We start from the raw sequence: 143,343 nt of genomic DNA, 5'->3' as shown, positions 1-143,343 counted from the left end.
ATTTGGCTGGAATTTAAGTAGCAAGTGCAGGTGGATCTCCTCTACAGCTGCCCAGCTGAGCTACTGTGTGTCCAGATGCTTGTATCATCCAGGATCTACAAGGTTATTTCAGATAGCAGTAGGTAAAACATCATGAAATACACCATGAAGTCAAATCTGTGAGATTCTCACATAAATCTCTTACCTCCAATAGGTAGATCTTCAAACAAAAGTTGTGAGATTTATGATAAAAATCACCAGGCATATAGAAATGCCACTGAGATTAAGCAAAAGCTTTACAAGAGATGAACCTGCAAAGGTAAGCAAGGGTATACTTTGGCCATAGCACCACCTCTGTCCTCCAGGCCCACTGCCACAACAGCCAGCTTCACCTCCTCCTGCTGGTAAAGCCCAGTGCAAGCAAACCTGTCACAAAACTCATCATGTTGACTAGCTACCACATATATTCCATAATGTGTTGCTTGTAAGAAAAACCGTAAGAGGTGGTAAGTCCAGAATTGTTCCTGCAAAAAGGCACATAGAGAGGACAGAGGAGGAGTGCTTCTGCCTGCCCAGGGATATGTGGGACAGCCTGGTTTTGAAGACAAGTAACACTCCTACATTTGTTACATGCATTTGTTTGGTGCGTGTACAAGTGATATTCCTCAAAGTCAGCCACCAGGTAAACAACACAGATGACATATGCAGCTCAAAATGTATTCCTTCCCGGTGGCTCCCTCCAGAGTCTAGCTTTTAGCTTCCTGAACTTTAGGAGAAAGTTTTATTTGGGGGAAGGTGGGGATGTTGATAATTTGTTGGTTTTTAATTTCTACATAATTTCAGTAGATTCCCTAAGATAGAAAACTTTAGAAATCAAGCAGCCAAATGTATAAATAAAGGGAGAGAAAAAAGGAAAAAAAAAATGATGTCACCCTCAAGCAGTTCCATCAAGGGATGACATTTTAAATCACATCATGTCTCACACCCATTTCTTAGTGCAAAATAAATCACTTGAACAGAGTGCAAGCCAATTTTTACTTTAAAAAATGTTGTGTCCTAAGGCTCTCTTCTTGAACTTCAAAAGCATACTTCATAATTACTCTACCTATCAAAGGAAACTCAATATTTCACCTCCAACCTCTCTCCGCTTGTGTTATAATTTTTAATTGTTAATAAATTATATTAATTCTAAGCTGGTTATTCTCTCTTGAAATTACATCTTTCAAATGAGTATCCAAACTTATTTTAAATTAACATGTTTACCTTAAAATTATATTTCAGTAATTTGTTTATGGCTTTTCTTCCCTGTTAATTCTTGTATTAGGATTTAAATCTTGGGTTACCATATTTAATTTTATTTGAATACTATTGTCTCAATTTGAGTCAAAACCTTTTTCATAGAGCTTTAGATTTCTGGCAAGCAAATACTTTTCTTTTTTTAGCACATTTATGTATTTTTGTTTGGAGGCATCATTATGCACTGCACTGTCATTGGAAGCTTAAGACACAGGAGGAAAATTTGGAGGTCTTATTTACAACCTAAAACCTCCTCTTACAGGTGCGTGCACGCACTCTTAAAGAATATACCACAACAGTATTTCAGGCAGGGCTACATTATTTTCTTTAGCTAGCAGGTATTTCACTTAACACTCAGTCCTTGCAAATACATTCAAGAAGGCCAGACATGGCAGGCTTCAGGTACGGTATTTTCTATAAAGGCAAGGGTGCTTCTGAACAAGGAAGCAAGGTTCCTGTGTGTATTCAGCTCTGATAACGAAGGCATCATTCTTCATAGAGTCCAGCAGTCAGCATTTAATAGTTCTCACTGATTTTTCAAAGCTGGTCACATGCTTAACTGGATGAATAAGTATTGCCAAATGGTAGAAAAATGTCAGTATATTGATGACAGTATGGCATAAATCAACACTCTTAAAAACTCCAGCATGCAGAAATTACTCTTGTAGTGGGACCAACTAAAATAGGTTGCAAAGTCTTGTGCCTGACAGAGACCTGAGCTGGAAAACAGGCAGAGAAGTTCAGACCCAAGCAACACTCAGTTGGCTTCTGAGGCTCTCAGAGTGGATCGAGGCATACTGGAGCACGCTGCAAAGATAAAAACACATCCAGTTGGTGAACTCAACTACATGGCTGAACAAACAATTCCCCCGTTGAAAGAAAAATCTTCCCAGAGATGCCTTTGGGATTCCTGGGCAGCACACAGGGAAGAAAAACAAAGCCAAGATTGTCCCTGGAGAGTATATTGCAAATGTTATGTTAAAACCAGTGTCTACAGGACACTATTCAGTGCCAGGTGGGTACTCTTTAGTCTGCAGGGTGGAGTTTTTATAAAAAGAAAAGAAGACTAGGACTGTCTCACCATCCCGGTAAATTACACAGCCACATACAAAATTATTTTTTTCCAAAGTATTAGCAGACAACTGCAAATTGCCCATGTTAGAATTCTGGCTATCAAAGATGTGAGGCAAATAGCCTGTATCTCAGAGATTGCTACTCCCCATACCTGCCACATTTTGTCATCTTGGCCTCATTACTCTTTATGCACAAGAGTCTTCCTGTAGGAAATAAATCTGGGTTTTGCTCTTCCTTCAGCCAAGCTCTCTTCTCACAATCAAATCCATAGTCAGCAAATTTTTGTGAGTCCTGACAACAACCATCACTGGTAAATCACAGGAGGACTAAATCACAGGAAGATGGAAGAAGTACAAGCACAGCAAAGAAGAATAGTTTCAGACCAAATACAGTCTTGCATAAATCTCAAGACATGCTCCCAAGTCCCAGATCATCAAGATGAAAATGTAGCTCCTAACTCTTCCCATATGTTTCAAACAAAATGTTATGAATGAAAGACGGATCTTCTTCTCAGTTGTTCCCTTTCAATGCAACCCACCCAACTCTGGATTAACCCACTTCATCTTAGTTCCATCTCCTCTGTGTGGTCAGGAGAAAAGCAGGGAGCTGCGCCAACAGAGACACTGGACTTTTCCTCACCAACGGAGCAGGCACGTGAGGTAGAAGGCAGCACACGCTGGAGAACTCAGATGTCGGAACATGTTTTTTTCCAGAAAAACGAGACACGGAGGGATTGTGTGAAGCAAGACAGTGCAGTTCCTCTCTTTTTTGTTGCAAGAGCTTGCAAAAGAGAAGTGTCTTTCACACAGAAGTGAGGCATTGGTAGTTTTCCAAATGTTCTCATTTATTTCTGATAGTTGTCTTCATTTAAGGAGCAACGTGTTTTCTCTCGAGTCTGGCATAGCCACTGGCTGAGGCAACAGATGTACCACACTGATGATCCTGAAGAAGGAAAACACATCTGTCTGCAGTAGCTTTTTTGGACTCTGAGGACCAAGTGTGTAAGCCTGTGGGAACTTCACAGACACTTGAAGTCCTAATTTATTCATTGTTGATTTATTTACTTACCTTTATGCAAGAGCTTTGGTGATACACAATAATGTATATAGAAATGTTTTTGTATATAAATTATATTTGTTCCCCATTTTAAGATATCAAGCAAAAAAAAAGAAGAGGCTTTAGGTATCTGTGAAGTGGCATGTTGTTAAGATACATGCGCACTGAGACGGGCATCAGGCATTTTATAGTGTACACAATTGGCACACCTGGGAAAATGCATACACTGCCAGCTAAAATGCCTAATCTCTTCTTTAGCACATTTGTGGTTTAATTACAAAACCTAGTGAACAATTAAAATTCAGGTCAGCACACAGCAGCAATACCAGCCTTTGATGTGGGGTCAGTATTGGTCACAGTCCTGTACTCATTACATAGGTTAATCAACTTAGTGGAGTAAATATGACAGGACTGACCAAAAATCTATGTAATTACCATCGCTCTGAGAGCACTGGCAAGCAGGGCTGATTTATTTGTTTGATACATGAGCATTATTTCTTCTAAATAAAACAGATCCTGAGCTGTTATTGTAAAGCAGATTTGTTTCTTCCATGAGCAGTCCCTCTTGTTGCTGCTGTCCATCTGCACACACTTGTGCATGTGGCAGGGTGTGCATCCCCACGTACACATGTGCAAGCACACCACCCCACACACAATAGTCTCGTCATTAGATTTACACAGGTGACTACTTCTGCCCCTGGAGCATCCCACTGACCGCAGCCGATTATGTACTGTGCTGACTTGCAAAGCCACTGCGCAGACCTTGTTGTAGTAATTTCATATGAAATAACTCACTCGTTACTTTTCATCTCAGAAAGAGAAAGGCATCTGTGTGACAGTGGCACTGAAATGGGCTGGGAATATATGGCAATACATGTTTGTGACTGTCCCAGCCATCTTCACTCCCTAGTCCAGCTCACGAGACCTACTTTTGTCAGTGCAAATTTTTAGGCACCTTTCAAACAGTAGCTACTTAATAGAAATGGATCGCTACGGCCAGATTAAATATTGTTTTCTCTTGCCCAGATGTAAATTCTCCTTGATCCCCAAATAAAGGAAACCCACCACAAGCCTCAGACAGGTCATACTCCGTCCAGCTTGAAGGATGTAGCTAAGGCCAAAATGTCAAAACCTTCTGTACTGGGAAAGAGAGATTCCTGCTGGCTTTCGGGTAGGATGCACAGTGCTTGCTTCCCACCCTGAAAGCCAGGAGTTATCAGGCTGTTCAGCCTGGGATTTTCGCAATAGGCACCCAATTCCCCCTGAAAGGAGAGTGACAGCTAGGAGGTTTGAGCTGGGATTTTTGCAACAGTCACCAAACTCCCAGGGAAATTCAGTGAGAGCTGAAGAGTTTTGATCCCTCACATGAAAGTTGATAGCAAATTAATATGCATTTCAATGGGGGTAGAAGTAGGTCCGGGTGCCAGACTCCCATAAGCTCTTTTGAAAATCACAGCCTTAAATGGTAATATTCTGATATTCCAAATATGTGGGGTTAGGTAATTTTTTTCTAATTCTTAAAAATATATCAGTCATAATTTTCTTCTGCCTTTCAGACCCTATGAGATAAAAGGACTCTGGCTTTACAAGCAGCAAGATTTACCAGAATAGCCCCAGAGACATTTTGAACCATTTTCTACAATATTTCCAAGTTATTTCCTAGTCTTTCTTTCTGTAAAATGTGTGCCACACAGGGTGTAGGATTGTGGGCGCTGTCCCAGCTGAGCATGTGCCTGGGCTAACGCATGTGTGTTTGCGACGGGTGTCATCTGAACCCTACCGATTACCTTTGTGGCATCCTCCCTAGGAGCAGCCAGCCAGCCATAGGTGACAATTAACCAAGGGAGGAGGCCAGAAACACACCGGTGGGTACACACAGCCATAAAATACATGACAACAGAGTACAGCATGGCAATGTAGTGGCATGCTGTGTTTTTATTAAGGTATGTCAAAATATTGAAATAGGACAGTAAGAAGATGTTTTTGTAATAAACCATAGGACATCCCTTTGTAATAGCGACAAGGTCTGTGTCTTCTTGTGCTTGTTTTCTGGTGTCTATCTCAACAGCCTCTTTATATACTATTGGAATAACAACAAATAACAGGAGCCTTTAAATGCTGCTACAGTGTTCATGCTTACTACTAATAATAGGTGTTGTTGAACAGATCCTTACTTCTCATTTTCTGTTTGAGTCCTACTCCCTACAACACTCTGCTCTCTCATTCTCCCCACCCACTGCATTTAAACGAACAAACCACGTTTTCTTTATGTCATCTCCATCCATCCCAAGAGCTTTGATCACCAAAGGGAACATGTCAGAGCTGGCAGTGTTCTCATTCTGGGGGAAATGTTGATACTTCAAACTTACTTTTGCTGTGTATCTGAATGACAGCATGTATTTTCATTTGTTTTAGTTTTCCAAGGAAAAAAGCACTCTGGTCAGGATACCTTATTTAGCTTACCTTTAACATATCATGCATAGTTTGACATATTTCATTTTTGAAAATTACTTTTTAACTGCTTCCTAAAAAAATAAAAAACAAACCTTCAGGAAAAAATTGCTTGGAAACAAACATTGAAGCTGCTTGTTGTGGTAGTAAGCAGAAAGGACATGTTAATATCTTGCTTTTATATTTTCAAATGAAATTCAGTGAAATGGTCACAAACCCACTAAACGTTCAGGTTTTTTAAGAAAAAAAAAGGCATTTTTGGTGGAAAAACATTCCAAATTATTTTTCATGGACTAGTTGCAGCTACCAGGGACAAGCACAATGTCTTTTTGTTATTTCTCACCTTTCTATTACCAAATTTTACTGCCAGCTATTCTGTGGATTTCAGCCGGGTAACCGTGGAAATGTGGGAACAGAAAATGTGTTATGGCCCTCTTGAACTGAGTTAGTGGAGTTCCAATACTTCATTAGGGACTACATAAATATGTATCTGTAGCAGACTGGGTAGTGTCAGTCATCAGAGCTGTCCCTGTCACCATTCACAGCAGCAGAGCTGGTCCCACACTAATCATTTTCCTTTGTCTCAAGAAACCTTGCCTGGCTTCCTTTTTTATTCCCAAATCTGGAGAACATGAGCAGCCCAAGGGCAGTGCAGTGCAGAGCCAGCAGGAGGTGCTCCTATAGCAAGAAAATCTGTCCAGCAGACTAAATCATAGATGTGGCACGAAATTTCCTTTCTGTTATAATATAATAAACATTTGGCATACTCAAAAAAGGGGTTTCAGCATAGCAGGGAAACTGGTTTGAGCTCTCCTACTGAAGAAACCTAGACAGATGCAATATTTCTCTTGTTTTAAGTTACTGTAATCAAGCATATTGCAAAAGAGGAAAAAAATAAATGAAAATGTTATTAGGTCCTAGTAGACTTGCAATTTCTGAATTTCTTTTACAAATGCCCATAGAGTATTCCATCTTTATCCTCCCAAGTCACTGAGAATAACACATCAAAGAGCATGTTTGCATTTCTATAATAGATAACAGCATTGACATAAGCTTCAGGGTTCATACAAACTATAAACTGAATTACCAATCTCCTATCTCACATATTTATAAACTGTAAGTTGAGCCTGGAGAAAAAATTCCAACTCCAGGTGAAATAATTATTCTGGAGCTTTTAAAGAGTCACTTCTGAGCTGCAATCTGAATTCCAGTGGATGTGAATTATCAGTTTGGTTTGTACCAGCCTCTGCTTGTGTAGCAAGGGTCAAATGGTAACCTGGACTCTGCTCGTCACTGCAGCAGCAAGGCTGGCGTAGTCATCTGAACAAGAGATTTTGTAAAAGTTGCGGTCTCTCAGCCTCCCCTGGCCAAGGAAGGAAATGATTTGTCAGTGCCATGCTCTTGCATTGCCTCCAAAGCCTTCGGCCTCATGGGATCCAGCTCTCCTGCAATCCTCCGAGACACCAGAGCCTCCACAGAGCAAGCCCTGATAGCACAGAACTTCTGCTTATGAACCTGAAAGCATTATATGACACTTTTCTCCTCATACCTTAAGGAGGAAGAATATAATTCCCCTTATTTCTATAAACCAGAAAGGGCCCAGTTTTGGAGAAACTTGGCATCTTCCAAGCTTCTTTGACACAAAAGCATCAATAAAGCTAGGGGACCCTGCCTGCTGCCTAAGAGGCAAAGGTCAGTGCAACAGATAGAGTGCTTCCATAAGACCACAGGTAACCCAGAAGTAAGTATACCCTCACAGGGGCCAAACTGGGAAAAGTCAACAAAAGCTGCCTTTCTCCTATTGCCAGGTGCTGGGTTGAGCATGACTCACCTAAACCACAGGGCTGAGACCATAGTTCTTGGATTAGGACACACATTGGTGAAATACAATGTCTAGAGACGGCATGAGTCATTCATGCAGCAGCTCTCTATACAACTGCATAGAGTTTTTGTGCACTATATTGTCAGAAAGAAAAACAAAGTGAAAAGGAAAACATTGTTAAAAAAGGCTATTGTGCTGTCTCACACAAGTATGTTAAAAGAGAAACTGAAACCCTTAAGCCGATACCACTTCTGGAACTCCAATGCTGGTCTGAGCCATAAGGTCCTCACCATAACTCCCCAAAGTGTCTCTTCTCCTGATGCTACTGTTCAGCATGGCCAAACAGAGAACAAACAATAGGTGCAAGAGGAAATAATGGTGTGGGGTTTTGAAGCACGATGTTCTTTTACTGGGTAGTTTGACAAAGACCAACTGGAGTCTAAGGTGGACACATTTGTTTCTAGACGTCACACAAAAACAGTAGACCCAATTTTTTTACGTGAATTTCTCAGTACAACACAAGAGTATTTGGTTCTGGAATATATAACAGGGCATAGGCATTTAATATATGTAAAATTAGGGGACTTTAATCATTATGGTTTTGTTTTGAGAATTCAGACCTCTCCTCTTAAGGTCTTAAGAAACTATCTTGTAAGAAATGGCTCTAATTTTTCCATCTTAGAGACTTTACATTGTAGTTCCTCACAATACAGATAGGAACAGTTCTTTCCCTTGCACCATCCCTTACTGCATTATCAAACATTGGAACTCCATTAAATACAATGGCAACTGAAATCATCAACTATTTTTATTTCAACAATAGGATGAAAAGCTTTTCTCTAATGTGTGGCTAATTTACTGAGCATTTACTAATTTAAAAACCTTTCCTGACAGACAGGACTAATTCCACACCAGACCAGGTATAACACACTGGAAGTTTTGCACCTTGGTGACAAAACTTGCCTATAAAATGACTGTTTGGAGACTCTCTTAGCCTCGTCAGCGTGATCGATTCTTGTCCGCTTACTACCGCACCAGTAAGCGCAGAGTTGGCATTAGGATTTGGGGTCGGATCAGCAAAAGGATTCTGGTGACAATAGCAGCATTCACAAGCTCTGTCAGCGCAGCATGGTTTATTTAATTCAGCAAACACTTAGCTTTGGCGGCAGAGAAAGGCAAAGCAACGTAGACAGAAATATTAAGGTAGAAGTGCAGAGAAAAAAATTTCTCCTGGCTAGACCATGTCTAGATTCAAAGGAAAATTGAGGGGGGAGTAAGGGAGTGGGATTTTTTTCTTTGTTCCTGGGCTGTTTTTTTCTGAAACAGAGTCCTGTTCTTGTGCTGCAAGTGGCAGAAACATGAGGTGAGGATCATTAAGTGATGAAGGCTCTGCAGCTGACAGATTACAGGACAAATTCAGCTCAGTCTCTTTAATATTGCTCCTCTACAAATTGAAACACTCTCTTATTCCTCATTGGACACATTATCTAAGAGGATCAATACATGGGAGAAAAGCAAGTTCAGCTTTCTGAAAAACGGGGACACAACACTGAAAGGCGCTCAGAAAGACACTAAAAGGTACTTGACTCTTGAATAGGTTAGTATTCTAAAAATTGGACTGTGTAAGTGAAAGATGAAAAACTGTTCCAGTAGAATATGCAAGAACACTTCAAAATGGAAGTTTACAAACAAGAGTCCCTTTGTTCAGTGGCGCCATTTCATTTGGGGTTTGGAGGCTTTTTTGTTCCTTTCTGGCTCCAAATTGCCTTAAAAGAAACTAAAAATAAATCTTGCTCCAAAATCTTGTTGAAAACGTATTTTTAGGCTAAAACACACAAGAAAGCACATGAACATGATGGGATGGTATGTTTGACTGACTCTTAGGTCAAATGATTTCTGAATTCGCTAGCAATAGAGAAGTGGGTCAGATCCTCCTGTACATCAGGGAAATGGACACTACCCCAAAACTGAGGTTGCTCAGTAACACGCAGGTACAAGTGTCCCCAATACCCCCACATGATTTCTTACTGTCAAGTGTCTTTTTTCTCCAAATGGCTTGCAGCTTTTCTGCTTGCACTACTCCATAACCATGTCAGCTGGCAGAAGTACTTGAGCCAGATGCTATGAAGTTTGAAGGAAGAAGGGCTCCAGGGTACAGCATTTGCTGTGAGGCTCCTTCAGCTTTATGGAGAGCTCTCCCCACCTTTCCCAGTTCAGCATCAGCAAAGGCTCTTCACACACTGCAAATAATATATATCTAGGCTGCAGTCAGCAGAGATGGGTTTCTGAGAGAGGACCTGGGCTTGCAGACTTGAGTGAGCAGTTTTGTGTTCTTCTAATAGTTTCATTTGGTTTAAGCATTTAAAGCCCTACAAACCTAGAGAGCCGTCCTTGTAGTTTTCATGTAAATGAAATAAATCAGTATTCCTGCAAAATTCCTGCCGATAAAGCCTTCCTGTTACACCAGTGTGTCTGAATGGCCAGACCTACTCACCATTACTAAACAGATGGTGGACTGTTTACAGAAACCCTCCTAGGTTAAGTAACTATGGTTAACAGTATAGCTCAGCACAATAGCTTGTTTTCATACACAGTAACTTGCACAGAAGAAAACCTTCCATTGGAAACAAAAAGTGCAGCCAACAAACTAGCCTGGCTAGGTGTACGTGCATTGCCCCACAGCTATGTGAACTAAACTCAGACAGGGCAAGGAGGCAATAACAAATAAAATGCCCTGGTTCCGCAGCCTCCCACCTTTCCAGAGAGAAGGCTGAAATCTTGCCCTTAGGAGATCCCTTACAGATTGGCCGTCTACTTGAAATAAAGACATTTTCAGCCCTCAAAACCAAAGTCATACCGCACACTGTGTTGTGAGTGCTGTTGCTCTGAGAGGCCACCACCAGGTTGCCACCACCCTCCACACAAGCTGAATGAAGAGTGTAAACAGCACGTGCAAATTGAAGTAACACATACATTTGGTATTTGTGACTATTGCGGACCTGCAGTGCTACAATTGCCAAGAAAAAGGCGTGCCAAGTATGCTTCACTTGGGCAAAGAAAGGGGGAGAGCAAGGTTTCTCCTGCAACAAGGCAGGGAGCTGTGCTGCCGGCCCAGCGAAAGGAGGGATAGCCTGGACCCTCCTGGGTTTGCTTGCCTTGGCCACTGCCTTGGCCGCAGAGATGTTCATGCCAAGCTTCTCATCCTGGACACGTATGCTGTATGTATACATACACGTATAGGCACATATAGGTGTATATTCAGACTCTAATTGGGATTGGAGTCCTGTTGTGTTCCTCACGATACAAATACAGAGGATACCATGGGCCTGCTCCAAGAGCCGAGTCTCTGAAACCACAAGCAAGGATTAATTTTAAGCAACTACTGCCAAGACTGCTGGAAGTACGTGCCTGAAAACTCTTTCATTGTTCCTTGTGCTGGAGGCCGAGAGATTAGGAATGAGCAATCGGCCTCTTTCAAACAACTTCTTACAGGACCCTAAGCCCAACAGCACTGCGGTGGCTCTGGCAATCAGCTCCTTGACTTCATCCATGAAGAGTTCGTGTTTTCTCCCCTTTACCAAGGAACAATTGACATTAAATACTTCTAGGTCTTGGTCAATGCTGTTTTCTTTTTCTTTGTTGCCCTCATGTCTCAGTCTCATAAAACTAAGACCAGGAGACAGTAAGTTACCTTGGGGCAATTTTCAGACCATCCGTCTGTTGCACATAATGTCACAGAGGAAAGGGCCTGTGCCCCAATACATCCAGCATGGAGGGAAAGACACCCCAGAGGGCAATTGCGAAGGTGGTCAGACCAAGGGCTGCTGTAAGCCTCTAACAAGCTTTGCTGTCAGAGCTGAACACCTAGCAAGGTCTTCCAGCCCTGGGATGGCCAGGGAGCCATTTTCAAGGATTTTCCCCCCATCTTTCATCCATCTTCTTTGACATCACATGGTTTAGCAACCAGTTGCACCTGAGCATTTCCCACCTGCAGGAAAGCAGCTGCCTCCTTGCCTCTCCCCTGCCCAGCTGGCGGTATGGCTTCCCCATTGCCTGCCCACCAGCCAGGCTCCTCTCCTGCACCTCTGCCAAGCACACCACTGTGCTGTGCAGCCTCTGCCCTCAACCAGCCTGGCCCATCTTCCCTCAAAACTGCTTTCAGTAATCCTACTGGGGCATGGGCGTTTTCTTCCTGGGTCTGATGGTAGCTCACACCTCCCTCTGGGATCCTCCAACCACACAGCGATCTTGAAGGAAGCTGAGCAGCTGGGTCGATCTCAGGCCGTGCTTCTTCCACATCACTCAAATGATAGCCAACATTTAGGCTCCTGGCAGAACAAAAGGGGCAGAGAAATTAAATGTTAACTATTGCATGCTTACGGAATTATGTCATATTATATTAATCTCTCCATTATCACAGGGATGGATTTCAGAATCAGTGTGAAAACTGTTGCTGCTGCCATTTCCTCCTCTACCATATAGCAAATGGGTATTTGTGCTTTTGACAGGAGTAAGACGCAAAGGATCCCTTGCTTGCCTGACAAGATGATAGCGACAGCAGGCAGGGGCCCTTCTCCTGGGACTGAGGGTGCCCAGTGGGGGCTCTTGCATTTACGCAGAGCCCTGCTGAACCAACATGCAGAGATTGGCCCAAACAGGACAGTTAGAGGCACTGCTCCACACCAAGTTACATTTAATGCAGGGGCCTAAATTACACAGCAGATGAGGAGAACTCCCTTTGAAAAGGCTTACGAGGTGCCACCTGTTTCCCAAGTCAGAGTCAGGACTTTTGAAGGCACATATGTTTTACAAGATCCAGACTGACTGAACAAAATAACATTAATAGGACCCCCTCCCCTGCTTGGGCATTGGGCACAATGCAGCTGCCCTGATGCCTGGCTTGAAATTAGCAGCAGCTCCCAGGGGACGTTGCAGGCTTCCCCAGCTGTGGGGAGTTCATAGGGAGGATGTGCAGCAATAACAAGGGACACAAAAGTGTGACTGAGGGGACAGGGAGCTTCTGAGAGGTGAGAAGGAGCTGAAGGATAATTCATTTCCCCAGATGAGGATAATTCAAATAAGTTCAAAGATAGGAGCTTCCTCCAAAGCAGAAGATCCCCTGGGGCAGAGACCTGCTAATTCAGAGAGCATCCTTGTGCACAACAGAGGCTGCACGGGCACCTTCATCAACTGGGGAGGGGAGCAGGTGGGGAGACATTCCTGCTCAAACCAGACCTTCGTTCGGACCCACAACATCAAATCCACCAGCTCAGGTCAGGGTGCAGATGAAATAAAACCAGCTCATTGCAACTCTGTGCAAGAGCTTGCATAAAGCAATGAACCTGAACACCCCCAAAAGCTGCTCTGCATCCTTCTCCCGGATCTGCTTCTGGAGTCTGCCTCAGCTGTTTTTCAAAATACCACAGTAGTTCCTAAATCACCATCATTTTAATATCTACATACAAAACCTCCTCATGGGCTGGGTTTAGTGAACTACAAACTACCTTAAAAATGCAACATTAAATTAAAGAATTCACTGTTCATAGCTTCAAGAAGGGAACTGAGTAATTAATATATAGCTTAATCTACAGCTTCTGCTATCCTTACACAGCTCTAGTGCTTTGGCCTGCAGCCCCTTTGCTTTAATTGCTCTCGCTAAAGATAGCACTCTTCTAATGCAAAATAATCTGGTGAATCCTACGCTCATATCAGGGCTAAATGCAGGGTACATAAGAGGAAAAGAAGAGAGCTCAACATAACAAGGTGTTTTCTTGCATTCAAGGGAAAACAGAAAGGTTTATTGGAAGCCAAAATAATATATCACAAATGAAATTAAAACCCATTAAAAGCTAATTTTTCAAGTTATATAATGTTATTTTTGTTATGATGAATGTTTCATGGATGATCTTTTGTTAACATATCATGTCGAGCCACAGTCTGTCTGCATGCCAATGGTACCCTCTTTAAAGAAATATAAATACCATGCAACACTTCTGATCTTTCTCATATAAAGATTTTTTTTAATGAAACACTATTTAGATGCTTCATGGCCAGCAAACATAAATAAACATTATAAAAAGTAGTCTTGGCTGTAAGAGAGGTCTGAAAGACTGAATTCCTTGAGGGACAGACAAATAAACCAGGGAAAGTTCTATTTCATTATCAACATAGTAAAGGCATACACACATCGGCTGGTATTAATCTAGGTTATAGCTTGAGGCCCGTGACTGATGGCATGCTGCAAATTCAAATTCTGAAGAAAAAAGAGGTGAACCTCTCAACTGATATATTAAATCTCATTTTAAGTTAGATCGGATTGTAGACATGTGACTTTTCCGTCACAGCACACATTTGGGTCGGTTTCTGCAGCTTTTGGGTTTCCACTCCGCACTCCTCTGCTGCGTTACCTTTATGGGCCTGGAAGGACTGCCTGCAATTGGAGGTTCAGGGGCTTTTTAAGCTGGAGGTTGTATCCAACCAGTCATGTTTCATAGCCAAAATTAATTTGCCTAATCCTGTTCTGAATCCATTCATCATTTCGGCTTCCATAACATCTTATGGCAAGGAGCTTCATAATTTAATTACACATTGTGTAAAAAGGTACTGAAATTAGTAAGTTATTAAAGTGTTTTAGCCAAGAAGAGTATTATGAGCTGGAGTCCCTTGTATTGTTGAAAAGCCTGGCTGGGTGGGCAAGGACAGTCAGTTCTGCTGCTGGAGGTTCATCCAGATACGCAAGTTTTGCAGTTAGTCCTTCCTTCTGGCCAGCACAAGGCAGGAGAGGAGGTAAGGTAAAAACAGGAGAGAAAGCATGGCTTTCTGCAGAGATATGTAAGCCAGAAGGTGGCTGATCAATCACGGTGTAACGGCCCAACCTGGCAGATAAGCAACAACAGCCACGATCTGGACCCTGGCTGGCTTCAACCCTCCACAAGTCTCCTGTCCGATCTCAACAGGTCCCTCTCTCTCATTATCCTTCCCCAGCGGGGCAGAAACCATCCTCCTCATTAGGCAGGGCTTATTCCCAGGAGGGTGAGCACCCACAGCTCTGGCTGAATTCAGCAGGAACCGCAAGTGGTCCGAGAGACTCAGACCAGCACCGCAGTGGCAATTTTGTGACAATAAACGCAACCGTTCCCTTACTGTTGCTTCACGTTTTCTCCTCTGCCCCATACCATCCTTAATGTCATCCCTCTCTTTTTCAGCTCAGGGTCTCATCTATATGTCCCTGCTCCAGCACAATTATGATCAAAGTCTGCAGTATTTAACCTAAACCTTTTTGTGTGTGGTGTTCACCTTCCTTTGACAATCCAGCCACACCTGCAGGACTTTTGCTCACATCCCTTTACTTCCCTCAGCTTTACAGAGCATTTCTGAAATTCTGAATTGCAAGACGAAACCGCCCTTTTTCCCAGGACACAGACACAGTAGCCCATGAGACCCACACAAAGGAGAATGGAACTAAAGGTGAAGTGTCCAGCTGCAACTCAGACTGATCTTGCTCTTTGTCAAAAGGTAAGCCCTAACTGCTGTCCCCATACACTGTGCCTCTCTGCCTTCTAGTCACCGTGAAGACACATATTTTTGGATCGTTACCAGCCTCGAAACCATGAAGCTGTGATGCTGAGATGACAAGGCTCTGAACAATACCGCAGACTCCTGCAAACTCCTTCTGGAACTTCCCTAGCAAACACCAGTCTTTCAGTCTTTTGACTGGCATTCAGCTGTTGCTGTTTAATACCTCTGTCAGGCAAATTAATGGCAGTTACTTCCCTGGGAAGCAAGAGATGGTACTTTAAAATAAGACCCACCTCCAAATAACTTCCTCAGCAAGAAGGAAAATTCACCACCTCATTACTTGCTTCAAACACTTCCCCTGGGGGAGTGCCACGCGTTTCTCTGAGATCCCTGGTACAGCCCGGCTGCTGTTCCCCCTTGTCGTCCAGCTGCGTATGGGCGACGGACTTGGTCAGACAGAGGTCAGAGAATTTAAAAAAAGTAAATAGGAGTCATGTACTGGGAGCACACATTCACTGCATTGCTGAACTGTCTTACTAACCCGGGAGAAGCCTCCCACACTCCCATGCCGTTAGCACACAGCTGCCGCTGGAAAGTTGCCCATGGAGCCTCCCTCCCCTCCCACCTCTTTCAAAGGACCTTGTCTGGAGCTACCAGGCTTCTGCTGGCAATATTTATCAGGGCACAGAGGACTACTGTCACTTAAAAACAAGCAAGGGATTACAAGATGCTTTGATTTCGTTGGGAGGACAGAAAGGGAACGGTCCCCATTTCAAAAGCTAGGAGGAAACACTGGTGCAGTCAGCTCTGCATGTTCATTATATATTTGTCAGAATATATCAATTGGTTTACACTGAATTCCAAAACAGGCCTAGCTATAGCCATGCCAAGGGCTTTTGTAGAAGGATGTCTTCTCCACAAAGCACCTCACATGCTTCTGGGGCTACAGATACTAATTTTGCACTGTACAAGCAAGTACCAATAGAAATAAAGGTTTCCAGTGTAAGGCTTCCAACGACTCATGCACAAAACCCCTGGCAAAAGCCCCTCAGTGCATCCAAGGAGTTGCAATGTGAGACACGCACTGGCACTTCTGAGTGCAAAGCTAGAGGAGCAGAAGCAGGACTCAGTCGGAAGGGCCTTTGAAAACCTGCCCACGGACACTGCCCCCGGGTGCGGTATCCTGGCTCTCAGGGATGGAGAAAGTCTCATCCGCTCTGGGCCATGTATAAGATTTATTTATTCAGAAGCAGAACTTCCCCCTCTAAGAAAGTAGGAAATGTTGACGTAGATGGGCAAAACTGCTACTCTGCAATTTAAACACACTTCTTCAGCCAGAATCTCTCATAAATGTAGTGTCCAACAAAACTACTAAAGTTTGGATTTTCAAAGGTTCCCTCGGGGATGTAGTACTCTACTCCCTTTGAACATCTCTTCGGTCCTTTAAAAAATCCCAGCCTAAAAATCCCTGCTGGCGGGCAGCACGTTGCTGTGCTCTTTTCAGGTCTTACCTTTAATACGACATTAAACTCACATTTTGCATTCTCCCATGCGTGACTTTGTGGGTTTGGTTCTGACTCTGAGTCCTGCCTCCCCTTTTATCCACATGCTGCGGATTATCTGATCTGATGAGTCATCAGAAATAGTCCTGCAATGGCACTGCTCAATGTAAGGGTTAGTTCACAAGCTACTTCGTGTCACCATTTATTTGAATAAACCATGCCACTTCCCCCGTATTTTATCTTGTGCTTAAAGAACGAAGAAGAAAGCAGCCCCTGAACTGCTAACTATTTTAATCTCAAAATAAGATAACTGAACATATTCATGAGATCTAAGCCACCAATGCCTTCCTCTAAACAAAAGCTCTTACAGTAAAAATGCACTGGTGAGATTTGCCCACTCAAAGCTCATAAAGCCCATGTTGTCACAAGGGCTAAGAAAACCCAGCTCTTTAAATAGAGTAATTCTGGGCTAAGAACATTAATGGCATCCCAGAACTGGAAAGCTAGATGTGTAAATTAAAAAGCAAAAAGCACATATACACTCTTAATATCCTAATACCTATTACATGTGATCTCTTTCAAAGTAGCTTTAAAAGAGAAGTGCAGTTACTCTTTGATATAGCTGCTAAAAACACAGCCAGGATGCCCTTTGTTATAATTTTGAAAAATGAATCCACATTTCATAAAGACTCATAATAACTGAGTTTTCAAAACCGGCACACATTATTCCCTTTTCGGTTTTTCCTCCATTCAAAGCACAAATCTGCAGCAAACACAGAGCTGTTCCCTTCAGTCAGCAGCATCTTCTTGACTTCGACCAGCCAGGGACCATCAGAAAGAAGCCCTTTTAGCCACCATGAGGTAAATGAAGATGCACAGGGTGAGACATCCTCCCCACACCACCACTCCCTAAGTCCCCCTGAGCTGTTGGGGACCAGCATCACTGCTTCATCATCCAGGACCCCAAAGCCCAGCCCCAGCAGCCTCTGAAGACCACAGCAGGTGACCCACGTCAATAAGCTGCTGGATGTGGGTCATGGGGCTGTGGGCCACAGTGTCTGCAACCCACACCTGGACTCAAATCCAAAGCCGCACCAGCCATCTGGACCCTGCGTTAGTAAAAGCACTGAAAAGGGGCTGCACCACCAAAGGATCCATCTGCCTGGTATAACACAAGAGTGAGGGCGCTTTGGGTTTTGCCCCAAAACCATCCAGATCTGTTATTTGCAGCTCCTCCTATGGCATTCGTCGGAGGGACAGCGAGCCTCTTACACGCAACATCACGTTTATTCGCACAGGGTGAAAAACAGGCTTAGAAGTATTATCCTTGCTTTAGAAGCAAGAAAAAGGTCCGTATTTCTAAATACATTCATGCATCCTGAGGCAGCCCGGGGCTGGCTCCCCGGCAGTGCCGCGCAGCAGCGGCGCGTGCGGGAGACTGCAGCGATAACGCTGCAGAGCCCAGGGCTAATTGTTGCCTCCCTGCTCGGGCCCTGTTCACCCCACATCCTGACGGGGGAGGATTTATTTGCTTCAGAAGCAATTTGGGAATTCAGCCTATATATTCAACTTGCACATAAATCACGGATGTTATCTAAATAGGGTGGCAAACGCAGACCCAGGGAATACGTATCATACAGTCACATTGCCTTGAAAAGGCACCATAAAAGCTTGATTTGAGAGATTTTGAAATCCAACATCCTTTTCTGTGCTTTGCAGTCCTGAGGGAGCGGTGGGAGCCCAGAGGTGGGTGGCTGTCCCCATGGGCCTGGGGCAGGCTGGGTGCCCCCCCTGGGCTCCCCTCCCGCACCCCAGCTCTGCCACCCATGTACCTCACGGCTCATAAAATGTCGTGGTGCACCCCAGCAGGGGGGTGCACGCCTGTCCCGTCGGGGAGCCACAGGGTACAGCGTGGGTGCCGCAAAGGGCTCCCACCCACCCTGTGCACCCACCCCCTCCCTCGGGGGCCACCCTCGACATTTCCCCTCTGAGAGAGAAAAACCCGTGGAGGGTTTGCCTAGAAGGACTCCCTCCAAACCGGCACTGGCCTCTTGAACGGGGTGGGGGATGAGGGGGAACCTTTTTGCCTTCAGTTGGCTCGTGTGTTGGTCTATATAAAGGCGTTTTCCCCCGGGGCCCCGCAGTCACGGCCTGGAGGGGTGAAGGGACGCGCCCTCGGGTGGCTCTTCCAGGCGGAACCCACTTGGCTCCACAGCTCAGTGGTTTTAAACAAAAAGGTTGGGGTTTGGGTTTGTTGTTTTTTCGTTGTTTTGTTTGTTTGGTTTTTTTTCCCTCAGAAAATAACTGCAACCCCCCTTGCAATTTTTTTTTTTTTTTTAATATTTTTTCCCTCCCGGAGACAACCAGCTTCTCCCCGCCCATCCCTCCCCACCATGTGCGCAGCGCTCCCCCCTCTCCCCCGTGCCTCCGGGCTGGCGTACGTCCAGGCCGGAGGATTTTTTTTTCTTTTCTTTTTGTATTTTTTTATTTTTTATTTTATTTCCACTGCACATTTCGGCTCCAGCTCCCCAAACTCTTTGATCTCCCCCGCTGTCTCCTTACCCGGAAGAAAACCCTCGCCCGCTCAGCTGGGAGCTCGGCGCACACGTGGGCGCCCTGGCGCGCCTCCATGCTCCTGCCAAATTTAGTCACACAAAGGGCCCGGGGGGGGCCGGGGGGGGATGAAAGGGGCCGCCGGCGGGACATCAAAGGCGCCGCCGCCCCGCCCCGCTCCCGCCCTCCTCTATATAGGGGCGCCGGCGGCCGACGGCGCTTCGCACGCCAGGGTGTCGTGTCCGCGTCCCCCCTCCCCGCTTATTGCTCCCGGGGGGGTGGGCGTCCTTGGCACCCCGGTTGTCCCCCTCAGGCCCCCTGAAACTCTGCGGGGTCGTCCCGCTGCCCCGACCGCTGGTGCTCGGCCCGGCCCGGGACCGACGGCGGGTTTCCCCTCCCTGGTCGTCGCCGTCCCCCCGGGGACGGGGGAGCCGGGCTGGCAGTCGGGAAGTCCTCGAAGTGCGGACCCCCTTCACGCTGAAAAGCAAAAAAACCCCCAACCAACCAAACAAAAAACCTTCTAAACCGCCAAAACCCGCTCAAACGACCAAAAAAACCTACAATGCAAAAACGTCCAAAAAGAAGAAAACACAACTCCACGCGAAAATACAAAACCACGCTAAAATGAAAAGAAAAAAACACACTAAAACATAAAAATAAACCCTTGTAAAGCACTTAACCGCGCGGCAGCTGGTGCGGAGCCGGTACCGGCAGGCAGCGGGCACGGTGGCGGGCGCGGCCCCGGAGGCGCGGTCCCGCCGGGGGCGGCGGGGGCACGGCGCGGCGTCCCCCCAACCCCGGCCCGTGCCCCCCTCCCCGTCCCCACGAACTGCGAGTAAAGCGACAGCTTTGTGCTGTCTCCAGTCAAATCTGGCGTTGGAGTTGAGGTTTCCTGAGTTTATCCTCTTGTCATAAATCATTACGGTCTCCACCTCCCCGCCGCCCCCACCCCGGCCCTTTTCTGCCTTCAAAATCCTTCCACCAAAAACCGATCCGGGAAAAACTCCAGCCCACATGAAGGGGGAGACCCCGGGACAGCGGAGGGGCGGGGGGAGGCGGCTTTTCCAGAGGGACCCGGTACTGACAGAGACGGGTGGCCGCGCTGTCGGCTCCTCCGGCGGGGACCCCCGCCTGCTCCCGGGCCGGGCCGCCCCGTCGGGGGGAGCGGGCTGCAACGCTTGGGCTCTCCCCGCGGGGCGGAGGGGGAGCGGGGAGGCGAAGGGGACCGGCCCGAGCCACCTTCCCCCGGCCCGGGGCCCCGGTGCCCGCCGGGCGCCGGGGAAGGGAAGCGGGGCGGGAGGGATGCGGCGGCCGCTCCGCGCACAAACCATCCCCGAGTTGCCGGGTTTTTTTGCCAAACAACCGCTTCCCTACCGCCTCTCCAGCCGCCTTCGGCAGAGAGGGGCTTTCCCTCCGGCCGGAAAGCGTTGCACAATTAAGCCCCTTCCCGGGGTTTACCGTTCTAATTCTTTTCTTTCTCGATTATTTATTTTACGCACTTGTTCGACTTGACGAGTCCGTTCCCCGCTACCTGCTCCCTCTCTCGGGGTTTGGCGGGTCTCATTTCTCAGCTGGATTTTAATTACTCGTTGGCGGGCAGCGATGCTGAGGCAGGGGCGGCGGCGTGGGCTCAGCCCACCCGTGTCCCAGCCGGCAGTGCCGCCGCGCCGGCCGCTCCTCACGCCGCGCCGAGCCCAGCATCTGCTGAAAACGGATTGAGCATCCACATGTGCCCGTTCCGGCGTCTCCCGGCGCTGGAAGGTTTAGCAACCTCGCGGGGCATGTGCAAAGCACGACGCGCGCTTTTCCGATGCCAAAATCAGGGGAAGTTGTTTCCTGCAAAACGTGAGCCCGTCGCGTTCGCAAAAGAAAAGAAGTTGCGGGTGCTGACGTTTCCCAAACGCAGCGCCTGCTTTTGTTTGGATGATTTTTTTTTTTTTTTTTTAATGTACCCCGCAGCGGGGCGATGCCGGGAGCGAACGGGGCAGCGCGGCGACTGAGGGCCAGCGATGGGGCGGAGGGGTGAACCTCCGTTACCGCTCTGGTTCCATTTACTGCCCTGAAACCGGGGCGACCTCACCCCGGCTGTTTTTCTCCCTTCTTGCTCGGGGGCTACTACACGTTTCTGCCGGGCACTTACTGGGTTTAATGGCAATGCGTTAATTCCGCCCTTCGTCCGAAGCGCAAATCCTCGCACACTCCACCCGCTCCCCCCTACCCGCGCAGCGCCATGTGTCCGCAGCACGCACACACCCCCCCGCCGCCCCCCAAAACGGGAAATCTCAACAAAGCAGCCCTAAAAAAGCCGGTCTGTCTGTCCGGGGGTGCGGCGAGCCTGCGCCCTCCTTGGTGAGCTCCTGGCTGGGGAGGGAGAGGAGCTGCGCGCCCCGGCGCAGCCCACCCGGTGCGGCACACGCACACACCCCCACGCATGTACATGTAGACACGCACACACGCAGAGGCTGCTCGGCGCGGCCTGAGCAAAGTTTGCCCGGGGGCAGCCCCGCACCCGCTCCCCCCCGAGCCGCCGGCCCCGGCGCCCCCCCGCCCTGGGCGCGGTGTCAGTCACGGCGGCGGCTCCTTTCATCTCCGCCGCCCCCGCCCCGCCCCGACGGCGGAGGGACGGGGGAGGGAGGGAGGGAGAGAGGGAGGGCGAGAGAGGGAGGGAGGGCGGCCGGGAGGGGAGGGAGGGCGGGCGCGATGCTGAAGTTGCGCCGCCGCCCCGCGCCCCACCGCCGCCCCCCGCGGGGCGCCGCGCCCGCCGGCTGCGGCAGGCGGCCCCGCGCCGGGCGCGGAGCGCGGAGGCGGCCGCGGGCGCGGAGGCGCCGCGGCGGCAACTTTTTTCCCTGCCCGCGGGCGCGGAGGGAAGCGGGGGGGCGCCTCCCTGCCCGCTCGCTCCCTCCCTCCCTCCCTCCCTCCCGGGGCTGTTTCTTCCTCGCCCCCCGCCCCCTGCGGTGCCGCCGAGCCCAGCCCAGCCGTGCCCGGAGCCGCGGGCGAAGCGGCGGACAAAAGCCCGGTGGGTGCGCGCCGCGGGCAGCGCTGTCCCCGTCCGCCGGGGCGCCCCCTCCCCCTGCCCGCCCCCCCCAGCCGTTTTAATTCGGGCCCGCCCTGGTGGCGGCAACTTCACTCGGAGGCGAAACTCAGGCGGGCGCCGCTCCCCTCCGCGTCCCCTCACCCCCAGGGTGAGCCCGGGCCCGGGGGGGTGGATGGGGTGGGACGGGGCTCCCAGGGGGCGGGCCCCGGCGCCGTCCCCGGGGGCGGGCGGGACACAATCGGGTGTATTTCAACTTATTCCGGCCGTGAGGCACGGCGGGGCGAGGCTCCCCGCGGGGCCGGTGCCGTGCGGGAGCGGGGGTACCTCGGCCCCGAGGGGGCGGGCGGGCGGGGGTCTCCAGCTGCCGAGAGCAACCCAGAGGACTTCACGGGATTTTTCCTTCTTCTCTCCTCCTTCTCCTCCTCTCTCCTCCTCCTCCTCCCTCCTCCTCCTCCTCCTCCTCCTCCTCCTCCTCCTCCTCCTCCTCCTCCCCCCGCTGCTCCTCCCGCTCCCGCTCCCCTTCCCGCGGCGGGCCGGCGGCCGCAGCAGACGCCGCGCTGCCGTGAGGATGCCGCAGCTGCCGGGGGCCGGGGGCGGTGGGGGGGACCCGGAGCTCTGCGCCACCGACGAGATGATCCCCTTCAAGGACGAGGGGGACCCCCAGAAGGAGAAGATCTTCGCCGAGATCAGCCACCCCGAGGAGGAGGGCGACCTGGCCGACATCAAGTCCTCCCTCGTCAACGAGTCCGAGATCGCCCCCGGCGCCAACGGGCACGAGGTGCGCGGCCGCGGGGGCTCCGCGGGGCAGCGCGGAGCGACCGCGGGGACGCGGGATGCGGCGGGCTTCGGACGCCGCCGCCGGGAGGGAGGGACGGAGGGAGCTTCGGCGGGGCACCGGAGAAACTCCTATTTTCTAAATTTCCCCTAAAAAAAAAAAATCATCCCACCCCAACTCCCGATTCCAGAGGAGCAGCGGGCAAAGCCGGGCGGGCTCCGCGCCCCTCCGCACCCGGGGATGGGCGGGGGGGGGGGGTGGCGGGGGGGGGGGGGGGCGGCCTCCTCCGCGCTTCGGCCCGGGACGAGAAAGTTCCCGCGAGTCCCCCGACGGCGCGGTGGTGTGAGAACTCAAGCAGCCATGAAATTTCTTCGGTAAAATCCGCGGGGTCGGAGCACTAGCCGTAAACTCCTTCAGGGATTTACATAAAACTGTTTGGGAAGAAATTCCTGACGCTAAAACAACTTCAGGGCGAGCGGGGAACCTGCTTTTTTCTTTTATTACCTTTGTTTTTTCTTTTTCTTTCCTAAAGATCTGGTAATGAGGGCAACCTGATTTTCATTATTATTTTTGGTATCTTTTTACCAAGAGTGTTTTGACTGCCGAAGCTCCAAATATTTTCCAGAAATAAGCCCCTTTCGTTAAATGTAGGGCGCTTCTGCTAGAAACTCTGCGCAAAGCCCCATAGTTATTAACACTGTCATAAAACGATCGTTTACACAAACGTTTCTGGTACAGTTGCCTTCCAAGCGACTTAAGAGGGAAAAGAAAGATGCTTATCTCTTGACCTAACTTTTTTCTTTCTACAAGAATCTGTAGCGTTGTGATCGATAAATGAGCATCCATACAATGACTTTTCTTCTTTTTCTTCTTCTTTTCTGATGGTGGATTCCTTGCGGTCAGGTTTCCAGGCAGACTCAAGCACAGGATTCCTACCATGATAAAGGCAGAGAGCACCCCGAGGAAGGTGAGAAGCAAACGGTCCTGTCTTGTGATATTGTCCTTCTTAGTCTCTCTGTGAGATTCTGCACGGTCCTCAAACTGGAGCTTGGTTTCTTTTGGGAAACATAAATTTAGTACCTTTTGGAGAAGGGGGATGCCAGGGTGCTTACAAATTGCGTTTAAAAAGGACGTGAATGTGTGCAGCACGTTTATCTTGAGTGACCAAATGGTATTTCAGTTGTTTAAAAACTGATAAGTAGGCCAAATGGATCTTCGCTGAAGAAATAACTATTTTTAGGATATCAGCTTAAACACATCTATCTCTTCACTCATATAGCGCAGCCGAGTGTTGTGTGTGTTCAGAAGCTCTGTGCTTTTTTCCCCATAGCCAAAGCCTGTCGCTTAAATCTCCTCTTCCAAATCTAAGCATGAACAGACCTCTTACTTTTTTTAATATACCAGCTGGTTAATTTTGATTGAAGAGGACAGAGGAAATAACAGAGTCCATTGAATATCTCTTAGGAAGCTGGACACCCGTACAAAGAATGTGTGCTGTGAGGAATGGGAGATTATGTTTAAAATGAAATGCTTATCATCACAAACTAAACCAGATCATAAATTCCATATAAAGACAGACACAGTTCAGTCCTGGTGCTTTCCGGGGCTCTGTGGCAATCTTGCTCCAAATTGGTCATTATACAGCCTAAAAGTAATAATATTCATGCTCATAGCGTTTTGGCAGTGAGGGAAAGGAGGTCAGCTCTGTATAGTTTTCAGCCTTGCATTCTCTTAAAATCTCACCTTTCAGTAGTGTCATTGTCAACAGTCACATAGGTGGAAGACCTGTTCACCCCCCTTTGCAGGACCTGGACCTATTTTGCTACAAATAGCCTCCCTCTCTTGGCTTCCCTCTTGACTGTAGCGTCATGTGTGTTCAACAGCCCCCCCCCCCCCCCCCCCCCCCAAATTGTTAGGGTCTCCTTCCAAGCGAGCCCCTGCCCTCTAATTGTTCCCGGTGAGCGTGGCCAGAATGAATTGTTCGCTGCTCAGCGAGAGAAGGAAATGATTATAGCTAGTTATCACTGCCCTGTTCCTCCCTTTCCTAACAATGATGTTGGAAACCCATACTGGCAATACTTCTGAATCCACAAATCCTAGAGGGATGTATAAAATGGGGGAAAACTGCTACTCGAGAAATGTGAGGTCATTGCTGATGTTTCTGCCTTGACTTGAACAGGGACTAGCAAAATAAATTGGTTACTCCAAGGCTATTCTGTATTTTAAGGATAAACTCACTGAGAGTAGGTGCTCCTTTAAGAATTAACTTTTCTTAAAAAAATGTTATTACAAATTGCTGCGGACCGCTTTCTGTCAGAGGTCGTTTCCATGAGTAAGGAAATGTTTGCATGCAGAACATTTTTATGAATGCACAGTACCTGTTTAAGTGCTCTAACTTACAAGAAATGTATATGTGGGGAATAATGTAATCATTGTTTCCTCTTCCATAGGAAAGCATCCAGACAGTGGCTTATACAGCAAGGGACCATCATACTCTGGTTATTCTGGGTATATCATGATGCCAAATATGAATAACGACCCGTACATGCCTAATGGATCTCTGTCGCCACCCATCCCCAGAACAGTGAGTTATCTCTTCCAAAGACTGGTTTTGGCGAGCTGGGTTTCCTCCTGTTTGGTCTGCAGTGCCTGTTCATGCTGGGGTTTTTTTGGGTAGCTTCGGCTACGGTGAAGGTTGTGCTTCTGCTGTTCAGAGCCTCCGTCCAGTGGAGTTTGAGAGCTCTTGGAGGTGTTGGTTGTGATCACAGTGGAAAAGCTGAGATTAACGTCTGTGGTGTCTGACATCCTTTGAACAGGGCTGGGGGCTTTGGGGGGGGGAGCCCTGGTTTATGACTGTAGGATAATGTATGGCAGAATGATGTAAATGCCGTCTTTGTAGTGACTGGGACAGATGTGAATTTTCTGGCTTTAACTCTTCGTCTGTTGAGGAAAATTAAGGGCCGGAAGCAGAACTGCTAAAGTTGCTTGTCAGTAAGATGAAAAGATCGGATTCTTTTTTTTTTTTTTTTTGCCTTCAGATATGGCATTGCTCTTTGCTGATTGATATTTATTTCTGCCATCAGTTGCTCTGCGTGAAGGCTTTATGTTTCTGGCAGTATTGCTTTGAAACATACTCTGTATCTTCAGCCCCGAATTGTGAAATGGTCGTTTAGGAATTAATGTCAACCGTGATGCAGTAGTTACAGCTTTCCTTTATGTTGTGTTAGGCACTGATTCTTTCAGGTTGGTCCTTCAGTCTCCATTGGTGTAGATGCACTTTTGTTGTACTTTTAATTTTGGATAGTCAATTCCCATTTATTTTTGTAAACCTCTTGGTATACATATAGAGTGATGGGGAGGCAATGTTAAAATGAACTGTGGAAATTATATTAGTATAACCAGAGTGGAGCGGGAAACAAATTTGCTCGTAGGCATCCCGCTGAAAAAATGCCACTGCAGTTGTGTGTGCTGTGATATGAGAAGTTAGATGCTGTTATTTCCCTGTGATAAAGCAGTTTTCTGCCTTATTTGCTCTTAGATTTTTACTTGGCGGTCTCCGTCAAACAACTGGCATTATTTTGCTCTCCAATGTTCTTGATTTTTCTCCAGGGTTATGGCTTTTGACTTCAAAAACAAAAAAGAGGGGGCCTAATGTGTTTTGGTAATTTGACAGTAGCAAAGCGTGTTAAATTAGTGGATGTTTGGATTCGGAGTGACAGGGTGATTGGGCACTGGGAAACACATGGATCTGCCCTTTTTATATGTCACCATTTGCGTTTGAAAGATGCAAAAACTCATGTAATATATTTCTTTCTATAGCTCTGGGTTTTTTGTGTATAAATTACAGTTCAGAGACCTACAGCCATTTAGGGTGAAGCACATTGACCATGGTCTGTTGATATTTGTTGTTGTAAAGGCAGCTTTACAGAAAACTTCAATTCGGATGTATCGTGGGGAAAAGGATGCAGCTTCTCAAGAGGGCACCAAGACTCAAACCTGCCTCTTTGAGGACTGGGAAACTTCAGACCATTTTTTTACCCACTCTTTCCCATGTTACCTTCCTGAGAATGTCCCTGGTGTTGGTGCAAGGCTTCGAATAACAAAATCCAGTTAAATTATTCACTGAAGATTTTCTCTGCATATGCATGCCGTGTGGCTGCCGCTTTTTACCGATCTGGCATTGATGCCCCCAGAATATTGGCTTCTCTCAGAGGTTGTTTGCCTGCTCAGGTACTTGAGGAACCATCCTACAAGGGTACGTTGGAGGGGAGGAGGGAGGGAAACGAGTCTGCTTTCTAAAGGTGCCTGCTGAACATCTGAGGGGCTAATTTAGTTCAGTGTTGCTCTTGCATGTTAGAGCAGCACCACTGTTTTGGTAAAATAGTGCCGTTGCAGGGCTGCAATGTTGACAGAAGCCTGGAGTTCTTTCAGTTTAACCACAAGGCTACACGCTTGAGTTATTAAATAATTTTTTTGTTTAATTGAACTATAATCTTTGCTAGTCTCCTAGCTGACAGCTGGGTTTTAATGCACGCGAGATCAAAACGCCGCATCCAGGAGGCGACACGCTTGCTCGCTTCATGGCGAACCACAGCTCCAGCGCCGCAGGATGCTGCCTGTCCACCTTTGCGGGGTCCCAACCGCTGCCCCGCAGGTTTGCTCTTGCTTCCCTTTTTGGGGGGACGTGCCAGGGCTGGGTGGCAAGAAGCGGTGGAGATCAGCAAGGTCTGGAGGTGGAGGTCTTTCCTGGGGTGTCAGTCCCTGGCCATTTGTGCATAGAGCAGCCCTGGGGTGTGTACCTGCGCCCTTCTATTTGCATGACAAAGCCGCTTCTTGTTGATGCATCTGTTGCCTGGAGGTGTTAGGCAGGATTAAAAAGCCGCCCTGGGGCGCTGAATCTTTTCTCTGCTTTGGAAGGACCCGGCTGCCTGCAAACTGCCCAGGGGATGCACCCCCCGGGGAAACACGGCCAGACCCAGGACAGGGACCATCTCTGACGCAGGCGGCCTCGACTTCCTATGCCGGGGCAGAGAGAGCAAAGCTTTCTTGGAATGGGAAAAAAGTTACTTTTGCCAGCATATATAGGAAAATAATGCCTTTTTTTTAAAAAAAAGGCAAACACTTTACATTCTTGCTTTGTAAAATTAAAGTACAAATCTATAGTCAGACACAACATGTCTAATAAGCCTTAAAAGAAGGAAACTGAAGTGTAATTTCAGTGCAGCTTTTGGGAGGGAGAGGGTGTGTGAGGAGGATTTAAAGTCTTCCAAAATCTGCTATTGTTAGAGTGGTCTCATCTTCCCCATTCTGCTCCTCTTTTTTTTTTTTTAAATCTAATTTAAAAAATTTTTTTTCTTTTACTGGCAACTGATTTGCCTTTTACAAGTTGTATTTGTAGGAACAGGAGAGTGTTAATTCAAGTTCAGGTACAAGCCAAGTGCCGCAGTACCTATTCTTATCAGATAGCTGTGTAAGTGAAAAAGCAAAGCAGTTGGTTTGGGTGGCTGCAGGAGAAGTGGCACGTGATGGTACTAAAACCGCAGTAACACCTGGTGAATGTGCATCCTGTGTGCTCGAGATATCTTTTGGTTTCTCAGCATCGTGAGGGTACTGAAGATGGGAGATGGAGACAGCTGTTTGTTTTCTAACATGTGTGGGGTTTTTTTTTTCATTAACAAGACTAGTTTTGAGGTAGCAAACCTTTCTCATCTGTGTGATGGGAACGTGGGGGCAAAGGAGGTGACTGAAGAAGAATAATTTCTCTGTGTCTTAAATTCATCCAAAAAATAATTTTGTCTTTGGTCATCTCTCTTTCCCAATGAATTAAACTTCCTGTGGGAAGGTAGAGGATTTCTGCAACCTCTCTGTTGTCTGTTCTTATCTGTTCTTCAGGTCTGGGTTTATTTCTTGGTGGCTAAACTGTCTCTTTGTAGCAGCTGGAGGTGTTAAATAGGTTGGAGGATACAACCTTACAGCCACTTGCAAAACACAACATATCCATTTGAAAATGATGAATTCTGCTAAGAGGGTTTGAACTCAAGGAACAACATTTAAACGCAGGACACCCCTACCCTGCCCAAGTTTTGGATATTTCATGTGTGCTTCTTCATGGCAAGGAGTATGGAGATAGCTCCTGTCTTGAAGAGCTAACGTCCCAGGAGAAATTGTACAGATAATATGGACAGGAGGAAGGATGAGGGTAGAAAAAGCAAGAATGACTGGCTACATACAGATCTTCACTAAGAGGGTTTTGTTTCCCTAGCTGCATCTTGCTGTCCCTCTGAAAGCAGGCTGGTTCACTTGCATGTGGGGAATTTTTGGGACCCCAAGGGGAATGTACAGGAGCTGCATAAGGACACAAACCTGATTTTTCATAATACTGTCTTTTCCTGAGAGTTTGCTTCTGCTGACTGTGACATTGTAGGCACTTGCTGGGAGCCGTGGTCGGCTGAAAGCTCCCTGGCCCAATATGAAATGGGCTTTGTAGCACAGATGTTGGGGCTCAGCTCCTGCTCCCGTATCACCCGTCAGAAAGCTTTGCACTAATTCCCAAGTTGGCACTGGAGCAGGATGCTCCAAGAGCCGTAGGCAGCTGTGGTCCTGTCAGATGTCTCTTTCTTTCCCCTGCAACCCCAGACCCGTGCCTGAGGAAATGGGTTGCACGGGTAGCCAAGGGGCTCAACAAGCCGCAGCTCTTCACGCAGCGCTGAGCCTCTGCTGCTTCACCCTGCGCAGAGCATGTCGTTTCAATGAAGTCAAATAATGCTGATTAGCTCCTTAAATAACTTCGAAATCAGGTGCAGAGGAGCACAAAGCTTCCTGACTCTATGGAAGCAGAACTTGCTGGGGTTTATTCAGGTTTGCGCGGGGAGGAATTTTAGCACTATTTGCTGAGAGGCTTGGCGAGTCGCGCCAAAAACCAGTACCGGGGGAGAAGAGGAATCTGCTCAGCGCTAATAGAGGGACCTCACTGCTGCAAACGTGTCTGTCAGCTGCTCTGACTCAAGCGTCACAGCTGATCAGTCTAAGATACGAGCCAGGTCTCTGTGAAACACAAATCCGAGCCATGAATGGTCGTGGGCTGAGTTTCGGTGGTGCTTTCTTTCTTCGCCTTAGTGAAATGAATTCTCCATTTGGGAAAGGGGGCAGAAGAAGTTACTGTGGTGCCTCTAGGTTGGCCTTTGAAGCCTGATCTGGTTGCTCATGATAAGATGGCACGATCCAGGCAGAATCTTATGTACATATGTCCATCATTAGTGTGGTCCTTGGGCAAAGAAAACAGCCTTTCTGCTTTTGCTGCCTTCTTCTTGTCAGGGTGATGCAATTAGCAAATCTATCTAATTGGGAATGGGCAAGGGGGAAAGAAAATGTTCTCCTGATGTCTCAGTCCAGAGGCAGCAATTGCATGTGTGTGGCTTCAATGGAGGCGTAATCAAAAACCCCACCCATTACAAATCATCAAAGTTGGAGCTTTTGTATATCAGTATGTGTATATGCTTATGTACTAAATCTCCTTTTTTCTATATATCTAGGAGCTAATTCAATATGAACTGTAAATGGTGGAGTTGCTGCTTATATTTTAAGGTGGTTTAAAAGCAAAATATACTCCTGTTGTTTTGGTGCTGTGCCACCTCTTCTCCAACTTAATCCAGCCCTGAAAAAATGTTAATAATAATAGCTTGTTACGGGCTGCAAGTGCCAGGGAGGATATGGCTCAAGAAGAAAGCTTAAAGCTCCGCAGGTTCAGGCATCAAAAGAGGAAAAGACTTTCCAGATACTTGCAGCACTGCATGGCTGCAGGCATTGAAAAGCCTGGGTACCACAGGCCTGGCTCCTCCCGAGTACTTAACTTCTGTTTATAGTTAGGGAAAACTCCTCCTGATACGGGAAGGAAATAACCCACACAAAAGTGTTTTACTGCTGCTGTAATATTTCTGAAGCCCCATTAGAGGCATGTGCTTTTTTTTTTTTTCCCTAGTGGTAAAACACTGTGTCTCAGAAGAAGACAGACGTGCAAGAGTGCTTTAACACAGACACTGAACATTTTGCAGCCTGAGATCTGTGCATCATGCAGCCCGCTGTGATCTCCTGTGTTGCTCTTGCATGGACGGACACCGATCCAGTGTGTGGCTGGTCTGAGGGGAACGTTGCCATGAGCCGGCTGGTCTGTGGGTCCTCGACCTAGTAGAGGCAGGTTGTCCTCAGTGAGTGTCCTCCCCACTGCTGCAGGGGAGCCGGTGCTGTGGTGCTCCAGTCGTGCATAAATGACTCCCATTTACCCCCAAACCGCCCCCATCCTGGCTAGCAGGCGTTTATCTCTAAGCTGGTTTTGGTCATAAGGCATGTTTGGCGTGAAGACTTGTTCTCATCTGGCTGTTGGGTTTGGTCCCTTCTTGCAGGACGCTGAGGGGAAGGCAGCACAGCTGCTCGGCATGCTGCTCCTGCCTGGGCAGTTGGGGATTAGTGTCTCTGTCACTCTGGCCCTTCGTAAGCATTAGATTCACTTAAGAAAATTGCATTCAGAATAACTTAGTCTAGCAACCCAATGGCTTCTATTTTGAGACTTGGATCTTGTGGATATGTTTATTTAGTTTGGGTTTCCCACTTCAAAGGAATCTGTCCTCTCAGCAAGAAAGTGATTGAGCACTTAAATAAAAATGTATTCATTGAATCTTTGGGATTGAGCTAAAAGTGCAGTAGGGAGTTAACGTGCGTGCCAACTGTGCTAATCAGACAGGGATTGCCTGTTCTCCTAAAGGGGAAGAAAAGTGGTCCAAACTGCCTGAGGAGAAGTGGCATGCCTTCCCCTGGCTTCTGGTGGTGGTGTTGCTTGCTGGCGCTTCAGGTTGAGATGAAGGACCTAGAATATCTTTGCCTGTGATCTTCTAAGATACCAAAACCCTCGTGTAGAAGAGCATTTTCACGGAGCTGAAAGGACAACTCGACGTTTCTTTATTTTCTTTGAGTGGTTGTGGGTATAGGTGAAATTGAGGCATAAAATCAATAGGATGAGCTTAGTCAGCAAAAATTACAAGTGTAAAGTTACAAGGCTTTGACTGAATACTTATTAAATGGGTAGCTTAACTTAAAAGTAAACATACTGTTGTCACCAGCTGTTACACGTAAACCAGAAAATCACTTCAGTTAGGAGTTATTAGGCAAATCAGAGAGCAGTTAATTCCCAAAGGCATCTGTCTATCCGAGCACTTTCAGTACTCTAGCCCTGTACTTCGAACAGTGCTGCACAAGTCAGCGGGCAGGTCTGCTTCACCCAGGCTGGTGCATGTGGGAGAAGTCCCTTGGGAGCCTGTGATTTCATGCACACGTTTGCCACAAAGTACCTTCTGAAAATGCTGATACTTCGAACGAAGCTGATGACAGCTCAGCTTCCCCCTTGGCTGACTTGAACAGAGCTCTGGACGGGGATGCAGGGGTTATCCAAAGAAAACCAATCTGGAAATGGTCTGATTTGTCATGTATGTCCAGAAAAACAGGAAAAGAGAAGATGGGGCTTTTGTTGGGCAGTTTTGTTGGCTCAGAGGTGGAAAGTGGTGAGCTTTAAAAAGCTATCCCTGTAGGACCTGTATTTCTGGGTTGGCATCCTAATGACACCAGCTGCTCAGACCCAATGCTCTGTCTCAGGAACTGGTCATTTAGCTATGCTATAAGGCTCTATTTCTTCAATTTTCTGCCTCCTTCTGTATTTCAAAGCTGCCTCAGAGATTTATCTTTGTGACCGTCTGTTGTCTCTCCACAGTTTTGGCATATCTTCTTGCCTTGATCTTTCTTCATTCCCCCCAAATTCTGCGTTGGCAAGCTTTGTCTAGCATAAAAAAAGTACAATACGGAGGTGACGATTAAAGGTGTCAACGCTTGTCAAATGCAGACTGCGCTTGGGGAGAAGGCCTTTTCCCTGGCAATGTGCTAAAATGCAGATAAACCGTGTCCAGTGGTGCAAATGTGTTTACTTTGTTAAAATGCCACAATCCAGTGATTTGTTTAGGGTCTGTAGTTTCTAAAATTTGGCTGCTGCTGTATCAGGTTTAAGGAAGCTGCAGTTACAAGTGGCAGTTGTATTTTTGGTTGCGCTCTATCCTCCCACCCCCAGTCCTGTACTTACTGACTTCACTGCAGTTTTGTGAACTCCTGTGCACACCCACAGTGAGCAAGGTTCCCTCCACTGACCCACATTGCACCCCACGTAGCCATGCCACAAAATGGTGCCGCAGTGCATGTTCCCGCCATGCAGCTCCCCAAATTCATTCAAAGTGGCTTTCTTCTCACATCCGTGCCTTCTCCTCAATTCCGTGCCTTCTCCTCAATTTAGGGTTTGTGGCATCTAGTTTCATCACGTGGCAACTCCTTGCCGTCCGGTCAGCAGCGTTTCTGTTTCTTAAACTGAAGAAACACTTGTTACAGAAAAGTTGAAGTGAAGCAGAAGAATACCCAGGCTTGACACAGTGCAGGGACCCCTCCGAATTGGGGGAGACTCTGATTTTTCCCCTCAACATCTGTACGTGAATTAGTCCCTGCGAAGAGTAAAAATTGTCCCTAGGTTCACATACAGGTTCTCCTCTCTCAAACATGAACTCAGGCACAGGTTCAGCCTCTTGAGGAGCTTTTGGGAGCAGAGCGGGAGTGAGCAGGAGAGCAAGGTTCAGGCTTAGGAGCCCAGGGCGGAGGGGCAGGCAGCAGCCTGCCCGGGTCCCCTCCAGGCTGCTGGGCACAGACATGGACAGGAAAGGTGAGCTCACCGAGCTGGCGCTGGGAGAGCTTTGGAGGCATATGGAGGGAATAAGCCGTGTATGGAACATCCTAAAATACCTTTTGAAAAACAAGTAATTAAAATAATTTACCCTGAAGAATGCCCCTAAAGCTTTTTGTTTCGCAGCCCTCCAACACTAGCATGCTGGGTTGTATTTGTGTCTGCTCTTTACTGCCCGATTTCCTCCTGCACACAACTGACATTCAGCTTAAAAAAATAGCTTGAACTGAGCATGTTGGATTTGGAAAATTTGTTACTCAAAACCTTCTCTCTCACACATCATTTCATGTCTTAAATAGCCTTGGTATAGGGAGAAAAGGAAGCTGTGCTGGATTTAAAGGAAAAAAGAAATAAAACTTTAAAAAGCTTAGCTCTTAAGTGTGGATTTTTCTGGTTTTGTTAAGGCTTCTTCTCCTCTCTCAGTTATTTTGAGGATATCTCTAAGATAATAGTGCAGAGATCCTGTTTTAGATGTAAATCTTCAGAAGGAAAACTCGGAATAGGAGAACTGCAAAAAAATGCTAATTTATTAGGCAGCTCCCCAGACAGTTTGACAGCACTATTGCAAACATTTCTTTTTTTAAACTGGCAACTACTAAGCTTCTTATCAGAGTGACCTGTAAAAGATGACTTCATACTTTGTAATAAGGAAATATTAAGAGACTCTAGGAGAGCTGGTCAAAATGCTATTTTGCTTGCAATTTTTTAATTCAAGGGCCTTCCCAAAACAACTTGTGTAGAAAGCTTTCCCTCATTCTTTGAAACTTTAAATCCTTCCCTTTCTTTCTTTTTCTTTCCAGGGATATGTGTGTAAATGAGAATGTTACAGGCTAATGGGGCAGAACAATAAATACTCAGTCAGGAAATGTGGTTTCATCAAAGCTGGTTCAGAAACCCCTGTGTTTGGGGTGCAGGCAGACTTTTTAGGAAAAGGAGTTTCAGAGGGGGTTTTGTGGAGCTTGTCTTCCAGCTCTAGCTTCAGGATTGCAAGTAAATACATTCACTTAGTTAAACAGTTGTTCTCACTGCACAAAAAAATGCCCTCTTCCATTAAATGCATCTTTCTGGCAAACGTCTACTGCACAAAGCATTTTTTCAGGTTCGGTCAGCAGAACAGCCTGCGGGTGGGTCTTGCATTTCTCTTCTGGAGGCGACATTTCACAGCCCAGGAGCCCATAGCTCACAAGTCAGCCAAGGGCTGACACTGGCCTTTCATGCATTACAGCATCCCCTCTCCTCTGCTGGGCTCGGTGGGTTCTCCCACGAGGGGATGGCTGGTTGAGACGGTGACTGAGATTTGAGCCTAGGGGGTTAAGCCAGGACTGGGAGAGCTGCCTGTAGTAACACAAGTGCTGCTGGTAGGTTATAGCTGTTTTGAGGGTGGAGCAAAAGTTTGTGCCTGTGCAAGTAAGCATGAAATAGGTAAATTCTGTGTATAATTACCCAACGTAGAGTCTGGCGTGAGGACGTGACCTGTGGAAATCACAACGCATCGGTGGTTGCCAGCAGATTCCTGGGAGGTATCCCGGGTGCCCACACTGGCATGGGGCGGGGGGTCATGTCCTCTGCCTCTCTCCACCCTGCTCCCAAAAGCAGAGACACAGTCTGGGAGGAGGCTTCTGCAAATGAGGACCCGAAAAAGCAACATTTGTTCAGAGACTTAGAGAAGGGTGATGGCAGAGGTGGGAACAAAAGGCACGTTTCCTGAGTTTGCTTCAAGAACCCTCCTGAAAGACAACTTGCTTATAAAGATATGTTTCTTGGGTTGTGTTTTTGGTGGTTTTTTTTTTCATGAAAACAAACCAGAACTCTGACAAAGTAAAAAGTGGGATGTGCATGGTGGGAGGGAATAAGAGGATTAAAACCAGTACAGATAAGAAGAAAGTTGATGTCAGTGCTGGCCGTGGCTGTGTTTCATACCGAGCCTTTCAATTAAGGACCAAACAATCCTACTGAAGTTTTGAAGTAAAAGCAAGGGGGTGCTTAAAAAACTAGCTTTAAAACTTTTTGTCAAAAAGCAAACTTTGTTTTTTCTCATCTTCCCTCCTTGCCATTGCATCAGCACCCGTCTTTTTACACGCTGTTTTCTGTTTGCTCTCCGCCTGCGGGGGAAGCAAGCTGCTTGCCCTCAGCATCGTTATTTGCACCCCCCACTTTTGTCTCCATTCCCCTCTCAGAAATTCAGTGCAAACACAGTTAGATAACCGGCATGGTGTGCTCCCTCTCCCAGGAAGCTAACAGTGATTCGTGGCTCTTACACATGATGTGCTGGGGATGGCTGACCAGGGCTTCTCAGCCAGCTCCCCTGGGCACCAGCATGGTGGAGCTTTTGTCATTTACTGGGGGCTAGGAGGACCTTGATCAGCTGCTTCTCAAAGCAGCTTTTTTGGAGGCATCTTGGCAGCAATGGCATCTGTCTTCCACTTCCAGCCACAGTGGGCACCCACCATGGTCTCAGTGATGTCCGTGCCCTGCGGCTCAGCAGTGGTTTTCAAGGAGGTGCTGGCTGGTTTGAAGCTGGAAGCTTTAAGCATCTTCCTGGTGATCCTGAAATACCTGCTACTTTAATGTACACCCAGGCTGTGCTTGCTGGAGCACAACTCTCAGCTTCCTATCTGTGTTTCTTGAGTGGCATGCCATGGTGGCATCGCCTCCCCAGGGTTACCCAGGTCATCGGTGATGTCTTCTTTTTTCTTCACAGCTCTGTAGCTGCAGCCTATGCACGGTGGCCACAGCTGGCAACTGCACATCCCCCAGCACTACAGCCAAACCTAAAACTCAGTTTGTTGCAGTCACGCAAGTCATCACTTTGCAGGGATCAGGATTTAAGGAACTGGTGAGGTTTGTTGTCAGGTCCCCCGGCTCTAACTAATGTGGTCACCCAAAAATCCTGCACGAGAAGTTCTGTCTCTGCTTGGGCATGGAGAGCTGCCTGTGCAGGTTATGCGGTGGGCTGCACGGGATGAAAACCTGGCTGACAGCCTTCGCGTGCCTCTTTTGGGCTAAATGGTGTCTCTTAAATTTCAGTGAATAGCTGCAAAAAAGCAGCAAGCTTTCAAGCAAAAGTATCAAGTAGCAAGTAAATCCTCTGCAAATGAACACAAAAGTCCCTGACAGGGAAAATAAGCAGTAATTACAGTAAAACATACTTTTTCATCACAGTAATGGCTCGACGCTGAAAGGCAGGGTTGCAGCATCATATAAAAGTGACTTCTCTGCTGCTGTTTCTTCATAGTGGCAAGTGTTTTGGAGACCTTTGCAATGCTACACATGTTGCTTGCTCAGTTTCTGGAGGCTGGCATTCATTTCCAGATACTTGAGACTCCTTGTGGGATAGGCAGAAGTTGAATTAGCTGCCCTGCCAACATGGCAGCAGATACCTCTATTTACAGTGACTGCTCCAGCAATCTGTATCTTGCCGCTCTTTCCTCACTGTTGCTTTATGAGCATCTCTCTGGTTATCAGAGTAGACACCAGAGCCACAAAGAATTAGTCCTGATTTAAGAAAGCAAGCTGTGCAGAGGAAGCAGTAAATTTGCTGGGGATGGCAGGAGAAGGGGAGGTGGGAAACGCCAAAACCTTGGATTAACACAGAAAAATCCTCTGTCTTAATACTACTAAAACACTATAAGGTTTTACCTCTTGGCTAAAGAGCTTGCTACGTTTGGCTCTAGTTTCAGCCTCGGTAAGGTTAGTGTGTGTTAAGGAACAGTCAAAGTAAAAATGAGACAGTTTCCCAGCCTTGAAATGACAGGGACATAAGCTCTGTGTCCACAGGGAGTGAAGGCAGATCCCTTTGCTGTTGTCTTTGAGTTGGGGTTTTAATGACTACAGGGAAGAAAGCAGTGTTAGAGCAGGAGAAGAAAAATGATACAGCTAAGAGGAAATTATTTTTATTGCTAATACATGGGTGTTCATAATGTTTAATTCTTTACAGCTTATAATGTTTAATTCTTTACAGCTTATGCTTTATTTGCACATTCTTCCTTCCTCACCACTCTGCATGCTGTGGTGGCAGCCACCATATTTCAAAATTACTGCTCTTAAAAGCTCCTATTTGGTGGTTTTAGCATGAATAAAAATATGTGTCGAAGTAGCAGTGGTGCTCGGACTGGTCAGCATACAGACACAGAGCAGTTCAGCTGCTGCATCCTCCCGGGCTCTCGCTTTTTACATCCTCCTTATCCCCCCTCCTTTCCACTGATAAGTTTTAAAAGTTCCCTGGAAATATTTTTTCAGGGCAGTATAGGCATATGTTTAATCCAAGTTCAGGACAGTCTTTCTCAAGAGAGATTTACTTTTGTTTTCACTAGCAAAGCCAGATGAGGAGAGAGGAGGAGCGTGGGAGCATTTGATGCCCCTAAAAACAATATTGTGGCAAAAGTAGTTTTAAGGCAGCCTAAGAGTTGCCGGTATGACTGGAAGAGAGGGAGTCTTAGAGGGAAGCTTTGCCATATTTTACACTTTTAGATCATTATTTATCTTTTTAGATAACTTACAGGATTTAGTGTTCGTTTGCCATGTGCCGTATGTCTGGTTTAGGGTAAGAGAACCGCTGTCAGTTTTCTACCAGGAGCTACAGAGGGGAGGTGCCAGCCTGGGCATCTGCATTATTTTGCCTTGCATCAGGTGCTAAAAGTCACTAAATGTACCATGAGTCACAATATTTTTTCCCAATTTGACTCGCTTGCCCAATCGTATTTTTACTTCAGCCTTTAGGCTTGAAAAAGCATGTGCATAATCAGTTCATTTTGTGTGGTCTAGGCTATAAAAATGCCCCCTCTGTTCTTTCCATATGAAAAACGTGTTTTTAATTTTGGGGAACTTATATAATTTTCTGTGCTTTCTTTTGTATCTCAGATTAAAAACAAATGCTCCCTTCCCCTAACTTTGCATGTTCCAATTACGGAGTTGTGAAAATAAGTCATCCTTCAGCTTTTGTTACTTTAAAACAGCTATCGGTGATGTCAGAGTCAATACTAAAAGCATTAAGAATGCTGGCAGAATGTAATGCAGCTGCAATCCAACATGATGTTGGAAATGGGGTTGAGAGCATAAAGGCTTTCCATATTCCCAGGGCGCACAACTGCTCGCGGCCTTGGCTTTGATCTCTTCAAAGGCTGCTGCCTCCTCCTAGATGGAGAGACTTGGCTGCCACTCGCTCGCATTGAAAAAAGGCAGAGGTCTCTATTCAGGCAGAAATCAATCACTGTGCAGAAACAATTATGTGTAATTCAACCATCATGAAAACAGGGCGAGATTATGGGTTTGTTACCTGAGTGACTGCGTGGAGATGGGGAGCAGCGGACGCGGGAGTCCTGCTGACATGCCACATCTTGATGACAATTATAGACACATGAATGATGTGGCGGGCGGGGGCGGCGAGATGACAAATGCTGGTCACGCTGTCCAGCAGAGCAGAAAATGAGGTTACAATTGGGAGATAATGTTTGCATATGTAACCATATTTCAGCAAGCTGGGCAACTTCAGGGAATAGCGGAGACGGGTGATCGTAAACAAAGTCGGTGTGTGCCATGGCTATCAGCTTTCTATGATACCGAAATGCATATGTGCAGTGAGAAACCTGGGTGCCGTGTCCTGAAGAGCTGCTTGTTTAAAACAGCCTAGCGGCATTTTTTGGAGCAGGAGGGAAGAATTGCCTGGGAAAAGGAGAAATCTCCTGAGTTCAGCCCTCAGAAGGCAGAGGAAGCAAACAAAATTCTTCTCCATCCCTCCGTGTCTCAGGACGGGGTGGTATTAACATGGCAATGAGAGATCGCTCTTTACAAACGGCATTGTCGAGCAAGTCTCACATCTCCTGCCTTCCCCTCCCAGCGGGGATTTAGGCTAGCCTTGTGGTAGCGCATCTCTGAGCGAGAGCATTTTTAGATTTGCATGGTAACATTTTGGCTGCAGTAGGCTGTTGGTAGTGTGATGTGATGCTCAAAATATCTTCTGATGTATAATGGCCTCCTTTAATTAGGAACTTTTTTTTCCTTCCCCTGAGTGGTGAGCAATAGCTGACTGTCTTTAAAAAGAGAACTGGCATGTGTAGTATCTGCCATGAGAATATTTATTTAAAGTATTATTGCCTATAAAGTCTTAAAATAGTTTTCCTCCCAAAAAGGCAAAATAAAACACAGATGACTGATTATAAAGTGGTATCCCCGCTCAGTTTGGTACACAGGATGAGCTTTACCTTTTATACTGCTCAGGCTTAGACATCAGAGGCGCAAGAAGCTGCTTTGAGTTACAGATCTTCAAACAATAAGTCAAAACAAAAAATCAATCCCTCCAGTCCCTGGGTGCAGTTAGCTAAAGATAAAAGAGAAAAATAAAGTTATGCTAAAGCAGATAGAGGAAAGGAACAGATATGCCAAGGAAACACAGAGGACAAGTGCAGAGTTGAAGTGGGCCTAGTGTGAGCCAACATCAATGAATTTTTATCTTATCAAAAAGTTTTAGGGTTGCCAATTCTTTTCAAACTGGATCCACTCTGCTCCAGGGCTGCCTGAAGCGTTGTCTTCAATAAAAGTTGCTTCTCCCCACCCTCTGCATACCTCTCTCTCACTCCTAAATGTAATCATACAGAGGGATTAGGCTGTACCTCACTCAAGGTACAAAACTTCACTGCAGACTTCAACAGTAAATTAAGGGCTTTGATAATCCCTTGTTATTACAAATATGAACTGAGATTTCTTTTTAAGTATTTGGTGAAGGATGCATAACTGTTTCCTTCTGGGGACATTTCCCCCCTCCTCCCTCTGCCTCCCCATATATTTAAATTGCAAAGGAATTTTTAAAATAGATTTTTTTTTTTATTTAGTGGCATTTTAAAATCCTTTTTCATAGCTGATTCATGAAATTTTTAATGCCGGTTAACTGTCTTGACTGGATCAAGTACATAGCTTAAGCCTTAACCTGTAAAGAAGAGAGCATCACGGCCCACGCGATACACAAGCTAAACCCCTCTGTGTGCCTCTTCAGGATTGACATCTCGGGATGCAGTCAAACCAAAAAAGCCTTCTTTGGAAAGAGGTCTGTTGACTTTGAGCTTCTTCCGTTTCTGTTGCATCTTTAAAGGTGTTTACAATAGGGGCCAGCGTGCATGTTCGAGTCCTGTCAGGAGGAGCTCAAAGCGTCTGTTGGCATCCATGGTTCAGGATGGCTGGTGCTGGTATCTGCACATGGACATGTGAGAGACAGGCAGGAGCAGGTAATGGTTCACGTGGTAGCTACTCCAACAGCAGAAAACACATTTATTCAATCAAAAGTGATTAATAGACATGGATTGTACATCGTGTGCAAAAATACCTGGAGTGCACTAATATTCAAAGGATTTTGGAAAGTCTAGTTGATGCACAACTTCAGCCCGGTAACTGATGTCTCAGTGCCTGTTTCCTATGTGCAGTGTGGTGTAATTTCCGTTTCATAGGTGGGATAACAGAGCAGAAGAGGAAGAATAAAGGATTCGGCATATGCAGATGCAAGTATGCTGAGGCAAGGGTATTGATGTGAAGTCTTGCTCTTCACCGAGAATTTGAGGAGGTGATTTCAGGCAGCTGCCTGGTAAACGGGGGCTGGATCTTCTCTCTTCAGGCTGCTGAACTGCTACCTTCGCTGTTTTGAGAGAAACATAAATCACGCTTTTCTATGTAAACAATTGCATGAGCTGCTACAGAGGTGTTTTGGGGATTATGAACTGAACAGGAAAAGGGTTAGTGAGTATAGATGTTACTACAAGATATGATATGAAAGATGTGGCCCACAATGTGAAAAAAATGGTATCTCCAGTCTCTCATTTCAATAAGGGAGAAGTTACTGTAGGTAACTCTACTCAGAAGAAACATTCAGCCACTTATTGCCTTAAAAAACCCATAAAAATCTGCAGCTTGATAATTATTCCCATTCATCTCTGGGTAGATTGCATCTCAGAGATAATATTTTTTTAATTGCTTTAATAGTTCTCCTTATGGTTGTCTTCTTTGAAGTGAAGAGCAGCATGGAATGATACCTCTCATCAGGAGCAGCTCCACAAGGGTCTGAGCTGAAGCTGGAGGCTGCCCAGCTATAGCTGGGTGTTGCGGAGCTGCTTTCGTCCCTTACCAGTTTTAGTTTCCTCCAGTCTCAGTTGTAGGTGAAGTCTTGTCAGCAGTAATTGTCAGTCTCTCAAAAGAAACATTTTATGTTTTGCAGAGGCAAAAACGGGTCCAGGGCTTGGTACTCAAAATGCTGGGTATTGGATATGCTGCTTACCTACAGGTGTGATTCTGCAAGTCAGTGGGAAGACCAGTAGTCTTTGGGACAGCTGATGCAAAGCAAAGATTACTGCAAAAGAATAAATCCTGCCCAGAGAAGGGGGTCATGCGAAGCATGTGGTGCATTGTGATCTTTTCTGTGTCCTTCCTGAAGGATGCTAAGCACAAGCTGTAAAATATGTTGGTTTGAATCAGGATGAGCTAGGAGACGTACAGACCTTAAACAACCCAATCTGAAGTAGGAAGTGCCTTAACTGAACTTACAGAGTGTTTTGCTTTTTTTGTGTTTGTTTGAAGTGTGTGTTGAATGGAAACAAAGGACGAAGCAGAGGTGAATAGGAGCTGCAGCGCTCTGCCTAGCCTCTCTGCCCCTCCTGCCCTAGGAAAGCAAGCCCGCATCTAGTCAGTTTGGGAAGCATCAGCCATCTCCCTTTCTCATTTCAAGTATGTTGATTAAAGTATTGGAGATAAATGTGTTGACTGGGCCTGGTTCCCCTCAGCATGGGGCTTTTCTTTCTTTGTCTTTTTTGATCTGGCCTAGCTGAGCATCCCAGCAATAGCAGCTAATTGATTTAGCCTGTGTCAACTCACTGCAGTACAGACTCGGTTATTTCAGCTCTTCCAGTACAGCGTGCAGGGAATAAAACCAGTAGCCAAATGCTGTGTCAGGCTGGGATGGAGAAAGGGCTAAACACAGAGCAAGGGCATGGCATGGAGGTGTGTGGTGGGGAGCCGGTGCAGCCATCCTGTGGCCTCCGGGGAGCCCCCAGGAAGCTGGAGCTTGCGGGATGGCGGGGTGATTTCTTAAAGCTGTCCTACTTAGCCTCTAAAGTAAACACCAATTTGTGGTCTCTTAGTAGGGAGGGAGCAGTCCAGTAACGCCAGGATAACTTTCTTGCCAGCAACGCTGATCATTCAGGGCAGCATTTAACTTCAGCTAATTGGGACACTGGGGTTTCAACCATCGGCTTGCAAAAATGGCAGACAACCTGAAGGTGCCAAATGATTTGTTAGATGTCCATGATACATGGCCCGCATGTCTCTGGGAGAGATATCCCCGCTGGGTCCTCCTGCGTGTGGCACAGGTTCTGTCTGGGGGCTGCTTGTTGGCGTGAGCAGGTACTTCTGGTGGAGAGGGGGCAGAGCCCTTCTGTGATCCGCAGCGCATGGGGAAAGGCTCAGAAATGTGAAGTCAGCTGCAGCCACGGGAGCGAGGAGCAACCACCCTGACCTCCCAGCGGGCATGTTTCTGCCCTGAGGTCGCTCCGGCAGCAAGGAGCCCTCTCTGGATGCGCCAGCTCAAAGGTCTGCCCTGTTCAACTGTCCCGCTGGAGCCGAGCCTTAAATAACAGGCAGATGTTTGCAGAGCCTGTATTATGGAAATCAGACCAGTCATAACTTGACTGCTCTAAAATAATGCGCGTCTCTTCAGAAGAGTGGCGGCTTAGTTTTTTTTGGCTGGAGGCAGAGACAAATTTGTGTGCGCAAGGCAGTGGCCTGTGTGGGGCGGCCGGGGGCCAAGCCGTGCCATTCCCACCCCTCGGGGCACTCGGGCCGTCCCGGGGCGGCACCGGCCCCAGCGGCACATCCCCTGCTCCGGCGGGAGGGTTTCGCTCCTTCCCGCTCCTCCTGGCTCCCTGCCCTGGCCCCTGCCCCGAGAGAGCGGCAGGCGTCGTCGCAATTAGGAGGTTGCCATCACAGCAATTAGGAGGTTGCCGGTGCGGCCGCGCAGCTGCTGATTTGCATGTCTGCCTACGTCGGGGCAACTTTCATGTTGTTCCGCTTTCCTCCCCAGGGCCACCAGCGTGGCTGTCTCCCGCGGGCCCCTTCCCGCGCCCCAGTGGGTGCTACCTACACACGTATGGCACGGCTCCCGCCTCCAGTGCCCCAGATTGGTGGGTCCATTTCGGTGGGGTGTCTTAGCAGCACACGGCGGGTTGGAAACCTGCAGCTGCCTTGCAGGGTTTTGCTTTTCCTTGTTCTGGCAGGTAGTCATGGCGAGCGCTGCTTCGTCATCAGCACTTGCACGGCGTTGCCTGCAAGAGTAATTCAGTGTTAAAAGTAAACCTTAGTCTCGTTCTTGGAAACTTACTTTTACGTTTCCTGCCTTTCTAACCAACCCGACCCCCTCGACCGTTTGCGTCACCCTCTCTTCCAGAGGAGGTGTCGGTGTGGCAGGAGGAAGGCTGTCTCTTGCTCTCCCGTGGCAGCCTCATCAGCTGGACCTGGAGAAGTATTGAATTAGCTTTATTATGCCGCTGATTTGAAGTCATTACTGGTGTAAGCCGATGCAGTTCCATTATTGTTGATGGGATTGGGGCTCTTCATGTCACAGGTGAATTGGACTCAATTAACCGAAACCATGATCTTAATTAGAAGCTCGGCTTTCAGTGGCTCCTCCTGGGCGCCGGAGGTGGGACGCCCCCCGCCTTGCCTCACCACCCCACAGGGCTCTGCGAGTCAATGGGGGAAGGTGTTACTTCGTCCCATGCAGCATCCGCAGGGACTGCATGGCATCCTCTCCTCATGCTGTGCATCCCCTTAGCTTTACTCTGGGGGGAGAGGAAACCCATCATGAAATGCGGAAAATGCAGACTTGCCCCTTTGGGCTTGCCGGTGCAGAGCCTGTGTCGCGTAGGCTCTGGATCTGCTCTTGTAGTCTAAGCAGTTCGGCCAGTGCATGTGTGTTTTGCTCTTTACTTGGGAGACAGTCAAGGGTTTTGACAGATGCTTGGCTTGACAACCTAAGCGGGAGGTTTCGTGTTTTCACTAGCTGGCAAATTTTCAGTGGCCCTTATTAAATATTGCCTCCTACAGCCATGCCTGGCTCTCCCGAGCGCCTGGATGAAGCAACATGTCCGTAAGTGCTTTATGAAGAACGCAATGCTCATTACCTCACTTACACAGGTGAAAAAACTCGGGCACAGGGAAGGAAGCATCCCCTTATGGAGGAGACAGGCCAGTGGCAGCAGCTCCCGGGGAGGACCAGGCTCCCGCCTCCCACTTGGCTGCTCTGGAGCAGGGAACGCTACCCAGTGGACTTGTAAACAGTCTCCTGCAGCCTGCCTTCGCCTTTCCATAGGAAAATGCGGCTCTCTCGAGGCACGCTCGTGCTGGGTGCTGGCACGTGCTGCTGCAGCAGGGCTGGCATTCGGGACTGACCTGAGGGCATGCCTGGCTGCCTTGCCCCTGCTGCTGGAGGGGACAACGGCCCTTCCGAAAGCGTGCACCGTCCCACTAAATATAGCATCAGTTCGGGCTCTATTTTTAGTGTGCATTTTAAGTGTGCTTTTCAGCAGGAGCCCTGCAGGATTTCGGCAGCAGACCCCGCAGCTGGGTTTCCCAGGGACTTGTGTCCTTTCCCAGCAAGGAAAGATGTGCTGGGGATGGAGAGCTCACGTGGCACTCGCCGGTGGCCCCATGTGCCACACGCTTGCCTGGCTGGCTGCTGCAAAACAGGCAGCATAACAACTGATTGCTGCCTCCTGCTAATTAAGAGCTCCTTCCTCTGCCTGGCTGCTGGGCTTTTTTGTTCTTTCTCTCCCCTCTGAAAGGTGATAGTAGCGTAGCTGCTTGGAGATCTCTCCCCCCTGCTCAGGTGTGGCTGCAGTTGGCCGGCATGTTCCAGAGTTAAGAGGGACTAAGCCATAAGTGTGGGCAAAGGTTGGTTTAACCTCCAATGTAAAGTAAATCCCTTTCAGACCACTTCCCCCATTCAAGTTAGGATTTGGTACCATTGGTGTTACACCCTGTCGTGTATCTAGCTGCAGACTGGCACTCCCAGTGAGAAGATGAAGACTCGGACAGCAGGGGAAGGCTCAGTGTGCCATGGTTTAGCCTTGTGGCATAGAACCAAACTGTTTTGAGCTGTTGCTGTAGATGTTCACTCACCTGGTTGTACCACAGACAGCAGCTTTCCTTGGGGCAAGCTGGAGTTTGCCCCGGCCAACAGCCTATGGGGGGACCATCCTGCCCTGCTCCATGGCTGTTTGGGAAGGGATGCTCTCTCTGGTAGCTATCAGGAAGGACTCTGCCATTCCCTAATGAGTGTCTGTGTGCAAGGTAATGACGGGAGACCACGCTTAGCACCTCTGAGTTTGAGATCTGCAAAATATACTTGTAGCTGCACATGCTGGCAGTACCGTCCTGCATGTGGCCTGTGCCCGGGGGAGGCAGGGGAGAGAAAGGTGCTGCTATTTTTGTTCCAGTAGTGGTTTATGATGGTTGTTTCATTGCCTAGATATCTTACGGTGGGTGGCATTCACATCAGACGCTACCCCACACCCGAAAAACAGAAAACAAACAAAAGCTGAGATAAGCGGTACTTTAAGGAAGATCAAAAACTTGTCTGTGTGTTTCTTCTTCTTGGGGGAACCTACGGTCCTACTGACAGATCAAATGCAGGTTTATGTATGTATACACAGGGCTCTGAGCAGGCCCTGTTATTCCCCTCTAAAAGTAGCAAATGAGCAGTATTACTGAGAGGATATGACTGGTTTGGTATGAATCACCCCACCAACACACAAAGTATTTTCTGAAAAGGGTGTTTTGTGCCAATGTAGATGGTCAAACATTGCCTCATAGAGTTGCTGGGACAGTGCAGCATATGGTGGGGATGGTAAAATGGCTCCTTTTCAGGTGGGAATCACACGAAACTTACTTCTTGTTACTTTTATCTCCCTAACAAACTTGCAGTGGGGCACATCATTACTTTCCAAGCCTGCTTTATTCTCATTTCAGCTCGGCTTTACTGGAGCAGCCCTTGCTTGTGCTCAGCATACTGCCTACCTATCTGTGTATTTCCAGCCCTGTTACCTCAGATGGGTTGAAACCTGATGGCTGAACGAAAAGCGTAACATTGCCGAGCTGCGTTTTCTTTCTGAAGGTTTACGTGCATCTTCATTTCACTTGCATAACTTGCATATGTAGGGGCTACTCTCTGCTGCTATTGCTATGCAAGAAGTCAGCCTCTAAACTTAGCTCTGATCTGAGCCACCTTCCCCCGAAGATGCATAGCACTTCTTTTCACCGTCATTGCTGACAGGAGGGTTTTATTTAATTCATATTAAAGATCCTCTTTCAGTACTCTTCAGCGCCTGAGTTTTACCCTCTTCATCCCTTGCACGGTGTGAGCAGCATCAGGCTGTGCCCAGTGTAGGCAATGGGGCCGGCAGATGCCTGGCACATGTGGCTGTGGGAGCTGCCACTGGTGTTTTGGAGGGCATGGAGCTGACTCTCCTCCGATCTAAGCAAAATCCTGTGCCAGCTGGGTAATGGGGAGAGATTAATGACTGCCTTGGAAGCCAGTTTTCCAGCATACTGGCCGGAGGGCAAGCATCATGATAGTTGTAGCAGCTGGTTTGGAGAGGAGGGAAATGAGGGGAAGATAAAATTGCACACCCAGAATGCCAGGGTAGCCTGTGTCCATGCTTTGATGTCTTCTCCCTCCACACCCTCCTGTGGGTTAAAAATGAAACTAGACTGCATTTATAATGGGTGTGTGAATATCTGTATTTAGCTCCAGCGAGCAAGCTCCTGGACTGGATCCTCGTACGTGGAGAGATACAGTTCAACCAAATGCAGGAATGGGTATTTTCTGTGCCCTCACTGTGGGAATGGATGGACACACACGGAAGGGGACACACACACATACACACGTCATCTCATCAATTCAGGCATCATAGCCTAACAAGTTCTGACATACATGTACATGCTGGGTTATGAAATGGGATAAAGGGAGATTAAACATCCTTTTATTCCTCCTTAATGGTCCTGAAGTGTGTAGGTCAGCATGTGGGTTCCCCCTGCCCCCCATCACCACCGCTTTGGGTTTAGGGCTGTAGGGAGACAGCCCTGCACCATGCATTAAGCAAACGTAGCTGCGGACCATCCTTGAAATCTCTAAAATCAGTTTGCACAACCGTCGAAGCAGGGGTGAGCATCCTCCCTGCAATGCCTATCGGAGGGGGCAGGAGACATCCTCACACCTTCGGGAAGACCGGGGCAAAAGACGGGGTTCCTCCAAAGCGACAGGCGGGGTGCATGCATGAAGGCGGGTAGCTTGGAGGAATTCAGTTTTCCTCCTGTTACGGTGCAACACTTTTGCATCCACTTCTGCATGGCGTGCTTTAATCAGGAGCCCTCCCCCCTTGGCCCCCAGGCCTCGAAATTCCACAAAACCCAATTAACAGAGATGAGAGAGCTCTAGCATGTATACATATGAAATTTCAGAAGGCTGAAAAAGAGACTCTTAATACCATAAAGCCTGCCCTAAAGTAAAATTTGCATCTGAAATCTACATAGCTAACCCCGTGAGGAAGACAGCATAGCTGAGCACAACTTTTTTTCCCCCCAGAGGGGTAACTTATCCAGGTCTGCTCGGTTTGGCATCAGCCTGCTTGCAGCTGAGGAGTGCTGCAGAGCGAGCCCTGCACCTTCTGTACAACCTGCAGAGAGAGCACCGAAGAATTCTAGCTCCAGCTTTAGAGACTGTACTGCAGTGGCCCAGATGAAACAAAGCAAAAAAAACAACCCCAGCCTGAGAAGATCTTGCGAACTTCTCTAGGTTGGCAACCAAAAGCAGGCTGCTTGGACACAGTGCTTGTGTAGACTCATTAAAGGAAGTATTCAAGACTGATCTAATTATCACTTACAGATTCAGCACATTCAACCCAGGGCTCCAGGTGTTTCACGCTTTACTAACCTGGTACTACACTGGCTTGTTTAAATTGCCCATCATGAAGCGTCCTGAGAAAGACACACACCACACACCCCCTCTTTAAAATAACTGCAAACAAAAACACCCTCGGCAAATCTGCTTTCTGTACGGGTTCAGTGTTCAGAGGAGAGCTGGGGATACAGCTTTATTCCCCTTCTGTGCTTTTTATCTATCTCTTTTGCTATCTTGTTTGTGTAAGAAACAAAATTTCTCCTCCTATTATCCCACTTACAGCTTAATCACGTACTAATTGGAGACCTTACTTCTGTTGCTCTGCTCTTTGAGTCTCTGTACATACATCTTCTGTAGGAGCAGTACACAAGTACCCTCTTCCATTAAGAGAAATTAAACAAGAGCTAAAAACTCTCACTTGAATGTTTTACCTGATTCCCCTAGTTGACAGCAAAGGGTTTGGCTTTAAAGTGGCTGATATCTGGGGAGGGTGGGGGGGGGGTGGGACTGGGCAGTGTGCTGGGAACACAGGTAAGTATTTCCCTGCAAAAACGCGAGGCCTCAAAGCTGCTTTTTTTATTACCTCCGGATTCTGCAAAGGGCTGGTTATCTCACGCTGCGAGCCAGCATGATCAAAGCCCCAGGAAAGGTCAGGCATTCCTCCAGGAGTGACACTCGGCTGCCGGCAGCCCTCCTCCAACCCACAGCTCCCACAGCCCAGGCTGTGGCACCGCGCTGAAATCCTTTATCTCGTTAACGAGTGAACCTACAGATTAGCCAGCCTGGCCTTAGCTTGATGTCGAGAGCATGTAACACCTGGCCTGGGTTTTCTGAAGAGGAAAGGTGTTTTTTTTTAAAAAAAAAAAAAAAATTGTGGGGGAGGCAGCATTTCCTTCCTCTGACTTAGTGTGAGAGAGCTTGATGATGAGAAAAGCTGTGCTCTGTGCTACACCGAAGGAGCTGCTTTCCTCATGTTCTCAGCTCCTAGTTTTGTGCAAGTGACACAAACGGTGAGTTCTAAATATTGGGTATATATTATCCACAGTATCTTCCACCAAGAGGATGTTGTTTTCTCACTGTTTTGATAGTCTGGCATTTAATTACTTGTTTTGAGCTGGTTATCCCCGGCAAGCAGCTTGTGGGCAGGGAGGTTTGGGGAGGACGAGCAGAGGAAGAGATGTTCGAGATGAGCAAATCTCTTCTCCGCTTCTGCACATTAGATGTCATATTTTTGCATCTGTGCTAGTTCAGTGGTGTGAGGGGCAGCACCCCTCAAGCTGGGGTGATGGGGGTTCACTCCGTGGCTCACAGTCCTGTCTCTGGCTGTGGCTGGGGACTGACTGTCCTGAGCCCGGCTGGTTGGCGTGCTGTTTTTGTTAGCTTTGTCTTCAGGCACGGACCCTGAAACTACATGAAAGGCAGGGGGGACTTCTTCTGCCTGCGTTTCACAGTGTGATAGCATCTTGGCTGTGACCCAGCACCTGTGAGATGGTGGAAGCATATTAACAGCCTGAAATTGGGGTAATATTTATTTTTAAATGAGGTTAAGGTATCCTTATCCTAGGTATAGGATAGGAATAAGAGAGACCTAGACATGCTTTCTCTTCAGTAACACGCGATTGTTACACATCAAGGACACTTACTGCCATGAAAGGGGAAAATTAAGTTGGTTTTTTTTTTGAACAGAGCACTTGACTCCTTGTTTAGAGGTCTGAAATAGATGCCCCTGAATCTATTTCACAGCTTGTTTCTTGAATAAAGGAGCAGTAAATATTTACCTTATCTGTATATAAATGTGGCAAACTGTGCAACTGGATGTGGACATGTGGCCTCTTGTGCAAACCGAAAATGTGTCTGTGTGTAGCATCAGTGGGGCCTGCAGCAGGAGCACCTACCTCTGCCACCCAACCTTCTATGATGTTCAGATCCCAGAGCATCAAGCTAAAAAACATGCTCCCTCTGCAGGGGAGGGGTGAGGGTGTGGTCCTGACCTCCAAAATACCATGCTGGGAATGGGGAAGGAGTCTGCTGGTTCTGCTGGGAGCAAAGGAAAGAAAGAGAGCAGGAAGGAGTGGGGAAAAAAGTAATAAATACAAAATTTTCTCCAGTATGTGGTTGCAGACCTTGACCATGTTCCTGGCTGGTGGTTACAACTGGAGGGGTTGCTGGGTGGGAACGTCGCTGGCAGAGTTTGCCCAACCCCAGTGCCAACCCATGCTGGGCACTGCAGCAGTTTTGGGGTTTGCTGCCCCGTGGCAGCGTGCGTGCAACAGGCAGGTCTCGTGTAGATACCTCATGCGTCTACCCCAAAAAAGATAGGGTTAGCGTTGCATTTGGGCACTCTCGACCATCTGCCCTTTTGGCTGTGGAGGGGGGAGGGGGGCTGAATGCTTCCCCAGGCTCTCCTGGCATGAGCTAATTTTTTGCCTGATAAATTGTTTAGTGGCGTTTTGCAGAGCCTAACACAGTTGTATTTCTCCCAAGTGTGGCCTTTATTGCAATGAAAAGCACTGAGGAGGGATGCGGTTATGATAAGAAATTGTCCATCTCTTTCTCCGCCACGCTTCAGGAGGGAGTTAATTGCACAGGGGAGCACTAATTGCATGAAAAATCAAACTGTTGCTAATGACGGGGCAATGGTAAACTTCGGAAGTGCCTCTTTAATGAAATTGAGCATAACTCTCGTAATGTTTGTTGAGTTTAGTAGGATTGAAATATAATTGCGGGGTGACCTGTTGCTACTAGCGGGGCTCTGTGTGCAGCCGTAAGCCCATCTGGAAGGGTGATTTACTGGAGGCTTGGGCAATCTGGCAATTTAGGCTCTTTTTTACGATGTTTAGACTCCTACCCATGTTATAAAGCACAGCCCAGGGTTTTTATGAGGATGTAGGTGCCTTCTGCACAGAACTTGGGTTGTGGGCAGGGTGTTGTTTTTTTTCTTTTAAGAGTAATTTTTAAATTTTAAAGGGCAGCTTTTGAATTAACAAAAAAGAAAAAATCAAGTCTAGCAGGCAGCAGAAATATCCTACGCAGGATTTAAAAGGCATCACGTGTGTTGTGCATACCAGCAACCTTTTTTAAAGCCCTGTGGCCAACTGGAGGAAGAAACTTAGTAGTAACAGACCAAATTGAGTGGGGTAGGAAGGGGGAGCAGGTGAGCCGCATGTTTCTCCCCATCTTCCCCTATCTCACAGGCTGCCCAAGCTGGTGCCACCCTAGGCACTGGCGAGCCTTCAGGTCAGTGCCCAGGACGGCCATGCGCCTGCATGGGTAAGGCCTGAAAACTGAAGGAATTGCCTGGTTTTGGGGACCCCAAGGGTGCTGTGCAGTAAAATGAGCCAGGGGAGTCCAGGCAGCTTCCTGGCAGGGGCGAGGATGGATGGTGAACAGTGCTAGAGCAAAGCCGGAGAAGAGCCAATGCCACCGACACTGGGAAAGATGCATTTTGGGTCTATGAGGACTCCCTGGGTCACAAAGGTGCATTTCAGGGTGCCTGTCAGAGGCTGATCTAGCCCCAAAACTGATGTAGGAACATCTCTCCAGGGCTTTTTTGTTGGCTTGTCTCTGAAGCTGGAGGCAAGGCTTGCTGTGAGGTTGCTGTGCCAGCTCTTTGGGGAGGGGAAAAAAAATCTTTCCTAGGCTGCCCTGGGAGACAGCAGGCGTGAAAGTGGGGTGCTCCCTCTTTTCTGGGTACCCCTTTTCTCTTTTCTCTCTTTTTCCACTTCTCCTACAAACAGGCTGGCAGCTTGCACGGGCCCATTACAACTACAGTACTCCCCTCACCTGAGTCATCTCCTACCGGCAGCCCATGGATGGGAGGTGTCAGTTCCTTTTTCTGTATCTTCTGAGATGCCATTTTGTATCTTCTGAGATGCTCAGTAAAAATACATTTAGGTTTAGCATTTAGGTTATGTGTCGGTAGCTCAGTGTCCAGCAGTTTTTTGCGGTAGGTTTATTGGTCCTGTTTACGCCAGGAGACCAAATGAAACAGTTGGCATCGATGGTTTGGGCCAAAAAGTGTTTGCAGCCTTGCTCCTTTGAGCCCATGCCTTGCTTGAGTCATTCTTGATTGTCCTTAGCTGTGTGCTGTGTTTTTTATATTTTTAGCTACACGTAAATGTAATTTTAGGGCATGTTTTTGTGTCTCAATGACGTGACGAACCCTCATGGGACTGATCTATAAAATTAAGTTAGTAGCTTTTCAACACTTTTGTTTGTACTGAAATCATCTTGCACAATGTGGTAGAGAAATAATTCCTTTTGTGACCTTCTACCGATGGTTCAAATAACCTGTCTAAGAGACATCCTGTTTCTGGAGGGCCCTATTGCTTTAATTCCTGTTAAAATTGGTTTTGCCTTCTGTGGAACAGTGGTGCAGAAATTAAGTACTTGCAAATGCGTTTTACCTCCAGATAAACGTTGCAGTTTGCATTTTCAATCCTAGGGAAGCTTTAGCAGGCTGCTACTTTTGGCCTAATCATTTGTTCATTTTTAGGGCTTTTTTTTTTTTTTTTTTAGTTTAAAAATGAATATTTTATTTTAAGCCTTTGGACCATCTTGCCCACATCCAATGATGGATGTCTAATGAGATGACTTTTTACCTCCACTAAATGGTTATATTGTTTGCACTGATGTATGCTAAGACTTGATGCATTAAATCTTTGGTCATTAGCAGATGCCATTAGCAGAAAAGTCCAAATCACTTAGAGCTGGGACTTAAGACTTTTCATTAAAACCTGAATTTGCATGTTATTGGATAAATCCGTTAATACGGTTTAGCTGGACTCACAGAAGTTACTTGAAAACTTTTTCCAGTGCGTATGCAGGGTCAGCGGTTCCTGGGACCCTTGAATTTGGAGAAAGTGGCCCCTCTGGTGCTTCCTTCATACCCTGTCATACGCCAGGCAACCCCTGCGTCGATCCCACCCGGCCCTGTCTGCCCGCACTACCCTTAACACTGCTCACACAGCCCTGGCTGTCAGCATTGGGCTTCAAGCTGGACACAGGTCTGCTTCACTTCTGCTGGGAAATGCCCCTGAAGTGCCTAAAATCCTAGCGGTGGGGGCTCCTTGCCTCCTGGCAAAGCATGGTCAGCCCTTCCTGCCACTTCAGGACTGGTGGGGGTCAGCCTCAGTGGTGGTTTCCCCACGGGAGCCTTTCGGCAGCAATGGCATGGTGGGGAGTGAGGCTTGCAAGGAACAAGGACCAGACAAGGAGTCATCGATGTTGTCAAATTCGTCACTCCTCTACATCCATTTCTATCTTTGCCCCCCTGTCCCTGTTTTTTTGAAGGCAGACGAGGCAAGAACAATTCCAAAAACATCAGTCATGCTGGGTAGCGTGGTCAGCACAGATTCATCTCTGTTTTGCTAGAAGTAAGCAGTTGCTGCCTGGTCGACCTCTAAGGTGCAGATGTGGGCATGGTGAACAGAAGTTTTGCTTGCACAGGCATCTGAGCCCCTGTCCTTACCTTCTATGTGACAGAGCTAAGATGTCTTCTGGATGCATGTCATGCTCTCGCATTTTCTTAATCAAGAACATTTCTGTTCAGTGCATCTTAAAAATTGCTGGTCAAAGAGAAGTTGACCCAATTCTCAGTCTTCCGGGTCTCTGATGGTCTTTGTTATGGCATGTGGTGTTGAATAGGCTGTAACATAGACTTAATGTAAATACATTTAAGAGAGGTCCTATTTCAAGCACTTTTGATCCACTGTGTGTGCAAATGCCAAAAGGCATCTTCCTGTCACCAGGGTGCAGGACGGGTTTTTTTCTCGGTTCCCCCCAGGAGCCTGGGTCCGTATCCTGTGGGACGTGAGGAGGCCAACGAGGAAAAGTCGTCCCATCCTGTGACGCACGTTGTCTGCCAGAACAGGAACGCCGGGCTTCAGAGGCTGTTGTCGGACCGTCTGCTCTCACATAAAACTTGTATGCTTATGTAGTAGATGGCCTTTCACTTGTCTGAGTGGTTTTCATGCTTGATTTAAGTGGGTGCTCGAGGGTGCAGAGGAGTCCCCGTTTTGAATATTGGACCGAAGTGCATCCCTTTGCCCAGGAGAGGCACATTAGCTCACGGGTCTGAGTACACTGGAGAAGATATCAAAGTTGTTGTGAGCAGGAATCCTGATAACCTCAAGGCAAGCAAAACAAGCTTGTGTCTTTGTCCTAACTCAGCAGACGGTTCTGGTGACAGAAACCAGAGCAGCTTTGTCCCCTGGAAAGGGCTGAAGATGGCACAAGAAGTGACGCCAGGATGGACTCCAGCATCTTTCCCCCCACCCAAAACCCCTGGGGCTTCCTGGCACATAATGCCCCTGCTGATCCTGGCCCAGCAAGCAGCCAGGCTGTGGGCACCAGTTCCTCTGATGTCCCGTAGGCTTCCTCTGCTGGTTCAGGGCAATGGTCCTTATTGTCAAAGCAATTAGTAAGCCAGGCCCCTGCGACTCAGAGGCTCGAGCTCGACCTTGTTAAAACATTGCGGTGCCTGTGTTCCCCTTGACCAGTAAAGAACAGAAAGGGCTGTGGGCAGGTCAGGAAACCATGGGGGAAAACACCTTTTTGGCTGACAGGACTGGGTTGCGTGTGACAAGGATGCGTGAGGCAGAAGCAGGGATGCTGCACAGGGTAAAGACTGGGGAGCCACGACCTGTGGGGCGTGTCGCCATCCGGAGTATTTCCAGTGCCAGTGGTCCCATTTATGAGATTTTGGGAGTGCTTAGTGACCCCTGGGGTTGAGTGTATGATTTAATGCTGCAGGTTGCCGCTTGGTGGGTGCAAGCTTCTTGGTGCAGGTATTTACATCAGGAAAAAGATGAACTGTTCAGAATGGGCAAAGTTAAAAGGACCATCATACAGGAACCGGAGCTTAAAATGAGCATTGGCTGGCAAATTGCAGAGCGTTTACTGGCAATTAATCGCCATCAGAGAGGATCTGCTGCTGAGTTTGGAGAATGAAGTAAAACACGGCAAAGTATTTTAACAGGAAAAGCTTTCCCTGCAATCATGTGGCTTTGCTGGCAATTTAATGCCCTATCAGCTGTTAGTACATATTTTTAAAACTAATGGGCTGTGCAAAAGTATAATCTGCGTATTTGTGAATTTGCAGTACGTAAAACGAATTGGGCTTGTCCTCCCCTGATCGGAGCCTTGCAAGGCCTGCCTGGCTCCCCGCGTGGTTCACCAGCACTCCCGGTCTCCTGACAGCCTTCCTGATCAGGCAAGAACAAACAAATTAAGAAGTCACGGGAGAGAAGAAAATGGAGATAGCAGGGGATTTCTAATCAAGCTATTTTAATACTGGGTGTGCTTTAATCACTTACTTAATGGCAGTGTTTAATGAACACTTGAAATAAAGCATGTTTCTGTCAGAGATTCAACACCCATGTTTTTAAAGCTGTCTTGAGGGAACTTAAATGTTTATTACAACTTTTCAGCAAAAATCCTTCACAGTTGTGTTGTATTAATTTCCAAGATTGAAGAGGACGGGGGAAAAAGTTGGAAAAAGACAAGAATGTAGACAAGCCATTAGCCTGGTGGTTTCTCACTAACCTTGCAATTAACCTGAATCCAGTTACTGATTGTAATCCGTCTAGATAGATGCTTATCCCAGGATTTATCAAATCGCATTTATTCTTTTCTTTGCAATGCTCCCCTGGCTGTTGTAGTTTTTATTGCGCACAGACCCTTTGGGCTTCAGGCAGAGCGGTTTGCTCTAACTCCTCTTGCCTATCCTCGTACGCTGTCTGTGTTTCTAGCCACTTTGCTTCGGGTGCTGATCTTTGTGTCCACGGACCACGGCACAGCACTGTTGGCTGTGAAGCTGCCTTCCCATGCGTTGCAGCCACAGCGACTTGCTGCTGAGCTTTGCAAAAAGGAAGGTGGTCTGGGCAGCTGGAAAAGGGGCACAAACTTTTTCTGCTCCTGAATAACCACTGAAAGCTCTACAAGGATCCTGGGTGACTCTTTTGCTTGCTGATGCGCTGGCAGCTTCTTTTCTCCATCTCCTGGGGATCTCCTGGGATGCTGTGGCTCTGCAGTTGCCTGATGCACCATGTCCTAGGGAGAGGGGGAAGCTTTCAATGACTGACTTAAAGTAACCTTCTTGTTTTTCCCATCCCTGGCTCCCAGCACGACATACAACTTAATTACTTGGCAAAACGCTGAAGTACATTACGTGAGGAAAAGGGGGACTGGAAGGATTTTTTCCTGACCTTGGCAAGCCATCAGTTTACCCCCTGAAATGTGTGATTTTGATTCTAGATTTGTTCTGAGTAAGTGTTAGCAGTTGCAAAGCTGTAAAGCTTCGCATCAGAGTGGATGCAGCGTATCACTTTGCCTCCTTACAGTGGTGAGTCCCTGGGGTGTCACCCCCACTGTTTGTAAGCATGAAAGGTCAGTGAGATAAATGGCTTCTTGTTGCCGAGTTGTGAAGCAGGGTAAAAAGACTGAGCCTTTTTTATTTGGCTTTCATAAATCACAATATTCCTAAGCCTGTGTTTCCTGTAAGCAGGGTGTTCCTGCAGGCATACTTTCCCATCCTTGCTCCTTTTAGCTTCAGGTGAGGCTAAAATCCACACTCCACCCCCCCCCCCCCCCCCGAGCTGCTATGTCATTTTCCTAACTGTACAGTCTAAGGATTGGAGAAGGGTTTGAAAATTAAGCATAAAATTATATCTGCTGTCAAGAGCCTAGGAGGTTGGCTTTGGACATAAAACTTTGCTCTAAATAAATGGTTTGGGGATGGAGAACCTGAGCTCTGAGTATATTGAGCTTGCTGCATCTCTGCAAAGTTGTCTATGGAAAGGGATTGTACAGTAACTCCCAGGGAGGTGGCAAATTGTAATTGCAATTACTGCTGGCGTTGATGAGCTTGTTTCATCTACTGGTAACTAGTTCTGACCAAAACACCTTACTGTTACCTCCTTTTCCTCCACCTCTGGTCCCCCTGTGCTAAATGGGCCTGGTTTTGACATTGCTCCAAAACTACATTCTTGGTTGTGCATTTTTATTGCAACAGCTGTTCAGCAAAGACATAAATGCAGAGTTAGTTTAGCCATTAAAATGCTATTGCTATTTTGAGAGGACAACTGAAACTGCCATCTTCTAGGTTTGCTAAAACCTTTCTGCCTAAGGGTGATTTCAGGGCTCTAGAAACTAGACTTTAAATAGGCTAAAAAAGGGATGGATTTTTCTTGTCTCTTCAGGTCAAGGTATCCTTAAATCCTCCAACAAGTCATTGGTACTTTTAATTTGAGGTATTGCTATAGCAATAGTAGAAAGATTTGGAGTTGTTTGATTTTTCTTTTTTTTTTTTTTTTTTTTTTTTTTGAGCTATCTGTTGTGTTTTCCCCCTGAATTTAACATTTGCTGTCAAAAACTTGAAGCCATGTTTTTTTCAAAATGACCCTCTCTTTGAGGAACAAAGCGGAATGCATGCATTTCTCTATCCTTAAGTTTTGGTTGGTTTGGGGTTTTTTTGATTGGCTTATTTTAGTCTGAATTGAGAAGACCATCTGCTAGTGCCTGTACCCAACGCACAACTTGTTGACAGGAGAGGAAAAGTAGACAGGCTGGGGCCTTTTTTTGCTTTTTAGAAGCAGCTTTGTGTTTAAAGAAAAGAGGAAAAGCAAAACAAAAACTAGTTCAGCACCTCTTTGGGTGTTGATCCAGGGATGCTTGGGTCTTGTGCGCACGGGCTCACTTGCTCATGGTTCTTTGCGAACCCCCTTGTCCGTCTACGACCCCCTTTGTAGATGCAGGTCCTTTGAAGGGTTATAATTTAATACATTTCTCTGTGCAGCAGCTGGAACAAATGGTTCCCCCAGCTTCAGCGGGAGCTCCCCGCCACCCGCCTTGCCCAGTGCTGAACTATAGGCATTTTTGCCATGGCTGTCTCAGGCTTTTTATAGTTTTTGCACACTTGTTGCATATAGGATACCTTACAGGTGCAGGCCTTTGCTGAAGCATTAGCTAGCTGTTTGGGGAGGGCTTGGGTTTTGTTTTTTTCTGGTAATCTTGCTTTTCTTCAGAAGCGTTTCAAAAATGAGGGAAAACTTCCTCGATTCAGACTGAATCCAGGATGCAGTGTTTCACCATCAACTCACTGGAGATCAATTTAAACTGTCTCTAAGCGTACTCCTTGGATGAGAGGACAGGTGCATGTTTAAAATGGCAAGTAACTGCAAATCCAGGTATGGCATTGCCAGTGCAGAGCACTTGTAGGGGTTACACAGCTATGTGACAGCAGCTGTGCCAAGGCCACGGCAGGGGAACTTCTTCACCCCTTCCTTGCCCTCTCCAAAATGCTTGAGTATGGTTCAAGCCTTACCACTTGCAGACCGTGCCTGCTGTGTTTGCAAGGGAAACATTTGCTCTTGTACTGACTTGGGCGGTTGTTGCTGCATTACTTTAACACAGCAATAGTTTTAAACTGGTGTTTGGGGCATGGCAAAGCTCCTGCTGGCACCCTACTGTCTATTGCTGGGTCAGGGTCCTCTTCCCTGCGAGCTCTTACCCTCTGCCCACCAACATTTTATTCAGGATTTTAGTGTTTTTTGGGTCAGCCATGAAACTGAATAGCAGCTTCATCCTATCACTAACTGGCCAAACAATTCGGCTCTTGCCGTTTCCAGTACGTGTATATTCTCCCAGCCTTGCGTGTTAGCCCTGTTGGTGTCCCTTCAGAGGACTGTCCCCTGCCTGCATTGCCTCACCTCAGCCTGAGCACGTGCTCAGGAGAAATAAAAGATACTGACTGTGAAGGCCAAGCTGATGAGCAAATGTCCAAGCAACAGAAGTGCCTTGGGGAGGGCTGGGGAAAGGTCCCTTGAGTGCAATGCCCATTCCCAAAGGATGCTCCCATAGGCTGTGCTGCAAGACTGTGCAGTGGGTCTGGAGCCCTGGTGGGCCAGCAGCCTCCGAGGAGGCCACCAAGCTTTAGTTGCTCAAGAGCAAGTGTCCCTTTGAGCTGGGTCTTGTGGGGCACAGCTGGGTGTCCCCAGGCCAAGAGGCATGAGTGATACCTTTGCCATTAACCTTCAGTGTTCATGACAGGTTATGACACACGTGTGACAAGGTGCCTTAAAGCATAACAGAAGATCTTCAGGTTTGTAAACCACAGGTCCTCATTTTCAGGTTGGGTTTTTTTTTTTTCAAATTGCAGATCTTGAGCTAGACTGTACGTCAATTTCCTTTACTTTTCAGGTTGCAAGAAGAAGCTTGATTAAGGGGACTAAACTGATGTGGTGTGGTACTACGCCACTTAGGCCATGTTGGAGCTGTGTTAGGGACTGTTTCAACAAATGTCCAACTTCTTCAGATTGTCTTGGAAATGAGAATTGCATTCTTATCTGCTTTATTGTGCTTCTAGAAGCTGCATAGGTACCAGCTTATACCAAAATACTAAGTTTTGGTGGTTGGATGAAGTATAATTTCTGTGCTGAAATATTAAAGAAGCTCATGCAGGACAATGGGTAATTATGTAATTGTCTCATTGAAGTCGTGTGGACTGATCGGGTTTTGCAGAAGATTTTAAGGTTATGTTGAGGAGAAAAGGTGCTCCATGAACCATGCCTGTATTAGATGTAAATGTCACCAGTGTGCTGGGGAGAGCTGTGGTGGTTGCTGGCTTGGTTAGCAGGTGCTGAGCAAAGCATGGGGGACTGAGTTTCCCCTGCATGGAGATCACGTTGACCCAGATCAGCGGTCCCTGGGTTCAGATCTCTGTCAGTCACTCAAGTGTTTCTGCAGCTGTATGCACCGGCTTTGGATGATTTGGGGAGACAAATGTAGTAGAGATGGCATGTTTTTGGGAGGAGGAGGAAGCCTATGGGCAAAGACACTGGGCTGCTCTAAGGAGTCTAATCAGCACTGTCTTGTACCTCAGCGTGAGGTGGGATTTTGGCTGTGTCACACAGCCCTGAAAAGCCTTTGGGGCAGTAATGCCCACTCTGAGCAGTAGGCAGTGGAAGGGGCTTCGGCATCGTCCCCAGCCCAGATATCCTCAGGGTGAAGGGTGCATCCATGGGACCAGCCAGGGCACATGGAGACAATCTGCTCCTCCCCTCACCCCGGCCCAAGGGTGGGAGGGTTGAGACGGTGGTGACAGGGGCATCCAGGTCTGCACATGAGATCTTGGTCTCCTGCCCTGAATTCTCTCTGGGAGGAGGGCCCAGATAACCCGTCTGGGTTGACTTGTAGGGCAGGTGCCGTAGCAGAACCAATTTAGTCCGTAGGGCTTTTGGAAAATGTGTCATCAGGCCTTTCTCATCCTGGTTTCATTTCGTACATGTCACCCTGTGTTTTCTCCTGCTGTCGGTCACTGTGGTCATCTTGGTGGGACCATAGGGAATGGGGAAGCTCAGCCTGTGCCCACCAAGCCGCTGTCTGGTAGCACGCCTGGGTGCCCAGCAGGGTTTAGCTGCCAGAGCTCCCTAGGTCCTCCTAGAGCAGTGTGGGGCAGGCAGGCCAGAGACCTTTTTATTATTGTTATTATTTATTACTATTCTTTTTCTAGTTTCTGGCTCTACAGGCCCCTGAATGCTCTTAATGGCGATACAGCCTGTTTATATGTTAATTTTAAGCCCCCTGACAAGCCGTTTGCTTTTCTCCTGGCTTCTCACAGTCCCTTTGCCCATTGAAAGCTGCTGCTGTGGGCTTAGGGGATAAGGTATTGAGAATTAGAAAATAAAATAAAATCTGCAGGATGCTGGAGAGCAAGGGGGTACGGGGATTGGCTTGCTCAAAGTACAAATGGGTGATTTCTGAAAGCAAGTAACCCTGATAGCAGGGGCGTGCATGACGATTACATCCAGTATAATACAAAATGTTAATTACTAAATTTTGAGAAATTAATGCTGATTAGCAGCTGTGTGTGTGTGACCTAAATACATCTATTGCTCAATCTTTATTCATAATATACAGTTTATTGTTGATAAAGTAATTGCTGAATGGTGGGCTGGCCCACAAGTCTTGCAGCTAAAGACTGAGGCCTGATTTGTAAATTGTCTGAAATTCGTTGGCATCTGTTTTTTGTTGAATTTATACAGACAGGGAAGATGAATAGCAGTCTGAGCTATCCCCTTTACAACTCAACTCATAGATATTATTGAGAATTCATATTGCTTTTATTATTTGGTCACAAAAATGGACCTAATGCTTGTTGGCTTTAAAACACCTACCAGCGCTTCTTTCTCTCTCCATCTTGCAAAATATAAGACAAGGCCGAAGCTTAAATTAAAATCCTCAGGTTCTTATCTCTTTCCCACAGGAAAGCAAATCTGTGTTGAAAACCGTAAAATTAAGAGGAGAGCAAGGATAGCATAATTTAGCAAAAATTCATGGCACCAGATTCTGAGCTATATGACTGGAGGGATAGGTCAGACATTAAGAAGATACTGCCTGCTAATGCAAGTTCCTTAAGGTGGTGCTCTGGAAACAAGGCAAGCAGAAAATGCTGCACTGATTCCCATTTGCTCCCTTTCCTCTACTCCTACCGGCCTTAACAATAAATTGAGTTGTCCATTTAATAACCCTTCTGCTTCCAGAAGCCCAGAAAAATCCTGGGTTTGTACTTGTAGTATTGTCTTAACATCTATTTTTTTCCAGGATTTCAACAGTGAACTCAAAAGAAAATTAATTTCATTGGGCTCTTAAATTTATTTTTTTTCTTAATTCCTTATATTTGACAGGCTGTTCTTGCTGAGTTTTTCAGCGTTTCTGTCTGAAGGACAGCTTTTTTTTTTTTTCTTTTTTTAAAAAATTTTATTAAAAACCAGTTTGTGCCATAATTATTTTTGCTAAGGGGCAGGGTAGTGTGGCAGGGTACAGATGAGGAGTGCCTGTTACATGCTGGCATTGCTACAGCTTGTCCTGCCACGGGAAGAGCAACCTGTGTTTCAAGCAAAGTTAATATGGCAGCATTTTGTTGGGACAGACGAGTCCCATTGTCTTGCAGCCTTGATCCAAGAGCGTGATTTTGGGTGGCATCTCTCTGTTGTGCCGAGTGCCTCTTCCCCTGAGCCTCTGTGTGAAGCACTGATGGGAAGTGTACATCTTGGCCTGCAAGGACATTGCCTTATAGCACCATTTCAGGACCCTCTCAGGTGTTTGTAGCACTTTGATTTCTCCTTGGCACGATGCAGCGAGAGGCCTCCAGCTGTTCCCAGGCGGTCAGCAGGTCTTCTCCCTAACTGACCCCTCTGAGAGGCCCCTGCCAACCACTTATATACAAAATCAGGCTTTTAAGGGTGTTTCTTCAGTTGCTTGCTGCACAGACCAAGAGATTTCAATCACAGTTTGTAAAACTGCAAGGGAGAAACATTGCCAGAGGGTATGGCAGGTTCAGGGGCTTGTCCCAGCGGCACCATACCGCATTTGTGCAGGAGAGCAATGGAGAGGAGGAGTGAAGTTGATGACACTGGTGTTGCTCTTAAAGCTGGAGATGTGGCAACTTTAAACCTTTTGGTTTTTTAATGCTGATCCTGTAGCTGAAGGGTTTGCTCAGTGCTGCTGCTGGCTCTGCCATCCTTCAGTCGAAGCCCTTGGTTCATGGTGCCTGCCTGCCCAGCATGGTGCTGCTTCTGCTCCTGCCCTGCAGCTCTCTGGCTATGGCTTCCTCAGCCCCCTCTCTGTGTCTCCCAAACACCTTTGCTCCTGCTTCCAGCCCCCACCTATTTTCCTGCATTTCCTCAATGCCCACATGCCCCCTCGGGTGCCAGTGGTTCAAGGATGCTGATTCTGGCAGCAAACCTGCTTGCCATCCACCAGCCCCAATGTCATGTCTGTTCATCCATTTCTTCTGCTTCGGTAATACAAATACGTAAAAAATTTATTTTGGAAGTGCCTTTTTTTTAATGCAGAAGCCCTGCCTTGCTAACACAATTTAATTTTTTTCTTCTCTTGCAGTCAAACAAGGTGCCAGTGGTACAGCCTTCTCATGCGGTTCACCCCCTCACCCCTCTTATCACCTACAGCGATGAGCACTTTTCCCCAGGGTCGCACCCATCTCACATCCCCTCTGACGTCAGCTCCAAACAAGGTGAGCCCATCCCATCCCAGCGCAGTGGGGATGCAGAGCAGTCCTGGTGACCCCCATGCTGCTGATAGAACTTTATTTCTAATATTTTAGAGGCAGAGTTCCAGGTGTACATGCCTGCTTTCAGAGACAGTAATTCTGCTGTGATGCTGATATTTAATGTGACTGTTTAAATCTTCATGCTCTTTCTAATGTGATAATTCGGGCTTGCTTTACTCGTCAAAATCTTTTAAAATCTCAATAAGCATTAGCCAGTCCTTACCATCCCCTGTGGTGCCCGAGGCTTGAAGCATGCAGATGTGGAAACAGCAATCATCCCTCACCTTCCCGAAAATGGGGGAAGAGTACTTCAGTAGTGGTGCTATTGAAACCTTTTCTTTTTCTCTTTTACTCAAAATTGTATTTTATGTCCTTGTATTCTGGCTGTCTGAATTCTTCCATACAACAGTTGGCATAACAGAAATGTAGCCTATAAAATACAGTTTTGAGCCTGCCCAAGTTCAGGCTTTGCAAACCTGACCTTTTTTAGCCTTGAGCCCACTGTCTTCTGCAGAAAGCATCATTTTAGATGTCTGACTTGTGTGTGTCAGTTTTCTCTGCACCCCTAGGACTCCTTAAAACAAACAAAAAAAGCCCCCCAGACCCTCATCGGGGAGCATCAGCCCTGCTCTGTGTCAGTCAGTAGGCCCCTGGAGAAGCACCGACAACCTCCGAGGTGCTGAGCCCAGCCTGCGCCGAAAGCTCCTGCCCAGTGCCCTGGCGAACCCAGGGGGTTCCTGGGGAGGGTGTGCCTGCTTGCATTGGGATGCAGGAGCTGCGGGGGGGGGGGACACAATGATTGTTGGGGAGGTGCAAGGGGAGGACTGACCCTCGTCAGAACAGGTCTGAGCCGGGGTTTGGGTAAGCACCCGAGGAGGAGAAGCCTGTGCGGGAGAGTTGGTGGTGAGGAGGGAAGGAGAGGGAGCAGAGGGTTTACAAAGGTGTTCACTGTAGTCAGGATGTCTGTGCATGGGTGTGAAGGCAGTTTGTGCCAGGACTGGTCCTGGAGGATGCCTCTTCCTGCCTCTTTCTGCATTCACATGTCCCACCAGGTGGTATGACACCTAATTGACAAGATCGTGAAGCTCTCTTTTACTTGGGCACACATCCTACATGCACAGTTGTCCCATTTATCTGGAGAGCTCTCTAGGCACCATCATTCAGGGAGAGAGACTTTTTTTTAGTTTTGACTTTCCCTGAATGCCTAGGTTTTATTTTGGCCTTGCTACGCAGGTAATAGCATGGGCTACATCCAGAAAATACATAGAGCCACAAGGCCATGGTGGTTTTTGCTGTTTGTTGGTTACTTGGTTGGGGGTTTTTTTTAGGGAGGGGGAACACAAAAAGCACTCTGCCTGGAAAGTCTGGCCTGTAAATACATGTATCATATCTTTTTCAGAGTTGGAAGAAGCAAATGGAGACCTTCTGTCCTCATTTGTCTTCTTCCTTTGCATCAGTGCCCAGGAGAAGGATATTCACGGTCGTTCCTTGAAATCCCAGGGGTGCCATGCGTTAGAGAACAGGATTTCCACCTCTTGCCCAAGCTGGCTACAATGGCTGGGGCACATCCTGCTGCTGCAGTTCATGAGCTCAAGAGGTTTTCACTTACCACATGATGGTTTTGCCTTCCTGCGCCCCAATTCTTTACCTTTACTGCTGGTTTATTTTTGTACTCTTGTCCAGCAGACCCAAACTGGACGACATCTGGTTTGTTGTTTCTGCTGCCCATCCTCCTTCCTGCCTCTTCTTGCCCTCTCCCCTGTCCAGCCCCGGTGCATCCCACTGCTCATGTTCCTGTCCCCGAGAACAAGCCTAGCAAGGGACTCTGGGGGGCTACGGCCAGGGGCGTCTCTGGCACAGAGCTTGTGCCCCTCCGGTGTTCCCGAATGGGCTCTTGATCCCTTTGCTTAGTGTCTGGCAAAGATGGGGATGGATAACACGGGCTGGAGACTTCTGGTTTCAGCTGTGACAGTCTCCTTGATGTGTGTGGTCTTTCCGTATTCCCCCTTTCGGCGCCGCTGGCATGTGGGAGCAGCCCCAGTGAAGTGGCCCATGCAGTTGCTGCAAGAAGAGGATTTTTTTTTTCCCTCAGGTCCTCTGCCAAACGCCTCCGACCATTGTTTCTGTCCTCGCCTCCCACCATGGGTCTGGAACAAGGCACTTTCCTGGCGCCCCAGCCCTGATGCCAGGGTGCCCTCCTCCCACCAAAATCCTCCAACAAGGGGGTCCACAGCTGCTTGCCCACAGCACTGCCTCCTGCACCCCGAACACTTTGAGATGGACTCACAGACACCGCCTTGCTAAAAGCTATTCCTTCTTTCTTCCATTTTTATATTATTTTATATTATTTTATATTATTTTATATTATTTTATATTATTTTATATTATTTTATATTATTTTATATTATTTTATATTATTTTATTTTATATTATTTTATATTATATTATTTTATATTTTTTTTTTTTTTTTTTTAATTTTTAAAATTTTTTTAAATTTTTTTTCTTAACCCTCTCCTGAGCAAGAACTTGCTTTGGAGAGTGCTGGCCATACAGTAGCTGCGCATGTTCCTGCTGGGTGTTAGGTAGCTGGCAGCCCTCTGTAAGGGGCCAAAAGTTTTGATTAGCAATAACCACTGTGCGTTAATGTAGGGAGAGCAGCGTTGTCTCCATGGGTCAGAAATGTGGATTTTGGGGAAGGAGTGGCTCATCTCCTTGCACAGAACTTGGTCTGGCAGGGGCAAGGTCATGTCATCACTCCCAGGAGCATCAACCCTCACCAGAGAGGAGAGAGATGAGACGCTGGGCTTGTTTTTTCACCTTTTTTTTTTTTTTAACTGCTCTGAAAGAACATTTCCTCTCATGTAAAAACCCTGGGATATATAAAGTGTTCCCTCTCCTGTCAGCCACCAGCTGTTTTATACCTTTGAAAAGACAACAGGCCAGAAATTTGATCCTCACTCAGGTTGTGGTTCCAAGTCTGAGAATTTAGCTTTTTTGAGACAATAACACCACCAGTATTGTTTTCCATCCTTTCCTGTACATAGTCCTGAAAGATATTCTTCAGATCTTATAATTAAATTCAGAAGATTTACATACAAACTGGAGGGGGGGAAACAGGGAATAAATCAGTAGCATCAATCTATAAACCAAGTCTCAAGGTAGCACACACTCAGTCTTGGACCTCTGGAGTGTCATGACATAAATATTTAATACCCTTTTAAAGCAGCTGATTTAACACGTGAAGTAGACTTAACAATTCCTTCTGCTTCAGCCCCCTCTTCCCCAAACACATTTAAATAAACCAATGTCTTTGTGGCCTCTGCAACCGTAATTCCATGTCTCTTGGGGACACAAGGTTTAGGTGAAGAATGGAGACCACAGACCCTTTTGGGACGAGGATTAGCTTTAATCTTGAGGTGATTCTTGCAGTTGTAGGACTCTGTGTTCTGGGGAATGTGAGCTGATGGATCATTCCCGATCAGACTTTTATTTTTCTGTGAAATACTACCAATGCAAAACAGATTGACCTTGGAGCCCACAGGAGTCAACTTGATGAAGAGCTTAGTTGGAGCTGGAGTGACAATTGGAAGCCAAATGAATCATATCAAGTGTGACCATTACAGGCCTGAAAATGATTCTTAATTAACCACTGATCCTCTGTGGTAGCAAGTTTCCAAAATCTGTGAATCCATAAGGGAACCTGTGAAAATGTACAAGTAGCAATTTACCTAATCTAATAGCTCTGCTGTGCTGCCTCTTTGACAACGCTTTATTTTCCTCTTGTTTCATGCTGTGTTAGAAGAGGTCCTCAGGATTTGATCAGGTTTGGTGAAACCATTGAGAGGACAGTATTGCCTAACATGCTGTACAGGAGATCTAAACTTGCGCAGGTCCTTATCCATGCGTTTATTGCCTCCTTCCACTTTGTTTTTTCCAGTATTTCCCTTTGATTTGCAATATATCATGTGCAAGTTAGTTATTATTTTAAAGGTGGCATGGGTAGCCATTTGCTTCTAACACTAACCAAGAAGGTGGTTATTATCCAGAGCACGAATTCCATCATAGCGTTGGCCATGTTAGCTGTGTACTGTAGCTCACCTGTAGTATTTTGAGGGGAAAGTCATTCATTCTTCTGTGCTCTTTAACAGGCATGTCCAGGCATCCTCCAGCTCCTGATCTCCCTACCTTCTATCCCTTGTCTCCAGGGGGGGTTGGACAGATAACACCACCTCTTGGCTGGTAAGATCTTTTAGCTTCTTTTCAGACAAAGGTGCATGTTCACACCATTCACTGTTGTTGAATCAGTCGTAGCATTTACAAAATAAGAATGTTGCTGAAGTAAGAAATTACTACGTTATTTTAGCTGAAAAGATCATAAAATGTCGATCTTTAGAATGAATTGAATCTGGTTTTTGAACAAGTACAGAAATTCAAGTGTGTAGATTTCACTTTGAAGTCTATATATTTCTTATGGCTCAGATTTGTGGCTCTTGGCATTTGGAAAGATAGCAGAAAACATTTCTCAAGGAATTAAATGTAAATTTTTAATAAACAAAACTGCAATTAGTGATGGGAGGGAAGAGGTAAGAAGGAACTTTGAAGTGTGTGTGTGGGGGGAAATCTTGAAACTGCACTCAAATGGGGAACAAACTTCTGTAGTCTGCTGCTTTCTACAGTTTCTGTAGGGAGAGAAGTGTCTGTCACTGGGAGATTTTGCTGCTCTTGCTAATACTATCACTCTCAGGATCTCTCACTGCCACTCAGGTGTCATTTTCCTTTTGGAGGAAACACGTGATATTTTCAGAGTAATCGATTTGACTGGTTGCTTCATGTCTGCTTGGGGTGGATAGGTACTTGCCCTCAGTTCGGTCAGACCAGGGAATAAGGAAACTCAGCAACAATTTCAGTGCTTTAGAATCTGTATCTTGACTAGTCTGTGCCCATGCAAGGAGCAATGCAGATTTTTTTTTTTTATTTTTTAATGTGTCTGTGGGAGGGAAACATGATCCAGATCACAACAAGCAGAGAAAGTAGAGAGCAGAAGATGGTGAAATGCTGTATTGCTGGCAAACCTTTAGGAAGAGCCACATGCCTTTTTGGAACAAATTATTTACAGATACCAAACTAAAATATGGAAGTATCTGACTCTCTATTTTTTATTCATTCCACCCCTCCCCACTCCCTGTTCATTGCTGCCTGACTGACTCCCCACCTCCACCACCACCACCAGGAAGTTCCTGGCATGCGTTTTCCAGATGTGGTCAATCATTTCTTCTGAGTGGTTTCTCCATGCAGAGGCTGGGGGGAGGGAAGAGGGAAAAGAGAAAGGAGAGACAAGATCCAATCTTAGAAGGCCTGGGCATGTGTTCAGTGGCACTCACCAACAGCAGGACATACCCAGCCATCCCTTATGCTATACAGTTTCCAGCTGCCTTTTGTGCCATAGCACTGCTGAGACTTCCTCCACCTTGTTTTTTTTTTTCCCCCCCTTTTAGCACTGCTCATTTCCAGTAACGTACTCCAAGTGTGAAACCTGTATCCTGAACCTTATAAAGCCCAATATTCCTTTTTTTCCCCTCTAAAAGCTGATCTGCCAGTCAATAAGTAACTGTCTGAATAGGATTGATATGTGTGGTGGTCTTTCTGGGCTGGTTCAGGTATTTGGGCTGAACTGGTATTTGTTTGCATTACCATAGCATGTTACTTCAGGGTGTTAATTGTAGTCGCAACCTGAACTGTTGCTAACTGAAAGTAAACAAAATGTAGTGATGATGATAAAAACTAGAGTCCAAATGACAGGCTGGTGACAAAATACTCCATATATTTTGGGAGTATAGAGGAGGTAAGAATTTCACACAAGCTTCTCTTACTGGATTGCAAAGTCTGAACTGTAAGTAGTTAAGATGGACTTGTGTTGCTGTGGGCTTTTAGGTGGTTGTGGGGTTTTCTTATCAAATAACCTTGTACTTAGAAAAGCTGGCTATTTGAACATCACTAGAGAAGATGCAAATGGAGAGAGTTCCGAGTTTTCAAAGACTTAGTAAAACTGTTCAAAAGGTTTTCTAGCTTGATAATTCAGTTTGGTGTTCTTGCACTGATGTACAGTAGAACTATTTAGAATAAAATTCCTCTCTCCTAAGAGCTAGTTAACCAAATCTGATTCCAGTGCTTTTAAAACAAGGTGAGAGAGGAATAGAGGTAGTGTGCATGCATGTGTGTGTGTGTGTGTGTGTGTGGTGCATGTATGTGTGCTTTGGGGGAGGAAGGCTGGTTGTTTTGCTTTCCTCCCCGGTGGAAACCTCGATTGGGAATCTTTCAGTAGCAAGGGAGAAAGTCCAAAGCATTCAAGTATTCCTTAGCTTTGAATACAGCAGAATTCTTGAAAGTTTTACCTATTACTATTTATTTGTGACTAGTACTGAGTTCCCATCAAGTGCTTGTAACTCTAGAGTAACTATTGAATACCATATCGTATGATTGATGGGTTCCTTTCTTCTGTGACCTCAGGCAAGGTCAGCCTGTATATCCCATCTCGAGTGGATTCAGGCAGCCCTATCCATCCTCACTCTCAGTCGACCCTTCCATGTCCAGGTAGGTGTAGGAGGTGAATGACTGACTGGGGAGTAACTGCTGGCATTAGAGGGCAGGTTGCTCTTCTGCTTGCATCTTGGTCTGCCTTTGCTTGCTTTTCAGTCAGCTAAAACTTTATGCGTACATTTTTATTTAACATATTTGTGTATATACAGTTTGCCTGGATCCCACACTGGTCTCATTCAGCATTTTCTTGGCAGTCTCTGAAGTACTGCAATTAGGAGCACCAGTGAATTGTCAATAATTAATTGAGCTGTTTCATCTGAAATGAGTTGTTAGTTCATTTCTAGATGCAACATATATGTGCATCCTTGGGTTTTGCTCATGTAAGTATGCAACTAGGTGGATTGTCACTCTAGTATGTGTTCTCTAGTTCCAATTTGAAAGTTGTTGGTAATTAGTGTTGAATCATCTAGGTATCATTCTGTGTGGAAACTTGCTCTCAAGTAGGTATTTCATAGCCCAAAGCCACTAATGGCAAGGGATGCCAGCACAGTGTATTTGTACTGGTGTGTGAATCAGGCACTGTGTCTTTATGTCTAGGTGCAAGCAAGCAATGCTAATTGAGACTTGGCCATGACACACTCCAGACCTCCTCTCCTCTGCTTTTGCACTCTAAAGACAGCTTCTGCATCCTGTGCTTGGTGTACACAAGGTTGCAATATACCATTCTTGGGGCTTTTTTGTGAGATCTGTAGAAGACGCATTGCCTTGCACGGGGATTTAAGACAGGCCATTTGTTAAGTAGTGAGTCCTCTTGCCTCTATTTGTGTGGGCTCCTTTGGATTATCGCTGTCCCTTCACTTCTTTACAGGGGAATGATAAGCATGTGCCTGTCAAGGTGATTGGGAAGAAAACCCATTCTTTCTCCATAGTGAAACCTGATTTGGGTTACAGGGCTTTGTGTTTGCTTTATTTTGATAGCATGAAGGAAAGGGGCAAGGGGACTAGAGAATGGAAAAAGGAGAGGTTAGATGCGATTCCTTAACTAGCACTCATTTAGCAGACCTTTGGAGCATGAGCTTACTTTTGATGTTAATGGTACTGTCTACCAGTTCAAAATAAAGTGTGCAGGTTTTCTGCTGCACTTGAGCTTGCAGTGCTCAGCACCTTCAAGATCCATCTCAGCTATCTTTGAGGACAATCTGGGTTAGTAGGGTGGGATGACTGAGTTAGTGGTACCTTGGTTTTCTTGTCCATTTTCCTTCTTGTACAAATGAAAGGAAGGTTTGTTTAGGACAAAAGTCTTTCTCTTTTTTTTTTTTTTTTTTAATTCTTCCAGGATGCAGGGTTTTTTAAATTTAAATTTATTTTTATTTTAAGCATTTAAGGGAAGGATAGTGAGTTTAGATGAAGTGATGTTAAAATCTTTTAGCTTAAGTATCTTGAAAAGAGATTCCTTAGGGAGCCATCAGGGACTTCTTGAAAAGACTCTTCTTTTATTTTGTTTCTGCATGGCAGTTCCCTCCTTTGCATTGGCTGGTGGTGGATATTTTAAGAATGTTTATATCTTGGTGTGGAAATACAGTTTTTTGGTTAAGAAATGTGTATTTTTATTGCTAGTCAGTGCAACAGTACAACCATTAAATGTTTCTTGTGTGCATTGCTAAAACTGTTTGCCTGAAAGGTAATAAAATAACTTCTTTACAACCAAAATGTTGACTGATTTGTTTGTTTGTTTTTCTTGAATAAATAGGCTGCAATGCACAAATCTTAGCCAAATATTTTTCATGCACTCTTAAAGAATTGTCTTCCATTGCAAGCTCTGTAGTGTTTGCATTCTCATCCCATTGCTGTCATACATGTTTGATGACTGTCTTCAGCAGGGTTACAGATCTTCCTTTGTTTTCTCTTTTAGGTTTTCACATCACATGATTCCTGGTCCTCCTGGCCCTCACACAACTGGAATCCCTCACCCAGCCATTGTAACACCTCAAGTAAAACAAGAACATCCGCACAACGACAGTGAGCTAATGCATGTGTGAGTCTGCCTTTCTGCACTAGCCCTTAATGTATAAACGTTTGAGAACTAATTCCACCCGAAGAAGAGTCAAGGAGGTTAAAAAAAAAAAAGTGCCTTTCATGACCTCTTTGAATTTGAACTCTTCTTCTATAACTAAAACAGGAGGTGTGGGCTACTGTTTGGGAAGAGTAATGAGACATGAAGCCCTTTTTCATTCCAGTGCAGCACTTTCTAGCTATCATCGGCAACAGTTATCTTGATTCAGACATAATCATGGACCTATGTACCTGTAAATGTTGCTTGAGTGTGAACTCATAACTCTGCTGGAAAAGTTCTCAACTGCAAAATTTGCTAGTAAAAAGCAGCCTTACTGCTTAGTACTTGAAAGCAAAAGGCCTAAGAAAGAAGCAGATGAGGAGTTATTCTCCTGCCTGTAGTAGTGGTCTTCTAGGGTACTATGGATAGCCTTTCAAAAAGAGAATTGAGACAACTGATGAATTTGGAGTGGATTCACAGATCGATCAAATGTTATTTGCTAGAGAATGTCAACCTGACATCCTCCCTGAGTATTAAATTAAGTCAATTCTCTGAAAAGATATGAAAGTGGATGGGACATGACCAATGAAATTCTCATTCTTACTACTTAAATGCTACTGTAACCACAGGTTGGTAATTTTCCATTCGGGTTTTTTTAGGCTGAAAATAAATGGATGCTTTCTTTCCCCTCCTTTCCCTTTCCCCCACCACGTTTTAGGAAGCCTCAGCACGAACAGAGAAAAGAACAAGAGCCAAAAAGACCTCATATTAAGAAACCTCTGAATGCTTTCATGTTGTACATGAAAGAAATGAGAGCGAACGTTGTAGCAGAGTGTACTCTGAAAGAAAGCGCAGCTATCAACCAGATTCTTGGCAGAAGGGTATGTATGGGAGGGTGTGTGTATACTCATGCGTGCTGCTAATTTGTGTGTGTTTCCCTTTAGTTGGGTGTGATGGCTCACTTTCTGCTTGAGGTGCTAACTAATGTGCAACTATCAAATTAGCTATAGAAGATAAAACATGCAACTAAAAATAAAAGTAGTATCTTGATTTTCTTTTTTCAGCATTAGCAACATCATCAAATTGGTGTCTGTTCCACTCATGTCACAGCGTCAGCACCTCAGGCATAAAATATCCTCATTCACACATGGAAGGAGCATTCAAATCACCTTCTGGGTCCTCCCTTAGGCTGGCGCCCATCAGAGCAGGAAGGGATCATTCAAAGATGAACACTGGACGCCAGTGGAGATGGAACTCAAAAGTGACTATAATGTGGTCCAATTGTAAAGACATGTAGGTTGGGAGGGACCTGTGGAGGTTGTTTAGTCCAACACCTGCTCAGAGCAGGTCCAGTTACATCAGGGACATGTCCAGTCAAGTTTTGAATGTCTCTAAACTCGCCAGTTGAGTACTGATGATCCCAGCACATGTCCCAAAGCCTTGCTGAGAGCCATTTGCTTCTGTGGCATTGTAGGCATGTTTTGTTCTTTCCATGCTCTGAAAAAAGGTTTGCAGGCCAGCCCGCAATTACAAACTTCATGTTCACTGTCAGTGTTCTTCCAAGGTAAAGCAGCAGAGGTAGATGCCCTTTTGACTTTGACTGTCCCAGAAATGAGAAAAGGGACAACTTTTGGTTCAATCTGAGTTTGAGTAGGGATTATTCAAATCCCATTGCTCAGTGAACCTCTCTTCTTGACCACTAAGTCAATATTGAGAGACACTGCAACTGTCTGAAAACCCTGTGCTTTTAAGTGGGAAGTCAGTGCGTGACCTTAACTGCTACTCCTCTGGTACAATCTGAAGACTTCCCTCCCCTCCCCTCACCGCACCCCACCCCCACCTCAGAGCAGAAATCCATTGGTGCTTGTCCTTGCAGCCTTCTGCCTTTTCTCTGGTGTTCTTGTTACCTCCTCTTAAAGGACATCTCGGTGCTTGCCTTTTCCATTCTTTCATGCAAGTCTCTAGGATCAGGTTTTCATTCTCACTCCCTCAGTAATCAATCATCTTAGTTACTTAGTATGTCAGCCTTGTTTTCTCAGCCTGAATGAGGGCAGTGTCTTATTTATCTCCATTTTGGTAATGAATCAAGCCTCAGTGGTCCACTCCCTGCTTTCTCCACAGCTTGGACTCTTTTCAAGTTACTGTTCTCCATGAAAGTACCTCAAATTCCACTTTTAGTGTGGTACAAACAATGCATGAGTTATCCAACAGAATTGCTTGGAGATTAATTATCATTGAATGTTTTGCGTCCAGTCACCCTGGTCACTATTTACTATACTCTGTGCCACTCTGGAACCACCTCTGTTCTCCAGAGCTGATGCTTTCTGTGGTGCTGGGCTCTCTGATGTTCACTCCCTTCCAGTTTTGGAATGCATGTGTGGACTTTGAGAGTTGCAAATAGGCTGAACGGCTGTTCAGTAACACATTGAACTTGCTAAGTCCAGACAGACAAACCCTTTAATTCACATCTTCTGACATGTAACAAAACAACAAATTGTACAAATATGATCTGATTTGAAATCCTAGTTCTGTAAATAAATTATTCTTGCATGAGTGTCTTAATGGTTTCATCTCTGGTTTTTTTTTTTTTTTCTTAATATCATCTCTTCCTCCCCTCACCCTGCATGTTGTCAAAGTCAAGCAAGAAGATGTTTCTAATGCTGCAGCAGTGGAACTTGATTCTAAACAAAAGGCCTTTACTCTTTTTGGTTCAGGTGTATGATAGTGTTTCAACAAGACCAGAATTATTAGATACTGATGTAGCTGGTGCCTTTTCAAATGTGCAGCTTGTGAGGGATTTTTTTGTTGGGTTTTTTTTTTGCTTTTTTGTTTTTTTTTTTTTTTAAAGTAGATAAAAGCAGGAAGTTTATCCTTATTTGGCTACAGAGGTCAGCTCATGTAATTTGTAAGACTACAGTTCTGTGGTTTCTGTATCTTAGAAACTTTTTGCAGTTGCCATTTTCTTCTGTTACAATAAGAAGAAACCAGGAAGCAGGTACCTTGAAGCTCAATACTTAGAGGTTGATCTTGGAACAGGAGCCTGCTGGTGCCTAGAAAGCCCTCTGTGTTCGCATTGAAAACCTGTGTGTAGCTGCTGCTTAAAACTAAGACAGCAAACCCTTCTGTGGTGGGGAGCTTGCTGCTCTTTAAAAGCAGCACAAAACCTTTCTGTTTTGTCAGGAGCTAAAAGGTGGAGTGTTGTTGGTTTTTTTGGGGGGGAGTGGTGTGGTGGGGTTTTTTTTAAGTAGTGTTGGGAGAGCATGGTTCTGTAAGCACATTATTTGGTGAGCCCTGTTTTCATAAATGATTTTTGTCTTGCTCAAGGCACTTGGCAGTTGCAGAGCTGACAAATGCCTGAAAGTTGGTTAATAAACATGGGTGCTTGTAATTGCTAATGAATTTCATTTTTGCAGTGGGGAAGGACTGATTCAAAATCACAAAAACACTTGCTCATGTCATCTGATGCCTAGGTATGAGTTATTTCCTAGACTAATGCTGTGTTTATTTTGTTTGCAGTGGCATGCTCTCTCCCGTGAAGAACAAGCGAAATATTATGAACTAGCTCGTAAAGAAAGGCAGCTACACATGCAGCTTTATCCAGGCTGGTCTGCAAGAGACAACTATGTAAGTTGCTCACTTGAAGGATCTTTTCAAATTAACTTCCTTTACCTAACCTTTTTTTTTTCTTTTTTCTTTTTCTTTTTAACTTGTGGAAACTTCTGGATGCAGGGATGGTGAACAAACATATAACATAAGCCTTATATTTGTTTGCACTTCGAAGCTAAAAAGTTTTTTTACAATTACTCTTATTTTACAATTAAATATCAAACAAGTGTTAATAGCACGTTGCACAGCTTGTACTGCACAATTATACTATCGTGTTTACAATGACCTGTCAGTGTAGCAATACATTATGTTACGAAACTCGCAAGCTGCAATCCTGAGTGACTGATCCTAGCCTGAGATCTGGGCTCCTTTCCATCCCCCCATCAGCTGTGACATTATTTACTGTGATAAGAAGTGTACATGGTATATCTGGCTCAGTTTTCCATCTGTATTATGTGAACAGCAGTATTTCTTAACTTCAGTGATGTCTTGTGGACATTAAAGAGTATGAGGCACCTAAATACAGTGTTAACAGAAACTGGAGAAGTACTGACATTTGCAATCCAGCACAGCTACTGTTCAGCTTAACCAAAATTTTCGTTGTAAGCTAGAGCCTCTTAGGGAGGTCTTTGGCATAGAAGACGTTGACACATAAATTACGTGATCATCTCCGAAGCAAATGCCTTGGTCTTGCTGACATCTGTGCCCAGTTTTGTAAGCACAGTAGTAGTCCTGCAAAGTTGTGTGATAGTCATGAGAAGCATGGTGTTTTCATAACGTGGTAGTGTCTGCGTGTGCTGGGGTTATCAGAAACTACCTCATTTGGGAATGCTGACAAGTAGTTTTCAGTCCAGCCTTTTCCTTCTGTTCCTCCACTTCTGGTATCTCATAGATGGATCTCGGATCAGCTTTCAGTATGTTTTAGCACTCGAAGTCAGCCTGCCATAGAGAATAAAACATAATTTTCCTTGCATGATTTTTCCATGTTAACATCTGCACTAACACAGAAGCATTGCCTTGGTGCCTAAGTAATAAAGTACATTGCTGTGGATTTCCCAGAGCCCTTGAAGTCTGCTTTCCAACCTCTAGTCTTGGTCCCGCCTTTGGGAGCTCACTCACAGGGCATTGCCCAGCCCTGCTGCCAGGGTAAATAAGGATATGAGCTTAAGAGTCAGGCAAGCCCATGCTGTCAGAGCAGACTGGAGACTGCTTGACTTCATCTGCCATAGCTTCACTGTAGCCTGTGTCTGGGGCCCTCGCTTGCTGTCCATCAGTAAGCACTGCAGCGGTTTGAGGTGGTTTCTCCCATCACCTGCTGTCCATCCCATCACCTTACAGAGCTGGCTAACAGAAAGACATGTCCCGCCACCTCAGCCCTTCCAGTCTGTGGCCCCTAGGCATGACATGGTCTGCACCGAGACATGCGTTGGTGGCTGCCAGCTGACCTGAGTGGGGTAACCTCTGGCTGTGGGGGCAGAAGGATGGACAGTGGGCTGCAGTCCTGCTTAGAGCAACTGCACCAAGGTTTACCATTGCTCATCTGTTCGAGCCTGTCCTGGCAGCTTGAAGGCTTCTTTAAAATATAAATGGATATTACTTTTTTTTTAAAAAAAAAAGCAAAACAAAAAAAAGCTTTGACTGACAGTGCAGGACAATAAAGAGAATTCATATGGAGGAATACCAAAGTTGTAATTAGGGCGATGCAAGATGATTGAGGTTTAAAATTGTGGGTCTAAACTGTCCTTTTGTTTCCTGAAAGACTGTGTGAACTGGGAGCACTGGCCTTTTCCATAGATGGGGGTGCAGGAGAGGGCCGAGTGTATGGGTTGGCACGATGGGCCTGCGCCAGCACGCTGGTGCCAGCGTGGTGTCCAAGAAAGACAGCTGCCTGATGGCCATTTCTGTCCTGCACCTCAGTCATGTTGTAAGGGTGCTCCACTGTACAGCAGTCTGCTATTTGATGATTGCACAGCATGTTCTCCTGCCACAGCCATGTGAGACTTGGCTTTTGTTAAGGTACAAGCGTTATCAGAACAGTTTTAGTTGGCTGGTTTGCACCCTGGGGACAAGCCATGGTCGTCCTAGGTACTTTCAACACCCTGTCTGCTGTTGCCATGTATGACAGTGTAAGTATCTGAATGTGTGAAGAGTTCTTGTAAGAGCCATAAATTATGATATCAACATATGTGTCATCAGATTATTAAGCGTGAGAAGTCTTTTAGATGGTTGCAGCTGCCAGCGTTAGTTGAAAAACTGCCAGAAATTGTAATTCCATGTGGATATAAAAATGAGTATTACTCATGTGCATATTTCTCCATAGATGCTGAGAGCAAACCTTGTTACCATTGAAACAGTTGGAAGTGGGTTAGAAAAGGTTCTAGCTACCACAAAAACAATTGTTGGGTTTTTTTTTACTAACCACTTTTTCAGTGTCCAGATGGTTTTCGTTCCTATGCTGTGAGGTGGGGGAGTGACTAAAAGAGTTCTGTGTGTGTCATGGTATGGTAAAATTGCCTGTTTTCCAGGGGAAGAAAAAGAAGAGGAAGAGAGAAAAGTTGCAGGAATCAGCATCAGGTAGGCCACGACCAACTCCTCTTACCATTCACCTCAGGTATATTTTAGAAACCAGGGCTTGTGCTATTTAATTTTTACATGCTTTTCTCTAACACTTGCTTCTATTAGATGTTTTAAAATACTTCACTTTGAATGCAAGCTTGTGAAAATGCACACGATACATGTCTCCTTTCCCTTACGCCTTTCTGTACAGCAGTCCTGACTGCATCAACATCTTTGGCTGAACTTACGCATTGCTACAATCACTGTCCTGCTTTACTTTGCTTTTCTCCTGAATTGATGTATCACTCTTAGACTTAACTATGAATCAAATACTGTGTGGGATTATTGGACGCTGGAAACTTTACACTGACCTTTTTGTAGCCACCGTGTATTTTATCCCTGTATTTTACATTTCTGTGTACACTAACAGCTGTCTAGTAGGTTGGCTAAAAGCATCAGTGAGGTCTCCTCTTTGCCTGTAAAATATATACAAAGAAACACCCTGTTTTCCCCAACAAAAATGGCTGGTATAAGAACCATAAAAACACCAAACAATAAAACCAAAAACACACCAAAAAAAATCCATGTAATACTGTAGGAATATTTGGAATGTGCAAAAACACTGTAACAGAAATTTGTTAAAGGAAAACAATCTTCTACAGGTACAGGCCCCAGAATGACAGCTGCCTACATCTGAAGCATGGTAAGAACATCTCTAAAGCTTTCCTGATGATAAAACTGAATTGTAAAATAAGCTTTCTTATAAATTTTATGCAATACTATGAATTTAGCAAAAATTGCAGAAGTATCATATCCCAAAGCTAATGTTACTTTGACTATTGATGGTTTTTATACCGGCTATCCATTAGGTGTTCACCATTTCACTTCTTAACCTTAATATTTTCAAATTGACCATACCTCACTGACTCGCTGCAAGTCTGCCTGTGAAGCACAGGGATGGGTTTATTAAGCAATGCAAACCCTCCCAGCCAGCAGACTGTCACAGTTTATAAGAGCAGGTTAGACCCTGGCTTCAGAGTACATTTTATGTGCTGACATCTACAAGATGCTGGCTGGGTACACTTTTTAAAAATTTATTCACCTGTATACTAACAAAACATCTGCTAAGAAAATGGGACTATGTTTCAGTTATATCAAGAATTTCTCCCTCGATGGTACAGTGGTATTAAATGTGTGGTGCACGTTGGTTTTTTTGTTGTTGTTGTATTTCCAGCGTGTGTTTTCTCTCTTCATATCATATCATCTGCACAGAAGGTGGACTGACTAGTGATTACACATATCCAATAACAACACTATCTAGTCTGCCTGTGAGTGCACACAGTACCACAGTGAGTTTTTCAGTGTTCGTGTTGGAAGGCTGGTCCTTCTCTTCCTCTCAGTGTGATATGTTTTCTAGTAGGAGTGGCATTCATTTGACATAATAGTTACTTCTACACTGTCTGAAAAAATAACGCTTTCTTAACTCATCTGTGCATTGCAACAGAAATGGGCTCTTTATCCCCTCTCCCTCTGCCTTGTTTGGCCACATGATCCCCTTGGCACTTGGAGTAGTCAGTTGTCAGTCAGTCAGCATGATTCAAGCCTCTTCTGTAGTTATGCCATTATCCTGGTCAGTCTAAACTTGGTTGGGTTTAAGACTTCGGACATGGGGGTTTTTTTAAGCTGAAGTAAAGTGAAAAGGCAAAATGTGTGCTCTCTTTTTGTTCCTGCTAAGCAAAAGTTTTTCAAGCAAGCAGACAGTCTTGCCCTTTGCAATATGCCTGAGTCATGCTGATTTTAGATGTGGATTGCAGCATTTGGGTTCTGTAGCCTACACAACAAATGTAGCTGTAAAGTATTGTTAGTTACAGTGACTGCCAGAAGTATTATACCTATTAAAAAAAAAAAAAAGCAAGTGCTTTAACCTTGAGTTTTATAATTGATATTTCAGCTTAGTTGCCCATGTCCATGACTGTTGTATTTTTCCCTTTGATGTTAACACAGTACCAATAAGCAAAACACACATAATTTTATCTGAATTGATGCAGAGCACTTGACTGGGATCGGAATACAACTAAGGTTCAAGTGACAGTTAAAAATTGGGGGATATTTGGCTTCTTGGATGCCTTACAATCTAAGGATGACTGCCTTGCCTACACTGAACTACTTTTGTTGGAGTTTCTCTGTTTGCATTTTCCGTAGAGGATGAGGTGAAATAGAAGAGGATGAATGTTCTGAGTATGTGGGTTTTCTCTTTCCCTTTTAGCTCTACACCCCTTCCTCCCTTCCCCATAAGCTCCATAACAGTGTGGAAACTGTTGGTAATACCTGCCTCTCTGTCCTCGTGCAATTTATAACACAGAATATGAGAACAGTAGGTACCTTCTTCCACTGAAGGCGGAGTATGCTGTTGACTCCATATATGCGCATGTAGGCAGCCGCACTAGATGTTGCGTGCCAAGTGAATGCTCGCCACTGGAGTCGTACAGATGTGCTCTAGCTGGAAGTAAATGCACAGAATGATTTAGGGAACCTGAATCATCCAGACTTCAAAGTAGACTTCTGAAGGTTAAGACTCTTGCCCTTTGCAAGCCTAATCCAAAGAATGTTTTGCCCACAAGCATAATATCTTACCAGGCCCACAGCAGAGCTGTTGTAGTCTTTACTGGATGAAGATAATAAGTTTGGGAATGCCTCTCGGAGAGTGCTGCAAAGAGCTCTTGAAGACAGGAAAACACTAGCTTTCTTACTCGTGTGGATGGTGCAAGGAAGAGGGGGAAAGAGGGTGGGAGGTCTGGGAAGGAGACAAGCGTTCTGTTATCTGAGAAGAATCAGAAATGAGTAGGTGGCAAGACCAAAGAAAGAATCTCGAGATCAGCACGAAGGAGATCAGCCAGGGCTGTAATTACGGTGATGTAAGTGAGAAGGATGAAATGGTGGGAGGGTTGTGTGATGGGATGTTCAGAGGAAAGTAACGGAAGAGACATGCAAACAGAAACGATTTAAGATACTGTGAAAGTTTTGGGTGTGGCAGTGGTTTTTTTTTTTGTCCAGGAACACTTCAGCACATAACTGATTTTTAAGGTGGACCTCTAACGTGCTTTTTGGCTAGGACATCATTTGAGTGGTGAAGTCAAGGTGGTAGCGTTAAGTTGCTTCTCTTCCTGGGGTTGTACACAGCAGCAGGCTTCTTACTGCTTCACTGCATAGGATTTAGCTGAGTTCTGTGATCTCCTTCAGCCTGCTGAATGGCCAATTTGTAAAACACTTTAATATTAGAGTGCTTTACGAATACTGTGACCCGGTACTCCAGTCTTTGCTAAATTATCCTGGGTACTCCAAAGCATGTTGACATTCTTTAAGAGTTGTGGAATTGTCCCCAAGCAGGATTTTGTTTTTAGTTGACATGGCCCAAACACAATGTTCAAAACTTTTGTTGAAGAAATAACTCCTCTATATTCTTTCCTTTTTAAATCAACTGATAGCGGCATAAGACCTGATAATGCTGAAAGTGAGTTTGGGAGAGGCCAGGAAGGGAGGGGAAATGAGGAAAGCTAAGATTAAGAACAGCGTAGAGATCATCTGTTGAGCACCTTTCAGAAAGGTGAGTGTTTTCTTGTTACTTTAAGCACAACCTTCTAGAAGACTTGTAAATGGGAGCAATTCTGTGGCAGAAGTGGAGATTCCTGATTTCCTATCTGATCTGACTTTTGGAAGGAAAAAAGGCTGATTTTTAGTATCTCATGACTATTTTTAAATCAATGAAGAAATAGAAAGGTACTAAGGAAAATTCGTCCTGATTGTTCCGCAGTGTGGAAATGGTTAACTTCCTATGACTTGCTGTGCACAGTAATTGTAAAAGGCACATCATTTGACATATGGCAGGATGCATTTGGGAAGTCCTCTCAAGCTACATAATTTAGCATTGTGTTTTGGCATATCTTCAAGGGCTAAAAAATAGTGATAGAGAAGCTTAATAGACATTTGAAAACCTGTGAGAAGTGTATGTGTGGCTTGCAAAATTCCATGACAATGAGCATTTAGATTAGCAAAGCTTTCAAAAATGAGAAAACTTGACTAGTACTGATTTACAATCAGAAGCACTTAAAAGGATCAGAATAAGAGTGTTTAGCTTTAAACAATGAATTATCTATAACTTTTCAAACTTCCTACATGGAAATTAGAGCCAAATTTCAGTGCAGAAGTGATTTTTGGATAGTGTTGTAACAAACAGTCTATGACTGGATTATCTTTTTCTTATTACTTAGAAATTAAAAGGAGTGAGGTTGTGAAAGCAGACTGTAAAGTTGGACCCATCTACAGCCAGAATACTGTGGAAAAGAACTGTCTGATGACTGTGGTCATGGTTGACCATGGGTTTCTGGCCAGTATCCCGGAGATGCAAAGAAGATGTAGTACCTTGCTTTCTGAGGCACATGTTTTCTAACCTGGCTTGCCCAGTGCTCTTGAAATTGCTGCTGGAGTAGTTGAAAATGAAACAAACGTTGCACCTCTTTTCATATCCCTTGATTGTTCAGAAACTTTAAACAGAGCCTGGAGGATTTGCGCAGAAGTTAGTGTGTGTGAGAATTTGTGTGGTGATGGTGGTGCAGAGACATGTCCTGATTTGCTTTAGAAATTGTGTTTCCTGTGTGACCCATGTTTCCCTATTCCCTTTTTTGCCTATGAATAGGGGCCTTCAGTGTAGGCAAGAGGGACAGAATGAGTAGAAGAGAATTTGCTGGATTGAAATATTGGTATTATTGAATACTTTGGTTAACTTCAGCCTATGTTGGATAGGCATAGAAATTTCTAGAGACAAAGGGTATAGTCCTCAGACAGATCCCCTCCTGCAACTTAATCCTGACCTGACATTGATCTTGCCGGGGTGAAAGATAGAAAACCTCCTCTCTTTCAGGCTCTCTGACATCAAGAGAAACGTCAAAAGAGCAAACCCGAAGACAAGCCGCCTCCTGCTCAGGTGGCAGGTACAGAAGGGCACTGACACCTGCTGGGAGAGAGGCGGCAGAGCACACCGAGATCCCCAACCGCCTTTACCAGCCTGGCGGAGGAGCCTTGTGAAGTGCAGGAGGGAAGGAAGGAAGGAAGGAAGGAAGGGTATAAAAGCTATTTTGGGTGCAATCAGAGACTATGTGAGGGATAAGGGTAAGTCAGGATAGGGGCCAAGCATAGGTTTTTCTAAATAAAAAAACAGCAGAACACTTTCAACTAGACAATCAGCATAGATATGGGATTAGGGAAACAAGAAAATTTTGTAAGCATTTACAAAATGTTTGGTTTTGCAATCAATGGGTGCAGCACAGTCAGCTATGAAGCTGACCTTCAGCATTTCATGTTTTAAGCTGACACTGACAAAGGGCAAAAGTAGATAATTCAGCAGGTGAATATCTAGAACGTGTTTTATTATGTCAGAGATGCTCAAGTTGCAGATGCTGCTTGAAGTTAAAGATGCCTAATGAAATTTGAGCTCAGCCACATCTACAAGTGATTAAGAAACCCCCCATATCGTTTCACTTCTGAGGTGTTAGCAGTGGGTGGCTTGGGCTAGAATGAAGGAAAAGTGGGATGACTATTGTTCTAACTCTTCCTGTGGGATAGGGTGGGGACAGGGAGTTGACGACTGGTGCACCATTCTTCTCTGGATGAGAACAGCATATTTTAGTGGATTTAGTTAAGTCGCCACCAGACTGAGAATTCTAAGATCATGAGAAAAACTCCGTAGAAACAAACCGTTTCATAAATAAAACGTAGGATTTTGAAACGGGGTTTCATTCCCAATTGGAAGAAAACCTCAGCATTTTAGTGTTCATCTCAGGTCTGTATTGCATTTTCATTCTTTAGTGTGTTTACATGAAAAATTTCAAAATGAGAAATTGATACTGTATTCCTGAACAGCTAGAAAGCAAGTTCTTATGACATTGTCAAAGTCTTTCCCATTTGTTTCTGGAGACTAAGCTTGGGTGAAATCTGCCCTCCAATTTTAACAGAATTGTATTCAAGTGCAATTCTGTCAAAGTTTAGCAAACTCTAGCACTGAATTTTGCTTCTGTCTGCCTCTGACTTTTAGAGATTATGATTGGATTGAAGAGGTCTTCTGATATACATGAATGCAAAACCAGCCATCCTGAAGATGATAAAACCCAAAACAACAAAACAAACCCCAAAAGCCTAAATTTGATGTTGCGAAAGTCACTGCTAATAGAGCCAAACTTCTCATACCAGTCAGTTCCTAATCCTCTACTTTAAGACTTTTTATGCAAGCCATCTTTTAAATCTCTGATCCTTTACCCACTTTTTAAGACTGTACCATATAAACAATTTTGAGAGTGTGTGGGTTGGAAAGCTGTACAAGGAAGGAAGCTCACAGCAGGACCAGCTGAAGTACGCCAGTCAAATGTGAGACTGGCAACCAGTTAGTATGTGTTTGTCTGACCTTTCAGGACACTACCTTTCTGCCATCAGTTCCAGCGGTGGGAGCAAGTGTTGGAAGCATCTGTGCAGTGAAGGTCTCATTGGGGTGTAGTGTGTGAGCAGGGTTAGGTGCAATGGGGGAAATGGTACTGGCGACCGTCTCTCTGAATTAGTGTTCTTGCCATGGCCATCAGGAGGTAAGAGAACTAAGGACACTTAAATAAGCAGAGACACCTTATTTCTGAAGTTGTTTCTTTCTTGCAAAAGTAAGACACATGCTTCCTCATGAATATTAAGTTGCATCAGAATTAAATTCAGAAGTATTGAAAGCCCTCTATCCTTCATCTCCGGGATACCTGAAATTGCACGAGGTTAAAATGTTACTGCCAAAATAACTACATATAATTAGTTTTAATGCGTGTGCATTTGCTTTGACACTAGGTAAGACTACATTTTGATGAATAGCTGGGTTTCTTCCCATATGTGTGTCTTTTGAGACACACAACAGGAGGCTTGTGTATTTTGGACCAGTAGAGATTTTCTGCTGAGATGACTTAATTGTATCAAAGTGAAGTTGATGTGTTTGAGTTCTGTAGTGGTTTCTGTGTACTGCTGTCTTACACTGGTAGTGTTGCTCTGTGGAGAATTGTTGATGAAGCTCAAGAAGGTATTCAGGTTACATCTGACTTACCTTTGGTTGCATGAAAGCAACTATTTAAATTATTCCATGTGCTAGAAGATTTAAATGTTGAGATTGTCTTTCAAAGTACAGTATAAAGTCTAGCCTATGTTTAATTGTGGCAGAAAAGATTATATAAAAAGGAAACTTTACCTGTGTTATTTCTTTCTTTTGAAAGAATTTTCACTTACTGCTTTACCAGTACCTCATGTCTTTTATGTTACAGCAGGTGGAAACTAGGGGCACTGAAACTGCTGCTTCAGAACAGATGCATCTTTCTTCACAGCTTTCAGTCTATAAAATAAATAATTTAAAAAATAGTCTTCTGAATATTTATTATATGTCATAAAGATACAAAAAGGGGACAAGCCTATTTCTTCCTCCCTTGCAGATCATTTGTTAAATTATTCTTCTTTAAGAAGCCACTAGAGACGGCTGTCTAGAGGTAATCTGTTTTTTATTATAAACATGGAACCTTTCTCCCCTCCCACCCCCAACAGGAAAAACACGTCGTTGGTCTTCCAGTAGGATCATTTTAAAGATTGTAGCGCAGTGATAGAGCTTCTAGCTTCATGCTGCCCACACTGGGGGCCTTTGATAAGAGCCACACCTGCTTTGGCATCACCAACTTCAGCTGCACAGAGTGGGAGCCCTAAAATACCTGAGCGTCTCCCGTGCTCTGGAAGAAGTCTCTGACTCATGGCGGGAGGAGCTATTCTTGCTGTTCATCTAACTAAGGTTAGTTTAGGCCAAACTAAGAGGACAGAAATTAGGACTCCAGACTCTACCTGTAGTCAGTGGAGAGGTATTTTCAGGGGCAGCTACTTCAGGGCATCTAAAACACCAGTGGATAATTTTTTACTGGAGACTCGGTTCACAGTTTACCAGCAATGGGCTGAGGCTAACAGTAGCAAGGGGAGAAAAAAAATCAAGAAAAAATTACCAGTGACATAGCTTCAACAAGGCAGTATCTGTTACAGTTTTAGGGTACAATTTTATGTAATTTCTTTGGCAACAAAGGCAGCTTAAATGGTTTCCTTTGCTGCCTGCTGGTATCCAGCTCTTGCAGAGAGGGCTTTTTCCTGTCTCCCGTAGGTCCCTCCATCCATGTGCTGCAACAGCTTGTGGGACCCTGCAGCAAATTGGATTACTAAAATGACTGGGGTTTTGTTGGGAGGTGGTTTTTTTTGTTTAGAAACAACAAAGGTTGCAGAGTGTTTGTTTTTGTTTGCCCAGAACATTTCAAGGATCTGGTTTAGGCTAACCCCACTAACCATGGCACAGCTGGGCAGGAAGAGGAGCAGACTGCAGCGCTGGCATCTATCTGCTTGTGCCTGAAACTCTCTCCAGCTCTGCTGTTAAAGAAAATACAAAAGGGCTTCACAGACAGCGTGAACTTTTCTGATAAATAACGACCTGGTTTTGCATACCCAAGTTTCTGGAATATTGGATAAACCCTGGCGGTAACTCTAACATGTTCATTTTGGACTTCAAAAGAAAATGGCAGTTTCATCTGTCGGGTCCCTGAGTTTGCCATGTTGTTTGAAGTACTGGATTAAAAGCCAGGTTTGGAGACTTGACTTTTTTTTTTTTTTTTAATACATATAACTGCTGTTATATGTCATCTTGTCTCTTCTTACAACTGTATGAAAACAACCTGTGGTGGGGAAAGGTGTATTAAAAAAGCACGTGGCTTAAATTTTTACTTGCTTTCTGTGAAGGGTTAGCTGACTCTTTTACTCTGTACTTACTCCTGTACTGACCCAGACACTCCTGACTTTCTTCCATAACCTATTCCGATTAGCATGACCTCAATGAAGCTGCATAATCCTCTCCCTTGTTCTAGCAAACTGGAGATGAGTTAGAGACTAGAGGAGGAGCACAAGGCCCTTGCGGGCCCACCCGTCAGTCTGTCTCATTCCCAAGTGTGGGGAGGACTTCTGATTCCCCTCTGATGCTCTTGCCCTCTGCCATTGAGCCCAGGCTTGTTAGGAGGCTTTAGTTTTACTGTAGTGATTCCTGAAATAGTTTCATCACTTCAGTAGTAAGGCTCTTCTTTTTACACTGAATTATTGTTGAATTTTGTTTCTGTTTCTTACTCGAGGTGGGGTTTTTTTCCTTTCCTCCCGCAGTCAGATGTACACTGCAAATGGCACAGACAGTGCCTCCTATTGTGGCTCGAGCTCAAGACTTCACATATGTAAAATGTGACTTGCAGCACTTTCTTTGAAGCCTAACCACAGCCAGGGAGCTGTAATTGCAGTCTTTGATTGCACCGACTTCACTTGTGGATTGGGCTTTGCTAGGGCATGCCTCGCTTGGCGAGACTTCAGCTACAGCCCCCCAGTGAAGCCTTAGATGTGGGAAGTCTTCAGTCTCCTTAGCACATGCCTGTGGTTTCTTGAAAAGAATCCTGATTTGACCTGTTTTATATCTGTAAGGCAACACCATCGTCATTCGTATTTTTTTAGGTATTATTTGGTTTATCAGCAGTAAAAGCAATTTCCAGTGTGTAGCCTTAATGTGCAGCTGGGGAAAGGCTGGGTTCTAGATGTTGTTTTCAGGATAGCTACTGCGTAATTCATTGTACTGCAGTATTCGCTTAGAAATAGTATTTGGGGCTTCACTGTGCCTGACCCCTTGCAAAATTACAGTAGTATCTGCAGCCTCTCTATTGGAGCAGGGGATAATTAGGTGCCAAGAGGGGCTATGGAAAGGAGGCAGGCACTGCGAAAGCTGCATTTGGATTGAGAAAGAAGCGATGGCCAGCGCAAGGCCGTGGTCGTTATTTTAACCTCCTGACTTCAAAGGCAGCTTGCTGGTAAGGGAAGGGGGGAGGAGGCAGGGAACCATCTCAACAGAAGAGCATTTCATTTCCTTCGGTGAAGTAGACATTCCTGGCTGCTAATGGGGAGTAGCTCTGAATCACAGTGCTTGTATCAGACTGCTGTGAACTACTGGCCTGGCGCCTCAAGGCCATTCCTCAACAGGAAGCTGAATGTTTTCATGTAAGACTGAGAGGAAAACCTTCCCAGGAAGAGCAACCTGGACCAAACCTTTGAAAATCCGGGATGAAAAGGCACAAAATAAATATAAAGCTGCAGGGTGCTCTCTCCAGTGTTCCTCTGCTGTTTGCTTGGCCTCTCTTTCGTGCTCCTTGGAAAGGTAGAGCCCTTCACAACTCTTTGATCCGCATGTGTTACGGAGCACTGTGCTACTTTATAAAAAAAAGAAAAAAAAGAAAAGGCAGGAAGCTCAGAAGGCTTTTTTTAGTTGGGACTTGGGCTGGTTTTATGAGGAAATAGGAACTGAATTAGTCACAATACAGACCACCTCTGTTGAAACCACTGTTTTGCCAGTGGACTTTCAGCTGTGCTGTTTAAGAGGCCACAGTGGCTTTAAATGTCTTTTTGTGGCTACCAGCAGCAGGTGAAAAATATTCATTATGTATCAGGGATGGTGGTATTTGGGGGAGGGGAGAGCATCCTTCAAATTACAGCTATACAGGACAGTTTGGTACAAATTTGGGCTTGTTCTTTCTACCTTACTTAGTCTGCAGCTAAACTTCTTCAGTGTCCTCAACCTTCCTTTCCACTAAAACAATGGTCATGTGGGTGGCCTCTGATGAGGAGTCAACTTGTTTAGTAAGATTTTGGGGCCTCAGCTTGCGCTCATTAAGATCAAAGGGTCCAAAATCAGTTTTGGAGGCTTTCTACATTAGCCTGTGTAACTCCTTATTCAGGAGCTGTACTCAACCAGTACGGGCAAAATGCTTCTCGTTGTAATGGCTTACACAGAAGCTGCAGCAGATGGGAGGAGGGTGCCCAGTTATAAATGGCCCTGGTTTAAATACTGCTGCTGTAGTATTTGCTGATTAATTCTGCTTGTGGCTTTCACAGGCTCAAGCAGTCTATCTGTTATGATTAGTCTAACATAAGTTTGACTTGTGGTTTAAACCATTTCTTCATAAACTTGGTCTGTCTTGCCTTACGTGCTTCAAGGTGCTGGCAGTGTATCTTCTTTGTATGACTAAGCATTTTGTGTTTCTTCTGGTGCAAATTCACTCACCTTCTCCACCAAACTGCACTCCTGTGCTAATTTTGGTCATTCTCAAAAGCTCTGCTCATTGAACCCTCTACTCGTTTGGCAGCTGAGTAGTACCTGGAGGCCTAGAGGTTAATGTAAATTTTTTGAGATTCCAATAATCCTGAGACCATTACTGGATAGCATGTGTTGGTCTGTGGAAAAACGCCTGACTCAGTAGACAGTCTTTGGGTGGAGTCCCTGTTATAACCCAGTTGTCTGGGTCAGAAGGGCAGGGGTGATGGTTGAGTTAGCAATTGCGTAAGTCAGCTGATGTAACCCAGAGACTTAACGATGAAGAACCATTACTCTCTGGATGAGCAATACCTATATGGCTTGCATTGGTGGCCTTTTCACATGCTAGAAGAACATATATCCTTCCAAGATCCTAGTGAACTTTACTGCTAGGTGAGAGGCCCATGGCTCTTAGGCAACTCGAAGATGTTTGCTACCCTGTTGAAGAGCAGAATGAATCCTCCCCAGTCATGTGGATGCATGGTAGGGTCAGTGTTCACACAAGCCTCACCCACCACATTCCTCTACCCAGCTGCTTACAGAAGAGAGCATTTCTTCATTTGTGCAGGGAGTAGAGCTTGAGGCTCTGAAGTAGAGATTTAATTGACCTCAACCACTGTAGTAACAGTGCCTGAGGATGTCTAGTTTTGTAACAGATATCTGGGTCAAATGTTGTAGATAAATGAAATCCACTACAAAAGGGAATTACTTCTGTAATATGTTCAATGTCTAAATGGCTTAAAACCCCACCTTTCTAGTTGATGTGGACATCTATTTGCAATCCAATGTACTCTCCATAAATATTCTTGCAAACTTCAAGCGAGAGCAAGTAGCAATACTCTGCACTTAACTTTGACATTGCAAACACACATTCCATTAATACAGTTTGTTAGTGACCCATCAACAGCTTCTTTGAAGGATTTAAAAAAAAAAAAAAGCTTCATGTAGTCTTTATCACTCTCTCTCTCTCCTCCCTGTAGGTGGGAAAAGAAATGCTTTCTCAACTTGCAAAGCAAAGGCGGCGACACCAGGACCCCTTCTGGAGATGGAAGCTTGTTAAACCCTAGGTGTGTCCTTCATCCACACAGACCACCCCCAAGGAGTCTGTCTAGGATGTCATCCACCCTGATGTCACTGCTAGAGACACTGAATCATAAAGACAATCACTGCCAAAATCCTTCACTATCACGAGGTCCAGCCCTGATATAAATAGAGCAAATGAGCTCCTGGGTCAGCAGAGCAGCTTTTGTCTTCACTCCACCTCTGCCTTGCACTCTTAAGCCCCCATCTCATCTGTGTCCATATCGAGTCAGCAAACAAAGTAGCGTGGCTGTCTCTGCCTGCTTCAGCCAACAGAGTAACGTAGACCACAGCTGCCCCATAGAGCACATCAAGGAATGGAATTTGTCTGGACCAGGATGACACACTCAACCTTCTTTTTATTTAATGGTGCGACAGGATCAATTTTGGTTTTAGCTTTTTTAAGAAACTTGAATGCTTTTATATTTTAACTTTTAGTTTGTAATTTCTTTGGTGTATATTTTACTAGGTATGAGCTTTTAAACAAGTGTCAGAAATCTGAAATACTTTTTAAATAAAAGGGGTTTTTCTTTTTTTTTTTTTTTTTTTTTCTGCCAGAGGAAAAACCTGTATGGAAAAAAGGTGGCTTTTTCGTTAAACTATTTGTAACAAATAGTGGCCTCGGTCTATATAAAACAGTGTCCTATAGAACTAAATAAATGTAACAACAGTCAGCTGGTCAGTAGACACGTCAGTCTTGCATCATCTACTCTGTAAACATAAGCAATACATCCAGCAAATCTGACTGCAGTGAGTTCTCCTTCTCACCCATTTCCCTTCTCCTTGTAAAAAGCCCAGCACTTGAATTATTACTTCAATTGTTCTGTATTTGTATCTGTTTTTGTTAGCCTGTTAGTGGGATTTTATGCCAGTTGTTGAAATGAGCATTGATGTACCCATTTTTTAAAATAGTAAGGCACAGCCTTTGCCAAAAATACTGTCAACCGATTTTTTTTTTTGTCATTCCAGTTTGAGTTAATGTGCTGAGCATTTGTTTTTTAATAAAAGCTTTGTAATAAAACTAAAGTCAATTGTCTGGCTTAAAAAGAAAAAAAAAAAAAAAAAGGGAATGGATTGTGCCAGAATCCCTCGAAGGTAGAAGCAAGCCCAGGAAGGCACAATCACTTCTAAGGCTGAAGACTTTTGGCTCAGTCTTGTAGGAAATACAATGTGTCTGTTTGGCTGTTTGCTCACCTAAAGTAATTTTGGAAGATGACTTTCTTTTTCTTCCTAGAGAGCAGAAGTCTCTTGTTTTCATACCAGGAGTAAGGAACGGGGAGGCTCAGTGCTCCCTTATGCTTCTCAGTTAGATCTGGCCCAAGTGGAAGTACCAGGGTCTGTGATGCCTCCCTCTATCTTCAGTTTCCTACTAAAATCTTAGTGAATTCAGATTTTAAGCTGATGATTAGGAATATGGATTCCCTTCTTTCTGGATGCAGCCCATGGCCACACAAGGGGTAGGAGCCTACAGTTACATTTCTTATAGCTGTATAAATTATCCCACAGTCAGGGACTGGAGCCAGATGCAGAATCAGCTGTGGAGAGCCTGGTTTCATGGTGTCGGATGCAGAGAGTCGGCATGGCCTGCCTACTGCCAGCCGTGCCTGTGAGATGTTCCTGCAATAGCAAACAGCTCCTCTGCACCACTTCAAAACTGAAAATGCAAGCATTTGAGTCTTTCAAGCCCCAAACACTACCAGCAACTTCTCTGACACCTTTCCCCTTTTGTTCAGGCACTGCTATTCCACAGCTTTGAAAAACAGACACAGCTGCCTGACTTCTAGTAAAGGACTTCAAAAGGAAAAAATAAAACACTGTAGCCATAGATAAACTATTCCAATAGTTTGTGAGCACCACTGCAAAAGAAATGTTATGAACTGTACATTGAATCAGCATGCCTTTTATTCTAGCTCCTGAATCTTGTTTGGTGTGAGACTGGACTGAGTCAAGCTTGAGCTACAAGAAATGACATAGGTGAGTTACTGCCTAAGGGAAGCTTTGTGATTAGACTGTTTATAACTGACCCTTAAATTCTGTTGCATAAGAAATTTCATCATTAAAAATGTTATAAACCAGCTTCCTCTTAAACCAGCACTCACTGCACACAAACCCAATTGTAAGAACGTAACCAGCATATTAGTTCCTGCAATATTTACTTCTAGCAACCAGTGATTACATTAATGTGGTAGGTTAACCCTGGCTGGACCCCAGGTGCCCTCCAAAACTGCTCTATCACTCCCCATCCACAGCAGGACAAGGGAGAGAAAATATAATGAAAGGCTCATTGGTCCAGATAAGACAAGGAGAGATGACTCACCAAAATCAGACTCAACTTGGGGAAATTAATTTATTACCAATCAAATCAGAATAGGGTAATGACAAAAAACCCCTAAATCTTAAAACACATTCCCCCCACCCCTCCCTCCTCCCAGGCTTAACTTTACTCCCGATTTCTCTACCTCCTCCACCCCAGCAGCGCAGGAGGATGGGGAATAGGGGTTGCGGTCAGCCTGTCACCCGTTGTCCCTGCTGCTCCTTCCTCCTCAGGGGGAGGACTCCTCACACTCTTCTCCTGCTCCAGCATGGGGTCCCTCCCACGGGAGACAGTCGTCCATGAACTTCTCCAACGTGAGTCCTTCCCACATGCTGCAGTTCCTCACAAACTGCTCCCGTATGGGTCCCTTCCATGGGTTACAGTCCTTCAGGAACAGACAGCTCCAGCGTGAGTCCCCCATGGGGTCACAAGTCCTGTCAGCAAACCTGCTCCAGCGTGGGCTCCTCCTTCCATGGGTCCACAGGTCCTGCCAGGAGCCTGCTCTAGCACAGGCTTCCCACGGGGTCATAGCCTCCTTCAGGCATCCACCTGCCCCAGCATGGGGTCCTCCATGGGCTGCAGGGGCACAACCTGCCTCACCATGGTCTGCACCACGGGCTGCAGGGGAATCTCTGCTCCAGTGCCTGGAGCTCCTCCTCCTCTCTTCGGCTGCAGTTGCCATTAAGCAGGTTTTTTTCCCCCTTCTGAAATATGTTATCCCAGAGGCGCTACCACTGTCACTGATGGGCTCGGCCTCGGCCAGCGGTGGGTTTGTCTTGGAGCAGCTGGTATTGGCTCCATTGGACACAGGGGAAGCTTCTAGCAGCTTCTCACCAAAGCCACCCCTGTAGTCTCCCTGCTACCAAAAACCTTGCCACGCAAACCCAATACAATTGAAAAAAAGCAAAACAAGTGACCAGGCAAGGAAGTGCTCTCAGATGGCAGGAGAAAAGAAGACCTCTGAGAGAACAGCAACTGTATACTGGAGTCTTGCAACACTCAGCTACATTTCCATTCCAGTCAATTATCCCAGCCTTTGCTGGAAACCTGTCTGGTTTTTGGTTTGGGGTTTGGTTTTGTTTCTAAAGGGAAAAAAGCAAGTACTTTAGTGCAGTAATTGTTCTAAATCAAGGATTATTGCAGTGAGTTTTGTAAATTACATGTTCCAAAGAAAACAGTTCTTTTTAAAACTTTTTAAAACACAAGTACTTTATTTAGATTTTTTAATGGCTATTTTAAAAGCCACTTACCCATTTTGCAAAAAAATTGTTCCCAGTAGAGGTGCTAGCCTTATGTAGCACATTGTCCCAAATACTCTATGTAGTGAGCGGTTGCCTGTCTTAAGGATGAAAGGTCTTTCAGCTCTAACAGTGAAGGAGCAAAAGAATTCAGGAGCTAAAAATAACATCTCTGTTGTTAACATAAAGTGAGCAAGCACCATGTGTTGGGCTCATTCATAGATCAAAGACCTTTCACATATAGCAGCCATGGGAAAGGTTTAATTAATATGCAAGGCTTAGGATGCTCTCTCAGAGTACCTGAAAGAGTGTAACAGCACTATCCTGGAATACCCTCTGCGATTTGGGTCAGTGTCTGCTCCTGCCCCCCACTGCTAATCGGCATTTGTTCCTGTGGGACTGAAAAGAGCAAATTGACCTGGGCCCTCACTGTACCACACCAGCTTGTCAGTGGAGACAGATGAGCTAGTAAAAATGGCCTAGTGATTATTGTGGCAGTTAAGACTAGGTTTAAATACTCGTGATACCAAACAAGTTATTCCAGGTGACTCAAAAACAACACCTAAATTCCTGATGTGCAATTTAGGCAGAAGCCAGCACCTAACCATGCCTCTCTTATGTGCCTGAGGAGATGATTACCCTGTATTTCCCACAGAAAACATCTTTAAGGATTTAAATGCTCCTACCTAATGGCTGAGTTAGTTATCCAGACACTTCTGTACCAGCATTCATAAACCCACTCTCTCCCTCTATACTTCATTCCATGCATGTGCCAAAACCAGTTCTGCACAGCCCACGGTGCAGGTAGTCCCATTCATAAACGCAGGAGATACCCTAGTAGCTAGGAAACACAGGTCCTTCCCCTTCCCCTCACCAAAAAAACAGCAAAGGGCAAAGACACAGAACAGGGCAGTTGAGCCAGGATTATTTACAGCTAATCAGGCCAATATCACAGGATAGTCTGTCTCCTCGGGCTTCTGGATCACCTGGACCAGAGCCATTTCCCCTCTGTTACATAAAAGAACAATGCTCCAGGCTAACTTTGGCTTCTTACACAACAAGTGATGACAGATTCACTAGTTGTGCTTATAGGGACTCAGCAGCTCTAGAGAATTATCTTCTGCTGTAGTTTCCACTTTGGATTAGCTAACAGAAAAGGCAGTAAGTTAGTTGTACAAGTGATAGCTCTATGGTTAGGCCAATTTGCAGCAGATGTGGGACCTTAAGGACCCAATCCTTGCTCCAGGCTGTAGGATGACAGAATCCGGAGCATCAGTCACCTGCAATCCTTTGAAACTGCTACAGAACACAAGGCTTTGAAGCAACCATTCCCTGTTTCCTGATGGCTTCCTGCTCTGATCTACATGGCAGCTCATTAGGCTAAGGCAAGACAGGCAGAAAATGAAGGACACTGCAGAGACTACAAAATGCCCACCAACTTCAATAATGCAACTGCAGTTTGCTCCCTTGCATTCACAAGGTGGCTAACATGCCTCCAGCATAAAGGACCTCATACAAAGTAGAACATCATGGGGAAAAGACATAACCAGACTCCACAAACAGCCAGAAGCCTGTCAGCTATGAACACATTTCTCCTAAGTTGCATCAGTGACAAAACTACTGGGCTAAGAAAGAAGTTAGCCAAAAGGAAAATGGCCTGCTGTAAACACAGACATTCTGAGATGAAGCCAAAAACCTAGAAAGTGTGCCTGAACACATTAATTTTTTCACATGACAGGCCAGGAAAAGAACTTCTGGATTAATGTATGAATTTACCCTGTGAGTCTCCTCACAGATACTAAGATCAGCTTTAGAAAGCAAGCAAGCATCCGCAGCCCCAGGGAAAGGGACCTATCTGCCAGAAATATGGGAAATGAACCTCTTAACCACCAGCTCTCAGCCAGGTCAAGGGAAGGACTAAAATTCTGCTCCCCGGCCTCCCAGGTAAATACTTATACCTTCAGGCCATGGGCTTTAAAATATGTCTTCTCTCTGGCTGGCATACTCCTCCTGCAACAACCATAACTTCACTGAGCCACAGAAGCAGTGTCTGCTTGTCTGAGGTAATAGTCACTGCTTACCTGGTCTGGGATAGTAAGGTTTTCTTCCTGTGAATGATATTCTACAAAACATGTTTCAATAAACTCGTCCATCCCACCTCCCAGAAACCCAACACATACAAGTAATTGACAGGTTTGTTCATCCCTCTCAGCTATGGAAAACCAACATGAACCAGCAGAGCTAGGAGAAAAATTTCCATCTGCCTCATGTCAAAAGAGCAACTCACCCAAGAACTGGTCTGTCCTGTTCACTATGCTGGGAAAAGGTAACTACGACAAAATAAAATCTTTAAAATTAAATAAAAGCAGAATAAGAAAAATAACATACTCCACAACGTAATGGTGATAAAGACAATTATTTGGAGAGGCAACTCTTTGAATGTGGACTAATTTCCTACAGCTAAGAAAACTGGCTAAAAAATCCTGCAGGATATTTATTAAGCTAGGGTAGGATCATCTCTGTGTCTTCTTTTAAGACAGAGAGAACAAGAAACACAAACAAGGACTCAGATCTTGACAAAGCAAAATGCTATGTAAGGGTTAGTTTTTCTCGGCACCTGCCTGTGAAAGTGAAGTGCTGGTTAATAAAAGAGACAGTACACACCAGAACATGGCAGTGGCTACACCCCTTGACAGAGAAGAAGTTTCAAAGCCTGAGATGGACAAGATTCTTAAAATCTAGTTGCTGCTTTTGCTACCCTGAAATACGCTTCCTTTTTACTCTTCTCCTGTAAAATCTGTTTTATTTTGTCACGACTAACATCATCAGCAACAATTTCTTCCTCCACTCAATCCTAAATTAGATAGGCAGTAATCATATTTGCAAACAAACCATGTGGCTGAACAGCCACTTCTTTTTTCCTGTAAAAACCTTCTACCTCAAACTCTACTCAACTTTTTGTACAATGACCTGAAAGAATTCACAATCAAAGCACCTTAATTTAAGGTCCCTCAACAAATCTAACACTGAGTTGTTTTAGTCACTGTTTGAAAATTCAGATTTTATAAGGAAGACTTTGACATATGGTTTAAAAATTTCACTTTGTGTAGGACTGGTATAACTGCATGACTCAGAAATAAAGCCACTCACAGCACTCAGTTAACCACTGAGCAGTCTAGCTCTGCTTGTATTCTAAAGCAGTTACTCCCGACATTTTTTTTTTTTTTATGTGTGCATTTACTGAAATTACTTACTGAAACAGAATAGCAAGCAATTTCTCAATATCCAAGCATTTATTTCCTTCTTCCTCTGGTCCATTTGATTTCACTCCTGCTGTGGGGTTTCTCCATCCTCCCACCTCTCTTTTGTGTTTGACTGACTCCTCTGCTCTTGCCCTGTCCTCATGGGCAGCTGGGGCTTCCCTGCTGATGGAACAGCACTGCTACGTGCTCTTGCCCACTGCGAAGCAGGCTCCCCTTTCCAATGACCTGATGCTGGATGTCCTATGAACATAAAAAGATGGACTTAAATCTAGCACTGGTCTAACACCCATACTGTATCTTCATTCAGTCCAGTTTGGAAATAAATACCATTTGAAGAAAGAATGGGTGAAAAGACTATTCTCAAGCCAATTTATGGAAGAATTTCCCTGTATATCTGTTCCCCAAACGCATTTCAAGGATGGTACTTCCTTAGCTCACAGATATGTTGTGAGGATCCCATACAATTATATATAACTAGTGTAAACTACGGACACAATAATTAAGGGATATCTTAAAGGACTACATAGAACTACACTATGGGTATAGTTACTATAACTGCTACCACAAGATTATATAAACATGGAATACACTTTATCAACCAACATTCAAAGAATTTTTCAGATCACCTTACTCCCAACAGCTGTCCCACTAGCCTAATCCCTTGTCATTTTTGTTTGGGAGTTACCTCACTTCCAGAATCAACGGTAACAACTCAGGGAATAGTAAGAAAACAGAGTAAGTTGAGGGTGTGGATGTGTTTCACCTGAACTACTTTCTATTGTGCACTACTGTAGCATCACCCTTCCATGATCCCAGGGAAGTGTGGAGAGATTTACGCTTAGGTCAAGTGTTGTAACTAAGCAGAAGTAACAGCTCACAGAAAAGCTGAAATGGAAAAGCGTTAACACCAGTCCCAACCACCCACCAATACTATGATTATTGAACACTGAAGACTAAGCAGCACTTTCTCACCTCTCCCTTTACCAGATTTCATCCTTTGTTTTTCAGACATTACAGCCAATACTTAACTAAATTAGGTAATTTATAGACATGACAATTCCTAAACAGGACAGGAAAGCCTGCAAAGTTCTTTGGAGCATACACTAGTTGGGGCTGAAAGACATCCTTGATGACTCACATCTTGAAATCAGTTCTATTCAAAAGTATCTAACAGCCTTTAACACATGCTGGATTTCCAGCTGCCATGTCAAATATCAGGTTTTGTTATTTCTCTCTACTCCTCAGCAGATCCAGCAAGTTCTCCAAAAGAACTTCCTTCCACGCAGAAGGCAGAGAAAGTGGCTCTCCCTCCCTGCCAGTAGCCAAAAATTTACACGGAATATTAGTTAAAAGCAAGCAAGCCTTAGCAAACTGCTATACTTAAATCAGGATAACCTGCTGTACAAGCACTGCTTTTTTTTAGACTGATTTAATTACTTAGATTGACTTTTAGATTTTAATTCCCAATTTCAATATAAATCAGTTTTAAGCTGAGCCAGGTGCCTGCAGGTTTGCACTACTCTCATAACATGAATTAAAATGAAATTCTAAGCCAAACTGATACCAGCCATAGCTAAGCCCAGTCTTATCTGTCACTGAAACAGCCGATTCCCTAAAAACACAATAAAAGTGATTTTTTAAAATCAGAGTCTTCACTGGAAACTTTCTTCCTTGTAAGGAACTTCCAGTTTTCTACAGCTACTGCTGTAGAAGAGCTCTGCCCTTTGACAAAACACAGTGAGGCTGTGGGTGAAGATCATGCCTATTGTATGATCATTTAACTTAATTCATCATTTGCCATTATTCTTCCCTTCCATCAGCATGCTACTTTAAATGTCACATGTCAATAAGCTAAGCAATGTTTTCAGCTGTAAGCCTGTACAAATAATCTTTAGCGTATAACTCTGCCCTTGAGGTAAACTATATGGCTCAACTTTTATTCTAAGACAACCAAATGTCCTTACAAATTTAGATCCAAGTAACAATACTGGCTTCAGTTCATAGATTTGCCAGTTTAGCGTCAACTTAGGCAACAATAGCTTTCAGTCTTAGCCAAAAATAAAATGCCAAGTCTCTAAGAAAAAGAAAGACTTCTTCCTCAGTTCCAATTAATGCTTTTGTTTAAAGAAATAAAAAAGATGGTATCAGGAAAACCACTTATGTGAAATTAACAGCATCTTCCCCCCCATTCTCTCTCCTCTATAAAATAAAAATTTACCACTTTAAAAACCTCATCTCTCTAGTATTGAATAAATTAAATTTTCCCAGTACCTTCTGTCTCCTACTCTAAAGGAAGCTATTTAAATGCTTATCATAGATCTCACTCTTCACAGACAGTGCCATTTTCCTAAAAGCACCCTGACTGGGTTTTAGAATCCACAGCCTCATCCAAGTCAGCTCTCTCTCAATGAAATATTTCCCTGTAGTCTATTTCACCCACGCTCCTTCCTCAAAGGACTCACACAAGGTTTTTTAGGCACTTAAAATATTATTTGGGTGCCTAACTTTCATTGCGCACTCTCTGACACTAATGTTATGATAGCACCCAGAAATCAATCCGTAAGCAGTTGTGATAACCCTTTGGCTCAAAAGAAAGTGAAGTGAGAGGGTGAAGAAATCAGAGGGCAGCATTTTTTCTGGCTGTTAGAAGCACAGCCTTATTGCTACTATCTGAAATTACTAATTAGCAACAAGAGCAAAGTCTTGTTCCTGCAGCTGATTGTGTTCAAGAAAGTAGATAAACAGCAAACAGAGGAGGAAAAGGCTGAAAATAGCTGTTTTCTTTCACATTCCCTCAAGAACTGAAGAGGGGTGGGAAAACTTGTCATTAAAATCCACGCCAGTTCTCTTCCAATATTGCCCATTCTTTTGAAAATTAAGTTCAAGATGTAAATAAAACCAGGACCCCCAAAACCAGGCTGTTCCATAAATACTTCTTCTTTAAGTTCTGAGAGGCATTTCAGTGCTGAAAGCATTGGAAGCTAGGTGCCTCACCTGCTTAGACATTCTCTAAAACATCACTAGGCTTCCAACTGAAAAAGGCTTTTAGAAATCTCACCCTAAATTGCAAAGAAGAAAGAACTGCAACATCAGCTGTAAGGAAGCCATTAGCCCTCTTGTCATCTTCAGAGAAATAAGGCCTTCAAGCAGTTGTCAGTAACATTTTACCTTTTACAACCTCTTTAGAGAAAACCAACAAGTAAAAAGCCTGTGAAATATAAATGCGGTATATCTTACATGTGCTTATGTTTGCAGCTTTGTAGGATTCAAAACAGCAGGTCTGAAACAAAGTTAATGTAAAGTACTTGAAGATTCAGAGTTGAAGCAAGGGCTCCCAATGGCTGCAGTGCTTCAATCCAGCTCAGGGCATCACTGCATGCTGAGGAGGAGTCAGGGAATAGAGTGGTCCTTTCATCGGATCATAAACCACTGTGTTACCTACGCAGGCCCTGCCACCAACAGAGCACACAAATCTGTCTGTGCACAATCAAAACCCACTTGTTGTAAATGTGTGGTTTTACCAATTTCTATTGCACAAACACTTAGTAGATCCATTTGAGTATGCAAGAATAATCAAGCAAAAAAAAAGGGGGATTTTATTTGGTGCTAATTCACCACATGCAAATTCCAGCTGTTTATTGTAGACCTACCGCCAAGCATACACTTCTTCCCACAGCTCATCAGAAAGCCTCTCGCTGGTGAAAGTGGTTAATCCACAAGATTTTTTTTGCTGAAGCCAAGAGTCCAAATGGGGGGTTTAGGTTACTAATGACAAAAATTTTGCATTCTTGAGCTAGCGAATACTGTAAGGGTTTGTCCATTTACAGAAAACCACCCTAGAAGTGGTTGCTGGCAGAAAAAAACGGACCAGAATAGAAGAAGCTGTTACCAGGCAGGACAGAGATGCACCAAGCAAAGCAACAGTGAACAACAGACTAGGAAAAAATCCTGTTATCTGGCAGCATGAAACAGCCAAAGTAAGCGACAAGTTCCTTAGTGCCCGCCAAGCAAAAGCCTTGTGCTAAAATATCCTCCTGTGACCTGGCCAACTTACAGCATCTGACCCAAGGCTAGAAACAAAACTTGGCCTTATGCCTCATTGTGATGCCTCATGCTACCACATGACAAAAGAAATGGCTCCTTTAATAACTAGGTTTGGTGTTTAGTATTATTCCCACCCCAGAAGCTACCAAAACATCCAGCCAGCATTAGAGCTTTATGGTGCTAGCTCCTCTGCAAAGAATGCACTACTGCAAGTTATTTGCAATTTATAGAAAACCAAACAGAAAACCTCTAAGGGAATAAAAGAGAAGAGTGAATTGAACAAGTGCAAAGCTGCTCTATGGGCATACAAACCTAAATCTGATTAATGTAATATCAGTAACAATCCCAGACCTCATTACATACTGTTCTGTGATCATATACATTTAATTTAAGACTCTGCATAGCACTGCATTTATAAATGGAAAAGTGCATTGGATAGCAAATGGTACATAAAAAGGGATTTCAGTTTTAACATGAACTTTTGAGAAGATCATAAAATTCAAGTCAGATCATTCTACAAATCATCTTTACAGTTACCAGATTGTGGCTCTACTTAACCCTTCTCTAACAGAATTCAGCAGAAGCACTTCCCTCTGGCTGTGAGCAACAGGAAAAGCTACTAAAGGAACATATAACATGAAAAGATCTAGCCCTCAAAAGAATCATAGCATCTGGTTTTGCTCCTGGTCTCAGCACTTCCCAAAAGCACAGGGCATCATTCAGGTCAGTTTTATAATTGCTCACATGACTGCAAACTGTAGTGAATAAAAATACTGAGATGTGCGTCACTGCTCTGGTACTAGTTAGAAAAGTAAGAACATAGCACTATAGCTACAGGTGCAAGAGGACTACTGTGTCTCTTAAAAAATTGACTCCAAAACTGTCAGCAGTAAATTTTTAGGGAAAGTTGGTCACTACAAACTACAAAAACTGCTCCTGGTTTGCCGACATCTTTAAAGCCACTTGGTACTGTAAAGTGGCTTTCTCTAGATGCAAGAATAACAAGCATGCATTAAACTTTGGCGATTATGTGTTGATAGCTTAATAAAAATTATTAGTATGAATAACTGCAATAACCATCAGCTATATTTCTATCAAAACGGACACAGCCTTGAAGAGCAATACTCTGAAACATGGAAAACATTTTGTATCTCATGATGCTACATAGTGGATGCTTACACAAAGAATTCACTAGAGAACAGCAAGCATCTGTAGTTTAACATAAGTTCTCCAATCTCTCTGCAAGGAGAAGAATTTTTTATTAAATAAAAAAAGTCAGAAGTGCTTTCCCAAAGCAGCAGCAGAAACAACACATGCTCTCTCGTGGCTCATCATATTCTTTTTTTTTTTTTTTTTTTAACCCTAAGGAACAATGCAATCCCATCACCTTTATGATACTACACTGCACATACCCAAACGTCACTGTCCTCAGGCATCTCGGACCTCAATACTGCACTGCAATTAAAGTACAAAGGTACAAAGTAACACAACAGAGACCATTTGCTAGTACCTACATCCTCTAGGACCTACCTTTCTGACCATGGGAATACATTACATCTACCTAACTTACACCTAACTCATTTGCAGACTTTACTGACCAAAGCCTGGCACAAAGTCAGGAACACACAAGACCTTTTCACACCAAGACAACCTTTTGGGCGGGCAAACTGGGAATACCTCTTTTTCAAATGCCCTTCTCTTTCTAATAACAAGTACAGATTTAACCAGACAATCACATCTTGCTACGTTTAGCTTTATACAGCAAGTTTATTTTTTTTCTTCTCCAACCTGATAAACATGCACTAATTTATAGCAAGTGGATCTACAGAAGAGATCAACTGACAAACCTCAAAAGTTTCACAGATATCTGAAAGTGTGATAAGAGTCTTATCCACAGAACAAATATTAGGACAAGAAGAACTGCCAAATATGGCGTTAAGAAAACAAAACCAAAAGAAACTCTGAATCTCATTTTGAAGCCATACCATGCTTTCCAGAGGCCTGATTCACTGCTGGAGCACTGGGCTGGTAGTACTGGATCTCATGGCTCTGAATAGCCCATGCTAGATGCTCGAGTTAACTCCTGTCTTGTCAATAGCCTGCCATTTATAACAACTGTTTTTTGAAGAACATTTGCATTGTCACTTGAAAACCCTGGGGTCAGATGGTTTGGGGGAAAAATACAACTTGCCTAAGAAAGAAAAAAGATACTTTTTCAAGTTGTTTTATGCAGCTGCTCAGTCAACCCCTCATACTGTGTAAAATAAGGCATTGGTTCACAAAACTCCCATCTGGACAGAGCTGGGCTATTCACTTCAAGACAGGTACTCATTTCCAGGGGCTAAACTTCATCAACAGACAATTAACATACATTAAATTCTTTGGCAATGCTGTTTTCCCAACTAAATTCCTACCAAGGTGATGTTCTGCAAGTCCCCACAATGAAGGAAGGAGGAAGCAACAAACTCCACTTTCCGTTCCAGATTTGAATCGATACTGCAAGTTGATATCCGTATCTGCTAAGAAAATTAATCTCCTACTGTAATATAGTGGAAAAGCCCAATAACTTTTGCAAACACAGATGCAGATTTAGAACTTCATGACATCTGCACTCAACAAACAGGCAGCTGTTACTTACTGACCCACATACAAGTATTATTGTGCTCAGTGCCATTAATGAAGACTATTTCATTTGTTAGAGCAAAGCCAAATTTTAACTTCTACACACAATTCCTCTTCAGAGGAGATGACTGTACTCCCTCCTCTTGCACTTTATACTCCATAAGCCACTCATGCAGAGCATCCTCCTCCAGTTCAATTAAGATTCTGCTTTCAATTCCCTCTGTAAAGTTTGCTGCGCTCCCGTCTTCTCCCCAGACGCATAAGCAGCGCGGATGACCATAGATGGAGCATGTTTGGCAGCTGAAATGACCCAGATGCTGAATCTGGAGCCATCTTCCCAGCTGCAGTAGCTGGGCTCACGTCCGACTCCTCAGCTGTTGGCTGTCAAGCTGCCCTCAAGCTGTGCCAAGCATACATCTCAAAGCTTTGACCAAAGTGGGGCAAATGCTCTAAATCTGAGGCCTGCTGACAAAGAGGATAACAAAGACTAAAGGTTTTAAAAGTAGGCAGTGAGGGAAACCAAACACCCTTTCTCCTTTCTCTTCTATCCCTCTTTTTTTTTTCCATAATCTCTTTTCTCCTATTAATAAAAATTCTGGACCGCATCCTAGTCTGAGGTACTGACTAGCAGGAGATTCCACTTCACTCATCAACACTACATGCAGTGGAAGGTGGCTCGTGTACCTTCACATCAAGCCACAGGCATAGCAAGGGCTGGGAAATAATCTTTATTGAGGGAAAGGTGGAGACAGACAATTCCTTTAATTCATTATGCATTTTTTAAGCCTCCTAGACATCTTTAAACTGTCAAGCTGCATAAATTCTTGTACAAATCAGGAGCAACTACTTAATATCCTATTTCTGACCAATTTCATCATGATCTTGAACCCAAGGAGGGACTTCTACATCCTCCATGCCTCCTCACTGAGGAGCGAAAGAAAATGCTTAGCTTGGTTTAATGGCTTCAGTCATTCAACTATCACTACGCATTCTGATCTAGAGTTAAGGGAGAGTATTTTAAGTTTTGGCCCTTTACCTCATCTTTGCTCATTCTGGCACAGCACTCCACATGCTAATAAAATAAACCAACCCCACCCACCAGTAAAGTACCTCCACATGGCCTATTTGCTACTGAGAAAAAGAAGTTTCTTCTGAAATAGCAAGCCAAATTTACAAATGCCTCTTTCAGGTTTCTTGTATGTATTACATATATACATACTGTACCTGTTAGAGCTCCTGAAAGGAAAATACTGTTTTAGAGAAAATTTGTTTTTCTAAAATATCACATTTAATAGTGAAAAATATTTTGCACATTTAGTATTAAATAGTCTATGACTTGCTACAAACCTAAGCATTTCCAAATTGAAAACAAAGATGATCTTCCAAGTAAAGGGAGCAGCATCAAGTTAATTCTGCCTAAATGTTTTTGTAAAAAACATATAGCGTTTTTGAGACACAAGAGCAAATACACATTCCCATTTTTAATTACTACTGAAAACAGTAGTTCTGAAGCTAACTTCACCCTGCAGCACTTAAAAGTCACTAAACTGAATTACAGAATTACAGGCACTAAGAACCTTCAAATGAAACAGACTTCTGATACAAGAAGTGGACTGCATTTTAGGTAAACCAATTCAATTTAACAATATATTAGCAAAGGAAAGAGACTGTCTACAGTACATTTCTTTCCTTTAAAACTCTTCTTTCAAGACAAGCAACTCAAAATCAAAAGATATGTAATTAGGAACCAGGATCCAATAAACCAACAATTTTTATTCTCTGCTCAGAGATTTCTTGTGTGATAGTGTGCAAGGAAATTAACATCTGTCAGCTCAGTTTCTTTATATGCAATCTGAATTAGATGTTGGGAGAGGGAGGAAGAGGCAACTTAGAGTGCAATAATTATTCATCATTTCTTTAATTAAAAAATATGTATAATCAGAAGGCTACTACTCAGCTGAACTGGAGCTCCAACCCTCACATCCTTTTGCTCTGCAGTATTTGGAGAAAAGGCAGGATTTGCCATCCTTCTGCTATGAACAAACCCAGGCTCTAAGACCCAAGGAAATAAAGTTGCAAAACAGAAGGTGCCTCACACACCGATTCATTTACACAGCACAGACTTCAATTTCAATCCCCTGAAGTACTCAACTACAGTAATAGTGTAGTGTGTAAAAATGAAACTTTAAATAGCCAGTAAATAGAGCCACTTTACAGGACTCTAGAAAGCATACGGAAGCCTTCAGCAGCTTCCCAGCTTAGTTAATAATAATAAAAAAAAAAATCGAGGTATTAGGCCCTTCAGAATAGAAACCACTTCTTCTTATGTTTCTACAGCACCTAGCAGGAGGCGGCCCTCAACCGGTAATTGAAAATGCCAGAAAATCCCAACACAAATCACAAGTTCTGCTTTTAAATGCTGTATTGGGAACTTTCTGTCCAGGTGACAACCTGCCATTGCAGGATTTTTATTCTTCTTCAAAAAATTATTCTTCAAGGCACTGTAATTTACACTTAGAGATTAGCACTACACTTAAGAAAAATCATAACAAAACAACTTGCTGCCTTTCCATCCCTACATTTGCCAGAGTGAAAAGAGACTGCCACCCAGTGGACTACAACCAAGTACATCAACTGCAAGCCATGACATTCAATACAGAATTGATGAAAATTTTATTTTTAAGAAAGTGCGGTTATTTTTAGTATTTATCCCGTTAATATAATAATGTTTCAAATACATAAATTCACTTGCCATTCTGTTCTGCACCTGAAAAAAATCAACATTTGCATGAAGGCACTGTACATATAAAGCTTTTCAGAATTACCAGAAAAAAATAATCTACCAAATCAAGCTTTCACCAGAGAAATAGTTAACAAGTGCAATCACTCAGTTCAGAGGTGGGTTATGTTCTAATTGCAGCTTGTGCCATCTTTGGGAAGGTTTAAACAGAATTCACCTGTAATATGGCAATGCTGAATAGCATACACAAGTTTAACACCTCTCGAGATTTGGAGTTCACTTGTATTTGTAAAATCCTTCTCCAGTCTTCTTACCCAGCTTCTTTTCTTCTACCAGTTTATTCAGGAGTGGGCTGGGTGCAAAAAGAGGATTGTTCGGCTCTAATGAATGCCATCCTGGTGGAAGAAAAGAATTACATGAATTACTAACAGTTGTGTTTATATGCAAAGATAATAGAGATCTGCATCTCCTCAGAAAAATATTCAGAGGTCAGAAAACTGAAGGAGTCTGGAACTTACTCTAGACTCTCTGAGACCCTTCAATCCAGCTTTATAAAGCACAGATCAGTATTGATGATTATGAGCAAATGTAGCAACTAGTCTTCAGGTGTAGTCTACCCTGAACACCTTATAATCTCTATGACTGAGGATTTTTAATACTAAAAAAATAAAAGAGAACTTTTAAAAAGTACTTAAGTACAAGGAAATAAAACAAAGGCTATGCCAAAAAGAAATTCAAGTGGAAAGAAATTCCAAGTTGAATTTCTACCTGTGAAAGACAGTCAGTTAGAACAATATAACACTGCTCCATAGCACTGGCTTAAAGCAAAAGAGGTTTTATTGAAGATGTCATTTTGAAAGTGACATTCTGCCTCTGAGAATATTTAAGCTGCTCACTCAAAATAATACAACCACCACCCACAAGCTGTCACCAATTATATCTTCTTTTGTTATTGTACTGACATTCATCCACTTATCAACTGAAGTGAAAGGGAGATGGTATACTTGCATCTTTTAAGGTATTTACTGGGTTTCCTATTAATTTAGAATGAAAACATGGCTGGCAGAAAAAGGATAGGAAGCTTCAATATTTGTTGCTTTTCATCCATTTCTTACCTCCAGTACATGTCTCTCTTCCCACCAATTCTTTCTAGTTATATAAAGTTCCACTAATATTATTATTATTTTCCACTGGATCTTGATGAAGTCAGCAAATCCACCACTGTTCTGTCCCCATGTACACAGGATACAGGCATACAGTACAAATGCTGTATTCATACAGCATTCTGAGCTTAATTCTCATTCCTTTCTCCTCAACAGTTAAAAGGCTATGCCATAAACATTCAGTTTAAACTAATTAGGAGTTAGATTTTCATTAGAACATTCATCTACAATTTAGCTGAAGAGGGGAAAAATAGAAGAAAATAGCCATGCAGTACCATCTATAATGTATTTACTGGTATCCAACCCAACATAGTCCAGCAGTTCAAATGGACCCATGGGATAGCCAGCCCCAAGCTTCATAGCAACATCAATATCTTCCTTTGATGCATCTCCTAGAGAAAAGATTGACAGTTTGATGAACAGAGAAGATTCCGCATCTACTTGGCACCACTTATAAATAATTAACAGGGTGTTATTTCACCCTGGTGCAGCTCTTCACAGCAATCTCTGCATGTTTCAGAACCACAAAAACTGGAGTCAGCATACACATGCTGGAGTATAAAGGAGAATGTCTTACCAAAAAAAAACCAAAACCAAAAACGCCCTGCAGGCCTGCTTTCCAGTTTTCTAGCTTCCTCTTGCATTTCCAGCTACTGTGCTCAACCTATCAGCAAGACTAGAGGAAGAACTGGTCACTATGAAGAATCAAAAGCCTCTTTTAGAGGCAGCTGAACAGTGTTAAGTAAGAAAAGATCTCAATTTCAGCTTCATGAGATCAGCAGCAGCTTCTGAATGATGAACAAGACAGAGCTACCCTTACTCTATAACAGCCAGAAGGCAAGTGATAACCAGCTGATGGACAAGGCAGGCATGGGGAAGGAAGCAGCAGCAGCTGAGTAACATGCTTAGTTACAGCAACTGTCACCAGAGGATATTCATCAGATCAGAGATGGCAGATAGGAGTGACCTGAAGAGACCGTGCAGGTGTGGCTAGAATTTGTGAATTCCAAAATTATGTTTAAAAAAAAAAATTATCAGAAATTAATTACTTCTACTTCAGTCTGTGCCTATAAAAATACAAATCCTGCATTGCCAGATTCTCACAGTTAATATTCACCTCATTCTTTTGCTGGGAATGAATATTTTATACTGGAATGAAAGCAGATGCACGTCTACTGCTTACTTCTAATACATATTTTGATAAAGGCAGTGCACTTCTTTGCAGATCCTATAAAAAGGGAAGTTAAACAAACCCCAGAGGTACTTGTTAAGTAACCTCCATGCTCGATGCATACAGGCATTCAGGGTGTCCAGAAGCTTGGCAGACATAGCCTATGCAATTTATCCACCTAAGATCAGAGAATCCTAGAAATAAATTTTCAAAGTATCTTGTAAAGGCAACAACTTCACTGAAAGTTCTGTATGAAGTAATAATTTTTATGTATCTCCTTTTACTCTTTAAAGCTGACAATTTTTTTTTTAAAATCACATTTTATTTCTGAGAAAATGGGAAATTTAGCCTTACTTATTTCTAACATAATTTCAGATCCCCAAACTCAAACACACGTAAATATTCAACTTATCTGAAGTTGATGCAGATGCACATACTTCTTTTATCAACAGATTTGTCCCACTTTGTTTGTCAAACTTGGGATTTGGCCACCTGACAGTATACAGTTGTGTTACAATACAATTAAAAATAGTAGAAGGGCAAACAAGGATTGTACTTCTAGTCCATACTAGTCTCCTGGTATAAAGCAGACTTTCACAGAAACTTGACAGACTGCTTTTTTGTTTTTCCACTAAGAACAGGGCAGTACAGACCACCATACATTAACATTTATAACATGTTCCCTGTTTATATCACTGTTAAAATACTAAAGGTATTTTGCCTATGCAAAAGCGCACATTTAACCCAGGGAGATTTTGTGTAAACAAAGACTCAAGGACTGACCCAATAAAATGGTATTTCAGTGCTTGGGGTTGCCAGGAAAGAGACCCAATTTCATACTAATACGGATGACAATCTGGCTCAACTGTCTACTCTGAGAATTAGCGCAAAGGATATGATAAAAATTTAACCCGATTCACTGGAAAATATGAACTAGAAGACAGCCATGAGGTTTTTCAAAACATTAACCAGCTTTTAAAGTAGATTTCATTAGAGTTAAAAATTCATAAATGAACTTTAACAAGTTGAGAAATATCATACTGTTGTACAAAATACAAACAGAATAAAGATTAAATCAAAATAGTTTTGCTTAGGCAGAAAACAGTCAACTTTAACATACAATCTCAGCGAGTGACTTTTCTTCTAGATTTAATTAAAAGTTCTACGCATATTTCAGGAGACAGTAATGATACATGCCACTTAACAAAGGCACCTCTTTTACACACACTGGAACACCCATACACTTTATTTGAAATTGTGACTTATTCTAAGAGAATAACACTCCCTCGCAGCCATGCCTTTGCCTTTCAAGTCACTAAATTTCCTCTTTTCTCCCTTTGAGATGTAATTACGTACATCTGTTGATGGATAAACAAGTAGTGTTGGTTTATTTTTTTTTTTTCTGGAGATCAAACCATCCCTTCCGTGTGCTATAAAAGAGACTTTTAATATTTAAAGCATATTTGGTGGAATCCTGATAATGGAGTACTTTCATCTGTAAAAAAGCAGTGATTTCAAAATCAAAATGTTTCAAATGACATTCTTAGTAGCACAGAGCTATGAGCAGAGCACTTGAAATAAAAGGAATTATACTCCATAATTTCCTCTTTATCCACTACATCATTGGTTCGTTTCCTTTTCAACACAATTATCAATGCTTTGAAAAATTTAATGGTTCTTTGGGGATTCATGATTATTTCTACCCACCCTCAGTATTGACATAAAAGATACCAGCAGTGAGATGGGAGTTCCTGAAGAACCTATGTCTAAAAAAGAACATAGAAGATGAACAGGCGGTTTTATGAGACAATAGTTGAGCCCAAATCACTTGTATACCAACACCGTACTGAGATAGTGAGTATTATACTAATGTCACCTGAAAATTGGTGGTTTATTTCACAACCCCAATATAAGTGAATTCAGGACAACTTTGCTAAAGGTCCCTTTATGGGATTTTCAATCCCTTTCACTAATGGCTCTTGGAATGGAGAGGGAGGTTCCTGAGTTGACAGAGGCTGTTTTTACAATGGCACTACGCTCACCTTGTCATGTCCAAACCAGAAACATTTCCCACCACCAGAAATTTCCCATACAAGTAACTAGTACCTTCTGACTCTGCATACACTGACATTTCAAAGTGAAGGCAAGATCTTTCCAACTACACATACTGGCTCATATTTGATGTTCACTATTCACTTCTAGCCTTTAGGGTCTGAAAGTTTTGAGGGAATCCCAAGGCCTTTCTGAAGGGATTTAACATTTAGCAGTGTTACATGTCAACATTCCCTGAAGTCAATACCCCAACAGGTACCTCTCTCAAAAAGTCGAACGGCTTCCATCATATATGGCACCAAGAGACGGTTTACAATAAACCCTGGAGTATCCTACGAAAACATAAAAAGGGATTCTAAATAAACATTCTTTACCAGTACTACACTCAAATGCTACATGACAAATTAAACAAGTGTATGGAGACACTTCTTGAATCATCAACTTCTAGTACTCTCTAAACTGTATTTTTCATCCGCTTTATTTGCTCAGTATTAAAACACAAAAGATGAATTTCACAAACAAGGAATGGCACACAAATATTCATCATGAATGAGACTACTACAAGCCCAACTCAATCTTAAAACAATTTAATGTGGCCAGTTGGCAAATGCCTTTTCCTTAGCAAAATTCTGCTGATACAATTTCCTGAAGGATACAAGAAGATCAGTTCTTCCCTAACAGGTTTTTTTGTGTGTTCACTACTAGAAACACTGCTGACTAAATAGTTTACTTCTCCCCCACTGCGCACTGGTAAACCATGCTTTTGAAAGTTAGGATCACTTCAATAGCAAACAACAATGCTATCAATGAAAAGATAAGATACGTGCTGTCAGAAGAAGATAACAAACTGATACAGAACTTCTTTTACACAAGCTTTAATCAAAATCAAAAATACGAAGAAAAGAGAAAGAGCTTTGCAAATATAGTATTATTTTGCATACTACTACTGTTTCAGATGTTTATTGTTCATTCCATTTTATTTCAATATTTAATCCAGAGATTTCCAAGCAACTTTTCTTCTATGAACAGGAAATTAAAAAAAGAAAGAAAAAAAAGGTTCAGACATGGAGACTGCATTACCCTCTACCCGAGGTAATTTATAACAATAATTCATCATATATTCTGCACATTACATACTGCAAAACTATGACAGAAACAGCAAAAAAAAAGTCAACTAAGGCCACAGAGCAATTTAGCAGTACAGCCAGAATTAGAGCCCAGCATCCAGACACTGAAATACTGGTAACTACCAGATTGCAGGCCCTTCTTTTTATGACCAAAAGTCTCCTGGGGGCTGTGAAACTCAAGGCAATAGCTTGTATAAAGCTACCCAGACCACAACTTAATGGATTTGGAAAAAGTGCGCTTAGGAAGTAGGGTGTTCCTCTAGAGAAAAAAAAACAAAGCTACAAATCAATGAAGATTAATGTGGGTCTAGCTACTGCAGTCTTAAGAAAAACTTGCAATGAGCACACACCACAGAGGATTCATCCAGCTGCCTCACAGTACAAGAGGTAGCAGTCTTGTCTCTAGTATGGCTAAAGATGAGCTCCTGCCTAAGCTTTCCAGTCCAGGCTTCTGCAGGACTGGAAAAGAAAAACCAAGAACTCTAAACCCTGATAACTTGTGAGTTTTGCTGCTCTAGACAAAATGTCTAGAGTCACTCTACTTTGAGGAATTTGTGATAAATGTGGGTGTTTTCTTTGTCAAAATACTTTCAATAGCAAAGAGAAACTGGACAAAAAGCAGCCTGGAAATTCTTGAAGTGCTCTTACATCTACTAAAACCTATCACCTTAAAATTAACAGTTTTCAAGAACAGACCTTCTGAACACTATACAATCAAAATGTACTCACCTTACAACTGACAGGACTCTTTCCTACCGCTTTACTGAAATCCACAAGCGATTCAAAAGTCTTTTGGCTGGTCATTGGAGTCTTGATGACCTGGGCAGAGAGAAGGTAGGGAGAGTGTAAGCACGTTTATGAGCAGAATCTTTCTCGTTTCTCAGTACAGCAATGATTAAACTGTAATCCAGAACACTATTCCAGAAATTCACAAAACATTTGTTTTTCAAAAAACAATTTCAGTGGATACAAATGTAACAGACACAGGAATCTATTTTAAAAATAGATACAACTTTTGAAATTGTGTGTTTCTTTAAGACACTTTCCCATTCAGCCAGTATGGATGGTAAAAGGGACCACCCTTTGGAATAACATTTAGAGATTACAGTATAACAAAACAACTTTAAAAGCTACATAGCCTCTGTTGCCTCGGGAAACATGATGGCATCACTCTATAGAGAATTACATTAACAGACATAGCTCCTGACATAAATGGTTGTAACATCTACCCTGTGCCCAATGTAAACACAACACAAACATTTAATTCTAAAGAAAATGTAAAATCTATCTTTCAAACTTGTGACAGCCTCTTAGATTTTGAGTAGTAAATTTCCACATTGATTTTCTTCACAACTGAGTCTTCTGTCACATGCAGTTTTCTGTATACTTCATTGGTGCTGGGATGCATTAAGCCATTTAATAAAGACCCATCCCGCCCCAGGCCACTTCCCCAGAAAAAAGAAAAAAGTAAGAAAAAAAGTCTTGCAGAAGCTGAAGGGGTTGTGATATTTGTGTTGAAACTGACCTCCATGTGCAGTAACAGAAAACTGCTATACATAAACAGTTAAGGGTGACCTCCTTGTTCATACCATCACAGAGATTTCCCGCCATCCTAATGACTGATGTAAGGCCACACAAAAAACCCCTCACTATTAGGACTGAAGAAAAGGCTTGTTTCTCAGCAGAAAATACAGAATTTTTTTATTTCGATGTTAGATAAAAATATCTGAGATACTTACATAAGACTGCAACAGTTTCAAGAATGAGCTTTTAATATACACGTCAATTCTGAAACATTAGCACTAGCCTTTTGGATTATTAAAGAAATTCCCTCAAAGCTACGTGCTTCTGAGCATGAGATCAACGATCTATGAAAAGACCGGATAGGACTCAAAGGCACTGCAGATTTGTGACCCATGAAGGACAGCTTCCATGACAGATGACTGGCAATTTCAGCAGTATCTTTCATAGTTTTGGTGATTCTCTTGATTTTCCCCCAATTATTTCAAACTGAAACACGTTTTACATAGAAAATGTTGTTCTACAATGTTTGTCAAAGCCAATCCTGATTTACAGCAGTAGATCTGAAACAAAAGCAAAGCTTTAAAAAGTGTATTTATTTACTAATATTGGCACCTTTCAAGGTTATGTCACTAAAAGTGCAGCTTCTGTGTTTTAAAGTTCTTCAAATACTGTTCATCAACTGGAGTGATTCTGGGGTAGAACATTCGTAAGTCAGATGAAAAAACCCACAAATTATAAAGATTGTCCACAGCAGTCAGACAGGGATTGTTCTGGTTTGTTTTCTACAAATGATGATAGATATCTTCTGTATTTTTCAAATCTCACAGAGGCTTAGTTTAGATTTCTAAAGACTGTGATTTGTTTTAGGCTTGAGATAAGGCATTTATTTCATCCATAGAAATAAATGACTGCCAACAAGTAGTTCTTAGCACAGAAATCAATAAAGCCTAAGGAATTATGCTAAATATTTCTGTTATCTCTAACACCTATAAAATTCCTCCCTTTTCTTCTTACAACATTTCTCCGGAGCATTTAGTCACAATACACAGGATCCAGTATTAAACTAAATAAAAATCCACATAGGTACAGAAGTCAGTGAGAGAGAATTTGCAAGTGTTCGAGACCTCATCAGACAACCATACTCTGAATCAAATTTGTTCATTTCAGCCAAAAGGTTCAAACATTTCAAAAGGGGAAGGAAAAGAATGATACATTCAAAGACACAGAGCAAGAACTGCATAATATGTATTTTAATGGGTAACAAGCAAGAAATATAATAAAGTGAATCTCAGGAGTTCAAAAGGCAGGCACAACGTATATGAAGTGCTTGTCACCAAAGCAATACTAGAACTAACTATTCAGGGGACAGAGGAAAAAGATTTACCGAATTTAAGGGCATGAAGTACATGAAACCTTGGGGCACAGGGACCAAAATGCAAAGTTTATTTTCACTTACTCAAGAGTTTATAAATTCTAGCTGATCAAAGTCAGCCATAATGAGGGAATGTGAGGAAAAAAAGAGACCTGTTGTTTTTTTCTGCCATGTGACCTTTACTTTGGAGGCTCAGATAAACTCTTATATTATTTCTTATTCTGCTCTGCATTGCAGTATTATTAGACATTGCATGATGTAGCCAAAGAGAGTATGTTTAGAAAAGATGTCTGAAAAATTATGTAAAAACTTCTTTTTACACTTCCTTAAAGGCTGGGAGATACTGTAATGCTTTCAGACAAATCATCTGGAACATTGAAACAAACATGACTGACTTTGTTTCAGAAGTCACAAGACAGTAAGATTTCATCTCACATCGTCTTCTAGCGATTTCTATACTGGTAACAATCAAATTCCTCTGACAGTCATCAGATGATTTTGTTTAAGCTGTCAGTAGTTCTTATTAATCAGCTTGCCCACATGCCTAAAATTATCGCTATAAGCAGCACCTCTGTTGGCAGTTCAGTGGAGAACTTCGGAGCCTCGAGACTGAAGGAGTTACCTCTGTCTCTTCAACCTGCCTTTCAACAGAGACTGGCACCACCCTCTTATCGTTAGGGGTAGGTTATTCTGTATCAGAAGAGCTTCAAACTGAGACCTACTCTTCCATCTAACTGAATTCTCAGTGATGACAATTGCATTGCTGTGCTACAGTGGTTATTATGATGATATTACAAGACACTTACTTCCACAAGCTTCATCATAGGCACAGGATTGAAGAAATGGAGACCACCAAATCGGTCCTGCCTGGTGGTTGAGTTAGCCAACTGTGTGATCTGCAAGGATGAAGTGTTGCTTGCAAATATCGTATGCCTGGAAAACAGAAACATACGGATTGCATAAATGACAGCTATTTTTCTGACAGGAGGAGATTGGTGCACTAAACATAAATAGACATCCATTGGCTAGTCATCCACAGAATTCTCCAAAATATCCCTGCAGATTATCACAGTCCTTTTGCTGAGGTATGCATACAGCAATGATGAAACAACCACTGGAAGGGCTGTGTGAGTTTCTGACTCCCAAGTAAGTATGCTGAATTCTTATATTAGGTGACAGAAAAAAAGACTCCATAAGTAAAAAATTTTTAACTCCCTAAATCTATTCCAGGTAATTCCTTCAGCAATCCTGGAAACCTAATGGTATTTTTTTATTGTTAATCATTTATACATCTATGGAAACCCAATCATTTGCCATGTCAAAAATGCACTTTGGACCCCTATGAAAAATTTGGAATCTATTTTTTTCATAATGATCAGTGGTAGACCTGATGAGCAAACCTACCACCAGAGCAAAGAGCTGACAGAAAAAACAGAGAAAAGATAAACTGCCATGAACAGGCACTGCAAAGGACACACAAAATCACAAGAATTTTAAGACATATATGAAGTCCTTTTCCAGACATAAACCAGATTTACTATTGCAATTTATAATGCTCTGGATTGTTTTTTTTCCCTAAAATATCTCAGAATCTCAACAGCCCTGGTATACTGATATCACACTGAAAACTTACAGAAATGGCTTTTTCTTCAAACCACAAAAATCAGAAACTAAAGATAAAACCCTGCCTTCCATTCTGGGCTGTATTCTACTGACCTTTCAAAAAGTTATCCTACTGGACTCATCAGCTGTTAATCTATATTGGTATTTTGCTTACATTTCACTAGGATAAAATTGAGCTTCACAACAGAGCTTTCAGAAAAGGTATGTCCAAGTTGTGGGGACATCTTACAGTGGCATTAAAAGAAAACATTTGGGAATAAAAAATCCCACACTGATTTCCATTTTTTATGTTTTCTCAGTTTTTGAGAATTTGTTATGGAGAAGGAAGCAAAAAATCCTGAAAACTCCTATTTATCCTTCTTACACACATTCTTTTGTTATCTCTCCACCATAAAATGGGCCTCATATTGTTCTGAGGTTGGGAACTAAAAAGAGTATTCTACATTTTATAGTTTTGACCTTGCAAGGTCAATGCATCCAAAAGACACTTATCTTCGCTGAAAATCTGCCACTGTATACAAAGCATTCAAATAGTCATATAAAAATTAAGCACATTGATTTGTGAGATGTAATCATTGATAGGTTTGTATCTGGGTTCACTTAAAGTAAGAGATTTTACCTCAGCATCACTTCTGCGGGTGAGTACTGTAGCCTCACACAACATAAAGCCTTGGGGAAAAAAAGCATTAAATTTGTATTGTGTACAGGGGCAGTTTATTTACACTTTCTGCTCTAACCAACCAATTGATTTAAATTGAGTTTAAAATAGAATTTGCATGCCTCTGTGACTTAGAATTACATAATACACGTTCCAGGTGACAGCAGAGTTGGAAGGCTTTTGACAGCAAAGTACTAGGGAAGCCCTAGTACTAGTGATGCTTTTCCAGGCATCAGTGTGCTTTCTCTTAGGGCCATCTAGTGGGTCAGGGGAAGACATTAAAAACAGAGTCCAACACATCCTATTTCAATATAACTGACTCTTACAGTCCAGCTCCATCACACAGTAAACACTATACAACACTTCTTTTATAACAGTTTTGTAACACACTGATTCTAACACAGTGAACAGCTGAAAACCACTGGCCAGTTCCTATCTGAGTTTCCATGCCTGAAGATAAATCCTACATCAAGAGATTTTGACAGGCATTCCCACCACCCAAAAATAAACAGAAAGCAAGTAAGCAACAGCTCTTGAAGTGGATACCCCCAAATTTTTTTGTCATGTTCATTATGATCCTGTTTGGAAAAGTGCTGCAGCATTTAAATGCCTAAAAGCCACAAAGAACATGGGGATATTCTACAAAAACCCTAGTCTGATCTTTTCAAATTGGAAACATGAGACTGACTCAATTCAAGAAAAGTAAAACAGAACTGAAAAACGAGCAGCAATGCATTATCACCTGCTCTGAAGATGATGACCATGTAACACAGTAACGATTACCATATTAGGAGGATGAGTATAACACTGAGAAGAATAGAACATACACAAGCAATTTTGCAAAACTCTAAGAACATCAACTAGTATGCTGTCAGACTGATGGCATCCAAGAAACAGCATTCACCATTTCAGCTGGACAGTTACCCAGATGAGGAACACCCTGAATTTCCATGCTCTCTGGGGTTGCCAAACTCTCCTGGCTAATTACATTTTCCCTGAAAACTTAAAGAGAAATTCACTCCCCACCCCAAAAACAACTTCTCTCAATAAAGAATAGCTTTCCCACCCCCTTCCGTTTATAGATACACTTTCAAAGGAATTACAGGTTTTTTTTATAGAGAAAAAGGAAGAGGGATTACGTTAATTGTGTTTTAGTTTTTTAATGCAATGCTTTGGATTTGTGCTGTACCCAGGCTTATCTTCATTGCAGAGGTCATCATAGTGCAAAAATGGGAGATGAACATGTAGCTGTTGCAGCTGAGGAAACACATGATACAGGGAATACAGTACAAAAGAAGAAAAATGCAATGTTTCACACAGCTTATGTTCCAAAGGCAAAACTCGTCATCTTGTCTGAGCAACTGTGATACATAGCCCCTTACATTTCTGTCAGTTATCAGCTACCCCTGCAGTAAGTCCTGAGATTTGAATTAAGACAAGTCCTCCCTCCTCAGAAGCTTGATCTTTGATGATCTCTGCCTATAACATACATTTTGCAGTGCCATCAACACCCAGAGCCCCACAGAAGCAAAGCTTCTCCCGAGACTCAAAGCTATCTTTATAGAAATCTTGTTTTTGTTACCAAACAATGACAAGTCCACCATCCCCATTATGCTGATGCAACAGTTAGTCCATATAACAGTTTTAGAAATTTCGAAACGTTGGATCTTAGTGAAGACTGTAGGATGCCTGCACTGACAGGGAGAGCTTTCCCTTCCACTGCAGTGCCTACTGCTTCCTTCTAACGCACAGAAAAACACTCACTAGGCATTTCTGCCTTTCCTCATGCTGCTCACACGGTCTGCAACTCTGTACTCCTCACATAATTACAAATTACCCTTTGTGACTAATAGCTAATATTTTAAACACTGGCTACTAAGTTTCACTGTTTTACTACCTTTTCCTTCTCTGCATCTAGAACTTCTGCACTGCAACCCATATTCTTCACCATTCCCTTCCCTTTTCTTTACCCTACATGTAAGATATCTGTATGTTTATCATAATTTCCAATTCTGCCCTTAAAAAGGAAGGCTTCCTGTCTCATGCCATTTTTCCCAACCCTGCAAAATCATTACTTTTGCCACAGGAAGAAGCATATCTGAACAACTCCCAGCATCTTTTAACGCTGTAACGTAAAATTTGATGTTTTGAGGCAGCTATGCTTATAAACAGCTCAGTCTTATCAAAAATAGCCTCAGGTGTTCCAAATACACATATTATTAAATAAATCTCCAAGTCCCTGTGCCCACTTTTCCTTGCTGACTGGTTCTAGACAGTTTGCCATTTAGTACACTCTAATTTGCTCATTAGCTTTCTCTGCTGAATATGGACAAAGACTCAGGCAACCAATGGTCTGTTTTCACAAAATAAGCACAGTCTAATCATGACAAGGTACCCTGAGAATTGCCAAAGGCAGCTACTTCCTTTAGTCTGTCAGACTAAGGGTAATGGCAAGTTACCCTGTGCTCAGTGCACCGCTGTTTGCAATCATTTATTGTTTCCAGAAGTACCAGGTAATTTTTATTACTGACCATGAGATAGGCTGAAAATCTCCCCAGGCTGAAGTCAACAAACGATATCTTTTCTCCCTTGACATTATATTCAAGCCACAGCTTGTCTAGTTCTTTAGTTAGACAGTCTAGAATATCTCTTAGCCAATACCCCCAGATTTAGCTGTACTAGTTAAAATCTCAAGGGCTTGTGATCCTGACTCATCCATTACAAGGATCAAGCTTCTGAGACTGCACGCTCATCTTAACAGCATTTTTGGGTTTGGATACAATTCAACAGTAACTTCCAACAGTTATCAAATACAGTTCAAAGAAAGTTCCAGGGACTGTAAGTAACCGAGTGAGTGCATGCTAAGAAATCATTTACACTTCTACCTCACAGACAACAATGAGCAATGAGCTATTTCCAAACTCTTGCAATACAAAGTAAACTTCATTCATGTAAGCCACTGTTGAGCTGACTGTGACTTGTGGCTAAGAGGCTGAGACTTCTTAAAGCTTGTTCATGCCTGGTGTGCTGAAAACAAGTATTTTATCATCACAATTCCATATTTAAATATGGGAACATGTACATTAACCATACCTCACATGTACCAGGACAAGCTTATTCTACTGTTGTGCATTTACATTTGGATTTAGATTTGAACTTGCTGAGTAGATGGACAAACTTTATGACTAAACATACTCAGAAGCACATCAAATGAAGCAATGCAACAAATAAATAAATGTGGTGAATACACCTGAAAGTGTTTGTAACATAGGCACCTGGCACAACTATTCCATACCACATGACAGTCTGGAGTTAGTCAAGGGAGAAAAGGTCCTGTTTTTTAAAAAAAGTAGCTAAGAAAACGCAGAACTAACAGTGTAAGAATAAAACCAGAAGATACAAAGGTCTAAGTTTCAAAATGTAACAGGAAAAATATACATACTCAGGAGCAAACTTATCCAGCCTCTTGAAGAGTTCATTTTTAATTTCCTGGTTCTCCACAATGGCTTCTATCACCAGATCTGTGCTGTGGACCACTGCTACTGCATCCGTGCTTGTTGTGAGGTTCTTTAAGGTCTTCTCAATGAACTCAGCACCAGCCTGAAACATTTCCAAGTTGCAATGTCTATTTACAATTATTTATTTTTACATGATAATCCCCTTATGTGCTCTGAAGTGGTTTTGAGTCCTCAAAAATTCAGGCAGTCTGCCACATTTCCAAATCAGTGAGAAAGTTCTAAATATGTACAGATACCATGCTTTCACTGACAAAATTTTCCTAGCCAATCAAATCTGCTTTGAAGCAAATAGGAGACCTCTGAATTCATTCTTTTAGGAAGATTATTTGCTGCATGAGAGTCTGAGGTGAACAACTGGTTGGTCAATCAGCAGCTGCTGAGACAACCTGGACTTGCTCTCCATAAAGAAGAACTTTTCCAGTTTCAAACCTTTTGCACTGCGTTCATTCAGCGATTATCTGGTTTCACTCCTATGAACAGATATGTGCTAGTTCATGAAAACTTCAGGAAATAAAGTGGCCTACACTCACTATAGTTTCAGGGCAAATGTGAGGAAAAAAATACTCTGTTTTCCGAGTAGTAAATCTGGCAATCACTGACATAGTTTGTGAGGACAGAAATCAAACAGAACTGCAAGACTTTGAACCAAGGGTAAGTGGAGATGTAGTACAAGTAAAAACATACCTGCACACCAGAATATAATGTCATATATAAAGTACAAGCATCATGTGGACAATTTTCTTTAGGATTAAAAGACTCCCCGTAAGTATGTATGTACGCTTTGGTTATCTTGGCATTAGTATAATTTTTCTTCTGTACTCCCTCATACAAACAAGCCCTTTTTCATTTCCTTCGTCTGCTGCATCATTCATGCTGGTAATCATCAATACCAGTATATGTTATATATGTTAATACATACCAAAAAAAGAATTGAATCTGCTGTGGAATTTAGCAAAACAAGCATAGCAACAGACAGCTTAGGATATACATTTAGATGCATCAACTGCTCCATAGTGACTTGCTGTATGTAAGTCTTACTCAGCAAAGTGAATGCCAAGTATCTTATACATCTAATTCATGTTACTCCAGGGTAGTTAAACATGCACTTTCATTTCCTTTGCAGTAATCCTGTGTCCAAGTCGGGAGTGCGAAGGGGCAGAAACGGACAACTCCTTACTCCTTATTAAGACAATTTTGTTACTATTTGCTTTTGGACAAAATTGGTGCATTCTCAGGTAAGCCCTCAAAGATAGCTTGCTATTAAGTTAGGATGAATGATTTGGCCCCATTTCACGTTTGGCATCTGTTTTAAAAGGTTACCAAGTTGTTTTAAATCTTTATCTCAAGGCTGAAGTCTACAAAGGAAAGAAATTAAGGCAAGCCATCTTTCAACCTTCCGAATCAAAAGAAGAAAATCCAAGTTCTTCATCACACTGGAAAAAGCGTGCATAACTGTAAACAATATCAGAACTTCAGTATGGTAGTTTTTATTCTCCTAAGTTTTCTTAGAGTAATAAAGAAAGAGATGTCAACCTCAGGCTTATCTGCAAACTTCTTCTTTATCACTCTCTTCAAACTCTCTTCAATTCCTTTTGTAGACTTTTTAAGGATTTCATCTGACTGGTCTACTAACACCACAGTGTGACCACTGGCTGCTGCAACCTGAAAGTTAAAAAAAAAAAAGATTCAACATCAATATCATAAAACAACCAACCATACTGATTTCTGTTGAGGCAGACAATACACTAGGCAATGAATTAGGCAAAAGACGGATAAAGAACATTGAATCAAGACTTATGCACTTTTCTAGAAAAATCATAAAAACCTGCACACAGCTGGGGCGGACAGGAAACGATAAAGGTCTCAAACAACTTGAGGGAAAAGGAAAAGAAATCAGTTTTTCCCCCAAGCTGTCGGCAGAGCACTACCTGCGCCTGGAGGCACCTGAATTCTGTGGCTCTGGCTAGAGAACAGCTCTCTTGGAAAGAGCAAGTGGCTTAGCTGTGACCCTTGGAACTTGTAAGGAAAAAGGGCTGTGGAGACCAAAACTGGAGTGCTGGCAGAATGAGCAGGTGGCATAAGGGATGGCTAACTCTGTGTTCCTGGGATGTAGTGTAACACAACTCTGCTGTTAGGCCACAAGCATGTCCCTGCAACAACAGGAAGGACACAGTGGAGCTGGGAGTAGCAGTGAGATGTTTTATTTTCGCTATGGCCATTTCATAAAAACTGAATCATAAAAAACATTTAAACCAAGCTTGGACTTGCACTCCTAACACTTCATCTGTTGCAGTGGCAGACCAAGACCCTCCAGAAGAAAAATCAATACCAAGCACATTTATAAGAGATGCTTCACTGATTATCCATTTGTGATTACACCATCACTGACCAGCTGGCAAAAAATCCTAGAAAAATTAACATCTCCCTTTTCACACCTCATTCTTACCATATTTACATGGACAGGAAAGAAGAAAAATGGCAAGAGGTCATACCATCTCCTTGCAATTCAAACATGCGCTTGCTTAGAATCTACTATCCAACGATCTTAAGAATACTAAAGAAGAAGCACAAGAGTGCTGGGGAATCGGTGCTTTTCTCAAACAGAAGTGCTTTTCACGTGGCAGAATTAGAAATTATAAACGTCTGGCTTTCAGCCGTATATTTTAGCAAGTTAGCCTCTCCTGACAACATGAGAAAGCATGGAAAGAGGAGAGACAATTTCTTAAGTGTTCTAAAAGGAAGGAAAAGCTTTATTAATAGGGTACAGAGGAGACCCCACTTAGTGTTATAATCATCTCTGCTTTGAGTTAATTTTGGATTGCTAAATCAGAGGCAGATGGTCAGCAAAACAATCCTTGGTCCTGAACAGTGGTAGAAGACTGCAACCCCTGTCACTGTCAAATACCAGACATGTTTCTCTTGACAAGCTGCTCTCTGAAAACATGCAATCTAATGGAGTATGCAAATCAGTTCACTTTCCCTGCAGAATTATAACCTTTGCATAGTGTGCATCTTTCTCAAACATGAGAACAACTTTCTTCAAAGTTGTTCTTCGATGGTTCCTTCAGTGGAAACCTCAAGCTCTAGTATCAAGGTACAGTTTTTATCAGACAAGTTAATAAACAACTAGATAATTCCTTATAAAAAAATAAATTAAAAAGTCCCTGCATTCCTCCTGATACTGATTTGTCAGGAGTGTGAGAAATCTTCAGTTCTGAGAAGGAAACACAGCAATTCATTAAAATGGAGAATTGCTGTTTATGAACTCCAACCTCACTGTCGGTTTCCGCCTGGAACTCCAGATACTCCAGTTACTCTTTGTGAAGTTTGTGAACTGCCCTGGTACCTTGGGCAACATGCTCTTTCTGTGAATTAGGTAAATATCTAAATCTTAAATCACCGACAGGACCGTTCAGTTTTCTGACCCAAAGCTATCAAGTTAAAGATGAACTTGAAAGCCAAAGGCCTGAGATTAAACATTGGGAAAAAAAATCCTATTTAAATATTAACCACTTCATGATTCTGCAGATGACTGACAGATACACGTTCATTTTAGCTGCCATATTCTACTTCAATAACTTGTAAAACGTCACTTGGTCTGCTCCCTTGGCAAGTTAGAAGCAGCTTCTTTCTTGGACCAACATTTTCCAAATATTGTTACACGCTGTCTGGTTTATAAATAGTCCACACACTGTCTTAAGAACCACCTTAAACAATTTAAAAGATTGACCTTGGTGCTTCTCACCTACTTGTCTGACCTGAAGACTGTAGATGAGCAAGAGAACAAAAAGTTTGAAAGCTGAGCAACCGGTCAGCAGCGGTGCCGTAATCAATCCTTTCTACTCCTCCGCAGCAATCAAACCAAACTTCGTCGGAGCCTGCCAGCACGGCAGGCGGGGGGCGCCACCCCCGCCCTCATCCGCGGGATGAACACAAACTATAACGTAAGCAGCGAAGTGGGTTTTGGTTTTTTGGGGTTTTTTTTACTTTTGATGTTGCTCCTGCCCCGCAACTCGCAGAGAATACTCGAGCGGCGGCTCGACCCGTTTGGAGCAGGCAAGGCCGGGCCGGCAACCGGCCCCGAGACGAGACGGCTTCGCCCCTCGGGCCGGCCCTCTCCCCTTCTCGCTCGGGGGCAGGATCGAGCGCGGCACCGGAGCTGGGCCTCCACTTCCGAGTGACAAAGCCCGAGGGGAAAGTAAGAAGCGAAGGGGACGCGAGGGGCGACAGCAGAGCGGGGCGGCCGGGGCTGGGGGTTCCCCCGCCGCCTCAGCCCGGGGACGGGCCGCCGGCCGCGGAGCACGAACCGCGGCCCCTGCCAGGGCAGCCGCCGGGCTCGCACGATGCTGCCTCACCCCCCCCCCCGCCCCGAACGAGGCGCGAAGGGGCCCTTCCCGCCCGAAGTAACGGCCGCCCAGCGGCCGCCATGGCGCGGCCGCCTCCCCTCACCCCCGCCCCGCCGCCGGGCCGGGGCTCACCTGCGCGATGCCGGCGCCCATGAGGCCGCCGCCAATGACCGTCACATGCTTGACGATCAGCTTCTTGGCGGCCGCCGTGGCGGCAGCGGAGGAGGCGGCGCGCACGAAGCGGCGGGTGGCGAAGGCCATGGCGAAGGAGCGCGGAGCCAGAGGCGGCGGCGGCGGCGGCGGGGCCGGGCCGGGCAGGGCGGGGCGAGCGCCGCGCTCCGCCCCGGGGAGGGGTGGTGGTGGCCGCCCCCCGCCCGGGCCCGGCTGCCCGCCGCGGCGAGAGGCGAGAGGCGCCCTTCACCTTCGCTACTGTGGATTCCTTAAGAGGCGTCGAGTAGCAACGGCAAGGTCAGCGCAATAGGGCCGCCGTCGCACCCCCTCAGCTGGCCCGGCTGGCCCCCGGCTGGCGCTGGGCCCAGGGCAGGCTCCAGGCAGAGGCTGGTCTAATGTCTGCCCTTTGCAGCAGAGGACACTGCCTCGCCCTCAGAACGTTCACGTTTCTGCTTCATTTTCTCAATGAAGAGTATTTCCAAACTAGAAGGGGATTTCATTTTCAGGCTAGCACAAACTATACAGTAAACCCCCAAAAATCCAATCCTTCCTTTATAAATACTAATGGCTGAACCATATCAGATGCAGACCGCCATAATTTTTCATCTAATTCCTCTATCGCCAGAACAACCAGCAATTCAAGTCAGCAACAGCTGACAACATGGCAATTACAGCATATTCTACTTGAGTCAGCATCGGGGTAAACATTAAGCAACTTCTTTTCTTCAAACAAAAGAAGCGGAGTATTCTCATATTTCTGCACTTTGTACCAAAAGCACAATGCAAAAAGTTCCCCCCTTCCTCACCCACCCTCATCTGACAGCAGATTAGTAAGGAGCAGTAAGTGCCTGCTGGAAACAGCTTTACCTAAACAGAGACTCCTTGTGTATACAAATGACAGCTGAGCAGGTAATTAATGAAACTCCCTGAAAAAACACGCCTTGCCAAGTTACCTGTGACCTAACTCCAAGTGTTAAGACACAAGATTTCCACATACAGCTGTTGCGTACACACCAGCACTCATACCCACCTCTTGCGCACAGGCACTTCGGTTGTCTCCCGCTCAGCCGTCCCCTTCCATGTGCGGGGATCTCCTGTCTCTCTCCGGGGTTCCTCTGGGCCAGAGGCCCCAGGTCTCTGGCTCCCACCCCAGGCTCTCCCTTCCCTCTCTGCTCTCCGCTCTCTGACCCCTCTATTGCCAGGAGTGCAACAAAACCACCCCTTGACTCTGCCCGTGGTTTTCTTTCCCACCCCGCTCATCAGACTGTGCATCTCCTGGTGGCAACTCATTCACCCTTTTATCTTCCTCATCTTCACTCTTGTCCCTCCTCCTCTTATTCTGAGAAAACTGTTTTTAAAACTGCATGGAGAGAATGAACAGATATACTCTTACAATTTGCTCATAACATGCCTGGCACTGTATTTTCCCCATTTCACTTTATTCCCCCACCTCCTTCACTCCTCACCCAAAACATTTTGTAACATCTTCTCACTCAAAAGCTTTCTTTGTAAGATGTAAAACACCAAACAGCACAAGCTTAGTCAAGGAGTGGAACTCATTAAAATGACTATGCAAAGCTGTCAAACACTTACTTGGGAATTACTTTATTAAAAATAAAATTACACTGAAGCAAAGTCTGAAGTCCTTTTTAGAAATAAAGACATTTTCAGCATTCAGAAATAGCCATCCACTTGTATAAACACACATTTTTCAATAAGGCATTTGAGATGCTTCCTCTGCTAAAAAAAGGGAGGAGAAGGATACATTTACAAAACCAAACCAAATCTGCTACCACTTTACTTACAGTTTACCAAGATGGCACCACACTTTTAAAAGCACAAATATTTGATTGCTTTTATGCTATAGTTTAGCTACTTTTGTGGCATCCTGTGTTTCAGTGCATCTTGGAAGGCATGAAAGGCAGGTCTTTACTGTCATTTCCAACAGCATCTTGCATTCTGGCAGACGTTGACATGGTTACACCTTCACATCAGTATTTTTAGTTTGTCACACTATGCAGCATTTGATTATAGGTATCACCAAAAACCACAAAGTACTATTTGTAGAAGGATAATTTTCGAAGGGTAATTTTCAAAGGTGACATTTTAAACTAGACCAAGCAGGCAGAACAAACACAAATACGTACAATTCCACATACTAGGGGATTATGCAAACTGTGTCTTCTTTGGAATCTCTAAAAAAAAAAAAAAAAATACTAAAGTGCTTTTCAAATGTGTCCTCACTGATTAAAAGGACAGGTATTAAAAGTGATCAGTTGCGCACAACACCATTATGTTGCTTAAAGAGGCATTTCAACAGAAAGATAAATATTATCAGCACTTAATTTTAGCTTCACAATTAAGCACATACCATTTAAGGATTTCCAGACAAAAATCCCAACTGTACAGAATCTATCTATTCATTGGAAAATACAAAGTTAAAGAAAGAAACGCTTATTACTCCAATACCGTCAGCTTTTAGTGTAAGTTTACTAGCATTGGTACCAAACTCAACTTTTTATTGTGCTCTGGGGTTTTCAAAACTTTCATACAAAGAAAAAATTTAACACAAGCACGGGCTATAACCTATAATGTCAAAAGTTAGCCCATATAAGAACTGGGAGTTCTCACACAGTGGGGCACCTGACCAACCAAATACATCATTCAGAAATTAAGGCACTCTTTTATTCAAAACAGGTAACAGAAAACCTTAATTTATATCCAAAATAACTATCTTATAGTCTTTGCTAGTTAGTGCCTGGCTTTTAAAACTTCAAGTTAATAGGTGACAAAAACAGAGGTTAATTTAAATCTGAAGAGGTGACTTTTCTTCAACAATTTAGGTTTATTTTCTGCTATGGAATACCAAATTCCACTTAAAGTTAATTTCACATTCCAGTCTTGTAAACTTGACTTAGGAGGACTTCTAGTATTCTCTAGATCTCCAATGAGGGGGAAAAAAGAAATATTTTCTTGAAACAGTACATATGTACTTATTTCTTGTGATATGAAATTCCGCTAGATCACAAGGTGTATAAAGAGATTTAAGGATTATTAAGAACAATTATTCAAAGGTTAATTGTTACACGTCCCCCAAAAGATCGCTTTTGATTTTGAGAGATCTTTCAAATAAAAGGCAAGATTCAATGCCCCCTTCTGGAACACCTAACAATAGGTTTTTCCTCGGCAATTGCTTTGATAGACGTAAACAGCACTAAAATTTTGCATGTGAAAAGAGTAAGGTACTGATACACTAATATTGTATGAACTACAGATCTTTTTACTCCATATGGAAGATAACAAAGAGAAAGCCTTTATACTCAGACCTCAAGTTTGTCAGATTCTTCATGTTCCCTGCCTAAATGTGTAAGACCTACATCCGTAGTGCCTTATTGATGCCGTATTTGAGGTAAGACCCCAGTCCCCAAAGCCAAACAGGTTGCAGCAGTACTGTCCGCACTGCCTGTAAACGAAAAACCTGAGTGCAAGCCCCAACTTCAGGATTATGCACGTAGAGTTTTCCCCAATGAGCGGCCTGTTGGTCTCGTCCAGACCGCAGCCACTGCTGACGTGGGGGAAACAGCAAATGCAAAGTGGCAGCACAGATGTTGTCTTGAATATCTGCTTGGCACCAGAGAGAACAGACTGCTGTTTCTTGTTAAGAGAAGTCTGCTCTCATTTATATTCTGAGATAAAACATCTGCATCCAGACGCTGCACACCCCTTTCATGTTAAGAACATGGTATATTCAAGGATTCACTTGGCCTCCAAGCCTGAGCTTTCAGAGATGGTACCTGCTTGTTTATAGTGAGCCCTGATAGTCAAGAATATTTGGATCCAGGAATCCAGACTGATTCAGTCCAATCTACACCTATGAGTTACTTGCAAGAAAGAATCCTCCAAGGTTAAAAGAAGCGTCATTTAGTCATCTCCAAAAAGTATCTGTCATTATTTAAGCTCAGTTCTAATGTTTCTTTACACAGAAGATGCTAATGCCCTCTCATTCATTAATCCTTTTGGTATTAGATGATGTCCTTCACTCATTTGGTAAATTAAATGTTTACATACTGCTTTTACCAAAATAACAATTACTATTTGCTAAAGCATCAACAGATGTTTTGGACCATTCTCCCATAATTAATATTTGACAAACTGACAGTAATAGCTTATAGACAGAGGGGTTAAGTCCAGCAAGTTTTAATACCAAATTGCAGACTATGCTGTCAGTTCATTTGTGGAATGCAACAGCTGACAAGAAAAATCTTCTCTTTCCAGAAGTGTAAATGGATCGTTCCCACTGATTATGAACGCCTATGCAGTTGGTGTTCTTCTGGAAAGAAAGTAACAAAATAAGCTGGAAATAAAATAAAGCTGGATTTCTAAAGTTCAGTATTTCTTTGTTTAACTTTTTTTGATGTCATATCATTTCTTCAAAGCTATTATATTGAACGGACATGGAGCTAAAGTTAGACCAAACCTTCCCTCCATAGATGGTTTTGCAGCATTTTCAGGATACAAAAAGGTAAAACTTTGCATTAGACTTGCAAAAATTAAGAACAGCTCCATTTTTGCCAACTGCTCTCCCATGCACACACGTTTACCTAAAGAACAGTTAGAAGAGACATATTACTGTTTTTATACTGTTGATCCATTTATTAACACACATGCAAATCCTATGCTAGCATAGTCCAAACACAGAAAGGCTCAAGCTGCTATTAAGCTATGAACTCTGAAGCTTTGGTCTCCGTATTTGAGTCTAAGCCTTGCTCAGTTGTACTGCTTCATATTAACAGCATTTACATCCATAACAAATGTATTATCAAAGAACAATTCATCGTTTCTCATTTCTGTCTGGTAACTGGAGCTTTTAGCAACCCAACCCATTTTGCAAGCCACCAACTGTAATAATAAAACAAGTTCTGGAGTTGGTCCTATGCCCAACTTTCACATCTCACACCTCTAAGACCCTACACTTGAAACACCACTACCCCCCAACCAGCTACTGGCCTGCATGTGGATATCTTACCCATTCCAAAAGGAATGAATGCCTCTTTCTTAATTAGCTGGCCATTTTCATCCAGAAATCTTGATGGTTGAAATTCATCTGGTTTCTCCCAAATGTTAGGATCTCTGTGTACTGACCACAAGTTGGGCACGATCACACTGCCCTTAGGAATAGTATATCCCTGCAGCACTTTAAACAAAAGCACAGAGACAGAGGATCTGACAAGTTGCTAGAAGTAAACATGGGAGACTTACTAAAAAAGATGACTAGAAGATGTCACAGAAATTATACGGATCCCTAGCTGCGGGCTGCAAACAAGCAGAAGCTTGAGGCAAAGGTGACCTCTGCTAGCCTGCCTGGGTTAGAAAGACACAGGCCAGAGCAGCTGGAAAGACATCAGGTTACCCCAACAGCTCCCTGCAGGGAGAAGGCAGCAACAATCGTTATCACTACAATAATCACAACACTCTGCTGCATGCAAGTCCTGTGACTCAGTTTCCTCCTGTTTCTGTGCTGTCATAGAGCTCCACCACAGTGAAGGTGGAGGCAAGGAAAAGGGATGGGTTTTGAACTCTTTATCAAAAAAGGCTTTTGAAGTGACTACTCTCATTTCAGTTTGTTGCACCTCACTGTCCCAAGAGCAAAAACACTTAAAAAAGCAGATCAATTCAGTACTGAGTTTGAAAGCCAAGTATTGCTACCTCCCACTCACTTTAGCCAGTGTTCAGCTATGTTTACGAAAAAATATAGTGCAACAAAATAACTTGGAAAAGGATATTTATTATTGTTCTTTGTAGAAGCAGAGCTCAATGGCAATAAGCCTTCCAAGCTTTAGCAAACCAACTGTTCTGAATTGATGTTTCCAGACCAGTGTGTCAGACAGCCAAAACCAACTCTGCTGTTTCAGGTACAAAGGTGGAGTCCCAGCTGCAAACTACCACTGAGCACATCAGTCAACACAAGCTGACCCCCAGAAAAGAAATTGTTCTAAATTAGAAAACTTCTGGATGTTCGGTCAGACATGCTGCTTAAGTAGAGGAGTATCTCAAGGCCACCTACTCTCTCTATAAATGGCATTTTACATACTTGGGTTACATGTCTAATACATAAATGAGGTCTTTGTAAATTATCACTAGATGTCGCACCAGATCTTCATCCACAAAAGAAACGCTGTATTAACAAGTCTCTACAAATGCTTACCAGCAGTCTCTGAGGCCATTCGAGGAATAGAAAGTGGAACAACCGCAGTCATCCTCTGCACTTCCATAATGGTTGCCTCTGTGAAGGGCATTTGAGCCTTGTGGGTAAGAGAGGGAACCTTGTCACGTCCTAGAACTGCTTCAATTTCTGCATGAACCTTCTCTATTCAAAGGGAGTGAGAAAAATAAAAAAAATATGCACATTGTGAGAAGACATCATCTCAATTTCATTTGCCTATGCTTCATTGTTTACATAGATTTGTCAAAAATGACTACAAGCTATGTGATCCCTAGCCGAAATAACTACGCCAACATAAGCCTTAAGAACGGACTCAGTTAAGAACAAAACAACGAAGTGCAATCTGGACAACTGTCAAGGGTAAAGCTACTGAGATGACAGACACAGCTAGCACTTCTGTATTGGAAAATTACAGGCAAAGTTCTGTTCCTGTTCCAAATGTATTCATAATCTTTGTTTAAGAGTTTAACGATACAGTAATTTGGTGAAAACATCAAGCTTCTGGCCTGCCTTTAAAAAATGAACAAAAAGAGACTGCATGCAGTGCGTGCCTGAGCTGGCCTCTGTCCCTGGGGAGATCCAGTTCTCAGAACTGGGAAAGGTGGTGAAGAGATGGGAGAGCTTTTCATGCAGCTGCTTGAGATACTCCATTCTGGAGCAGGAATTCTGGTGCTGTTGCTGCAAGCGTTGAAGCCATTCAACTTGCTCTTCCTGTTTCCTACTTTCTATTCACAGAACCTAAACTCAGCCATTTCCCAGTTCCCCCAAAAGGCAGCAGCAGATGTTCCTTCCCCCACATAGCCCTTCTGCAAAGGCAAACCAGACGTTAAGGAGCTTATCTCCCCTCTCATGAATGAGAGGCACAAAGTGTCAAAATATTTGTTTGCCCCTTTCATCTCACTAAAGGCTCAGCACACAAGTAATTCTCTTCACAGAAGTTTCAAAGATGCAGGATTTGCTTTACCCATGTACAGGATGACGCGCCTTTTCTTCCAGGTAACCTGGAATCTGGCTACACAGCAAAAGACAATCTTGAAAGAGAAGACCTCAAAATTAACCTTTAATCAAGTCAGTTTTCATTTTTTACCCCTGAGATCCCACATATGTTGTGGCTGTCCTGCTTGCTTTTTCCAAGATTCAGAATCTAGGTTGCTGATAGAGTTTTTGCTCTTTTCCCTCCTTAGCACTGATTCAAGATTAAATAAAAGCTCAACGGAATGAAGTTACTCTGTTTTCAGCCAAGCATTCAGAAATACCGCACGAACTGTGTTCAACGAACAGTTGCTGCCACCTACTGGGTTTGCTAGGAAAAGAAATTCTCATGTGAGGAACACATAGTAAAAAATTACCTCGACAGCAAGAGATTTGCTAATGGTGTGGCTCTCGAGCTTTGTGGGGTTTTGCTACTTTTTTTAATGACACATTATAGTCCTGCATTCAGGTATGCGCCTCCACAGTAATTTAAACGAGTAAAGTTTTCAATATTAAAAAAATAAATAGAGTGTCTCATGCCAAATGTCACACCAGCATTTTGCCCTGAACATTTCTCCAGAGTTTTTAAATATACGTGGAACTCTACAGAAAGCAAACTGCTGCTCACATTACCAAGTGCAAAACGCAGACTTCAAGAGGTCTCTGCTAACAGCATGTTATGTGAACTGTTCCACTACATTTCATATGTTTAAAAATCTCACAGAACTTCAGAAGTCAAGGACCAAAACCAGAATCAGGGAACAGACCAAACCAAATACTCCCCACTGCCTCCCTGTATGCCTGCACACACATAAGTGCACACCCACCCCTCTCTTTTTTCCATGTTAAAAGCAAAACTGGCTTCCACAGACAAATACATTATTTCCGATTTTTTCCTGACAGCCCTTCATTTGCCCTTCCATGTCTGCAACATTTGCTACTGCTAAAAGTTATGCAATACACAATTCAGGTATTTTGTTAAGAGAAACATATTACCAGGAAAAAAAAAAAAAAAAGCCCCATACATGATCCCCAGGCAGTCAGGATACATAAAGAATGGGATACTAGAAGAGAATCACAGTACATAGCTAAGTGAAACACTCTGGACTACTGAGCTTATTTATATTGTTTGACAACAGCCACAGCATAAGGAAAGGGGAGATCAAAGAGAGGCAATAGAACTGCTAGAGATCAGCAGAAGAGAGAAAACTGACTTGCACATGCATGTGCAGTACCAGGCAGTAGGGAAAGGGGTTGGAAAAAAGACAAACACGAAACTCTTCTACATCTCATTTGTGTAATTTAGAACATATCTAATTCATGTAACTGCGTATCAAGTCAAGCAGTGATAACAGACAACCACTAAAAATAGAAGAATAAGCCTATGCAATGAAATTTTATTTTACATTTGTCCCCAGTGGACTCTCTCTCCCATATACTGAACTGATGCCCTCTTCTGCAATCCTTGATCAACAATTTGGTTGACTTTGTGCAATGAACTATGATCCTGACCTATTTAAAGAGATAATTTCAGACAGATAGGTGCTGTAAACAAGTATCTATTTGCTTATTTACAAAGCAGCTGCAGCACATGAAAACCTCAACATCTCAAATACTTGATAAAAGTATTCCAGGTTTATATTGTTCTTAGATAACTTGAGGTTTACCCTTCTTCACTCCAGGTTGGCAAGAAGTGTGAGCAAAGCAGTGGTCTCCTGGGGAAATGTTTCGCTACTATAAATTGAGGTGGTATTAACTAAGTAGAATCTGTCCATCCTGCCAAGGTTTCCAGTCCGCAGATACTCAACAATCATTTTGGTGGAAATCAGTTGCTATGTAGGACTTTAGGAGAAGCTAAATAATAATAAATCAATTGCTTTATTTTTCTTAAATTCAACCACCTAAATTTGCTAAATAGTACTAAAGAAAACACTGGCTTTGCAACCACATGTACTGTAACAAGACTCAGTACTGAAAAATACTTAACCAAAATTAAATTTTAAGTCTTTGGTGATGGAAATTTATCCTAAGAAGTCCTGGAATACAACTTTAGCAAGTACTATTTTAATACTGTAGCCTCTCCAACACCACTGGGTTTTTTTATATCCACAAAAATCTACAAGTCATTTTCTGGAACTCTTGTCACAAACAGTAACCAGATCATAGCACCATCAAATAATGTGGGTTGTAAGGAAGCGCTGGAGGTCATCTGATCTAAACCCTCACTCAAAGCAAAATCATCTTCCAAGTTAGGTCTAACTCTGAGGGAAAATCAGACTGCTCAGGGTCATAACCCACCGAGTTTTGAATACTTCCAACGTTGGAGATTCTGTTAAGCCTCGGGGCAATCTGTTGCACTCCTTGTTATCTTCAATAGGGCAATTGTTTTTCCTAGTACCTGATCAGAATTCTCTTGTTATAGACTGTCCCTGCTGCCTCTCTTCCTCCACTGCACACCTCAGAGGGAAGGTGTGCAGTGGAGGGAAGAGAGGCAGCAGATGCCTCTGTCTTCTTAGCGTCTTCTGATCAGTAGTTGTAGACAGCATAAGGTCTCCCCTCAGTCATCTTTCCCTAACACTGAACATGCCCAGTTCCTTCTGCCTCTCCTTTGGGGCCATGTGCTCCACATGTCTTTTTCCCCATTGTCATCAGCAACCCACGCAACTGCCATGACCTTTCAAGACTGATGGGGAGAGGCCCTGAAATGACATTGACCAGCTTGTGTAAGTCCCATTTGCTTAAACTGGCTCTAACTCAATCCTCCTCTACAGTGGGTAATGTTTCACTTCCCCAGACTCTTGCTGCTAGGCTCAAGAAACTCCTTACTCAGGGAGGCATAAAAGCAGACCTTACCACTATGTATCTCACGTATCTTAAATCGCAACTATAGGTCTGGAATGCCACAACTGCCAAAGCTTTTGAAACATGCTAAGGTTTCCTGGAATTGCTTGTGAAAGATGAAGTCATCCCAAAGCAGAAGAAATGCATAGACTAAAGGGCCATTTAGATAGTTAATATATAGCACTAACCTAGAGATCATCAGATCAGAGCAGGAAAGAAGATGTCTGATTACATATCATTACACTTGCACATGTACTATTTGCACTCCAAATGACTACTGTTGCTGTTTGTTTCTGTGTCTGAACACCCATCTAGAGCTTTACAGTCTGGAATAAAACACCTAGAATAAAAATAGTCTTACCTTGTACTTCTGGGTAGAGAGACATGTAGAGCAGGCACCAAAGTAATGTGTTGGAAGTAGTGTCTGTGCCTGCAATGAAGAGGTCACCAATGATAAAAAATAGGTAGTCTTCATTAAAACTGCTCTCCTTGTTGTTCTTTTCTTCTTCTGCATGGATGAAATACATATCAATGAAGTCCCTGGGATTTGCTGCATCCAGTGTATCCCTGTGCTGTGCAATTATTTTTTTTAGAAAAGCAGTAATATCTAATTCTGTTTTCCTAAGTTCCCGGAAAGGCCCAAAGGGAAGGTAATACAGCCAAGGGCAGATATTGACCAGGATCATATAGCTGTTCACACTTAGCTCTAGTGCACGGGCCATGTTCTTCAGCATCGTCTTGAACTCAACATCTTCATAGTTAAAACGCCTGCCAAAGGCCATGGAACAGATAACATTGGACACAGCGTTGCGAATGATCGGAAAGGGATTAAATGAATCCTTTCCGTGCTTCAGCATTTCCTCCTTTATAAACTTCAGCTCTTCAATGATTTTAGGCTCCAAGCTGTGTCTTCCCACTCCAAAATGACGCAGTGTTGAGAGAGAGAATTTCCTCTGTTGCTTCCAGACAGGGCCGTAAGGTGCAAAAATAACACCTGGAAGAGAAAGGGAGAGTGAAACCAAAATGCTCTATTTTCAAGAAGAAACAGTTAGGCCTGCAACCCAAGAGCCAGAACAGAGGGAAATGATACATGGCAAATCTGTCCCAAGCACTGGGCTAGGAGCTAAATGAAGAACACAACGTTCTTTAACAGCTTTCAGAAATTCCATCCCTCCTTTTCCTGATCAGTGATAAGAATATAATGGTTACATCAATAGTTTCATTAGTCTTTGCAAGACACTAATAGATGGAGAAAAGGTGCCATAGATGCTTTACTACAAATAATAACAATTTTGTAAGAACTGTTACTCTGGGACATATGCCAGCTATATCCTTTTCTCCTTAATGTTGCGAGACGTTAATTCCTTCAGCAAGGCTGAATAGAAGGTATTAAAAATAAACCGGTTTGCATTTCTTTTCCCTTCACTTTATACAAACTTGGCAATACTGTTTGCATGTGTACATATTTCTACTACAAGCAGGATTTTTCTTTAACTTATAAGCAAAATACAGGATACGCAAGCTGCAAACAAACTGGGAAGGTGAAGATGGGTTCAGAGCCACTTGGCAAAAACCTACTTGATTTGCATCTCAACAGTTTTGATGCCTCTAGGCAAGTATTCTGCATGATTATGTCATTGTGAAACACCATTTAAATTAAATCCCTGAGCTTCAAGTATAAATATTGCTCACTTAAACATCTCTTTTGTTGAACTAACAACCCACACCAAAGATACCTCAGCTTAACAAAATACACAACTGGCTATTTCTAATGTATTCCATGGTTAACCCAAGAAAGTTTAGTCATCAAAACACAGGCTAGTTCTGCTTTTGTTCTTCTAGTAAAATGATACCACATCTGTTTGTTTCTGGAAATAAAAAGTTACTTTATAAAAGCAACATCACTTCTATCAACTGCAAATCTTCATGTTAAATTTAGAAGAGAGAGACATGGCCATAAGAAATTAGCAATAGAAAGACACACCATGTTTCAGTACTTAACATTACCTACACTTCTATTACAACTAATGTTCATAGCCCCTAATGCAAAAAGGAGAATAAACAAATAAGAAATCTATAGCTACAAACAGAAATCTGTAGATGTGTAAATGAGATAACTGTACTCAGAAGGGTCTGCAATCCCAAAGGTATAAATAGTTCAGTGTAACAAAGCTGGTAATCTTTCTAGCCAGATTTTCTGATATTATCTACTCATAGTAGTAACAACAGACTGAAGAATACAAACACGTGACCTAGTTTCAAAGCCCTAAACAAAATAAGCCGAGAATCAGCTGAACTTCATCTTCTCTGCATGAAGACAGTCCTTCGGAAATCTATTCAAATGTCTACTCTCTGGAACTTTGAAAACAGAACCAAGAACTTTTCAGATTCCCTTTTGTGAATAATGTTTCCTAGTAGCACTAGTGTCCACGTAGGGTAGGTGAAAAAACAGGCTTATTTGGGGCTGAATTTGGCCAAGAACCAACTTGGGTATTCAGGGTTTGTGGCTGGGGTGGAGAAGAAATGTGGATTTCTTGGAACAAAACAATATTATCACTGTTTCTATCCCACAACAAATAGCTCTAAAATAGACTATAAATCCACAATCTCTTCCCCTTTCTGTCATTAGGAAAACTACCTTTAGGATCCAAATACCTTCATAAAAGAGAAGAGACCTATTGTCTTGAATGTAAAGGAGACACTCCTAGCCACACAGTAAGGCTAACACCAACAACAAACCTCCCCACACTCAGAGAGTCTCTCCAGCAGTCCTGCACAGGGCACGGCCTGCACTGCATGATGTCTTCTGAAGTCCCAAAACCCCAAACTACTACACAATACTAATAATTGATTTGCAAATTGGGAAAGAATAACATAGGAGGCAGATTAAGGAGGAAGAAGAGCATAAAGTCAGAATAACAGATAAGAGAAGAAAGAAGACTGCCAGCTGGATCACTGCCAGGCAATACTAATGGAATAGTATTTCACTCTTTTCAAAGAAAATCTCTGCATGACCTGAAAGTCAATGTACTCAGCACAGACAACTGTACTGTAAAAAAAAAAAAACAAACAAACAAACCACACAACAACAAACAAAACAATCAAAAAAACACAACAAAACAAAAAATCCAGAAGAAAACACAGTAATAAATTCTGAAGTAACAAGAACCGAGAAGAATAACATATATGCAGAATATTAATTACATATAATTACACATATGCAGAAGCCTTCAATCAAGAACTGACCTCTACCTTCTCCCTCAAGTTGTCACTGCACTTTCCATCCAGCCAAGAAGGCCTCCCTTTGCTATTCAGTTGTTGAAATGCAGTATTTGCAATCTCTGATACTTCTACTTGCTCTCCCCTGGGCACCATATTTTATTTGCATTTTACACACAACAAGTCACACACGTCTGAGATAAGCCCTTCTTTCTTCCATAACATACCCAGTACATCAGCTCAGGGTAAAACAAAACTACAACAGAAAACGTAGCTTAAAAGAAAATAGCCATGTAAATTTACACCAGGTAGTTTGTTTACAGAATGAAGATGTAGGAATCCAAAATGGATGCTTACTGACTCAAAGTGTCCCAGCATTGTTGTACATAAGTTGTGAGCAGTAGATCTGAAGTTCAGTCATCCTGCTTCTATCATTTCCTTTCCTAGTACATACAAACACAACTGTCGCTGCCCTGATTTACAGCAAAGTCTCACCCACGAACTCCTGAAACAAAGCACGGGAGGCTCCCAGCCCAAACTTAAGAGGCTTCCAGTTTGAGTGTTGTAACCCATCCACCTCCTTCATGAACCACACAAAAAGAAATGCTTGTTAGCACAAAGCTGTTATGGACAATATGCGAAAACTGTACTTAAGAGGTTTTTTTTATGGTATAGGTACAACGTAAAAGAAAACACAAAGCTTTCAGAAAACATGAATCGCTCACCTCTTATCCAGCAGTTCTGCAGCAAGTGTCTTCCCTGTAACACAAATGCAGTGTTGCAGAGAGTCATCTCATACATGCCACCGCTAAAGCTATGCCAGTCTGCTGAGAGCGGCTGTGACTTCCAGGTGCTTTTGGAGAACCACCTTGCACGTGGGCCAGGAAGGCCCACACTGCCCATGTTCACAGACTTTTCCCTTTGTATATTTTATATATACTACCCCTACAATTCACTCTACAATACTCTCACGTATGAGGCAATTCAACTTGTTGCGCCAGCTAACGTAAGTGATACATAACAGCTCGGTACAGTTTGTGGGCAACCAGGCAACTCTCATGTAACAGTCCTTGTGCCTGAGCGCAGCTATGGCAACCTTACAGATAAAACTAAATGTAAAACAACATAAGGTCCCTGCCACAGCGCAACACGGGCAGGCATGGTCCCTGCGCTAAGCTGCAGCACCCTCCAGACAACCGGCTCCTAACACTTTCAACTCCCCTGGAGCATCCACCCATGGAAGATGCTAACTGCCCTGGCTACTCTTGTGTCACCATGATCAAAAAAAAACAGAGAAAAGAAACATACAGAATTAACAGCATTCAGGGAAAAAGAAATCCACCACGAGCCTAAACATGCAGTTTTACAGCATACTAAAACTGATCTAATGTCTAACTGCTCTTCCCTTTTCTCCCCCAGTCCTTGATAAATGTACTGTACCTAAAAATATTCATGCACTATAACTATATGCCAGTAAGATTTGTCTCAGACCAGTATCATTAAACCAGTGTCATTAAACCGATATCATTAATAATTTTTTAATCTTTTAAAATAATTATAGCAATGGTACCCGATTGCTTTTTAATAAACACGGTCTAGGTCTCTCACGTTCCTCTTATCTTTACAGGAGTAATTCTGATACAGTAAAAAACTGAAGATAAAAAGTTTCAGGCACTTAACTAATAGATTTCCTTAGCGCCGAATAAAAAAAAAAAGAAAACCAAGTTTCACAATACAGTTAGCACATTAGCAAGCCTCCTGGGCTACCCCTCCTAAACTGAAAAAGGAAAGGTAGTTTTCCACAAATACTGACATCTATAATGGACCTAAAGAAATTCTAACTGCGATATTGCCATCATGTGTTTAAACTCCCCGTGCCCTTTTTTTTGTGAAAGCTAGGAGACTCTCCTTTGACCCATTCAAAAAAACCGAAATACGCTCAGGAAGTTTTGCCAAACAGAATAACACACCTGCAACCCCCCCAGCAACAGCAGCTCACACGCAGGCAGCGCGGCGATGGGACTCCGCAGCAGCCCGCTCTTGGCCATCGTAAGAACTGGCGGAGCGCACAATTCCGCACCGCTGCCCAAGTATTCAAAATTTCTTCTCCTGATACAGCTAAAATCGGAAAGCGCCTACGTGACGGACCAGCTGTTCCTTTCATCGCAGCACGAAGGCCGCTCCCTCTGCTGTACACGGCGGCGCAGGGCTCAGGCGTCGCGGTCGCCGCTCGCCGCGCACAGCTCGGCGCGGCCGGGTTCGCGGGATGCCGCACGCTCTCCCACAGGTCCCGACAGTTTCTCTCCGTATGTTTTCCGTCACCAGCAGGGCAAGGGACACACGCGAGGAGCGAAAAGAAAGTAGACGCTTCAGTCTGTCACTCACGACAGCGATTTATACATTTCGGCCCAGCAGTCACGAAACCGGAGAGCTCCGGCTTTCTTTTCTTCCTCAGCATCGCCCGGCGGTGCGGCAGATCGCCAAGCGGGACCCGCCGGGGCCGCCGCCGCCCCCAGCCGCAGCCCCCACCCCCACCCCCCGCCGGGGGGCGCTTACCCTTCTTGCGGGTGATCATGAGGACGATCGGGACGGAGGGCCGGTCGCTGAACGCCTCCGCCTTCTGCACCAGCGCCTCCCGCACCGCCCCGAAGGTGTTGAGGACGATGAAGGGGCGGCTGCCCACGAAGAGCCGGAAGACGCTGCCGTACATCTTGGTGAGGCCGGTGAGGAAGACGTGGGGGGAGAAGGCGGGGGAGCCCCGGCCGCCGCCCCGCACCTCCACCGCCCACCTCCTCAGCAGCGGCGGCGGCAGCAGGGCGAAGGCGAAGTTGCCCACCAGCGGCCAGGGTGTCGGGCCCGGCGGCAGCCCCGGCGGCGCCCGCGGCCGCCGCAGCAGCCAGTAGCAGCCCAGCCAGCACAGGGCCGCCAGCAGCAGCTCGGTGGCGGTGGGGGCCCGCAGCAGCCAGGTCCAAGCGGCCGTGCCCGCCGCCATCCCCTCAGGCGGCGTCGCGTCCCGCCCTCGCCCCCCGCGTAGCGGTTTAAGATGGCGGGGGCGGGCGGGCGGGGAGGCCAGCCCTGCCGGCGAGCCCTGCCGGCGCCCTGACCCCGTCCCCGCCGGGGGTGGGCGGGTGGCGGCCCGCCCCGGGGCCGGGCTCCGCTCCCGTTAGCGGCGGCCGTTAGGAGGCTGTGGCTGCGCCGACTTGCGGTAACGGTGAGGAAGAGCGGCCCGCAGCCCCCCGAGCGCCCGGGGAGCGGCGCCGCAGGGCGCAGGTGCGGGGCCACGGCGGCCAGAAAGGGCAGAAGGGCGAGGGGAGTGCTTGGTAAACATGGGGACCTGCAAAATTGTTGGGTTTTGATGCCAAAATCTGACTCTGCGCTTGGACTTAGTCCCCGTGTAAAAGATTTCATTAAGCTAGTAGAAAAAAGGCCTAAGACTTACTTTCAAATGCCCCTTATCCAAACATCTATTTTTATTGGGGTTTAAAAGGAAAGGAAATACAGATGATCATCCTTCTTCCCCTTCCCAAATACAAAAGCTGTTACTTCTAGGTAATACACCAAAATTTTCCATTTTCATAACCAAAGACTAACCTGGAACAACATCCCAGCTCTACATTAAGTAACTGCTTGGCAAATGCAGAACAGCACCAAGGACCTAAATTTTAGAGGAAAGATGGTTTTAGTGCTTATCCTTATACATAAAAAAACCCCCAACCCCCCAACTGGTTTTCAGGGTATCTCCCCCCTCCCTGTGAAATATACCTTATTGCACTCTCTCCAGCTGATCAACAACCTAAAATTTAATCCCTACCAACAATTACATGTTGAAAAATGCTACTGCCAGATCTTCCAAACCTTTTGCTGCAGCATCAGTGATTTTAGTAAGCGCTCTTGATACTCCATCACTAAACAAAAAAAGCACCGTGGGCAAAACACAGGTATACCACCTTTAAAGTGACCCCCAAAAACTAAAAATGCAAAGAACAAATGGTGCTTACCCATTAAAAAGGGTGGTGGTGTTTTTTTTTTTTTTTTAAATAGTTGAACATTCAGTAAAGATAGTGACAAGTAGCTCTTAAAATAGTGGCTGGACTATATTAAAAAGGTTTTATTGCAATTATACAGAAGTTACAGGAATTTTAGAAGTACATAAAGTCAGTAGACCATTAGAAGTTCAAATGATCAAGGTCAGTTTTCCTCCAAGCAATTAAGGCAACTGGATGCAATGTCTCTAATATAAACAGCAAATGGATATTTTACTAGCCATGGATTAAAGT

The 143,343-nt window shown here is 43.9% G+C and overlaps 3 protein-coding genes across 6 annotated transcripts; 1 reads left to right on the top strand and 2 right to left on the bottom strand.

The window, feature by feature from the left end:
• The first annotated feature begins 22,240 nt into the window (after positions 1-22,240).
• Positions 22,241-91,875, top strand: LEF1 (lymphoid enhancer binding factor 1). Of its 4 annotated transcripts, XM_074866893.1 has the most exons (13): positions 22,241-22,267; positions 22,835-23,063; positions 23,964-24,027; positions 25,511-25,644; positions 63,656-63,788; positions 67,973-68,063; positions 70,332-70,415; positions 72,274-72,396; positions 73,133-73,295; positions 75,931-76,038; positions 78,546-78,594; positions 79,239-79,279; positions 90,766-91,875. In XM_074866893.1, exons 2-12 carry the CDS (start codon positions 22,854-22,856, stop codon positions 79,271-79,273), a joined length of 1,194 nt encoding a protein of 397 aa, XP_074722994.1. In that variant the 5' UTR covers positions 22,241-22,267; positions 22,835-22,853; the 3' UTR covers positions 79,274-79,279; positions 90,766-91,875. The 4 variants fall into 4 exon arrangements, with proteins under 4 accessions (XP_074722994.1, XP_074722997.1, XP_074722993.1 ...); XM_074866896.1 differs by lacking the exon at positions 70,332-70,415; XM_074866892.1 differs by lacking the exon at positions 79,239-79,279.
• Positions 91,876-106,995: 15,120 nt separating this feature from the next.
• Positions 106,996-125,949, bottom strand: HADH (hydroxyacyl-CoA dehydrogenase). The gene is made up of 8 exons (XM_074866900.1): positions 125,773-125,949; positions 122,828-122,956; positions 121,219-121,376; positions 116,302-116,428; positions 113,329-113,418; positions 111,732-111,804; positions 108,525-108,641; positions 106,996-107,481 (listed from the first exon to the last, which is right to left on the bottom strand). The coding sequence occupies exons 1-8, from the start codon at positions 125,899-125,901 to the stop codon at positions 107,363-107,365; spliced, it is 942 nt and encodes a 313-aa protein (XP_074723001.1). The 5' UTR covers positions 125,902-125,949; the 3' UTR covers positions 106,996-107,362.
• Positions 125,950-127,392: 1,443 nt separating this feature from the next.
• CYP2U1 (cytochrome P450 family 2 subfamily U member 1) lies at positions 127,393-142,069 on the bottom strand. Its single transcript, XM_074866897.1, has 5 exons — positions 141,623-142,069; positions 136,209-136,841; positions 132,017-132,178; positions 130,838-131,005; positions 127,393-130,412 (listed from the first exon to the last, which is right to left on the bottom strand). The coding sequence occupies exons 1-5, from the start codon at positions 142,056-142,058 to the stop codon at positions 130,234-130,236; spliced, it is 1,578 nt and encodes a 525-aa protein (XP_074722998.1). The 5' UTR covers positions 142,059-142,069; the 3' UTR covers positions 127,393-130,233.
• Between the last annotated feature and the right edge of the window lie 1,274 nt (positions 142,070-143,343).

The sequence above is a fragment of the Strix uralensis genome, chromosome 4, assembly GCF_047716275.1.
Source record: "Strix uralensis isolate ZFMK-TIS-50842 chromosome 4, bStrUra1, whole genome shotgun sequence".
Classification (NCBI taxonomy): domain Eukaryota; kingdom Metazoa; phylum Chordata; class Aves; order Strigiformes; family Strigidae; genus Strix; species Strix uralensis.
Note: the sequence above shows the minus strand (reverse complement) of the source record. Positions and strands in the feature narration are given on the sequence as shown.

What these genes read in the sequence shown, in the direction of transcription:
- LEF1 (XM_074866892.1), top strand. Translation starts at nt 22,854, where the DNA reads ATGCCGCAGCTGCCGGGGGCCGGGGGCGGTGGGGGGGACCCGGAGCTC. An exon ending in ATAACACCACCTCTTGGCTG is followed by an intron (nt 68,064 to 70,331) that starts GTAAGATCTTTT and finishes CTGTGACCTCAG; the next exon opens with GCAAGGTCAGCCTGTATATC. An exon ending in ACCAGATTCTTGGCAGAAGG is followed by an intron (nt 73,296 to 75,930) that starts GTATGTATGGGA and finishes TTTTGTTTGCAG; the next exon opens with TGGCATGCTCTCTCCCGTGA.
- HADH (XM_074866900.1), bottom strand. Translation starts at nt 125,901, where the DNA reads ATGGCCTTCGCCACCCGCCGCTTCGTGCGCGCCGCCTCCTCCGCTGCC. An exon ending in AGTTTGCAGATAAGCCTGAG is followed by an intron (nt 121,377 to 122,827) that starts GTTGACATCTCT and finishes GAAATGTTTCAG; the next exon opens with GCTGGTGCTGAGTTCATTGA. An exon ending in CTGGATAAGTTTGCTCCTGA is followed by an intron (nt 116,429 to 121,218) that starts GTATGTATATTT and finishes TCTGTTTTCCAG; the next exon opens with GCATACGATATTTGCAAGCA.
- CYP2U1 (XM_074866897.1), bottom strand. Translation starts at nt 142,058, where the DNA reads ATGGCGGCGGGCACGGCCGCTTGGACCTGGCTGCTGCGGGCCCCCACC. An exon ending in TCTCTACCCAGAAGTACAAG is followed by an intron (nt 132,179 to 136,208) that starts GTAAGACTATTT and finishes CCCTTTGAATAG; the next exon opens with AGAAGGTTCATGCAGAAATT. An exon ending in AATGGCCTCAGAGACTGCTG is followed by an intron (nt 131,006 to 132,016) that starts GTAAGCATTTGT and finishes TTTTGTTTAAAG; the next exon opens with TGCTGCAGGGATATACTATT.